Consider the following 110,972-nt stretch of genomic DNA (forward strand, 5'->3'; position numbering starts at 1 on the left):
GGGGGTTCCCTGTAGCTCCCCCCACCCCCTCCATCATTTTTCTCTCTACAACAAAAAGTCCCGGACTGTGTTTCCTCTCACAGCCATGTGGTGTCACCAGCACTTCACAAATTTCCTCTGAAAAGACAGATTGTTGATAATTTCAGAACTTTCAGCAGGGGATCCTGATCAGGGCCACATGTCTACCCTTTGTATACAAAGAGCCAAGCCTAGTCAGACAGATCTTTCCACAGATTGCAGAAAACATTTCCTTTTTGCGTTCGTTTTCATGCAGATCTGTTTAGCACTTAATTTTGTGTAAAATGCCCCTGCTTTAGTCTCTTTATTTCTCATTCATTATGCTAAGAAGGAGCAAATACACCAAGGAGCAACTGGAAAATAATGATGGTTATTTACTGAGCGCCGCCCAGGTGCAGGCACCGTCCCAGGTGAGGTCGAGTCCCTGCCCTCCCGGAGCTCACAGAGTAAGCTGAGTCAACCACGAAGATGAAGCTAGAGGAAGGACGGAGGCCATGGTGCAGATGATCTTGTATGGTTCAGGATCTTATAAATTTGGCGGCCCCAGCCTGGGTCTGGACCGACGGCAGCACCCAAACAGGCAGCTGATGTCATGGTGCTGGGTCACCTTATCCGGGGGGAGCCAGCTGTCCTCGGGTTTGTGGGACTGGTTTTAAGTGTGAGGTGGAAATTTTGTAAATGCAATGCTGAGTCCGTATGTATGTTTCACTTGGCCATCCATGCACCTATCCAGTCACGTGGAGATGAATTAAAGCCCCAGATCTATGACCTTGGCCAAGTCACTTATCCTCTCTAAGCCTCCAGTGCTCATCTTTAAGTGGAGGATCGAAATGCTTTTTTTACAGAACTAATGTAAGGATTACCTGAGATAATGTATGTCACGCACTTAGCACTGGGCCAGTCAGATCATGAACACATGGTAATTGGTAGTTATTATCTACCTATTATAACAATTAACACAAAACCACTAGGTACCAAGTGTGAGCCAGGCACCATCTTGGCCCTGCGCACAGTAGAGAGATCGATTCACCATCATCTTTGCCCTGAAGGAGCGTCTAATCCAACAGAGGAGCAAATCATATACCACATAGTAATCACACAAGACTGACTGGAATCATGGCCCAAGAGAGGAACCACAAGTCCTAAGAGAATCCAAGGCAGGAGAAGTTGCTGTGAACATAGGAAAGGAGAACTAGCCTCAACACCTTTGGATCAAAACACAAGCAGGGCATAGAGAGGCAAAGGTCAGACCCATGGACCCAAAAGGTACAGAGGGAGCCACCACCCAGGGTTGCTTTTACTGGGTAAATGGGAACACAGCCAGCCAGGAGCAACCATGCAACAGCCTCAAGAAAGCTTCCTTCTTCTCCAAGGGCTGCCGTAGCTGACAAACTGAGTCATATAGGTACCTCCCTGAGGTCTCACGGATGCCCTGTGAAAAGAGGGGCGGTGAGACCTGCTCAGAGAGTTTTCCAAACTGCCAGAGAAAGACTAGGCACTATGTCAGGTCCTGGAGCCTCCTGCATTCCGTGACCACCCCTGAGGACACCTTCAGTAAGGCCCGTCTGTAACACAGTGTCTTTACAGCTACCGTGTAGCCCAGAGTGACACAAAGCAACCTCTAGCACAGAGACTTTCCTGCTGGGAGGGTCAATGAAGTCTTCAAGAATGAGGTGGATTTGATCCGGGCCTTGGTGGGATTTGGAGAAGATGCTCTAGAAGGGAGAAGTGCGAAGTAAGACAGAGGCACACACCATGTGTCCATCTGGTAAATGATTCTATTCATATGTGGATCTGGATCCAGTGTTACTCCAGGTCCAGGGCACAGGAAGTCTTCCCGGGGCTGGGTGTGTTCACTCTGCCATTCTTTAGCAACAGTCTGCATTTCTGTCATCGGTAGAACCCAAGGACCACTTGACTTGTTTCCATGTTTATACATATTTGTGCCCAGTAAAAATGAGCTACCCAGGAGGCTGATGAGAAGAGAGGGGAGCTGATGAGAATTTAGTGCCTTGCAGGGCTTCCCCTGCTGCCCTGGCTTTGCTTGGGAGCATCACAGGGGGCCCTGGGCTCCCCCTTTCCCTGAGGAAGGAGGAGGGGAAACTCACCAGAACTACCGGAGAGTCAGGCTGCTGGAGCACGAACAGCATCCAACCCTGAGTCAAGTCTCCTTGAATACGGATGATGACCTTGGGCAAATCCCTGTGCCATTTGTAAAATAGTAGACAGACAAGGTGATCCTGAAGAGACATTGGGGTTTTGTTTTGCTATTGTAATTTTGTGGTTAAAAAAAAAAGCATAACATAAAATTTACCGCCTTAACCATTTTCAAGTACAACACGGTTCAGTAGGATTAAGTATACTCACATTGTTGTGCAACAGAGCTCCAGAACTTTCTTCCCTTGCAAAACTGAAACTCCATTAAACAAGAACTCCCATGTCCACCCACCTTCCAGTAGCCACCCTTCTATTTTTGTCTTTCCGTGAGTTTGACCACTTTAGATCCATTGTACAAGTGGAATCATACAGTGTTTGTCTTTTTGCGGCTGGCTTATTTCCCTTAGTATAATGTCCTCATGGTTCATCCATGTTGTAGCATGTAACAGGACTTCCTTCCTTTTTTAAGGCTGAACATTGTGTATATATGCCACATTTTGTTTAACCAGTCACCAGCTGACAGACATTTGGTTGCTTGCACCTCTTGGCCACTGTGAATAATGCTGCTCTGAACACGGGTGTGCAAATATCTTTTCGAGACCCAACTTGACTCTCAGGTTTAAGATGCAATCAATTCAGTTACATGTTTTATTACTGCTTTCTTTAAACAAACATGGAGCTTCTTGAAGAGTGAACAAATTGAAATGAACACTTTGGGTGCTGCAGGGTGACATTAATTTGGCAAGTCTGGACACTTAGAGCTAAGATTTTGGCACTCAACAAAGTCCTAAAGCTGTATCACCAGAACAGCCATAAATCGGGGCCTTGCAGAGAAAGTCCTGGCATTCTGTAGCCTCATTATGAACTTCAGTCATAACATTACCTAGAAACCCCTTTCAGCAGAGATAATGGGTATCTATTCATATAAATCACTTGCTGGATGATATATGCATTGACTTGTTGCGAAATATGGGAAATTATATGCCAGATGTGCAGAAAAGCATTCTTCAAATTCAGTCCACCTCCAGGGGAAAACATTTAGGATCCATACACTTTCCTTTGAAAGAAAAGTTTGCTTTTCTCTCCTTAGTAGCATGGTTGAAAGGTCTGGCCAAGGATCAGGTTGGCAGGCATGTTCCTTTCAATACTGGAACCCGTGCCTTCAGCACGATGACTCGGTGGGGTGGTGGGCGGGTGTTAGATGACTAACGTTTCGGTGTAGGAGTGCCTGCTGGCAGGGGTGCAGAAGAACCTTCAGTCACTAATCACAGAATCCTCTTTAGAGAAAACTGTAGTGAAACCTGGCTGATTCATTGAAACGTCTCTCTCTCTCTGGGTTCATTGCCACAATCAGAATTCCTATTTCAGGATGCTATGGGGGGAGCCAAGCCATTCTTCTGAAAAACAGTTGCCAGGACCCTGTCTTTCTCGAGCCTTGAGGGCCTCGTCCAGTGGAGGAGGCAGAGAGAGGTAGGTGGTGTGGGAACAGAAGTAGGAACAACCCGAGGGAAACCCAGGAGAGCAGGACTAACTCCCATGTGAGGAAAAGCATCACACAGACATTTGACCTGGGTGGTGAAGGATGAGGAGTTTTATAGGTAGAAAAGCCTAAGGAAGGGCAGTCTAGGCTGGGGGGAACAGCACACACACAAAGGTATCCTGATGTTCAGAAATGTGTGAGAATGGCAGTAGGGCTGAATAACAGACAGCACATGCGATTGACTGAGACATGGGAAGACCTCTTAATGAAGTGTGAGAACTGCAGAACAGGGTCATGGTACCCCTGTCAGGAGCCCTGGGCGGACCTGGTCCCATTCCCTGGCTCCCTGGCTCCCCACGGTGTCTGACCAGAGAGAAGCCACAGCTCTCACCATGTGGCTGTGTGCCCAGAACCAAGGATGGAGAACAGGTGCTGATTCACTGGAGGCACAGGTACCGCATTCATGGCAAAATCGGGGAGGAGGTGCTCAGTCACCAAAGAGGAGATCTTGCCAGCTTTGATGGGACGTTTCCTCCAGTGAAGCTGAGGAGAGTGCAGAGAATGCCCACCTCTTGGCCCCTTCCTGCAGCAGCCCTGCCACTGACCTGCAGCTCACTAATGTTCCTGGGCTGCAGCAACCACGGGCTCCAACCAGGTCCCTGGGTGTCCTGGCAGCCCGCCACCAAGGGGAAGCTGTTGACACTTGGAGATGTCAGCAAGAGAACATGAGGCCAGGCAACAACAGACAGGGAGGAAACTGCCGTCTTCTCTCAGAAGGACTGGCTGGTGGCAGCCTGATCTTGTCCAAAGCAGGTTACCTGTGGTTTGGAAGGCAACGCTTCTTATCATCCCAACCAAGGCTCTTCTATCTGGGACACTAGGAAAAGAGACAGAAATTAGACAGTGTTAGGCAAACTTAGGCTCTCTCCGGGATGCTCTTCCTTCTAAACATTTTTAGAATGAAATTGAGTCTCTTGGGAGAGCCTCTAATGAATATGGAGCAGCCTTGTCTTGCTAGACAGATTATTCTTTGTCTGAGAGCTCTCAGTGTCTCTCCAGCCTCCAGAAAGTGTAGACGACTTTTCAAAATAATAATTAATAATTCAGTGAGAGATAGGCAGAGCTGGGAAGAACTACAGAGAACTCCCAGAGCAGGGGGATGCCCAAAACATGGAGTGCGAGGAAACTTATTTTTAGCATTCTAGCTATTGTCTTTTTAATTATATTGCTTTTAGTTTTAATTATATTGCTTTTAAAATGTCAACATGAATCTACACATTGAAAAGTAAGTCTTCCTCTCATCTTTTACACCAGCACTTCCTCCTTCCCAAAATGTAACTTTCATTATCAATTTGCAGTGTTTCTCTCTAGACCTTGTTCTATGAATATATAGTGTCAGTGTGTGTCAATACAGACCTACACATAGCCAGGTGTAGGCACAGAGAGACAGGACCAGAACTGGAATACAGATAGGGTTAGAGACACATTTGATGTCAGCTGTTCCTTCCTGTTCATCAGGAACAGGGAATCTGAAGAGGTCAGCTCTTGGGAACAGTGGGTGAGGAGTACATTTTCTGTTTCCAGCTAGCGGAGCAGAGTGACACTAGAGCATCCCCTTGGGAAGGAGAAACAAGCCAATGCTTAGGGCAAAGGAGAGGCTGGAGAAGCCAGGCCTGTGGGGATGTTGAGATTTTTAAGACTAACAAAAGAGATGGGATTAGGGTTACCTGACATGCTGGAGGGCCTGAACCCTCTCTGTCCCTGGATTGTGGCAGGATCTTTGTAGAAAGGGAACCATATGCCCTAAAGCATTGAGAGTGGCTTCAGGGCCTAATGACAAGTGTGCTGTCAGTGGAGGAAGCCACAGGGGATGACTGACAATACCGAATATTGGTGAGGATGCAGAGCAATTGGAACTCATACATTGCTGGTGGGAATGAAAATCAGACAGACACTTTGGAAAACAGTTTGAGAGTGTCTTATCAAGTTAGACATCCATGATCACTCAGAAACACTGATTCAAGAGAAATGACAACATATGTTCAAACAGAGGTTGCATACAAATGTTCCCAGCAGCTTTATCCGTAACTGCCAAAAAGCTAGAAAAAAAACAATTACGTCCATCAACTGGTGAATGGATAAACAAAATTCGGCATATCGATACAATAGACTACTTCTTAGCAATAAGAAGGACTGAATTACTGGTGATGGAAGAATCTCAAAAGCATTATTCTAAGTGAAAGAAGCCAGACAAAATACTACATATGGCATGATTCCATTTGCCTGAGCTTCTACAGCAAAGCAAACCCAGAGTGGTAGAAATCAGATCAGCGATCTCCCTTGGCTGGGGGTCTGGAGAAGGAACTGACCACACAGGGTCATGAGACTGTGTCTATGGGTGTCCCAACTTTTCAATACAACAGTCAAAATTGGTGAATTTTACCTCAATTATAATTTAATAAAAAATTGTACTTTACTGAAGCTGACAAAACTTTTTTTTAATTCAAGCAAAAATGGTGAGAAAGAAAGTGATAACACAACTGAGAAATAGGGGATCACTACAGGAAAAGCAGAGCTTTTAGAAAATCATTAGGGAAGAACTTTAAATAGGTCCATCTTAAAACTTAGTTGAAATGGATAATGTTTCAGGAAAAAAATAAACTTTAATAAACAGAGTCAATAGAAAAGTTCTTAACTGGTTTAACTATGCCAGCATAACACAGATGCCCACCACGGACAGTGAGGAGAGAGGAAGCACAGTCCACAAGCGTACCCTCACTTTTGACCTCAGCTGCACTTGAGGTCCCTGAGACCACACTTCGGTTTAATAAATTCACTAGAGGAACTCGTAGAACTCACCGAATGCTGTTATGCTGATAGTTTTATTTCATGATAAGGAAAGGATACTGATTAAAATTAGCCAAGGGAAGAGCGCATAGGGCAGAGTCTAAGAATGTACCAAACTCAGGGCTCCCGGTCATCCTCTAACTGTGCCGTCATGAAGGGTTACTTTTCCAGCAGGGATGTCTGAAAATAGGCACAGAATATTGGCGACCAGAAGCTCACCAGTATCGTAGTGTCTAGCAAAAAAAAAAAAAAAAAAAGAGAAGGAAATTGGTACCAGGTTTGAGAAATGGAACATAACTATAGATGAAGCAGAGTTTTTAGAAAATACCATATTAATTTGAATTACAATGACTGTATAGTGTATTTTGATGTTTGGTATGGCAAATTTTATCTCATTGTTCTTTCATGTAACTTTTACAACTACTCTCAGACATTTATGTTTCCTTATAAAACTTGGGATTGTGTATTAGATAAGCTGCATTCAGTTACAAGCGCAAATTGTTTATATTCCGTGAGTTGAGTTTAATTGCTGCATAAAAATCTTCTAAGAGGTTACATTACGATTTGGTTCTAAAATGAAAAAGTTACTGTGAATGCAGACATTCATGGAAACAGCAAGTGGAACATAAGTTTATATTAGTAAAGGAAATTTTGTCATCAGAGGAATGACTTCATTTTGCTGCTTTCTTGCAAAGCAACAACTGAGAGGTCAATAGAACTAAGAAACAAAGCTACCCCCCCACCTCCGTACACACACATATGAAGTCTATTATGTTTCACTACAAGACCCAGGCATAAGGACTGTAATGCAATGGAAAATTTCCCAATCTCTGGAAACAGATAAAAGAAATTTCAAGGCAATGAGAGGTCGGTGTCATCAAGCCATGTCTTTTGAAAGACTACCATTAAGAGGTAAAACATCTATTTATCAAAACTTCCTGCTGATTTTGAGTACAAGATAACAGTGGAGCACTTTTAAGAAATGCTGCCTCACCAGTGTTTCTAATAGCCAAAGGATAATACTGTGTGGCATGTAGATATCAGTGATTCTGCATCCAAAAACTACAGAGAAAGTTTGGACTTTGGATGTGAAGATGTCTTAGGAAAACCTTAACATGTTTATTTCACCTCTATTTTTCCTTTTACATGTGCACACAATGATGTATGACATGGACACTACCCCAGATGTAGGCCAATCAGAGCACAGCAAGACCCTGGCCACAGCGACTGGCCAATCAGAGTGAGGCTCTGGGCTTTGTTCACTCCTTAGTCTAACTGCCCCCTCCCCAAGCTGGATCTTGGAAGCCATCCTGTGACCACAAGAGGAACCAGCCTTAACATGAACCAACAAAGAAGCAAGAGAACCTGGATTGCTGATGACTTTACTGAACCAAAGGATTATCTCAAGGCAGTTTGAGTTGGGTTTCTGTTACTCACAAACTAAAAGCTTCCTAACTGAATACATGTTAATGGATAGAACAAAAGACAATTAGAGATGACTTACGGCAGCCCTGCTTTCCTGGCCTGAGGACAGAATTATCCCACCGCCCAGTGCCCAGTCAGTCACTGATCTACCTGGTGAACCACTGGTCACGTCTACTGAGGACTCTAGAAAAAGCTCTGTGCCTCTGTGAGGCACATTGCGGAGGTAGAGCATCTTTATATATTTTTTAAAAATCAGAGTGGAATTTAGGGATACTGGCAAGTAGGAAGATACTTGGAGCTGATCTGTGCATATCTCTTTTTGTGGTTCGTATACGTTTCCAGATCTTGATTTGACTTTCACACATCCATGGAATGAGAATTAAGCCCTGAGACAATGAAGTCAAGCACCCATTTTTACTTTATTTTCATGTTGATGCAAGCTGCTTCCCAAACTGTTCCCGCTGAGTCCAGACACACTGCAAGACCATCAGCTTAAAAAAAATAATGTTATGCTGCTGGCCCACATCACAGCTGAGTGAGCAGATGAAGCTAGCTGAATCTAGAGGTGGCTGTGACTCTCAAAGAATAACAAGCCTTTATGCACATCTGCCTCCTGTTTGCAACAATTTCTGCCTGCCCCAGGGGATTTATAAAGGCCAGAACCGTTTCTCCATCCCTGTCTAGAGGGTAACATTTCTAAGTTATCTAAGCTGTCACAAAACTCCTAGTCAACCTTAATTTCTACTCCCTTATATTAAAAAATCTAGGTTATTCCATGTTATTCTTTACACCAGAACTACTTTTCTCTTTAAAATGTGGCAGATTGGTGTTTTTGTTTTTAATTCTTGAGTTCAGTAAGTTTTCCTGTGCCTATTTGCCCGTAATTTATTTTTCTGGTCTGCTGACTGCTTTTTAATGAGTTCAGCCTGTGCCTTCTCAGACAAATTGGGAGTGTGAGGAGTGTGTTAATTAGCTATCAGATCCAGCCTGGCTTTTGAAGTCCAGCGCTTTGGAATGCTACAAGAGTGTAAATATAATTGTGGCTTTTTGAATTTAGTAATTATATCACAGCTGAAACCTCAGGGAGCCTCCCACCTCAGGATTCTGCTACCCATGACCCCAGAGTGGTTCTGCAATTAATGATCAGTCTCTGGGGACTCATACCCAAAGGAAATGGCTTCCTGTTTTGTTCTAAGTGGCCCTTCTTCCTGCAATCTTCCTCATTGTTGGCCAAATATCCTATTTCAGGATGGCTAGAATAAGCCTTCTTCCCCCTCCTCTTCACGGGGTAAGAAGGAATTAAGCAGGAGTAAAAAAGGTTCTCTGGAGGTAAATTGTCTTCTTATGACTTACACCCACATTGTACCAAATGATACCAAATATTTTCAGGCCTTCAAATCAAACATCTACTCCTGCAAGAAGCCTGCATGATCACTCAAACTGATCACTCTCACCTCCAATCTAGAAACACCCTCTCTTTCACAACACGTCCCCAGTGCACCTCACGCTGGCCCTGGGGTCCTGGAGGTGTGGCAAAGGAAATCACAGTCTGGTTAAGGAGAGACCTCCTGAATGGATTCTATTGGTCCATACATTTACAAGGAAACTGGCATCCAACTGGGCGGTCAGGAAGGTGAATCAGAGAAGCCTTTGGACTTTGTACACCACTAGGCAGTTGCCAGGAGAGCCACACACAGGCAGATCACCACCTCTGACCAGTGGTTGTGTCAGCTTCGCTTTGCTATTTCACTGCACACTGCTCTGACTGATCAAACACTTGTCCCAGTAATATTTTATGTGAATCAGTTCCTCCTGTCTCAGAAAAGGTGTTCCCCTCAATCATCTATTTTTATGAAAGAGTGTGGACACTTAACATATGAGGGGTAAATGAATGACTGGATGGATGAACGATGTGGGTCAAACTAGATCCCGACTTCAGAATCTGTGAAGTCATGCAACATCCCAGGAACCAGTGCTCCAGGCCGCCACTCACCACCCTCCACTAAATGGCCAGCATTGGGGGGTGAAAGAGGATGGGGAATGGGGTCAGAGGCTGGCGATTCTGCATTTGTTCCTAAAGCTTTAAGGGACACTCACCTGAATGCGTCGATCCTAAAGATTGCCCCTCCCTATGCCACCCCCCCCAAAAAAAAACTCAGAAAAAGCCATCCAAAAATAACTGCTTAAAAAATCGCTGAGAACTGAAAGGGGACTGTCCTTGGCTACAGGACTTCCAAATTGAAACAGAGCGGTAGGGAGCCTTCTTTTGCTCCACAAGGCGCTCCTAACGAATGACTCAGGAGTCTAGGGTCACCACTTGCTAAAGGACTGAGAGAAGCTAGAGCTGTGAGCACGAGGGACCGCATGCGAACGGCCCCGGCCGCAAGAGCCGCAGAGAGCTGGCCGCGAGTTCTGAGCCGGCGACAGCGCCAAAGCAGGTCTGGCACCGAGCCACTGTGGGTGGGGCGGGGTCACGTGGGAGTGGCGCGGCGGGCGGCGCAGGCGCGATCGTGCGCAGGCGCGGGGGCCACCCCGGGACCCCTGGGGCCGGGGAGGGTTTGGTCCGCCAGACCCCGGCGTCGGGCGCGAGAGGAGGCGGGCGGGAGGGACGAGCGAGCGGTTCGTGCGGCGCGCAGGGCTCTGCGAGTCACGCACGTGACCTCTGCGAAGGCAGGTGAGGAAACTGAGGCAGGGCGGGGCGAGCAGGGCCGGTAGGCGCGCGCGCGGGTTGGCTCGATGCCGGGCTGGTTAGGTCCGCCCCTCGGGCGGCTCCGGAGGCCGCGTGGAGCTCCTTCTCAGCCGGTGGGGCGCGGCCGCACCTGCGGAGCCCAAGGCGGCCCCGACCTCCCTCGCCCCAGCGCCCGCGCTCCCGGAAAAAAAACTCCGCATTTGCGGTCAGAAGACCCGGGGCCGGGATCCGGGCTGATCTGAGTGGCGAAGAACACCTCTCTTCCCCGCCCCCGGGTTTTGAAGGAGGTTGATGGCACCTACCTGCCTGGATTGTTGAGACAAAGAACTGAGAAAGGGACTCTGCTCATGCGTGGCCGTCCCGCGGTGCCGAGCGCAGGGTGGGCGGGGGGAGGGGGTGGCAGACAGAGCAGCTGGCGATGTGCAGGTGGAGGCCGAGGGCCTTGTCTTGGGCTTTGTGCTTGCTTAGTCCGGTGTTTTGTGGGGCTGCGATTTCTCACTTTTTTCATCATCTCAGAGGCACCTGCTTTGCCTCCCTCCCTCAAAGGTTACAACCCCCTGACACTGGAAAAAGCCCAAGTGTACGTTTTAAAACATTGTGCTGGAGGAGTGTAATAGTTTGGTGGTAGAGCGCGTATTTAGCATGCACGAGGTCTTGGGTTCAATCCCCAGTACCTCCACTGACAAAAATTAAAATTAAAAAAAAAAAAGATACATAGTGCTGACTTCTGGGTATGAAAAGACGAACATGGCACCGATCAGACAATCTCTCATCAAGGTTGGTGCAGGAATCAGAGCTGAAGGAGACAAAGAAGATGGTTAAGGCCCAGTCTGGCCAGGATTCTACAAAGACCGCACTCCCCGGGAGGCCAGAAGCTGACCTGGAGTTAAGGTCCCAGCTGACTTTGGGCGTCTTTTCCATACCACACCAGGCTATTTCCACAGCCCAATTCCCTACCCCTCGGTTTAGTTTTTTTTATTTTATTTTACTGTATTTTCCTTTACATTCCTTTAAACTTGGCAGATGATTAAAAAACAAAAATAATTACTTTGGATTTATGTTGAAAAGCATTGTCAGGGTGCCAGCTTGCATAGTGTCTGATGCTCCTGCTCCAGCCCAGTCCTGGACACTGAGAATTGGGATTCAGAAACCCTGACCCCTTGGAATATACCCAGTCATCAGAAACCCTCCATTTCATGTACATTTTGGGGGCAATCATTGACTAATCTGGAAATGAGTAAGAATTATATCTTGAATTGTGGCACTCTTTGTAAGGTAGCTTACAAAGCACCACCTACATGTTAAATCCTTTGATTCTTACAACTGTGTAGGTTACCTTTTGTAGTTTGGGGATCATTCCTCTTTCACTGATGCAGAAACAGTTCCTTGTCCAGATTCTTAACGGCTTGTAGGAATTTGAGTTAGGTTTTAGTTACTCTTGGTGTGCCCTTCCTGTATTGCCCTCTTTTATAAGGTCAGGCCCTTTAGTTGAGATCTTATGCGTTGTTCCTGAGGGGTACAGTGACATTTCTTATGATTATCTTATCTGCGTCTGTTACTTAAATGGTGCTTGGGAAGTTTGGTGAGGACTGGAATTCTGGGGCTCTGTCAGTGTCCCAGAAATAAGGCAGTTCTCCTGCCAACTGGGTGCTTGTCTTTTTGTGCAATGTTGAGCAGAGGCACTCCAAATCTCCTCTGTGGAGGCATGTGTGGCAAGAACTGTTTGGAGGCACTGTGAGGGAGCCAGCCTCACCCCTGAGCTCCGTGGCCTCTGGCACAGGGAGATTACAGCTGGGCAGGGCTCTGTGCCTCCTCTGCTGCTGGCGGGCTGCAGAAGGAATGCATGGAGCATGCGTTGTGGGGTGGGCAGTTAGGCCTCCTAGAAAAGCCAGGGTTCCCTCCAGACCTAGAGCCTCCACCCAGGAGGCAGGTCTCCAGTGACAGTTGGAGCAGTTGTTCGGTGTTTTGTGTCCATTCTGCTTCAGATGTCCTGCCCTCACAGGAGAATGAGTGAATCTGAGCCCTACAGAGAAGAGGTGGTGCTGCCATTCAATTCTGAGGTGCTTTCCACATTGCTCTTCTCATGTATTCTTCCTGCAGCCCTCAAAAGTGCCTTTTTTGTTTGTTGGTTTTGGGGTTTTTGAGGGGGGGTAATTCGGTTTTTAAATTTATCTATTTATTTATTTTTAATTTTTTTAATGGAGGTACTGGGGATTGAACCTAAGACCTCATGCATGCTAAGCATGAGCTTTACCACTGAGCTATACCCTCTCCCCACAAAGTACCCTTATTTTTAAGAATACAACACTGGGGTCCAGAAGGACAAGATGACTTCTCAGAGTCAGAGTGAGAACCCAGGAGTTTTGTCCTGAAGCCCAGTGTCTCCTGTGGTATTGCCCTTGCCTTCCCACCCACACTCATGGAACTTGAGAGAGCAGATATTTGGAGCCCAGACAGGAGGCTGCGCAAGCAAGGGGTAGAGCGCCCAGGCATTCTGGGCGGCTCTGTAGCCTCAGGGTAACTGAGCGGAGGAAAGGCCGTCTCCCAGTCCTCACATCCCTCATGCTCGGCAATGTCTCTGTTTCCCAGTAGCTGATTACGTCCTCTTGTCCGGCTTTCAGCATCTGCTGAGAACTTTCTGAATCTGGCATCTAGGAGGACCCCAGGCCAGAGTTAGGCAGGTGGTCACCCCAAAGAGCAGGGCAGGAAATTGGAGATGAACCAGATGGGTGAGCGCTCCTTGCAGCTGTCCAGCTCCACAGTGCTTGACGACAAGGTGGGTGGGAGCACATCCCCTACTGCTCTGGGTGCCCGTGTCACCAGGCTGCTAAATTACCATTTTCAAGACTGTCTCTTTCTCATCCAGGATTGACAGGACCTTGCTGCTGTGGGGAGGAGAGATACGGAATGGCTTCTCAGCTGAGAATGGGCAGTGTGACCCTTAAGAAAACATTTCTATTTGAATTATAAACTGCTCATGAAGCACTGGACTTGATTTCCAAATTTCCCGGGCTCTTTTCAGGAGCAGTTTTCCTTTTATCCTTCCTTAGGCCAGTGAGCAGACTTGAGGACCTGCAGACCCCCTTCCTGAGCCCTGACCCCCACACTGTTCCAGCCTCAGCAGGAGTGTCCAGTGTAGGATAAATAGCCGGGGCCCGGCAGTTGGGAGACCTGAGTCCCAGCACAGCCGCTGACCAGTCCTCCCCACAAGGGACCTTGGACTAGCTGGCCCCATCCCTGGCCCTTAGTTTCCTCTTTTACTCGGTGAAGGAGGGGCTGAACTAGAGCTCTGAGGGAAGAAGAGAGGAATAGAGGCGAGCAGAGAAAAGATGAAGCATCCTTTCTAGCCTCGTTCCCAGAGGCAGGGAAGCCCGTGGACGCTCCTAGTCCCTTTTGTCTCCCTCAGCACCCGTTTCTTCCCTCTGCCCTACCTCCGCCTCAAGCCAGCTCATTCTGAGGAGGGAGGATTCCCTGGGTGGGGCTTGGCTGGGCAAGTGTCCTCTTAACGTTTAGCATATGATGCTGTCTCTACTTGTTTGGGGCATGAATTAACCACTCAGTGCTGATACTTTGTTTTATTTAGACTTTATCAGTTCCTGCCCAGGGGTAGCTCCTTCAACAGGCAGAATTAGGCCTGGGGAAGCAGAGGGTGTGAGACTGCACACACCCAGCAGGAGGGCAGCCATGGCAGGTGTCCCCGTGGCTTTCTTGAGGTCAGAACCCTGGGGTTGCCAACATGCGATACTTCAGGGTCTTTGGTTGCCAGAACTGAGACAACCTCGTAGACATTCTGGTTCCTTCCTCTGTTCAGATGAGGAGACCCAGGTCCAGAGTGTCTTCATAGCCTGTATCAGGTCACCCTGCCAGTGAGCAGTGGAGCTGGGACCCAACCCAAGGTCACCTAAGCCCCAGGCTTGAGTGCTTTCTTTAAGGTCAAACCAGCTACAAATTAGTTCCAGCTCTGCCTTTAAAGTTTAAAGAGTAAAATTCAGGTCATTTCACTGAGACACTTAATGTCTGCTAGTTGCCAGGATTTGTGTTAAATGCTGAATTGGCAGGAGTGAATAAGGCAACAGCCTCTGCCCTTAGATTGCTCCACCGTATTGTGTAGACAGACATGTAAATAACTAAATACATGAAGTCTCTTTGCTTGTGCAGTGTGCAAAGGTGTGTGTGTGTCTGCCCATACATGCACACTATCTAACCAGAGGTGAGGGAGAATTGTCGGGGCTTTCTGGAAAGGCTCTGGAGGGAAGGTGTTAAATGTGCTTGTCCTTTACCTAGTTGGCATGGGTGGGGAGGGCATTTTGGCTAAAGGAAACAGCACGAGCAACAGTGTGGATGCCCAGCAAAACCTGTTGCATTTCCACGCACATCGAGTGGCCTGGCCAGGGTGCTGAAGTGGCCAGGGTGAGGCCAGAACGGTGACCTGGAGCTGAGCTGCGAAGGGCCCCGGCGGCGTGCTGAGGAGTTCGATGCTGGTGAGGGTCTGAGAGCAAGCGAAGGATGTGGTCAGGCCGGGGTGCGTGATGACCACTTTGGCTGCAGCACGGAGAGTAAGTGGAAGAGGACCTGAGTGGAGCCGCCACGCTCAGTTCTGCGGGGACCGAGATGGGCCCGGTACAAAGTGATAGGGGCTTGGGCGTGGACAGCAGCAGTCAGGCCGAGAAGAAGGTGGGTCGCAAACTCGTTTCACAGGACGGACAGAACTTCCTGACTGATTTCCTACGGGCAGCAAGGAGAACAAAGAGTAAGTCGTGACTCTCAGTTTCTGGCTTGAGCAGTTGGCTCCATGCTTGTGTCATTCACTGAGCTAGGGGAAGAGAGCTCCGGGAGAGAACCTGATTTTATCAGAGACTGATTTTCCTCATGATGCAACAGAGATAACCTATTGAACCCCCAGCTGGGAACTTTGCATCAGGAGCAGCAGTAGGAACCCGGAAATGAAGACCAAGGTGGTGGGTGAGATGCAAGCCATAGGTGAGGAGGGAGTGTGGCTTGAGAGGAGTCTTGAAGTGTCAGGAGAAGAAGGGAAGGTAAAGAATAGACAGCAGGTGAGGGTCCTCAGCGGTGTGGGGTGGAGGATGGGGCAAGGGAGCGGGTTGTACGAGTGTTACCAAGTCCAAGCTTGTATTGCTCACTGACAGGCCAATAAATCGAGAGACAAGCTGTTGGGGCAAGAAATAGCGACTTTATTCGGAAAGCCAGCAGATACAGACGATGGTAGACTAGTGTCCTAAACAACCATCTCACCCAAGTTAGAATTCAGGCTGCTTTTATACTAAAAGGGGAGGGTTGCTGCAAACTTCTTGGTGCAGGAATTCTTTCCTCTTGCAGCTGTCCACCCAGGTCTATAAAACTCCAAAAGATAATGGTTATTTCCTGTTCTGCAACTTTTTAAAGGCGAGAGCCTTAAGACCAGGGCTATCCCATATATTTTAGGCTATAGGCAACATTCTTTCACAAAGGTGCAGAGCCAGCATGACTCAGCACAGGCAACAGAGCACAAGGGTTAGAGCTAAAGGAATAGATCCAATATGGAGTCAGGTTTGTTCCTCTCTGTTACACAAGCGGCCATGGGGAAAGGAACATTTTCCTTTGATTTCAGTTAGTGTGACCCGTGGGCTGCGTTAAGGACTGCGTTAAGGGCTTCGCTTCATTAGTTTGCACTGGAAGGCAGAGAGGGAGTCTGTTGGCACTTGATAAATGTTATAATCTGCATGACTGCAAATGACTCAACATTTGCTCAACTTTTTGAAGGGCTAGGGGGTCCTGGCAGCTGTCCATATTGATGTTTTCTGGAGATTGACTATTGGCAGCTGAAGGAGCCCCAGGGTTTCTGGGTGGCCTGGTCCTGCCTATGGAGTGAGTGAGCTTAGGGTCATAGGCGGGATTCCAGAGCCCCGCCTCTAGCCTTCCCCTGCCGCCTGCTCCCCGCCTGCTCCCAGTGGGTCAGCCTTGCCGTCAGCAGAAGCTGGGGTGTGCACGCTGTGGATGGTGAGTGCCTGGTTCCCAGGTTTGAACAGCCTGAGGCTGGGGAGAAGGGACCATGTGGGAGAGGGGAGGTGCCCTGTGAAGCTCTGGGTAGTGGGGAAGGAACACTCTGGGAATTGAAATGGAGGGGAGGGGGTTGGGGGAGTGTTATGATGAGGAACCGAGGGTTCTTGATAGAATCCCACGATGTCACTGGGGTGCTTCGGAAGCTTTACCGTTCACCTTGTCCAGCCCCATCATTTTGGAGTTGAGGAAAACGAGCCTGAGGGAGGGATCAAGCCAGCTGGGCCTCAGGAGCCCGGCTGGGTCTCCTCCCGCCCGCTCATCCCAGACCAGCGCTGCCACTCTGAGCTGCCACAGCTGTTGTTTGTGGCCTTATCATGCTTCCCCTTCTTCCGTGGGAGAGGCCGGATCAGATAAGCCCCACAGTGGGGAGCCCGATATTGGGGCCATGTCAGGTGTGGGCTGGCTCTTCTGTAAACAGCCTTGCTATTATCTTTCAGAGAAAGTGACCCCTTCCCTAACAGACGGGGGGTGGGGGTGAGAAGGGACATCTGTCAGATGGTACATTTCCTTTAGGGTAAACATGGTCTGACTGTATGTGATGACTGAAAAAAAAAAAAAAAAAAGAGTTGATCTTTTAAAATTCTCTTTAAGATAAAAAGGATCCTGCCCCTTGACCTCCAAAAACCCACCAACAAACGTGTTGGGAGGCAAGGTGTGATGGTAGACCACCAGCTCTGGATCCTAGTGATCTGGGTCCAGGTTGCAGCACCGCTGCCTGCTGGCTCTGTGACACTGGAGAAGGCACTGAACTCCTCTGAACGGCAGTGTTGTCAGCTGTGTAACAGGATAACATCTGCAGCATAAGACTTAATGAAATTAAGCCACGCATCTTGGGCGGCACTAAGTGAATGCTGGTTTACTGGCCTCCCTGTCTCTCCAGTTAGTAGCCTTGGTGGCCCATGTGAAAGTGCATTGTTCCACATGGACATTAAGGTTCCCACTACCTCCGGCCCTTTCCTGTGGGCGGGATTAGCTGTGATTCAGGATTCAGCGCCAGCTCTCGCTGTGCAGCAAGTTGCGTGGTATGTGCTCTGAGACAGGCCTGGATGGGAATTGCTTTGTAGCTCAGGGGGGCTTAGCTGAGAGGCTGGATCTGCACCCTCTCTAGGTGTTTCCAGAAGTCAATTTTCACTGCTTCCCACCGGCACAAGAGCCAGCAGTTAGAGGCCCACTGGGAACATAAATTCATGGAGAGGCTTGCTTGTCGACTCTGGTGCTGATATGGAAGGCTCTCACATCTTAGTGCTTCGGGGCCAACTCCCTAAGGGTGTGACTGTGCTCACGCTTTGCGGATCACCGCTGGAGGTGAGGCTGGAGGTGGGGTGCTGCACAGTGCTCCTGGGAGTTTGGAAGCCCACATCTCGTATTCCAGCTCATGAACTCGAGAAAGAGAATCGGGGGCCTTTGGGACATTCACCCTCAGCCAGCCCACTGTTTTGCAGGCTTACTGAGCCCAGGCTGCCCAGCTCTTGCATCTGCGCTCTGAGTCCTATGCCTGCTCCAGAGCTGTTTTCCTTTGGGTGCCTCTGTGGCTGCCCAGCCCAGGCACATCTGGTTCTCGCCCCTGCACTGCCATCACTCCGTCTTCATACCTTGCCCAAGGTATTGCCCCGCCTTTCCACTTGAATTTTTGTTCTGTGTACTAGGCCTGCATCTCCTTGAGGACTGTTTATCATTTAGCGTTATGTCCTCCCAAATTGCCATTTATTGAACAGGTCAGTACTGAATAAGTGTCTGGAAATCCATGTTGAGTCTCGGTGAGTCTGATTCCCTTGTGCTCACTGCTGACGGGCAGCGGGGAGATGGAGTCTGTTTGCCTCCAAGAGCAGCAGCGGTGTGTGGGAAGGATTGGAGCTGACTGTCAGAGTCCCTGGACTTCCTGAAGTGCAGCGATGTGTCCCAGGAGTTGAAGCCAGTCCTTCTGGGAGCTTCGTAAGGTGGCCTTTGCGAACTGATGCAGGAACATTATCAGATCTGTGATCAGGGAGCGCGCCATGTGCGCCTGAATCATGCACACATGTTAGGAGTCCAGGGAGGTACTGAAAGTGCATAAAGAGACAGAAATTGTTGCAGTCTGGGGACTCTCCTGTTTACAGCAGGCAGGTGAGAGCTACAGTTTTCCTCCTGATTTTGTTCTGTGAACTGTAATCCAGTAATGTGTAACTGCTGCGTAAAAGAATTGGACGCCAATCTGTGAAATGTTATTCCTGCTTAGCTCACGCACTTCAGTCCTCCATAAGTCATTATTTTCATCACTCAATCTTGTTGAATTCATTTCAGCACACGTTCATGGAGAACTCACTGTGGACTACAAACAGGCACTGTGCTGGGATTCAGGGCGGATACAGGGGATTCAGAGATAAACTGAGGAACAGACTCAAAGGAGAGAAAACTGGAAAGTAGGTCCAAATCAGTGTGTCGAACACATCAGAAGGATCATGGGTGTGATGTGGACACCGGTGGGGGTAAATAATCACCTCTGGTGGGTGGGAGTCGGTGTAGGCAGAGCATCTGGGAAGAGCCCTGGAGGTGCCTTTGAGTCTTGAGCAGCACGAATGAGGTAGGACATTCAGGCAGAGCCGTGGAGTGTGTCCTGGGTTTTGACTCACTGCCACTGTGGCTGGCCTCCCACAGTGAGCTGAGGGAACAGAGGCTGGCCCTTGAGGAAGGCCCAGCTCTCCAAGGCCAGCCTGCCCTCGTGGCTGTCCTTTGTTCTGTGGTTTATAGCCAACCAAGCACAAAACCTGACTTTGTTCTAAGACAATGCTTCTCAGACTTTAATGTGCCTGGGAATTGCCTGCCGGATCTGATTAAAATGCGGGTTGTGATTCCTTAGTTCTGAGGTAAGGCTGGGAATCCTGCAGTTCTCCATGATGCCAGTGCCGCCAGCCCGGGGGAGCACGTTTTGAACAGTGAGGTTATGAGAACTCCTCTCCCAGCTCCCCTGTTCCCCAGCGCACACACCAGCCTCCCCTTCTCTCTTCTCTTCCCTAGCCTACAGAGGCCAAATTCCTCTTTCTTTAAGGCTGTTTTCACCTGGTCATTCCCACCGAACATCCCACACCCCCTGCCTGGAAGTTCCCTTCTATTTCTCAAAGCTGAACTTCCCAGGATGGCCTAAAACTAGGCAGACCTACCCTTTTCTTCCCAGAGTCATCACCACCAGGCTACTCCCAGCCCCACCTCGTGACAGTGGCCCCCTCACAGCCCCTCTCCTTGGCAGTGACACGTGGATTTCTGGGCCTTTGCCTAATCTTGGAGAAATCCTCTCCCTAGTTAAGTCCTGCAGGGGAGAGTTAAGTCTTTGGTTGGGGGGTTGGGGTTAGATGGGACACCCCCCCCCCCCGGGTATTTACCTGCTGATCTCCACACACAGAATCATGCAGGTTCTTAGGCAGGCTCTGGTATAAGTCAGATTGTGGGCATCAAGTTGAAAGATAGGTATTGTAAGTGGTTGTCAGGAAAAGAGGGCTGGATAGGGTACCTACTGCTGTTCCAGGGGTAAGCTGCTTCCAGGAGCCCCCACCAAGGAGCACGAGGCTTCCCAACTAGAGGAAGCCTCAGTGCAGCCCGTGCGCATGACCCGGGAATGAGGCTGGATGCTGTGGGACCTGTCTGGTCCCCTGCCCGAGGAGACGCCTTTGCCTGGCCCTCTGCAGCAGACACTTACACCGTGCTTTCTCTTCCATGGCACTTACCCTCAGTCTCTACTCCTGTTCATTCGACAGGCAGCTGTGTAGTTCTGTTCACGGGGAAAAAATGTCAGAGTAGACACTTGCATTTAATAGTGGCCATCTCTATTAAACTGTATAAACAGGTGGTGGATGTTTAGCAGACACTTGCTTTCTTGTGGACTGTGGTTTTCTGTACTGCTGCTTTTTGGGTTTTGTTTTTTGTTTTGTTTTTACTGTGAGCCTGTTTAACTCATATAATGAGTAAAAGTAAAGGTATTCTCAGCTGGGAGAGACGTACTGAGATTGCCTGACCAGCTCGATTGAGGCCCCACTGGTCACTGTCTTGGGGCTGGATGAACAGGGTCTGGTCACTGTGTCTGAGGGCTTCACGGAGAGGAGGAAGGATAGGGTAACAGGACAGGGTGATTGGCGCTCTCGGTAACCTAATCACAGAGGAGAAAGCCGCCCCCTCCCCAGGGACTGTGAGGGAGAAGCAGGCATTGACAAGGAGGGGCAGGGGGAGGTGGTCTGGCGCCAGAGGACCAGCCTGGAGGAGCTCCACAGAGCTGGGAGGCTACAGCCTTGGGCACAGGAGAGGGAGCAGCAAGGGAAGCTGTCACTTCTCTGTCATCATTCCTGACTCGCTTGTGAGCTCCCTGGGGCAAGAATCTCCTCTCCGTGTGTGTTGTCCCTACCCCTCTCCTCCCCAGCACTTGTAGTGCTTAGGTAGCAGCCGTTGTCCAGCCGCATCTCTGACGCTGTTGGTCCCCTCCCTTTGCCTCTGGCCTCCTGGTTGGCCACCCAGCCAGAGCCTTGGCCGGGAGATCAGAGTCCAGCCATCGTGTGGGAGCGGTAACGTCTTCTTCCTTCCTCTCAATCCCCAGAAATGTCTTTCCTCCAGGATCCAAGTTTCTTCACCATGGGAATGTGGTCCATTGGTGCGGGGGCCATCGGGGCTGCCGCCGTGGCACTGCTCCTGGCCAACACGGACGTATTTCTGTCCAAGCCCCAGGAAGCCGCGCTGGAGTATCTGGAGGATATAGACCTGAAAACACTGGAGAAGGGTAAGCAGTGACCCCCAGTACTTTTCCAGGGCGCTGGGATGCAAGCTCACTTATTTATTTTTCTTTCTAAAATAGCTCTCTCTCTTTTTAGTTGAAAAAGCAATATAACTTTCAAAATTACTGATGATTCAATTACCCTAACACAATAATCATTGTTATTTTTTGCACGTTCTTTTCCAGGTAAGCACACAATAATAGGTCGTTGTGATCTTGGTGTACTTGATATTTTACATTTTAGCTTTTTCTTGTCAAAAGCATTTTCTATTTTCTCTTGTTGTTTCTCTGTTAGGATAATTGTCCCATAGTATTTAGTGATAATGTAGCACTGTTTACTCAACCAAACCTTCCAGAGTGTGTTCTAGGGAATTCCAGCTCCTGGAGCTTCAAAAAAAGGAGCTCCCGAGTCAAGTAAGTTTCAGAAACACTGTGACCAATTCCTCCCCAATGATAATATTGCAGTTAACATATTCGGGTTAAATTTTAAAAAAAAATTTCTGTTGACCTAATTTCTTTGACTACTTTTTTAAGACTTGGGGTTTTCTTGGCCAAAGTGCAAGATCGCAATCATGTTTTAGCCGTGTATCTGCCCGAAAGGATGTTGTTACAAAGTCCATTGATACCAGCAAAATAGTTTTCTAATTTTCAGAACTACTCCAGTTTGGGATGTTCAAGTTTGCAACTAGATTTTTATGGGGGAGGGGCCTTTGGGTTGTACAGTAGGATCCTTACACTCTGTTCATTTTCCTCAAAGGACGAAAATTCCTTGGCTGTGTTTCCTAGTTGCCGTTTCCCACATGCGAAATAGCTGTCCACGTCCTCTGTTAGGCCCGGTGCTGTTTATAAGCTGTTTAGAGGTTGGGGCTGGGCTGGAAGGAAATGATACTGAATTCCCTTTTCTTCTCCTCAGAACCAAGGACTTTCAAAGCAAAGGAGCTCTGGGAAAAGAATGGAGCTGTGATTATGGCTGTGCGGAGGCCAGGCTGCTTCCTCTGTCGAGAGGTGAGTACATCCGAGGATCTGTTCAGAGAGAGGGATCCTAGCAGTTGGGGACTGGTGCATTTCCAGCCAGGACCAAGGGCCTGTGGGCTCACTTTAGCCTTCGATCAACAGTGGCCCATTCTGTCATTTGCTCTAGGTGTTTGTGTTTTGTTTTGTTTTGTTTTGTTTTGTTTTGTTTTGTTTTTGGTCTAATTCTCTGTCTGTTTATTTAACAACTCCCCATATCCTGGGGTTAGCAACACACTTGAGTTTCCTTTCATCCTCCCAAGGCCTTTCTCTCTTGTGCTACGACTGTCTTCTCATTTAACCAAGGATGAGACCAGGTCCAATTCCACACTCCTGATTCTCAGCACGGGGGTTTGCTGACTGAAATGGAGTGTCGGGATTGTTACTGGTACAGGCACGGTCAGCCTCGCCTGTGGTGCAGTTACATACAGCACACGGGGAAGTACTGGCCACACTGTTAGAACGGACCTGCCTGACTGCCTCTTCTCGGGGAGCCCAGCATCCCTGCTGGACGGCTGAGAGCCGCACGTTGGCACGTGGTGGCTCTGCTGTCTCACTGTGCTCTCGGCATCGGATCTATAGCTCAGTGGACTTCAGTCATGACAGTAGTGTGGGTGCAGTTGGGGCTCACTAACTGGGCAGCCCCCAGGTTGGCCGCTCAAAAGGAGGCCACTGTCGTCTGTTCAGTAAGTGAGAAAGCTTGTCTGGGAAGGCAGGGTCCAGCCTTTTCACTTTATATAAAGGTAAACTGAGGACAGGAGTATTTTGGTGACCTCGTGGTCATACAGTCAGTAGGAGAAAACCCAGGTTCTGAGGTCACTGCCTTGCCTAGGGCAGAACTGAGAACGGACACTACTCCTGACCTTAAGATAACTTTGCTTTTCAAGTTGTGGCCTTAGCCTGTCCAAGTTGCCATCCCTCTTCCCTCACCCTGAGTCATTTCCTTTCAGCCTCGCTGAGCTCCCTCCTGCTCGTGTGGTTGGGCCGGCAGCAAATCTGCTTGCATAGCATGATGCCCGAGGGTACCTTACACGCTGCTCACTCTTTGGCTCCCCACTGTATCTCTGGAAAATACAGCTTCTTCTTGTTAGTCTCCTTTTACAGAGGAGGAAACTGAGGCACAGAGGTGCGGACAGTGTCACGTCACTGTGGGATGTGTATTAATTTCCAGTTGCAACTGTAATATGTGATCACTTATTCAGTGGCTTTGAATAACGCTAACTTATTTTCTTAAGAATTCTTAAGAATTCTGAAATGGGTCAGAATTCTGAAATGGGTCTCATTGAGCTAAAATCAAGGTATCAGCAGGGCTGTAATCCTTCTGAAGGCTCCACTGGGTAAATGATCTCTGTGTCTTTTCCAGCTTGTAGAGGCCATCTGCATTCCTTGGCCATAGTCCAGTTGGTCCTCCAATTTTAAAGCCAGCAATGGCTGGTCAGGGCTTCCTCACATTGTGTCACTGTGACACTGACTCTTCCGCTTTCCTCTCCCACAGTGAGGGACCCTTGTGACATTGGGAGCACCCAGGTAATACTGGATGACCTCCTTTAAGATCAGATGCTTAGCAACCTAAATTTCATCCGCTGCCTTAATCCCCCCGTCCCATGTAACAAAACACGTTCACAGGTTCCTAGGCTTCGGATGTCACTTCCTCTGCCTGCCACCGGAGGTGACGTTTAAAATCAGGGCTTTTGATTCCAATCTGTGATGCCTCCAAATACCGAGATGGAAGCCTGTTGTGACAATTTCTCAAGGCCATTTACACCTGAAAGGTTCTAGGAACAGCTGCTCTAATGACAACCTGTTTTCTGGGCCCTGGTAGAGCATTTTATGGAAACTGACATTTCTGACAGGATGGATGGAGGGAGGGCAGTCAGCGTTATTTTGAGTGGCCCAGGGAGGAGGCATGTGACTCAGTTTCCATTTCACACTCGCAGAGTAAAAGGCCCCGTAAATGTGAGTAAAACCTTTCCTCTCACACGCAGGTGGCCTTGACCACAGGTGGTCCTCTCTGCTCTAGGGCAGTTTGTCACTTGCTGAGCCTCTTGACAAATGCATTATAATGAATTGTGCTTCATTAGCTATCCTTTCATGGTTCTAGAAAATAAATGAAAAATTAAATGCAGTTGCCACCATAGAGCAGTGTATTTGTGTTGGAGGTGAGTAGGCTGCTTTTCATAAGGATTTCCTGCTACTTCTTTAATTGTGATACCAAATGTGAAAAAGGATTTTGTTCTTAACATCGATGTTCTTAACATCCCCTGACACCTGCAGCTCTGTTTGTTCACCCAGCACGCAGTTCCTGAGAGTCAGGGATGTCTGTCTTCATCAGCTCAGCTGCAGCCTCCCCATGGACCACCTTCACCTTCCAGTCTTTCCCCTGGTACCTAGTACCTTCTGTATACCCAGCCATGAGCTAGGCACCGAGGGATGCAAGACATGGAAGGCAGTTTCTAACTCTGGGACACATTTGGGGACTTAAGGGACAAAGCTCGACTTAGTAGAACCCACTGGGCTCAGTACAGAAAATGTCACCAAGCAGGAAAGATTGGATACACACAGAGGATCAGACCTTTACTCCAGGCTGGGCTAGCCACAGAGAACTTTCTAGAACAGGGGTCCCTTTCTAGAGGGTAGGATTTGAGCTGGAAAAGGTTATTGCAATGGGGGTGGGGAGCCAGTTGAGCAGAGGTGTAGAGGCAGCTGTTCACAAGGCCTAAGTGAAGTTCGTCTGACCACCCCTGTGATGGTTTGCTGTAGTGCAGGGGAGGGGCTGGGAGACGAGGAGAGAAGGGCTGTGGCTAGGAGTAGGGGGATCGGATCTGCGTGCAAGCTCTTGGTTATCAGATGCTTCCGAGGCCATGATTAGGACATCTGTAACAGGAGGCCAGCCTCTCCTTCCCTCTGTGGACAGGAGCGACACCCTATCCTGAGGCCTAGTGCCCAGTGGGGACAGTCTTCTGCTGGGCTACACAGGCCTTAATTGTCCCCCCGCATTTCATCACATCTGGTCTTCTGCATTCGGTGCCAGCCACGCTCTGGGCCTGTGGGAAGGAGGGTGTGGGTTGGCTGCAGAGCCGGAGTCCGTGCCCCTGACGCGCCCGGTCTTCTGCAGGAGGCCGCGGACCTGTCTTCCCTGAAGCCCAGGTTGGACGAGCTGGGCGTCCCCCTCTATGCAGTGGTGAAGGAGCAGGTCAGGACTGAAGTGAGGGACTTCCAGCCTTATTTCAAGGGAGAAATCTTCCTCGACAAGCAGGTACGTGTGCCGTGAGCCTGTCGGACACAGAGCTCTGGGAGTTCGGTGGACCAGAGTGTGTCTGGCCCAGAACTGGAGCCTCCCTCCCTTTCAGCTGCCCTGAACTTGCAGGGGCTTCCTCAGCCCTCTGAGCAGAGCACAAGTGAACACTTAAAAGCTGTCCTTCAGTTCTTACTTGAGCCCTTCCTGACTGCGACCTGGGGGGTGGGTGGGAGCGTAGGGAATAGCTGAAAACTCCATCGGGCTCCCCCGCCCCTTAATTCTTTGCAGCTGTTACTTCTTTCCCCTCTACTCACCTCTGCAGAACGTAGGACTGTTACCACTCTGTCAAGGGCCCTGTATGTCTGTAGCAAGAGATGAGAGTCAGCGTTGCCAGCTGCAGGGTTCTGTTTAGCTCTGGCGGTCGAGTGTGCTCCTGGGTGGGAGCAGTGTGTGTTGGGTGGGGGAGGACGCGAACCAGCAGGCTTTGGGTCTTTGTCTGAAGACAAATGCCCTGTTAGGAAACTTACCTCCCCGGGGAAGGCAGGCATACAGGCTGCTCATAAGGGGTCCGTCTTTCTCGCTCCTACAGAAAAAGTTCTATGGTCCCCAAAGGCGGAAGATGATGTTCATGGGATTTGTCCGTCTGGGGGTCTGGTACAACTTCTTCCGCGCCTGGAGTGGAGGCTTCTCTGGAAACCTGGAAGGCGAGGGCTTCATCCTTGGGGGAGTTTTTGTGGTGGGACCAGGAAAGCAGGTAAATTCCTAGTGTTCACTTGGGGGTCTGTGAGCACAAGACCCTGGTGTGTGTGGGGTGGAGGGTGGCGACTTCCCTACTTGGGGTCTCCCAGCCTTCCTTCCAGAGAGCCCAGGAACAAGAGGAAGGGGAAGGGAGGGGAAAATAGTTTATCACACGCCTGCTCTCCCCACACCTCACATGTAAGTCGCCTCCCTCATCACAGTCACATTGTGACATATCTGAGTCTGCAGGTGAGTAACTTGGGATGAGGGGCGAGTGACCGCACCAAGGAGCTTCTCAGTGGCACTGCGGGGGCCTGCACCTGGGTTTTCTGATGTCAAGTTCTGTACTCGAACAAAAACGTAGTCTTCATCCTTTCAAGAATTACTCCCTTGCAGTGTTCCCAGTCATCGAGAATGAACAGCAGAGAAGAGTGAGGAGAGAAGGAATGGAAGCAAGCCTTGTGTGGGGAGTAGGAGGGAGTGGTGGTGGGAGGCGGGCTTTCCCCAAGGGGGTCTTGGTGGCAGGGCTGCCTCTGGAGAGGTGGCAGACTTCTCTGCTGACTCACTGTTTTGGGCCCTGGCCATGGGGATCCAGAGTTGGCATGGGGGCCTAGAGGAAGGTGTGGAGATGAGGTCTCTGTGGGCCCAGGAGGCAGGTGGGTGGGTGGATGATCCACGCAGACTCAGGGTGGTGCCCGCAGAGGCTGGATGGGCACAGAGCAAGGACAGGTACAGGGGATACAGGCTCGAGGGGCTGGCAGGAGGACCCAGAGACTCATAGTCTGACTCCTAAGCCTGTCTTTGCGAGCCTCAGGCATGATGATGCTAACACTCGGCCCCATCAGTAAGAAAACAGGATTGGTTTGCCTGGTGGGGCTTGCTGCTGAAACTGATAACTGCATATTTTTCCCAATTGCAAAAGAATAAAGCTAGTGGAATAGAAAGCCTTCAGTTTTAAGCTGCATTTTGAGTCTCTTCCTTTTAAACCTTGGTATCTGCTATTGCTTGTCTGTATTAGAGTCTAGCACGAATTGGTGTCTGATGTAACATAAACCTATTTGCTCACTTTCGGGTAAATCTACCAAAATGTCTTAATGAGAATGGCTGCCAGTGAGTGCCTGCCTTGTGCCAGGTGCTTGTATACATGATCTTACGTCTTCTTTACAACCTATCTGGAATGCTAGGTATTTTTATTCTCATATACACGTAAGGAAATGGGCCTAGAGATAGGAAATAAGTCAGCCAAAGATACACAGCTAGTAAGTGACACAACGGAAATGAATCTCAGGCACGCAGACTCGTCCTGTTCTAGAGACCCTGCCCTTCCCTTGCTCATCGCCCCTCTGGGGAGTTGGCTCCAAAAGACCCCTTCCAGATGTCCTTGCACTTGGGCAGGCCACTTCCTCAGAGAAGCCCTCAGCCTCTTCCCACTCTGGGCCCTGGGATTCTTTCCCCCTTCCTACCTCTGCCTTTGCTCAGCCCCCGGGGCAGGGCTCGGCTTACTTGCCAGCCTCCTCTTGCCGGGCACTGACTCACCGGTGTTCACGGGCTGAGCAAGCCGAGCCAGTTGGCTTCTGGTGTTGCTAGGTGTGTTGTTTGACTTTGTTGGTGCTCCCTGGATCCCCTGCCCTCTTCCTTCCTGGTGGAAGGTGCCCTGAGCTGGCCCAGCTTCAGGACTTACCTCTGTGTTTCTTGAGAGTAAAGCTTTTGCAACCCCCAGTAGGGATTCCTTTGTAATAATAATCTTTAAAATATATTTACTTTAAAGAAGTGATGTGTTTTCAACATAGGAAATTTGAAAATGGAAAAGGTGGGGAGAGCCATTCTATAAGCTCAGTTACCAGGGACAGCCCATTAGAACAGAGCTGCACTGAGAGGCCTTTTGTTTTGTTTTCTTAGAAAGTGGTATCTTACTAAACTAGGTGTTCTTTTTTCATTTAGCACCATATCGTGAACATTTAGCCATGTCATTCATCATACTTTCTTCCTCAGAGGTTTTAATGTCTGCAAACTGCTCTACTGAGCAAATAAATTCAGTTTCCTGATCTGCTTTCCTGTAGTCACCACAGTGTGGTGGGCCTTGTTAGGTTTTTTTTTTAAGTCTTTATAAACAGTGGTACAATGAACATGCTTACAGATGGCTATATTTTTTTAATTCAGTTTGAATTCCTAGACATCATGTGTTAAGGAACTCTTTAACAAGGATTCCTTGATGTTGATTTCAAGCACATTTTATATTTTTTTACCACTCTAGGGTACTTGGAGTGTACTGTGTCTTAGTGCATTTTGCTTCATGGTAAAGTGAGCAGCCTCCAGGTTCTTAGGAAAACTAACATAACATAAACTAACATAAAGCACATGCTTTATTGAACGGCCAAAGAATGGAGAAGTGGGAACTTAATTTGCAAATCAATTTCTCGACCTGATTTTGAAGGAGACGCCATATATGTAGGTGGGTCAAGGTAAAAGGGAGGGAACTGAGTGAAGAGAAGGAGGAATATTCTCCCTCTCTAGGTGGCCACTCAGTGCCTGCCAAGGTCTGACCTCGGACCTCCACTTCCACCCCTTCAGGCTTTTCTATGTAAGCTGCTGCTTGTTCTTTCACCTGCACCTCCACCTTAGACATCCTGGTTACATACGTCCCTGCTTCATCATCTGTGAAGCCTTCCCTAGTCACCCTGTTATATTAATCACTCCTGATTTCCTGCTCCCAAAGTGCTGCTTGTACAGTCCAAATAGTGCGAGGGAGCCTCCCTGATCTCCCGAACTCCTCCAGGGCAGAGCCGGGCCTGGTTCGGATCTCTGTTCCCTGCTGCCCAAGCAGGGGGCTTGACGGACAGCTGGTGCTCAGGGTCTGTCTCAGGAGTGAACGACTCACACTGAGAACTGATGTTCCCTCTTGTTTCCCTTCAGGGTATTCTTCTCGAGCACCGAGAGAAAGAATTTGGAGACAAAGTAAACCCAGATTCTGTCCTGGAAGCTGCTAGGAGGATCAAACCACAGACTTCAGTCTCAGAGAAAAAATGATTGCGTGAGACTGCCCAGCTCAGGGACAACCAGGGCCCTCACCTGTGTGCATGAGATGTGTTGTGTTTCCACTCCAGTCCCTAAGGAGTTAGAAACCCATTTATGCCAGAAACCCATTTATGCCGTATCTTTAGTAGAGATGATTAACATATTTTAACAGATTAACTCTGTTCAGGCCGGATAAGGGAAACTGGCCCCCAAACAGGACTGATAGAAATCTAAGAACTAGAGATGCTTATTTCAGCTAAAACCTGGAAAATCTGAGGCTTAATGTTGACCACTGCACCTCATTGCTACCATATGCAGTGTTTCAGTGCTGTTATTTGAAATGATTTTTATTTTCATGTCTTCAAATATCTAAGAAAAATTGATGATTGACCTGAAGATTAAGAATATAAGGTTTTTCTTGTGTTTTCAATGAATGACTTGTTTTATAATGTTAAAGTAATACTCATATAAAGGAATTGATGTGCTTCAGATGGCTTGATAGAGGTAAATTATAAAGTGAAATGTAATTTTTTCATTGTCTCCCATTCTAACCCCAGAGGTTTGTTTTCTGGAAGAAATGATCATCTGTGGCTCTAATAAAAGTATGCATCATAAGTCGCCTATATATACAAGTTTTTCTGATAAAACTAACAATAAAATATTTACCATAATGATGGCTGAATTTATTAACTCATTGGTGCCAAAGACACCGAACATGAGAAATCGGTATTCTCCACGCATATGGGGTAGGTTGTGGGGAGGAATTCCTCTGGTTCCAGTGATCTACGAGGTTTTGGGGATCCCGGACAGGACAGAGAGGGACGGCGTGAGATTTCATCACACTACTCAGAACAGCGTGCAATTTAAAACTTATGAATTGTTTTTTTCTGGAATTTACCATTTAATATATTCAGGTGGCCGTTGACCGCAGGTAACTAAAATCGTGAAAAGCAAAACCATAGATAAGGGGAAATCACTGTATTTACCCAAGGGACCAGAGCAGCCAGGAGGAGGGCAGTCAGTGTTTATCCATGGAGGCAAGAATGAAGACAGGTTGGAGGTAAAGCTGGGAAGGTAGGAGGGTCGGCACTGGTGGGCAGAGTGAGTAGGGGCGCTGGTTTAGGACTAAGACCAGGACTGGCCTGACGTCATACAGTGGCGGCTGTGTGGCGTGTGCACAGGCCCGTGAAGCACTGGGCTTCCGCCAACTTGAAGGCAACATGATTTAGTATTTGATGGGGTCAATACAGTAACTCATCCCCCAGCAGCTGTGATCTCTGGGACCTCAGCTCCTGATAGGATAACTCAGGTGAGAATTCTTTGGTACCTAGAAGACACTTGATTCTGAAACAATTCTCCCACAACCAAGAAAGAGCAGAGCCTGCAAGGACATCGCAGCAGTGGATGCAGAGAGAGGAACCTTACTGTGATCTCCTTCACTAGCTCTTCTACTCCTGGGTTCTCACATGCATTAGCATCGCATTTATGAAAAGACCACCAGACTGAGTCATGAGGTGGGTTCAAGTTCTGGTTTAACTGTGTGACTGAGCAAAGCTCCGACCCTCACCTTGCACTGGGGAAATGGGCATGATAATTCCTGCCTACCATTTGGGGCTGTTTATTAGAAGTCATTGAGGGAATGACAAATATGAGACAGTGCTTCTCCAACTTTCACATACATGCAAATCACCTGAGGATCTTGTTAAAATGGAGATGGTCAAAGAAAACCAAATACTAGTTAAAGGCAGTGAAGACAGGTTTTGCTCAGGAACTGCTATAGTAGAGGAAAGGCCTCAGTTTCGAACTGAGTTCAGCTGGGCTGTGTACAAAGGTGACTGGAATTGTAAAGGGAAAATGAAGGAGTGGGAGGGGGGACAAGGAAGTGCTTGAGCAAAGCCAGAGAAGTAGAAAATTACAAAAAGCGGATGGAGGGATGGGTCACTGTGATCAGGCCGTCTGTCTGTGTTTGCTAAACTGGCTCGCTCAAGTTAGGCGTCAGCCCTCCCACAGAGACTGGGAGATGGAGCCCCATCAGTCTTGCTGAGGACATTTCAAAGGGATGTTCCCAGGTTCTTGAGCTTAAAGACAGTCCTAGGTTTCAGGAGATATACATACATCTCAAAGGGACAGAGAAAGGATTTACAATTGTAAATTTTGTTTTTAAAGTAAAAGCCCCAAGAAAAGGGAGGTCAGAGGCCTCTGGTCAGGTGTTTGACTAGAACAAAGGGTAAATTCTTTTGGCTGCCCAGAGCTTTCCCAGGCAAGGACTCAGGGGGCCGGATCTTCCCAGGAAACAGCCTTGAGTGCTAAAAACTATGCTAGTGTTTGTTTAAGTCTCCTAGTGTGGGAATTGGACAAAATAATTTGTACTGAAAGTTTTACAGTTCTCAAGACTGGGGTGAGGCATGAGTTCCTGCATTTCTAACAAGCTCCTGGTGATGATGCTGTTCTACTGGTCTGTGGATCACATGTTGAGAAGCAAAAATCTAAAGGACCCTACAAATCAAACACGTTAATATCTGTGGACTTTGGGCTGGAAGCTTCAGCAGCCTTTGACAAACAATAGCAGGTTGGTAAACTAGTCGAGAATCCATAATAATTCAAACTACCATGAGAATGCAAGAAAGAGTCCTTATGAGAAAGCCGATGGTTCTCAGTTTGGAAGCAAAGTAGAATCACCTGAGGAGGTTTAAACAAAATTCTGATACCTTGGCCACACCCCCAGACCCCTTAAATCAGAATCTCAGGGATGGGACAGAGGCAACAATATTTCTTAAAGCTCCTGGGTGATTTCAACATGCAACCAAGGTTGAGGATCATCCTAAAATAATTTAGTGTCAAGACTAGAAGGCCAGTGTTCACCCCTTAAGAGAACTTACCCAGAACCAGGCTGACCCTGGTAATCTCTGATGCATTTTGGAAAATTGTCTTTGGATGGCAAAGGTCAGGGATGGTGTGGACATGGATATAGGGGGAGCCTGGGTTGGAACTGAACCTTAAAAGTGGAGGAGATTTGGGTAAGTGTACAGGGTAAAGAGGTCATTTAAGGCAGGATCAAGCCTTTGAACCAAGAGGTAGCCAGAGGGAAAGTAAGTAGTAAGCATGGGAGAACAGAGGGGAGTCTGGTTCATATTGTTTACCTGATTCTGTGTTCTCTTCCCCAATACAGAATTCTCAAAAAGCAGCACCCTTTTCACAAGGATGACTATTTTAATATTAAATGAAACAATTTTACTGGGGGTGGGGAGGAGGCTTCAGGCTACTTTATCTCTCTTTTCCCATGGCTAGGAACACCACTGGGAGGTGGGGGGATGAAGGGAGGTATGAAGGTGAGCTGTAGGGAAGAGTCTGTAGGGGGTCGTGAGTGCAAAGGAAATCAGAAGGTCCAGACTGAGCACTTCTCCTCAGCCCTGGCTACCTTCCCTCCATTTGCAATTGCTAATGTCCCATGGGGCAAGTAGGCAAGTGTATATTAAACTATGCTTAGGGAGAGAAGGGGAAGGAAACGTTGTCTTGTTCTGGTTTAACCCCTCAAATCCCTTCTAGGTTTAAAGGTTTGTTTAGGGGTTGGTTCGCTGGTTTTTTAAGGAATGACCATAAAGGATGATTGTGGGAGGGATCCCTGGATTTGGGGAAGGAACTTTCAAGGACATGTTTCTTCCCAGGTAGACCTAGTCACTTTTTCTGCTTGGATTCGCACAGCCAATAAGGAAACCAATGATGGTACCGGAGCAGCACAAGCTTTATTCAACGGCCAAAGATTGGAGAAGTGGGAACTTAGTTTGCAAATCAATTTCTCAACCTGGTTCTGAAGGAGACACCATATATGTAGGTGGGTCAAGGTAAAAGGGAGGGAATTGAGTGAAGAGAAGGAGGAATATTCATAACTTATTCCAGAACAGGGGTGTGGTCTGGACCCAGAACTGAGGCAACACATCTTTTCAGGCAATATTCTTTTTCAGTCCTTGTCTGGGCTTTCCTGTTGTTGTCATGGCAACTGTCATGGTGCTGGTGGGTGTGTTATTTAGCATGCTAATATATTACAATGAACGTATAATGAGGCTCAAGGTCTACTGCAAGGCGAGTCTTATGCCATCTTGGGCCTCGCTGGTTGTTACTGAATGCAAGTTCATGTACTGGATGTACTGTGAGGTCAAAACAAACCGAAACCTCGGAGTTTGGAGCAGATAAGGTTTATTGCAGGGCTGAACAAGGATGATGGGTGCTCATTCCCCTCAAAACCTGAACTCCTCAAAGGGTTTCAGCAAAGCATTTTTAAAGGCCAGATGAGGGAGGGGCCTCCCAGGGTATGTGATCAGCTATGCTGATCACATAATTCTCTGGTTGATGGTGATCCATCCTTAGGTAACAGGTCTGGGGTTACAGGTACTCATGGTTATCAGATAGTTAACTTTTTCCATTTGGTGGTATGGTTTTTAGCATCTGAAAAACTCAGGAAAGATACTATTATCTAGGTACTTCAGAGAGGAGCTACAGCAGGGGATATGGGGGAAGGTTCTGTCCTGGGAAGGCCCCACAGGGTCCTGCTCCATTACAGTTCTAACTGGTTTTTATTTTTCTCTTTGAAGCTTCCTCCTTTCGTGGGTGAGCCTGAAACTTAGCTAAGGGCAGCTGGTTTCCATTTGAGGGAGGGGCAGGGGTATGACACTGGGGCAACAGTATGATAACAAAACTTGATAAGGGTAGGAGTCAGTTCTTCTCATAATTCAGTAAGAGCACAAGGAGAAGGAGTGCTGGGATGTGCGTACTTCTGTAGATAGGCTGGCCAGAAAGGAGGCCTCTTTCATAAAATGACATTTGGGCAGACAACTGAAGGAAGTAAGGAAGTGAGTTTTAGAAATATTGGAGGAGTAACAGTCCAGGTAGAGGAAACAGCAAGTCCAAAGGCCCAGAAGTAGGGATGAGATTGCTACGTTCAAGGAACAAAACAAGCAAGTGTGGCTATAGCAACATGAGTGAGGGGGCAGAGGTAGATGAGATTATAAAAGAGAAGAACAAACCTGACTCCATATTGGATCTATTCCTTTAGCTCTAACCCTTGAGCTCTGTTGCCTGTGCTGAGTCATGCTGGCTCTGCACCTTTGTGAAAGAATGTTGCCTGTAGCCTGAAATATATGGGAGAGCCCCGTTCTTAAGGCTCTCGCCTTTAAAAAGTTGCAGAACAACTATATTGTTGGAGGTTTATAGGAACATTGTGACCAGACCTGGGGGGACAGCTGCAAAAACAAAGGATTCTTGCACCAAGAATTTTGCAACAACCAGGTACCCCCCTCCCCTTTTAGTATAAAAGCAGCCTGAATTCTAACTCAGTTAAGAGGGTTTTCTGAGGCACTAGTCCACCATCTTCTGGGTCTGCTGGCTTTCCAAATAAAGTCACTATTCCTTGCTCCAACAACTCATCTCTTGATTTACTGGCCTGTCATGCAGTGATCAGTACAAGCTTAGACTCAGTAATGATCAGAAGGTGGTGAGATGGTAGAAATGTGGTTCTGGCAGGCCAAGGCAAAACTTCTGAATTTTACTGAGATGGAAATCCACTGGAGAGTTCTGAGAAGAGGAATGATCTATTATTCTGACTGCTTTGAGATGATCAGTTATAGAAGATCAACCAGGGACACCACTTGGGATGCTACTGCAATAATCCAGGCAAAAGATAATTTTGGCTGCAAGTGGGCAGTAGCAGTGGAGGTGGTGAGGAACTGCCAGATGCTGGATAGGTTTGAAGGCAGAGCTAAGGGGATTTCCTGAATGACTGGCTATGGGACATAAAAGAAAGAGGAGTCAAGGGTGACTACAAGATTTTGGGCCTGAGCAACTAACTACACGTGAATTTTGCAGTAAAAGGGAGCAGAAAATGATAGTGTAAAGGGAAGGTTTTAATGGGCTACAATAGTTACAATCACTGAACCAAAGATACCATTTGGGATGCAGCAAAGCAACACGAAGTGAACAACAAGCTTCCCAATGGTATTACTGAGTAGGGTACAACTTACATAAATTTTTAAGGCTGTACAACAGTATTGTTTAAATTCTATACATATGTAGTAAAGTGTAAGAACACATATGGAATGATAAACAGTGTGAAGCCAGGATTGGACACCATCTGGTTGCTTCACATTTTTAAAAATCCTATTGCTCAGGCCAGATCCTAGTCCAGCTAAACCAGAATATCTGGGCATGGATTAAAGATGGATCCAGTTTTGTTTTGTTTTTTTTTTTAAAGCTCCCTAAGGGATTCTAGTATGTAGGCAAGGTGGAAAACCAGTGCCTTAAATTGAGAAACAATGTGACATATTAGAGAAAAATTTCCCTTTATACCTAAGCCTTGAATAGAGTATTTGTTTTGGTGTTAGGCAAGAGATACCTATGCCCTAATTTCCATGTTGTTCAGCCAGGAAACATGAAACTTTCCCAAGAGACAGATGAGCCCAGATTGTGGTCTTCCAACATCCAAGGAATTCCTCAGAGAAATGGCTGATTGCAGGCTTAGGGGCAGGCAATGTACAAGATGAGCCTGGGATATTCTGTCTTATCAGGTATCAAGCAAGCTCCCAAAGGCCACTGAAAGCTTCAGAAAGAAAGTGCTTAGGATCTACCTGGAAGAGGCTCTTCCTTGCTAGAGATAGGATAATTTGAGCATCTATAGTTAAAATGGATTAAAATAACTCATAAGTTCATAATGATCCTTTAAAAATAAAAATCTTTGGATGATTCTAAGAAATCAATTCCTCTTAAAACCTGGAAAAGGAAAAAGAAAGAAATCTTATCCCACCTTTGTTACTTCAAAGAAACCAAGGAGTTGATGAGAGAAGTTTTTCATTACAGAAGTACTTGCTCAGGGCTGGTTCAGCCATAATTAGAATGGGAGTGGTCACGGGGTGGCCAGTGGGAAAGGCCAGATCCCTGAAAACGCCTCTCAGGCTTGATCCACAGGGCAGCTCCTTACAGGGCTTCCTCCCAGCAGATGATGCTTCAACTACTCTCTTCATCTAGCAAGACATGCTGCTTCCACTTCCTACTCCGAATGCTCCCCTAATACAGAAAGTCAGTTAAAATCTTGATCCTACCCCTCACTTAATGGGGGGGAGAACAGACTTCTGGGGAAATGAGGTTACAAGACGCAAAGCTGGTCAGGAGCAGCTTTTTGATGGAGAGAAAAGAGCTCTGAACTAAGCCTCCAAAGCTGGGACAGCAATTTGACATGAATTGCAAACTAGGCTGGTCTTTTCCTTCTCTGTTTCCTCACTTGTCTTTGGGCTGTCTATGTACTGTCTATGGGCTATCCTAGATTTGGTAACCACAGGCCCTATAATTCATTCATCAGTACCAAACCTACAGCCCAGATCTCTATGCTGTTGCTACTGAACCCACCCTTCTTGGACCAATGGACTGGACATTCCAGGAGAGCAGGGAATTGGTCTTGTTCATCCTGGTTTCCTCAGCACCCGCACAGATCCTGGCCCTCAATAAATGATAGAGCTTGGACAGCAAAAACGACCATGAGAAAAGTCAAAAGGCCAACAAACAACTGGGAAAAAATATTTGTAATTCAAACCGCAAAGGGCTGGTTTTTCAAATACAGTTCCTACAAAGGTTAACAGAATTCCAGTTTCCAGTCCCCCCCAAGTAAAGAGCTTGGATGTTAATATCCTGTCCTAACAAGAAGTAAAAACCTAAGCGCACTAGAAAGTCAACAACTCTTCTTAGACCTGTCAAAGAAATGAGGCAACAGGGAAAACTGCTGACCCCAGAACTGGAGAGTCCAACCAGCTAATGCAAAGAATTACAACTCACCGACGCAGTCCATGTGTAGAAACCTCTGTGGGTAGCAATCCCAGGATAGGAAAACCTAAACTGTAGCTGTAAATTGCTGGCGGCTCAGTGTGGGCAAGTCTGCATGTTAAAAACTCCAGGGGGACTAAGTCATAGGGATTCCCCACACTTTTGTGAGTTTTACCTCCAGAAACTTGACCAGGTTCTCACAGTAAATACTGAAGAAAAAGCCCCTCATGCTTCTGGCAAGGGGAGGGGGAAAGCAATCATTCTGAAATATGCCAGAGCATTTTGTTCTTAACAGGATGTGCCCTCAGGAGAAACTATTAAACCAGAGCCTAGCTGACCTGGGGGAAGAGAAATACCCAACTTTAGCAGGCTCTAGCCCTCCATGTGGGAGAAGGGAAATCCCTAACTAGAACCCACTCTATAGCCATCCTGTCCCATCTATGGGGGGCTAGGGTACTAAGAAGCACTTGGGAAGTTCAGAGGCACAGGCCAACTAAAAGATTCAGACTTAGTCATAGGACTATGAACGCTTCCCCCAGCTCCCCCACCTCACATTACTAACAGCAATCAGGAAAATATTACAAAGCCTACTAAATGACAAAAATCATAGTTTAAAGAGACAAAATGAGCATTAGAACCAGACTCATATATGGCAGGGATGGTTAGAAATATCAGATTGGGAATTTAAAACAACTATGATTAATATAATAAGGGCTCTGATGGATAAAGTAGATAGCATGAAACAACAGATAGATAATGTAAGCAGAGAAATGGATATTCTAAGAATAGAAAAAGAAAAGCTACAGATAAAAAAAACTCTAACAGAGATGAAGAATGCCTTTGATAGGCTCATTAATAGACTGGGCACAGCCAAGGAAAGAATCTCTGAGCTTGAGAATATCTCAATAGAAACTTCCAAAACTGAAAAGCAAAAAAAAAAGAGAGAGAGAGAGACTGAAAATAGTAGAACAGAATATTATCCAGGAACTGTGGGACAACTGAAAATTAGGTGTAACAGATGTATAATAGGAATACCAGAAGGAGAAGAGAAACAAAATAATATTTGAAGCTATAATGACTGAGAATTTTCTTCAATTAATGTCGGACAGCAAGCCACAGAACTAGGAACCTCAGAGAATACCAAGCAGGATAAATGCAAAACAAAACAAAACAAAACAAAAACAAGAACAAAACAACACCCTACACCTAGAATTATCATATTTAAATTTCAGAGAAATCAAAAATACAAACCCTTGAAGACTCAGAAGAAAAACACCTTGCCTATAGAGGAACAAAGATAAGAATTACATCTGACTTATCCACAGAAACCTTGTAAGCGAGAAGAGAGTAGACTGTAATTTTTAAAGTGTTGGGGCAAAAAGAAAAGCACCAACATGAATTCTGTATCTGGCAAAATTATCCTTCAAAAATGAAGCAGAAATAAAGACTTTCTCAAGCAAACATAATTGAAGGACTTTGTTGCTGGTATATCTGCTTGGCAATCAGTGTTAAAAGTTCTTCAGAGAGAAGGAAAATGAAATTATATATATGCTATATATAAATGAAATGAATGACAGCAACAATGCAATGGATAAGGAGGAATTCTAATTATTTTGTTATTATAAGGTACTCACACTGCCCATGAAACAGTATAGTGTTATTTGAAAGTGGGCTTGGATTAGCTACAAATGTATACTGCAAACTCTAGGGCAACCACTAAACAAAGTTAAAAACAAAAAGAAGTATGACTGATACACTACAAAATTAGAGAAAATGGAGTCATATAAAATGCTCAATTAAAACTACAAAAGACAGAAACAAAGTGGAAGACAAAAATAGGAACAATATAAAAAAAGTAACAAATAGAGAACTATAACAAATATGGTAGAAGTTAATCCAACTATATCAGTAATCACTTTAAATGTCAATGGTTGAAATACACCAATAAAAGAAGATTGTCACCGTGGATCAAAAAACAAGACACAACTATATGTTACCTATAAGAAATCCACTTCAAATATAAAGATATATATAACACTAAAAATAAATGGACAGAGAAAGATATACAATGCTAACACTAATCCAAAGAAAGCAGAAGTAGATATATTAATTCCAGACAAAGCAAAGTTTAGAGCAAGGAAAGTTATCAGGGAAAAAAGAAGGGCATTACATAATGAGAAAGGAGTCAATTCTCCAAGAAGACAAAACAATCCTAACATGTAACATGTATGTGCCTAACAACAGAGCATCAAAATACATAAGACAAACACCAACAGAACTGCAAGGAGAAATAATCGAATCCACTGTTACTATAGTTGGAGACTTCAACACCTATCTATCAGAAAATGGTTAGGTCCAGCAGGCAAAAAAACAGTGAGGACATAGTAAAACTCAACAACAATCATCAATCAACCATATATAATGGACCTCTATAGGCTGCTTTGTCCAACAACAGCAGAAAACACTTTCTCTTCAAGCTTACATGGCATACTCACCAAGACAGACTACAGTTGGGCCATAAAGTATAACTTCACAATTTTAAAAGAATAGAATCATACAATGTCTGCTCTCAGACCATAATGGAATTAAACTAGAAATTAATAACACAAAAATAGCTAGAAATCCCCGAATACTTGGAGATTAAAAACACACTTCTAAATAATACATGGGTCAAAGAAGAAATCTCAAGAGAAGTTAAAAATATTTTAACCAAAGGAAAATGAAAATACAGCTTATCAAAATTTGTGGGATGCAGTGAAAGCAGTGATTAGAGGGAAATTTATAGCACTGAATTCACATATTAGAAAAGAAGAAAGATCTAAAATCAATAATTAAGCTTCAACCCTAGGAAACTAGAAAAAGAAGAGCAAATTAAATCCAAAGTAAACAGAAGAAAAGAAATAAAGGAACAGTAATCAAGGGAACTGAAAACAGGAAACCTACAGAGAAAATCAACTAAACCAAAAGTTGATCCTTTGAAAAGATCAATAAAATTGATAAGCCTCTGGCCAGGCTAACTAAGGAAAAAAGAAAGAGGACACACATTACTAACATCAGAAGTGAAAGAGGGGACATCACTACAGAGCTCATGCATATTATAAGGATAATAAGGAAATACTATGAACAGCACTATACCCACAAATTTGATAACCTAGATGAAATGGACCATTTCCATTAAGGACATAATCTGCCAAAACTCACAAGAGAAGAAATAGACAATTTGAAGAGTTTTATATCTATTGGAGAAATTGAATCAATAATTAATAACCTTCCAAAACAGAAAGCACTAGGCCCTTATGGGTTCACTGGTGAATTCTACCAAACATATAAGGAAGAAAATATACCGATTTTCTACAATTTCTTTCAGAAGATAGAGGCAGAGTGAATACTTCCTAACTCATTTCATGAGACCAGCATTACCCTAATACCCAAACCAGACAAAGACATTACAAGAAAAGAAAACTACAGACCAATACTCTCATGAACATAGATACAAAAATCCTCAACAAAATATTAGCAAATCAAATTCAACAATATATAGAAAGAATTATACACCACAATTAAGTGGGATTTATCCCAGTATGTGAGCTGGTTCAACATTCAAAAATCAATACATGTAATCCATCACATCAACAGGCTAAAGAAAAAAAGTCACATGATCATATCAGTACATGCAGGAAAAGTATTTAATAAAATCCAAAACCTATTCATATGATACAGCATTTAACACCACAATGGCAGAAGATTCAACTCCCAGCAGACCTTGAGGATCAAGTTGGCAGGAGATTCGACTTCTAGTAGACCTTGAGCTCCATTATATGCTTATTGTAATATATTTGCATGATAAATGACACTCTCAGAGGTGCCATGACAGTTCCAAGGCTAACCACAAAAGGTCAAAGAGTGGGCAGTGGCCAAATTCCTGGGAATCCCAGCCCCTTCCCCAGGGTGGTTGGAATGGTCCTCCCACTTGTTAGCGTATGAAGCTACCAAGCCCATAAAAACTGGCAATACCACACCTCCAGGCTGCCTCTCTCACTCACTCCCAGAGACGCCTGGACTCCATCTGTGGAGTATGTATTTATTTTTTTACTTTAACCTGAGCACCCAACCCCCATACCTCATGGCCTTTCTCTTGCCATTTGAAACAGCCTACATTCTATGTAATATGTATCTGTCTAAATAAATCTACCTTTACTCAACTGTGGCTCGCTCTTGAATTCTTTCTTGCATGAAGCCAAGGACCCACACTCAGTGGGGCACGTCTGAGGGACTCAACCGAGACCTGGGATGTGACCCTTCTCATGCCCATTTGTTTTTCCTGTATCAAGTTTACTATATATAAAATAGATAAACAACAAGGACCTACTGTATAGCACAAGGAACTATATTCAATTTCTTATAATAACATATAATGGAAAAGAATCTGAAAAGAAAATATATATCATGTATGTATATGTGTAACTGAATCACTTTACTGTACACCTGAAGCTGACAGTGTAAATCAACTACACTTTAATGAAAAAAAAATTTTTAACTATGTCAAATACAACTACTGTTATTATTAGAGCAAGCACTTGATAAATGTTTAACAAATGATTAAACAAATAAAGATGTGAAAAAAAACCTATTCATAATAAAAACCCTCAGTAAACAGGAATAGAGGGAAACGTCCTTAACTTGATAAAGAATATCTATTTAAAAACCACACAGATGATCATGTCACTTGCTCTCTATCCTGTTTCACTGGTCTATGTGTCTGTTTTTATGCCAGTACCACAGTACTGATTTTGATTACGATAGCTTTGTAATATAGTGTGAAATCAGGAGGTCTGATGCCTCCAGATTTGTTCTTCTTTCTTAGGATTGCTTTGGTTAACCAGGGTCTTTTGTGGTTCCATTCAAGTTTTAGGATAGTTTTTCCCATATCTGTGATACATGCCATTAGAATTTTGATAGGATTGCATTGAATCTCTAGATTCTTTGGGCCGAATAGACATTTTCACAATATTAATTCTTCCAATCCAAGAACATGGAATATCCTTCCACTTATTTGTATATATATTTTTTTCCTTTTCATTATTTGTGTCTTTTTCAATCTCTTTCATTGTTGTCTTATACTTACCAGTGTACAGGACTTTCATCTCCTTGGTTAAATTTATTCCTAAATATTTTATTGTTTTTTTGATGTCATTGTAAATAGAATTGCTTTCTTTTTCTCTGTTATAATCTTTTTTTGTTTTTGAAAAGTTCATTATAATGGCCCTTCTTTTTTATTCGTGATTTTCATAACTTGAATCTTTTATTTTTTTGCTGGTCTGCCTAAAGATCTGTCTATTTTCTTGATCTTTTCAAAGAATCAACTTTTGATTTTGTTTATTTCTTCTAGTTTTTTTCCTACTCTCTATTTCATTTATTTTGGCACTAATCTTTATTATTTCCTTCCTTCTGTTTGTGTTTGGTTTAGTTTGCTCTTTTCCTTGTGTCTTAAGGTGTAAGGTTAGATTATTGATTTGAGATCTTTCTTTTTTTAATATAGGTGCTTACAGCTATAATTTGCCATCTCAGCACCATTTTGGTTGCATAAATTTTGGTATATTGTGTTTTTGTTTTCATTCATCTCGAAATATTTCCTAATTTCCCTGTGAGTTCTTCTTTGACCTCTTGGTTATTTAGGTGTATGTTGTTTAATGTCCCTATAATTATGAATTCCTGAAATTTCCTTCTGTTAATGATTTCTAACTTCATTCCATTGTGCTCAAAGAACATACTTTTTGTATGATTTCAATTCTTTTAATTTTTAAAGTTTTATCTGGTTGCCTAACAAGTGGTCTATGCTGAAGAATGTTTCCTAGGCACTTAAGAAAAATGTGTATTCTGCTGTTGTTGGATGTAGTGTTCTACAGATTTCTATTAGCTTAGATGTCTAGTAACTTAGAAAACTTGGGTTGATTTTTTTCCCCTTCAGATAGTTTGTTGTTAGTGTATAGAAATGCAGCTGATTTCTGTAGGTTGATTTTGTATCCTGCAACTGTAATGAATTAATTTATTAGTTCCAGCAGTCTTTTTGGTGGACTTCAGCATCTTCTATTTCATGTCATTTGCAAACAGAGATAATTTTACTTCTTGCTTTCTGATTTGGATGCCTTTTATTTATTTATTTTTTCTTGCCTAATTGCTATAACTAGGACTTCTAGTACTATGAGGAACAGAGATGGTGAGGGTGGGCATCCTTGTCTTGTTCCTGATCTTAGAGGAAAAGCTTTTAACTTTACACCACTGAGTATGATGTTAGCTGAGGGCTTGTCATATGCGGCCTTTATTATGTTGAGGAACAGTCCTTCTAAACCTGATTTGTTGAGAGTTTTTATCACGAAAGGATGTTGAATTTTGTCAAATGTTAAACATGCTTCTTTCCCTTACGCTATGACCTGGAAGAAGCACACATCACTTTTGCTCGCATCCCATTGGCCAGGACTCAAGGCTGTACAGTCCTACCTCGGAGATATTGCAGGTTCAGTTCTGGATTACTGCGATAAAGTAAATACAGCAATAGAACAAGTCACATGAATTTTTTGATTTCCCAGTGCATATAAAAGTTATGTTTCTACCATACTGTAGTCTATTAAGTGTGCAATAACATTATGTCTCAAAACAATGTACATACCTTAATTAAAAATACTTTATTGCTAAAAAAAATGCTAACCATCATCTGAGCTTTCTGCAAGTCATAATCTTTTTGCAATAGTAGTGTCAAAGACCATTGATCCCAGATCACCATAACGAATATAATAATAATGAAGTTTAAAATATTGCGAGAATTACCAAAATGGGACACAAAGTGAGCAGATGCTATTGGAAGAATGGCACCTATAGAATTGTTTGATGCAGGGTTAAAAAACACAATAAAGCAAAGTTTGGGGAGGGGGGGTGGGAGGGGATAGACTGGGAGTTCAAAATTTGTAGATACTGACAGGCATATGCAGAATAGATAAACAAGATTATGCTGTATAGCACAGGGAAATATATACAAGATCTTGTGATAGCTCACAGTGAAAAAAAGTGTGACAATGAATATATGTATGTTCATGTATAACTGAAAAATTGTGCTCTACGCTGGAATTTGACACAACATTGTAAAGTGACTATAACTCAATAAAAACATGTTTTAAAAAAACACACAATAAAGCAAAGCTCAGTAAAATGAGTATGCCTGTACTTAACTGCAAAGGTGGCTGGGAAATGTAGTCTTTCTCATGGACAGATGTCTATACACCCTGCTCAACTTTAGTGACTCTATCCCTAAAAAAAGAAAACAGAATGGATTTGAGGGTTCAACCAACAGTGTCCCATGTAAATGTATTAATTAAATCTTAACAAGAGTAATAAAAATAGCACTGTCCTATGTGCTTAGTAAATCTCCATAGCTGGTTCACTGACAGAGTTTTTTGGTGTGCTCAACCTAACCCCTTCAGAGAGGGTTAAAAATGCAGCGTGAAATTTCTGGCTACAGCAAACTGTATTAAATTAATAAGGTTTGAGGAGCCGGGGAAGCCCCCTGGGCCCGCGTGGGCAGAGGCCCGGAGAGAAATGCAAATTCAGACAAGCACCTGGGAGAGCTGCTGTCCCTGAGCCAGTGGGCCCTGGGCCTTCCCTGCGCCCTTCCTGACTGTGCTTGGCTTGTCTGGGGGACCGAAGGCCAGTTCTGCTCCCAGGCTCTTACCCCAGCACTGCTCATACACAGGAGGAGGAGGAGGCCAGCGCCCTGTGGGCAGGAGGGGCTGGGGAGCTGGGCCTGGAGAGATAGTCAGCTCCTGGGGTGGGTGGCACTGCTCTCCCTTTGAAGCGGGAAGGCTTTGAAGCTTCTGCCAGGCAGAGGCCTCTGCTGCCCTTATCTGCCTCATCTCTTCCCCAGGCTTTGTGACTCAAGAGAACCTTGGGGCAACTTCAGGCCTGTGCAGAGTGAGGGCTGGGGGGCCACCAGCAGTGAACCCCTCATCCTAGTGCACAGGCTTAGCCCCCCTCACTGGCCCCAGCTGGGCCATGGGGCAGAGCACAGGACAGACACCCTCCCATCCCCAGGGGCACAGACAGTGAAGGCCCCGCTCCCTGGACTGCTTTTTAATGCCCAAGGAGCTCTGTGCACACAGAGAAACATATGCAACTCCACACCTTGTCTAATGTGCAATGCAGGAAACTGAAACCGTTAACATTTCTCTAAATGTTTACATACTAGTTCTACAATTAACAAATTGACCTTTCATAATTTTAACAGAGTAGATCTCCCTGGGTGGGGGAGGGTGTAGCCTAGTGGTAGAGTGCCTGCCTAGCATGCACAAGGTCCTGGGTTCAATCCCCAGCACCTACACCAAAAAAATAAATAAAAACTTAGTTATCTCCTCCCCCAAAATAAAAAAAATAAAAAACCAACAACAAAAAGAACTGAAAAAAAAAAGTAGATCTCTCTGAACATTGGAATGTTAAATGTAATCAGTTACACTCTTCCCAATTCTAATGGCTCAGAGTTCCATAAATGTTTCAAACACCTTTAAATGTTGTTGTTGTTGTTGTTGTTGTTGGAGGGGGTTAGCAATTACGTCTATTTTTTTTTTTTTTGATGGAGGTACTGGGGATTGAACCCATGACCTCATGTATGGTAGGCATGCACTCTATTACTAGCCACCCCCCCAACACCTTTAAAAATCAACAAATAAGAATATAATCATCACAAAACCAGGTATGCATACTCATACTAAAACCGGTTATAAATACTAATTCGTGGATCTAAATTTGTTTGTTTATTATCTGGAGTCAGTAGCTTTAGCGGCAGACAGGATAGACATTATGTGTCCATTTGCCACACATCACTGCCCTCTCCTGGGGATCGCAGGGAGCTGGCCACGCAGCACCTCCTGTTGGAAGCCACTCACCAGGGCTCTGTACCACAAACTCTCCATCCTGGGCAGAGTGAGTGAAGCAGAGGTGGGTCCTGGACTCTGAGTTGGCCAGACACCTGTGAGACTGGCATAAAAGTTCTGCCCAAGAAGGGATGTGGATGATGACAGCAGACCAAAGCAATTAGCATCTCACTCTCGGGGCACCTGAATGTGCCTCTCCAAGAGAGGAAGGGGGCAAGGGCCAAAGACTCACAGAGGAAAAGCAGTGGGCAGAAGCCAGGCAGGGTCCCTGAGGGCAAGCTGGGGACCAGTTGGCCAGAAGCAGCTGGAGCAGCAGAAACCAAGAGAAACACCTGCGTCAGACTGTAAATGATAATCTGGGAGCCGGTGACATGGGGACACCCAGGCCCATTCTCCTGAAGAGCCTGGCTGAGGGGCTAGGCTGGGTGGTTTCCACTTCCCTGCCTGTCCTCACACAGGCACAGGGAATGAACAAAAGATGTTCTGGACTGAGGTGACGGCACATGCTGAGGCCAAGTGCAGAGGAAACAGAAGCTGATCCAGTGATCTGGGTGTGGGAGTGAAGGAAGCAGGATGGGGCAGGGGGAGAAATTGTACTGTGAGGCCATTCCAAGGGAGGCCTCGACCGACCCCATGGGGAGGCCAGAGCTGGGATCACTCATCAGTGGTCTGGAAACGAGGAAAGGGGGATTTAGCGAGCTTTGGGCCCAAGAGCCCCGGGTAAGGTAGCTTCCTCCTGCTGGGGGCAACTTCCTGCATTATCAGATTCCAACAATTGGTTCTAAAGGGAAGTCTGTGCCGGCACCGCTGCACCAGAGGTGACAGACTGGGTCACCGAGGGTGAAGGAGGCCTGTGGTCAGAGACGTGGTTGCAGTGACCTGCTCACATGTGGTTACAGTGACCAGGCCTGTAAATGAACTTCTCCTGGTCTGGGGGAGGGAGTGATGGAATCAGATTTTCCTTCTAGACTGAAGCTAGGGCTCAGCAGAGAGAGCGAGTCTGGCAGTAAACATGAAGGGCGCCCAGTGCATGGAAGGTAAGTAAAAACAGGAGTGGCTGAGACTTCTGAGAGCCTATGGAGATGGGGGTGGCAGGGGTGGGGGTGGGAAGAGCAGCAACATTTACAGGGAGGGGAGCTCAGGATACTCAAAGGAGTGGGTGCACAAAACGTGGTCCTTCCTGGGTGGGTAAGTAGAAGAGGGAGCCAGGGGAACAGGTGCTCCAGGAAGTATGGAGAGATCCTGTGTCAGACCAGGACTGGAAGCCCTTTTCTCCAGACACACACAGCAGTAGCGCCATAAACTCAGTTCAGCTGACTGCCCCTAGATGGCACTGTGTGCACGTGGCAGCAGCTGGCCGGCACTGCTCCCCAGGGACAGCCAGGTTCTCCCATGGGACCAGCTAAAAGTCCACAGAGCTGGGATAGGGACAGGGAGAGGCACCTGTTCTGCCTGCGGCATCTACCTGTGCTTTGCTCTGCTTCGGGCGGATTGGATGGATGCCTCTTTCTCGCCTTCCGGTGGGGGGGGGCGGGTTCTATCAGGATCCTTCCTGGCAGGACCCAAGCATAGAGGTCCCAAGGACTTAGCAGAATCCCAAATCCCTGTGTTCGCGACTCTCCAGTCTTGGGTGGAAGATTGAGATAGAAAGGTCTGGACGTAAAGCTGATAGTTCTGCTTCTACCACTTACGGGAAGAGTGACTCTCGCTGGACCTACTTCCCTTATTTGTTCTACAAATGCATAGCTTTGTGAAAATCAGTTCACAGAAGGCTCTTTCAGAAGAAACAGTCTTTCACTGTCAAGTGGCTTTCACATCTGCATGTAGTCCACAGTTCCCCTGGTAGACACAGCTTTCAGGGGCAAAGCTGGGGTAGAGCCCCGGCAGCCTGACTTTGCTCTTAACCTCTCTGATCTGCTCCCTCCCTCTGATCGCCTGTCTGGCCACATCTAGGCCCTCCTTCTTTGGCAAAACCATCTTCTCCCATTTGGAGAAATTACAGTATGGTTGACTCACAATCAGGGCTGGAAGGGCTCTTGAGTGGTTACCTACTGAACAACTGTCCTCTCCCCCACCCTCAGTTTATGAGTTAGACAACTAAGGTGAGAAAGACTCCTTGTCACCACTATCCATCATTAAAGTATGCTCCACTGTGTCTTGTGCTCACAAATGGCTTCCGATCACAAATCTTTAGTAGGGAACACCATCTGAGGACAGAGGTCTCTTGGCTGAAGCTGTGGATGTAAATAGAAGCAAGAAGCCCTTGGAAATCTGCAGATTCTTTAAAATAGGTTGTTCTGGAACAAACAGGACAGGCATTGGGTGACAAGCCAAGAAATTAACTTCTTTTCTGTTTAACCTTTCTTTAGGGCTCCCTGACCTTTTCAAGAAAGGCAACATCAATTTAAAACAGCTTGGAGTGAAAGGTCTAACAAAGATGTTAGTACCTGGCTCACCCAAGTGCTGCCATACCTTCATGGGGTGACCCGTCCTTACCCTGGCCTCTTGGCCCTGATTTTCTCACCCCAAGGGCCACTGATTCCTTCATTCCATCTTACTCACTCCTGTGGATACATCCCTCTGTCTGACCATAGCCTCGTGCAACCATTCCTGTCCCCTCGAGCCAGACCCCCATCTTTTCCTTCTCCCCATCTACTGGCCCCTCCGGCTGTGAATTCTCTCCCCTACCAGCCAAGACTCACAATACAACACCTCAGTGCTTCTTTTCAATATTCTTCAATCCTCTGCACCACCATTTTTCTATCATGCTTTTCTGGAAAAACCTCCAATTTGGTCAATCCTACTGTCTGTGTGCTCTCTGCACCTGGACTTACCCAGCTGCTGAGGACTGATGAAGGCTGTGTCACTTGAGCTGTCACTCTGACTCTAGTTTGGTTTGCATCCTTAGCTGGGCTCTCGATCCTTCCTCAAACCCTCCTGCCTGCCCCTCCTCAGAAGCTTCTCTCATTTTCTACTGAGTTCCTCTGAAATCCTTGGATCCCACCAAATGTCCACTTTCCTTCATCAGGTGACCATTACTCCTATTTCCAGGAAAAAAAAAAAAGGAAGCCTTCACTCAGGAACTCCTACTAAACCCACAAATGTTCACATCTCACTCAGCTCTTCCCCCTTCCTCTTGTCTCCATGGAAGCCCACCTATCTTCCAGTGTTCGGCCACCCTCTTGTCCTGAACCCCAATCCTCCCACCTTCTCCAGCAAGCATCATCTCTTTTCCTTCAGACTCCTCAGTCTCTCTGCTTCTACTGCTTCTTGACTTCATCATTTAAACATATTCAAGTCTCTCCTTTTTTTAAGAGGAAAAAAAAAACCCCTCTCCTTCAGCTTCTTACCCTCATCATCTCCCAGGTAACAACCTCACTCTGATCCTCATTTATTCTCCAGCCCATTGTTAACAGACTTTGGACCCAACTATTCCACTGAAACGGTTCTCTGAAGCTGCCAACCCCAGCAGTCCCTTCTCAGCCTTGTCCTGCAGCCCTCTCTGCAGCACTGGAAACTGGGGACCACGCCTGCCCTCGTGAAACATTCATTTCCCTTGACTTCCATACATACCCCCCTTCTGGCTTTGCTCCTACCTCACTGCTGCTCTTTCTCAGTCTCCTTAATCCCTCTCCTTTTTCTCCTCCTGATTGTCTCCATGTTCATCAGGATTCTGCCTCGGTCATTTTCCCTTCTCAACCCCCAGTCCCAGGATAATTTCCTCTACTCTCGTGATTTTAATCATCATCTATGTGCAGCTCTCTCAGTAACCATTCTCTTCTTTCAAACAGGCTCAGGAATCTAATTTTCAAAAACTGCATTTCCCAGCCTTGGTTGGAGCTAAGGATTGCCACGTGACCAGACCCGGCCAACGAGGCATAAGCAGCAGTCAGTGGGGATTTCTGGGGAAGTGTTGCTTTTCTAACACAGGTGCTGCTCCTTCATCCTTTTTTGCTCTCTCTTCTGCCTATCTGGAATGCAGGTAGGAAGCTGGAGCTGGAGCAGCCATTCTATGACCAAGGGCTGATTCTGAGGATGCAAGCTTCCTAGTAAGGAGAGCCAGAGCAAACCGACAGCTGACCTGGGACCTGAATGACTGGAACGGCTGACCAGCCTTGCTTTGCTTACCTTCAGACTTTGCATTATGCCAGAATTTTCAATAAGTTTAGCAACAAACCGCAACAAAATCCATCTAGTTAAAGCAGTGTGGTTGGGTTGATGTGACAGGAGCTGAACACAAGCTCTCATTAATACAACTCCCAAATGTATAGCTTCTGCTTAGATGTCTCTCCTACACTTCAAACAGCAAACTGGACCTCTCTTCTCTGTCCAGAGATACCTCAAACAGAAGAGGTCCAAATTGTCACTCCTCACCAGACACACACAAAGTCACTTGGATTTCCTGTCTCAGTGATCAGCATCACTGTCTACACAGCCAGAATCCTATTAGTCACCCATCAATTCTACCCACTAAGGTATTTTTAATCTGTTCACCTTTTACCATTTCCTCATCGCCAACCTCCCCCGAACCACTGTAACAGTTTCTTTCCTAACTATTCTTTGATCTTGCTCTCTGCAGTCCACTCTTCCTGCTGCAGCTTTAGGGATCTTCCAAAAGCACAAATGTAATAATGTTACTATTCTCCCTAAAACTTCTCAGTGACTGCTAGGGCCTGAGGGATACCAGGCATATACTGTAAGACTCTGCCAGGAATTATGACATCGGTCCTGCACACAACACTTCTCTTTGGCATAGGTGTTGCTCCAATGACAAGGATGGGCATGTTGACTTAGGCCTGGTCCAGTTAAGGAATCTTCGAGGTCTCCCTCGCTACAGTAATTGGTCCAAGAGTAGGCACATGACCAGAGCTGGACCAATTAGCGTCCTTCCTTGGACTTTGTTCAAACCAACCTAGAGTGAAGAGTTATTCAGAGACACATCTCCAACATGGAGCAAACTCTGAGTACTAGAAGAGACAGACGGAAGGGCTCCTGGTCTGGGTAGCCTGCAGGATCAGCCCCTCGTGTCCAGAATCAATCTGATTTCAAGTTCTTCTTTTGATTCTGTGAGTGACCCGAGTATCCTCCCAGTAATCTTTCCTCCTTCGGCCTAAGCTAGTTTGAGTGGGGTTTTCTCACTTCCAACCAAAACATCCTGACTAATGTGAAACTCCTTGGTCATCTGGCCCTAACAAGGCATCTTCCCAGAAAACAACTACAGAGTTCCTTCCAGCTCATAGGATGTTTTACAAACGTTATTTCATTTGATTCTTGCTGTAAGCTTGTGTAGTGGGTTTTACCATTATCTTGACCTTACAGATAAGAAAACTAGGGCTCGGGGGGATGATGTAGCTCAAGTGGTAGAGCACATGCTTAGCAGACACAAGGTCCTGGGTTCAATCCCCAGTACCTCCTCTTAAAATAAATAAGTAAGTAAATTTAATTACCTAACCCCACCAAAACAAACAAACAAATAAAAACGAAACAAAAAATCCCTGAGGGCTCAGAGATGTAAAGTATTTTGCTCAAGATCAAGAGGCTGAGAATAAGAGAGCTTGGATACAAAGTCCCTCTTCTATTCCAGCTGTTTCCTCTCATCCCGCACCCCCTGGCTTGTACACAGAGAAAGACAGAGTGGGACCAGTGTGGAGCCTGGTGTGAAGCAGAGCAGCAGTGGGACAGGGACCAGACTGGGACAGGGTGGTAAGGAAGAAGTCAGGATGATAAAGGCCAAACTCCTTCGTTTAAAATTTTATTTATAGCCAACTCCAGGTCCAGAGAAAGGAAAAGAAACTCAACTTCTTTTACCCCCTCCTGTACTGTTTTTTGTCCCTATAACCTATACCCCAGGCTTGCAGTCTGTTGCTATAATTCATTTATACTCTTGGCAATTACAGTTCTAGGGGATAGCCCGGAAACTAAGTCATCGTTTACAATACAGCCCTTTTATGAACTGGGACTGTCCATATCTCAATTCTCTTAATTTATTTGGTTTTTTAGGTTACTGTGCTTTTTTTCTTCCAGTTTTATTGAGATATAACTGGCATACAGCACTGTATAAGTTCAAGGCATATGGCATAATGACTTGACTTACACACATCATGAAATGATAATCACAATAAGTTTAGTGAACACCCATCATCTCATAAAGAAAAATCTTTTTTCCTTGTGATGAGAACTCTTATAATTTATTCTCTGAACAACTTTCACATGTAACATACAGCAGTGTTAATCATGTTGTACATTACGTCCCTAGCACTTCTTTAAAACTAGAAGTTTGTACCTTTTGACCACCTTCATCCAATTCCCTCTTCCCCACCCCCAGTAACCACAAATCTGATCTCTTTTTCTATGAGTGTTTTTGTTTGCTTGTTTTTGAAGTCTGTAATTGACCTACAACATTATGTCAGTTCTTGGTACACAACATAGTGATTTGATATTTCTATACTTTTCAAAATGATCACCACCACAATTCCTTTTATTTTTTTAAGAAAGGAAAAGTAAGTGGGCCTGCTGTGCTTTGAGTAACCCTGATGCTCTCTGAAGCCACTCCGTATTACTGTAAAAACGGGTCAGGTAAAGCTTACTGCCTCTCATGGGGCAGCTGGGAACGACAGGTGTGTCCTAAGTAACTGTCAAGTGAGGCCTGGTGGGGGACGGGTGGAGGCCATGCTGGCTCTGTGGGCATTTCCCTCACCCTCTTCACCCTCTTCATTGCCCTGCAGCAATGTGGCCAACTGCTCCAGAAAGCAGCTGTCTTCCTGAGGCTGCTCAGGCTGGTGGGACCTCCAACATCATCGGGTCAGTGGTTCACAAAGTTGGCTCCACTCTCTCCTTGTTCTAAACTCATGACCTCCTTCATATCCAGGAGTGAGCAGACATTACCAGGTGTGAACGATCATCCTCCCAATCCCAACCTTCACTGGAGACATCATCTTCTCTACCTCCACATCCCCCTTCTTCTTAACAATGGCAGAGGCAGCCCTCTCCCAGAGGTGTCCTCTCCACTCATGCCCGTATCCCACCTCCTTTCACCTTTCCTTCAGCATCATCACTCCTGCCTTTTCTCCTGCATCATTCACATCACTCTGCAAACCTGCTCTGGTCACTTCCATATTTTAATAAAGCCCTCTGTATTCTAACTAAAGTTAAAATTAGAGATGGCTGGAAAACAGGATTAAACAAGACAGGAACTTCTTTCTCTCATATACAAAGTCAAAAGGTCAGTAGCCCAAAGCAGGTATGGTGGCTCCCTAAACATCAGGAACCCAGATTTATTCTAACTTGCTGCCCTAACATCCTCAACACATGGCTCCCACTTCAAAGTCGAATATGGCTGCTGGAGCTTCAGCACCATATTTGCATATTCCAGTGAGCAGGAGAGAGCAATGGCTGAGGAAGGCACACCACTTCCCTTTAAAGCTAGTTCTCATAAGTTGCACGTGGACACCTCCACTTACTTCCTGTTGGCTGGAACCGAGTCACGTGACCACACCTAGCCATGAGGGAGTCCTAGAAACTTGCTTTTCTTCAGGGAAGCCATCTGGCCAGCTAGAATTGGAAATTCTATGATAAAGGAAAAGGGGGAGAATGACTATTAGGGTTATTAGCAACCTCTGCTAAAACATCCCTTTCTAGACCCCTACCGGTTCTGTTTCCTGTTAGACAAGTTGTCCAAACACAACGGTTCTACCACGGTCTGGCTCCCACCCCACACTCCAGGGACACTGAGCTTATCGTGCGTATCAGTGACTTCCGTGTTGCCAGAGTGAATGGATCCTTCTCTTCCCTCATCTAATCTGATCAGTAAGTAGCACCTAACACAGCTGGCCACTCTTTTCTGGAAATACTCCTTTCTCAGTCTCTTGGGTACAGCACTCTCCTGGTTGGTTCGCCTCTCACCTCCCCAGTTTCTCTTTTTCAGTCTTCTTTGCAGCTCTGGTTCCTCTGTCTGACTCCCCTGGGTCCCTCTGGAGCCCTCTCCTCTTCCGCATCTACCTCCCTACCCTAGATGACCTCCTCAGATCCCAGGGCATTTACCATCTTTAAAATGATGCCTCCCAAAGCCCCATCTCCAGCCCAGGCCTCTCTTTGAGCTCCTAATGATTGGACAGTTGAATTGGATCTCTGATGGGCATCTCAAGCTCAATATGACTAAAACAGACTTCTTCATTGGGGGGGGGGCAGTAATTAAGTTTATTTCTTTATTTTTAGAGGAGGTACTGGGATTGAACCCAAGACCTCGTGCATGCTAAGTATGTGCTCTAGCGCTTGGGCTACATCCTCCCCCCTAAAACAGAATTCTTGATGTGCTTCTCTGAGCTGCAGTTCCTTTCCTCCAGGCTACTCCATCCAATAAATAAGGCCCTGTTTACCCACTTACTCCAGCTGGAAACTTGAAAGTTATCTTTGGGTTCTCCATTCCCTCCCCCTACATCCATCCTATCAACGTGTCCATGTCCAAAATAGCATCTCTCAACTACTCATCTTAGTGTGGCCATCAATTTAGTCCAAACCACCATTAGTTTCGGCTGGGGCTGCCACAACAGTCTAACTGTCTCCTTGCTTTTATTTTTGCCTGCCACTCACCGAATTTATTCTTCGCACAGAAGAAAATCAGAACACGTTAGTCTTCTGCATAAAACTCTTCAGTGGTTTAGTAAAAAATCTCCATTCCTAGACACGGTCTTGCATGGCCTGGCCCCTGCCCACCTCCCCATTTCATCCTGGTCCTCTTTCCCAGGCTCATTACTCTAGCCACATTGGTTTTTTTTTTTTTTTTTTTTTTTTCCAGTTCCTGGAACCAGCCACAGCTTACCTTTCTCGGGGCATCAGCACATACTGCTCTTGACCTGGAAAGTCTCTGTCCGGGTTTTCCCAAGGCTATCTCCTCATTCTTTCAACATCACCTCCTCAAAGACACTTTCCCTGCTGGCTCCGACTAAAATACCTCTTGTTCTTTATCCCAGTCCCTTGTTTTGGTCCCAGTATTTACTTCAACTTGCAATTATCCGTCTTCTCCACCAAAAATCAGCTTTATGGAGCAAGAGGCCTCAGCTGTCTTGTTTGCTGCTGTATTCCCAGCATCAAAACAGGGCCTGGCACTCAGTCAAGCACTCACTACCTGCTCAAGGATGAATGGATGGACAGGTTCCCCAAGGACGTTTCTGAGCTGCCTAGGGTGTCACAGGCGGTCTGCATTCCCATTAAAACAAAACAAAACAACAACTGGGAATGGACTGAATAGTTCCTTTTCAAGATCTCCTCCTTACATTGTACTTGCTTGTACTAGAATGTGGTGCAACTAGTCTCTTGGCCCATTTTTAACAGATTCGACTTTCCTGTTGTCCCGCAGAGCAAACCGCCTAGTTCTCTTCCACTCAAATGAGTTTAAGGATCAGTGGTGTGCCTGGGTCTCATTTTTCGGGTAGGCGTTGAGACTCCAAAGGTCAGCCTTTTTAACACCAGAGCCCAGCCAGCAGCGTGAACATCCCTCCACCACAGGCCGTACCTCCAGTCCCCAGCTTCTCTCAAGAATTCTCAGCCATCTCCTCAGGATGAAGGCGAGGGACAAATCTCAGCAGGCGATCCAAGGAAAGCTCAGTATTTTTAACACAAGGGCTGGAGGGAGCCAGTCTTTACCGACCGGCTTACAAATTAATAAGCAAATGTTAATTTACTACCCAGGTCTAGAAGTCTTCCGCCCTAACCCCAGCCTCTGAGGCCCGGCAGGAATGCCTTCCAGCATCTTCAATTCAGCCATTTTTCTAACCCTGCGCTCACCTCTCTACCCCGTCATCCCCGAAGCCCCGAGGTGTGGCCTCCCCTCGGCCCCCACAACTCGTGCTTCTCTCAGTGTGGGGTCTGGGTCGGGTCAGAGGCAAGGCCGACACGGCCTCCGCACAGCGCGCCTCAGCGGACCGAGGCGACCCCAAGTGTTGGGTGCAGGTCACGGCTCAGCCTGCGCCGCGCACCCACTGCGCGAGCGCCGACCAGGGCCGCCCGAGCCTCCGACCCCGCCCAAAGCGGGACAAAGGGGCGGGCCAGTGATCCGGCCCCGCCCGCTCCGCAGAGGAGAGGGCAGGAAGGCCGGGCGGGGGCGGGGCGAACGGGCGGAGGCGGGGCTCGGAGGGGCGGGGCGGCGCCCAGCTGCGCAGGGAAGTGGCGCCCCTTTCTGGGCCGCTGCCGGGCGCCGCGCCCCCGGCCCCGCCCCTCCGCGCCCCGCCCCCGCGCTCGGACGGCCTGAATCGCGCCCTCCCGCCCTGCGCTGCCGAACTTGCTCTAACTTCCTTGGCCGAGCTGGGCCGCGCCGTTGCCGCCGCTGCCTCCGCGCCCGGGTGAGTAGAGCGCGGAGCCCCCGCTGGAGCGTTGGGCCCTGCCCCACTCATTGTCTGAGGCCGATTCCCCCGAGCGCCCCCTGGGGACTAGGACTGCTCCCCAAGTCCCGGCTCAGTCCCTCCGGCTCCCTCGCTCCTGTCCCGGGGTCGGCCCGGCGGGCGGCGCTGGCTTTGTCTGCCCAGATCGCCGGCGACGGGCCGGAGGCCTTGACCCGGACCCCGCTGAGCCGAACTCGGGTGCCGGCTGGAGTGAGAGCTGCAGCTGGCGACCCGGCTGGCGCTCGGGGTTCTGTCGCCCTCGCCCTGTCCGCGTTCCGGGACGGGTGCTTGCTGGGGCTGGGCGGGGGTGGGAACGCTCAGGGAGGGAGGGGCTGATTCGCCGCTGTTCAGGGCTCTGCCCCTCTCCCCAGCTGCGAGTCCGGGGATGGGCGCTCCTTTCGCCTCAGGCATGGAACCTCGGCCGCCTGCAGCTCGGGCCAGGGGTGGAGGGTGGCTCGGACAGGGGAAGGCGGTCCCCTCCCCCGCCCCGCCTTGGGTGTGCTCTGAGTCGCCCACCCCTGCCGTGTGTCCTACTCTGTCCTGCACGGGTTTGGGGCGGCCAGTTTGAGTAGGTGGTGATCCAGCTTCTCCGTATTGGTCCTTTGGGGCTGTGCTTGGGAGCAAAGCCCGACTCCTGACCTAACTGGAGCTTCGGTCGAGTTGGGTCTGTGGCTACAGAGTTGGCTCGTCTCGGGCCGCTGCTTCTGCCTGGGAGGAGTGGTGGTGCCGGTGGGTAGGGTGTATTGGACCCGTATCTGGGGGACACGAAGTTGGTCTCCGGCTAGAAGCGGTTGGTGCTGTGGGGAGTCGCAGGGAAGTGGCTGGCCCCGGTACTGGCCTGTCCTGTCGGCTGGCTGCCGAACAGTGTTGAGTGCGGTGGTCTGCAGCAGCTCGATGGCTGTCCCTGGTGCTGGTGCCTGGGGGCATCAAGTGTCCTGGACTTTGAGTGCAGGGCATTGTATTGGCGCCTCTGCAGGTGTGCTCTCTCCAGTGGTCTGCTCTGTAGGAGTCCTCTTCCCTTCTGAGATGGGGGTTGCTCCTGGGCAGATAGGATTGGGTGGAGCTGCTTGCCAAATCCTCAAAAGTAGCCTTCCCCTTCCCCTTGACCTCAAAGTTGGGGAAGTTAGTGCCTGCAGAGTGCTTGGGTCACTCTTCCCTGTTTGTGAAGCTTGGGGCCTAGACCATCAGAGCACCCCAGCACTCCCACAGCCCCCACTACATTCATCCAGCCCTGTGGAAGGCTGAGACGCCCTTCTTCCCAGGGATAATCCTGGGCCCTGGCACCCTCTGAATGAAGCCTCCACTACGATGGCTCCATATGCCCTTCTAGCTCCTTTCTCAGCTGTCTCCAAGCTTTGTCCCATCCTGAGGATCCATAATGCCTGGGAGACAGGCCTTGGAAGCCCAGGCTAGCAGACAGATTTCCCCTCCCATCTTATTGCATCATTCTTTGTTGCACCCCATCTTCTATTGGAGAATTTCTTTATTTCTCTATCCCCGCTTCTCTGAACTCCACTGCTTGGACCACCAAACGTGGTCTTCAGTTCATTTAAGCATGGTTGTTAAATAAGGGATGCCAGGAGCTGTTTTAAGTACTCTTTCAGGCTCGCAGCTCCCTGACTGGCTGTCAGCGCTGTGTGGTCTCCGGCTGGACATGCAGTAGGCGCTCAGTAGTGTTTATTAGTCTGAGCTTGAGCTCAGTTTAGCAGCATTATTCAGGCAAACAGGAGTTCAAGCCCATTGGTCTGGAGGTTTGTGGCTGCCTCTAGGAAGAAGGCATGCGAAGAAAGGGGCTGCAGAAGGGTTGGCTGCCCAGGAAAGTTCCCTCTTTACCAGCAGGGCAGCTGTGCTAATCTCTGAGGACAGGTGAGGGCAGCTCCCCTTTCGTGTTTGGGAGTGGGAGGACCAAGCTCTGCTCTGTGGGAGGGGAGGGGGCCCCTGCCCTGCAGGTTCTGGTGGTAGTGGAGTTCCCATGCGAGGCCAGAGAGCAGGGAGTTCTGGAAACTCTGGGTGGAGGGAACATTTCCTGAGGCCTCACTCTAGGTTACTGAGTGCTCAGGGATTTGACTTGTTACTTGTTTAGCTTCAACTAGGGTAGAGTTCAATTTGGCACTGCCTACAAAGTGCCAGTCCTGGGAAACCTTTGCTGGTTTTAGAATCTAGAGGAGGTTATGGATAAGCTTACAGCACTTATGTGGAAGGTTTAAACATGTAGTGAGAGTGAGACTTACACCAAGTACTATCCTAGAAGCTTTACTTGCAGTCATTCATTTAATCCTTGAAACGACTCAGTCTGGTAGATGTTGTTAACGTCCCGTTTTACAGACGATGAGACTGTGGCCTTGAGAGATCACAGAGTAACTTGCTTAAGGTCTGGCTGTGAACCGGGTTTCCTCATATCTAATTTAGATCATGCTTTCCTCTAAGAAGTGATTAAAGTTGACTTAATACACTGAACAAGCCTGACCCAGAGCAGAACTAGTAAGCCCTTCAGCGCAGGTGCCCTTATAGTCCCTGCTTCTGAAAGCATCTCATCCGTCTGGACATGTAGCAGATGAACCCCTGAACCCCTGCTGATTGACTGGCAATTTAGCTTTTGTCTCCCTAAGGCCAGGGAATGGGAAGACCAGCACTGCCATGCACAGAAGATTGGGGAGTGAGTCACTGCCTGTATCTGTCCAGATAGATCAGGGTTTGCTGTGGTAACAATTCTCGAATCTCAGAGGCTTAAAGCAACAAAGGATTATTTCTTGCTCACACCGCATCCATCGCATACCTGCTTTATGTTGTTCTCACTGTGGGACCCATGCTGATTAATTGGAACATTCCTGGTCACTTGGACAGAGGTACAGAAAGCATGATGAATCTTACCCTGGCTCTTAAAGCTTCCACCCAGCAGTGGCATTTCAATGGCTGAAGCAATCACATGGCCATACTTCCCCACAGGGTGGGGAGAGAAAGAAGACTGGAAACATCTGGTATACAGCACTGATGCCTGCCACCTGCCTACCACCTGCCTACCACCGTACCTTCTCTGTGACTTCTTCCCAAGGTCTAGGTCTGAGTATCATACGTTTCTGTGTCGCCAGGCACATTGATCATGCATTAGTTAAAGAAATGCCATTTAGGTTAAAGATGAATTGAGGTGCCACATTTGAAGGGCAGAGGTATTATGGTGAACAAAAATTCATGTGAGGGTAGTCAGAGGTAGTCTGCAGAGGCAGCTTGCTCCTCTGACCCTGAGCAAGTTATTTGAGTTCTTTGGGTCTTCTTTTGCTCATTCATTTATTGATTCGTTCATTTGTGGGCTCAGGGACTAGTGGTGAGTCCCAGGCCAGGGCTTCTTATTAGGCACGTGCTAGGGGCTGTGAGCTGGGGGTTGATGATCCCTTTTCCCTGCTGCTGGGTCCCGATGGCCTTTAAAGAGGGATATTAATGCCCATGGGAAGGGAAGCAGGCTCCTGCTCCCCCCTCTGCCCTGGCACATCAGCCCTTGGACTTTTTGGACTTCCCACCATTCTCGGAAGCAGGAGCAGGTAGAGACACCCCTGTAGGCCTCCCCCTTCCCCTTCCTCTTATGAGGCTCAGGCTGAGCTTGCAGGCCTAGGGATGTGGAAAGGTAAGATGGTCAGGTTACTAAAGGATGGGGTCATATGGAGAACAGGCTTGAATGTGGGGCTGGGGTGGTTCTCTGGCCTGTAGAAGTGGGTAGAACCCCTTTGTTAACTGCATTTTTCCACTCAGGCCACCCTTGGAGGGTGTCAAAGAGCCCACTACACTCTGGACTTTGCTTTTGTGCTTTGTCGCCTGCTTAGCATCCAGTGACTTCCAGCAGGGCCAGGAAACACTGGTGGAGGTGGCGAGACCTCACATTCTTCCACGTGTGGTTAACTTACCATCCTTTAGGCATATTTCCTCCTTTTTCAGGGCTGCTGTTTTCCCACCTGGAATAGAGGGAGAGGTGATGGCAGTCTGTAGCAGCGGTCCCACTCTTGGCTGGTCACCACCTGAGTGCCCAAGGGACTGAGAAGACTAGTGTTTTGAGAATCTGATCTAGGAGAACGCCAGCATTCCTGGTTTGTCTTGCCTTTGAGTAGCAGTGTCCTCTGACTGACTCTGTATGGGGTTTGCATAATATCTCCACATTTGTTTTCTCCCTTAACAGTGTGTGTTTTTTTGGTTTAGACAGGGCAGGTGGCTGTGTTGGACCAGTACAGGGCCTGGTCAGTGGGAAGTGTTGAGTGCCTTTGCCAGTGGAACATGGTGATGAATGACATTGTCCAGCACGTAGAGCAGTGGTGAGGCCAGCTTTCGAGGTGTATCTGCTTTCTAGCTGAGTGACCTAGACCAATCTTTGATTTTTTTTCCCCCTTCCTTCCTGGACTTGGTTTTCTCATCTGTAAAGTGAGAAGAATCTGCCCTTCCTGTCCCTCACGTCCCCCTGTGAAGCATAAGTGCACACTTCAGTTTTGAGAAGCGACACGCGAAGCCTCTGGGTTAGCCGATGCTCTGGTTTGGGACTGCTGCCCATCACGCTGACGGCTCTCAGCCGAGTGCTCACCAGCCGCTGATTCTGGGAACCCCACTTCCTCCATTCTTGGGCCTGGTGGGGTTGGGTGGGGCTGGGTTGAGCTGGGCGGGGCTGTGGTTTTCTCTTAGGAGGCAGTAGGCCTGATAATCTGAGTTTAAGTGGGCCTGGGCAGGCTTCTGGAGGTCTGTTCTGCCTCCCTTGCCCAGCAGCCAGGGAGAAGTTTCTTGGGCCCCGGTGTGCACAGCTAGATAGCTGGAGGGACTGGCTCCTACCTTCTTGGGCTCTGTTTTCCTGTGCTGCGTGGCTGACAGCCATGGCCTGGCCTCTGGGATCCTGGGTCAGAGGGTCATTCCTGGTGCTGCCTCAGACTCTGTGTCTCCCTTGGAATTTGAGGGAGCTGAGGCTGGGCTTTGCTGCGTGGGTGAGGTTTGGGGAGGGGTCAAGACAGGGAGCTGGGCAGAGGTTGACCTGGAGGAGAGGTTTGATGAATCCCCTCTTTGGGTTTTCCTTGTCTGCTTCTACTGGCTGCTGCGGCCTGTGCCAGTCTACTCTGCAGGGCCCAGAGAGCACTGAAAACAAAGGCTTCGAGGAGTTTGTTGTCCTAATACTCAGGAGAAGGGCCTTCACAGCAGCAGGGAATTAAATGAGCGTCCCCTGAATCCACGCCCTGAGGTCTGAGTGGTGAGCCTGGGAGGGCCAAGGGCAGCAGCGTATCCCAGGACACAGCGTCCCAAGTCAGGGTCTACGCTTAAGCATCAGAAGCCCATCGGGGAACCTCCCGGAAACCTTATTGGAAAGTGACAAGTGGAAATAAGGAATATGGCTGCCTCAGCTTCAGATTTGGGTCCCACGGGGAGGGGTGGCTGGGCCCCACACACCCACTGCGGCAGTTTAGGCCATGGTGTGACTTTTAGCTTTTAAATGTTTTGATCCCCAGTCTAGGGTGCACACTCAGCTGTGCTCAGGTAGCTGAGGCTGCCTTCTGGGCCTCCTGGCAGCTCCCACCAGCTGCTCCAAGGAAAGGCTCTGGATGCCCACTGAGTGACCACTGCTATGAAGAGACCCTGTTTCCTCTCCAGATGACCTCCCTAACATCTGGCCACCCTGTGGCTTGGCTGTCTGGTTTCAGCCCTTCATCTGTGGGCCAGGCAGACAGGGTCTGTCCCTGGGGTTGGTGGGGGAGGCCAGCCCCAGCCCACATGGTTCTCACACTCTGGGTGAGGGGTCCAGGAAGTCTTGGAGCTCCGTACTGTTAAGAATAAAAATTATTCTGACACTTGTGAAAACAGTAAGGCAGACTTTATTTAGGACTATCGTGACAGGTGTTAAGGACTACTGCAATGGGGTTTCGCAGTAGGAAAGAGAGATTGGACTCAACCCCAGATTATTACAAGGAAAATTGAGAATTTATAGTTAAGGAGTAGTGGGGGTGGGGGTGGATGGATAGAAAATTTAGAAGAAGGTGGGATAATTCTCTGCTACCTGGCCTAACAGGATTCTTGCTGAAGGTAGGCTAGAGTGATCAGATATCACGTGGCGGATGCTGCACTGGTCAGATATGGAAGTGGTCAGCTGCGGAAGGTGGAGCATCCCAGCTAAAGTGCCTTAGCAGGATTCTTGCTAAAACTGGACCCTACAAGGACAGAGATGGAAGCCCAAGTTTGGGTCTCGCTGAGCAGAGGGCTCAGAGGAGCCTGACTAGTTTGGTCAAAAAGAGACTCTGTTAGTATCCTGAGGCCTGCTGCAGCCTGTGTTCAGTATTGCCCACGGTTGGTTCTTGCGCTGGCCTGAGCTCATCACCACTCACACTTGTCCCTCAGGAGTGGTGCCCCTCCTTGTGGGCATCACTCCTTCATTTCCAGAATCCCTAGTCCTGTTCTTTTCAGTGTCGGCTGGTTCCTTGTCCCCCAGCTCCCTCACTCTTGGCCGCCGGGCCGCCCACTGCACCCTGCAGGATACAGCGTGGACCCGGGGCCTCGGAGCCCTGCGGCACCCCCCAGCACTGGATCCCCTTGTTGCCGGATCTGTTGGGAGCCTGACATAGCCATTAGGCTCTGGGCAACCCTCCCTGCTCGACCTCCTTCCCTTGGCCTCTGTACCTTGTGCTTCCTGCTCTCCTCATCCTGGGCAAACCAGTCTGACAACTTTATGGCTCTCTCCCTCTCCCACAGGCCTGGGGACGTCTGTCTCATCTGCCTGGCTTGGGCTGCAGGAGGTGCAGAGGGTGATCTCCTCCCCCACTCTCTGCCTGGACTGCGGCTCCAGGGACCTTATGGAGCACCACCCCCCCCGCCCCCCCCCCCCCCCCCCCGCCCCAGCTTCCTTCTCCTGTCTAAGGTCTTCCTCCTGGTTTTCCCTGCCCCTCCTCTCTGCTTGGTCACACCCTACACGCATGACCCTGTTGGGCCTTTGCTGCTGCTGGGGGGGGGGGGGGGGCTCCTGTCTCAACAGCCAGCTTTTTCAGAACCAGGGCACCTGCTGTTGTGAGAAAAAAGGGTGTGTGAAGAAAACCTGGTGACTGCCTGTGGTGGGTAGGGGCCTTCCCCACTTCCTGAAGGCGGGCTTCCACCCCTGCAGGGGAACTGTGGCTCTGTGCCGCCATCCTGCCTCCACAGTCATGTCTCCTGTTGTCCTAGCTGCTTCCTGTGAAATACGAGTAATGATATAAACAGATAAGGAGCATGTCAACAAAAGAGGCCTGGTAGTGGTGGGGTGTTCATTTCCCTGGGAGCCGGGAGGAGGGAGTGGCATGTGCCCAGGTGCAGGGGTGGGGTGGGCAGGTCTGTCCAGGGCTGCTCTGGGCTTGGAGAATCCTGGAACTCTCTCTGTGGGAAGCCAAATGTTGGGGGTGGCGAGTGCCAGCTGGGGTGCTGCAGAATTCTGTGTGTTGAGGACCAGCGCCTCCTGGGTGTGGGGGCCCTGCCCACTCCTGCAGAAAGGCGGGCCAAGAGGGGCTGGTCTTGGTGTGGTGGAGGGTTTAGGTTTCTGGGCCAGAGCTGCTGAGGGCCCACCGAGGGGCCAGGAACTTGCTCCCCGCAGCTGAGGTCTGAGGGCTCCAAGTGCCAGCGTGATTCTACTTGTTGTGAAGTCTCATTTTGTGCTCCTTAATTTCGGGGCTATTTGTTGAACATGGAGCACTCATCAGAAAGCATCTTACAGAAGAGGGGAGCAGGACTTTCCAGCTGCCTTTCTCTGTGGCCTGGGCCATCTGTGAGCTTGCGGTCATTAGGAGATAGATCTCTGTGGTGGCCTAGGGGTGGGGCAGGGGAGTTCTGCTAGGTAGAGAGAGCTCTATTCAGGAACCACTCCCTGCCCCCCAAGAAGTCTCACCCAAATGGTCTGGACAGTCCTGATTCTAATAGGCATTGTGTCATCCCCCTGAGAAGCGGGGGAGAGACTGCGAGGGTTATTATATTGTTCCTTAGGGGGAAAATCACTTGGAGGAAAGACATCAGTGCTTCTGAGTGCAGAGTATTTATCGATGTGTCAGGTAAAGTAGGCTTTTAAACAACATGTGTGTATCCCTTTAGTAAGGAATAAATGCCCAAACTCATCTCACAACTCCATTTTGCAGCTTGCATTTCCTGAAAGGTACAGGGAGTTTAGTGATTAAGGGACTGGGGTTTTGAGCTGGGATTTTGGAGAAACTGTTTTTAGCCTGTCCTTGGAGTTGGGCCAGGCCTAGAAATCTGTTGAAATAGCTTTCTTCAGCTGCTAAAATTGGGATGGGTTCGTAGGCCCTTGAGTCTCACTGATGACTGGGGAGGGCCCTGAGAAGGGTCCCTGCTGAGGCCTGGGATCCCTGTGGTTCAGCACCCCCCTGAACCTGGGGGTCTTATGGTCTCATAACGAGCAGAGAGGACCCAGCCACAGATGGTCCTTTGTGTGGACCAACTTCAGGTTTCCTGTCTGCCTTTGTCAGAATCTACTCTTGGTGTTCCTAAGAAAACTATTTTGGGACTTGGGGAGGAATTGTGAGCAGGGTCTGAGCAGATCAGTATTTATTCCAGAGGCTGGCATTCCCCCCGTCCCCTTCCTTGTTCTAGGTAGATACCAGAAACTATCTGCAGAGAGTTGCAGGTCAAATTTTTTTGTGCCACAAACTTTAGGGATTTTAAGTGTCAGTTTAGTTTTAACCTTGTTATTTTAAAAAAAAATGTGGTGAAAAATACATAAAGATATATAGTGAAAATTAATATTTCCATCCCTGACCCCTTCAGTCCTGCCCCCCTGAGGTCTGTCCCCGTCACTAGGTGTCGGGTGCCAGGGAAGCGTCTCCACCCTCCTCCTGTTTACACCCGTGCTGTACACGACTTACATTGTTCTGCACTTACTGATTTTCACCCTGAAGTTTATCTTGGGATTGTTCCATTTCAGCCCACACAGTTTAGGCTGTTCTTTTTAACAGCAGCATGCTATTCCTCTGTGTGGTCCACTGGGACTCACTTTATCAGCGCCCCCATGGATGGACATTGGGGTTGTTCCCATGTTTGGTTGCTACAAGCCAAGCTGCGGGAATGCTTAGATGGGGGGGTCCACGCACAGGGTGGTTGACCAGAAAAGAAACATGCTGTTTTTATTCCAAGAGGGAGAATGAACGTTGCTGAGTTTTTCTTTTGGGGGAATCTTGTTATTTCTGCGGGTCGGAGCCTAGAACTGGAGGGCCTGTGATGCTGATGCGGTTCCCCGCAGTGTCTTTGTTTCAGCTCAGGTCAGCCTATCTCTAAAGCACCTGCTGTTTGTGGCCCTTGGCTGTGCCCAGTGGGCCGTGCAGCTAGTGCACCCAAAAATGTGATATAAGAATGTGCAGAGGCAGTCAGAGCCAGATAGGAGAGGCTTCTCATATGTGAGTTTCGGTGGCCCCAGGAGTTTGCAGGACTTGGGCTGGGTGGCTGGGAATCAGCTGTTAGAAAAAGAGATTCTCCCTGGGTTTAAGGGGTTGATATGAGGGTCAGGCCTCCTGTCCAGGCCTCACTGGACCTTCTACAGCTCTGGGATCCCCTGTCTGCTTCCTGCCCAGCAGACCTCACTGGCTTTGTGCTGCTTCAGGCTGCTCTGGGCCTGAGTGCCACCCCGTGATTTTAAAAGCCTGTGTAGAAGGCACCTGGTGTAAATAATAGATGGGTTTTTCTGCTTTGAGCAGGCAGCTTCCTTGCAGAGCAGAAGCAGGGGCTGAGGGCAGATGAGGTTTTCTTCCCGGGATGGCTTAGGGGAGGGAGGGAGGGAGGGAGGGAGGGATATAAGAGGACTGGATTCATCCACTGGGCTCCTCCTGGGAGTCCTGGGAGCGTCTGGCTGTTCCCCCAACCTTGTGGCCACCGTGTGCCCCTGAGATGACCATAATCTTTCCCCAGGTGGCTCTGGCTTCCCCGTGCCTGGGCAGGGCAGGGCAAGAAGCAGTGAGATTTTAGGACCGGCTGGCAGATAGCCCCCTGAATAGAAAGGTGCCTGATATGACCCTGACCTGGTGGGTTGCGAGGCCTGAGTCCCTGCCCTGCCCCTCCCACCATCGCCCTTACATGCCGCCCCTGTGAGAAGTCCAGAGCTTCCCAGGCCCACAGCCCTATCATGTGGGGCTTGGGGCCTGGGCGGCACAGAAGTTTCTATTGTGGTGGGGTGGCAGCCAGGGCTGACCTGTGGGGCTGAGGAGGTGGGGCCTGGGGACTGACAGTGGAGCTATTCATGGGCTCTGCCCTGGTTTCCTGCGGCCTCCCATTGTGGATTATTTTTGGGGGGAGGGGAGGAGGAGAGGGGGTGGCAAGTGCTGCTATTGTTGCTGGCAGCAGGAGCCCATTATGCTTAAGAGAGTCCTTCGGGGGACAGATCTTAGCCACTCCAGGGCCCCTCTCTGTTCTCTGATGCGGTGAGCTGCTCAGCCTGACCCTGCCCTCTCCCAGGGCTCCCCATCCCTGGGATTCTGGAGGGACCCTGCCCTTTGTGGGAGCCTCTGTCAGGATCACCCCGCCCCAAGTTCCCCATGCTGTGCCTGGAACCCCCCTGGGTCAGACCTCTGAGCCGCTGGGCAAGGAGCAGGGGTACCCAGGGCCTGTCTTGTCAGCCACCTGCCCGCCGCCTCTGGAAGGGGTTCTGCCTGAGCTCTCCGGCCCAGCTGCGCCCTTGGGCGGGGGCCAGGCGTGTGCCTGGGTAGCTGTCAGTCTTGCAGGCCCCCATTTTCCTTTGTACCTTGTCCCCGGTGCCTCGCTGGAGCACTCACTGTAGAAAAGCCTGCTTGCTGGCAGGCTGGCCTGCAGCCTCCCCTGCTGCCTGAGCCACTGCCACAGCCATTTTTCTTTGTTCTGCCATCTCCGGGCTCTTGAATCTCAGGCAGGCGGCGGCAGGCCGGGCGGGCAGCAGGCAGCGGGCGTACAGCAGCAGCGGAAGCCCTTGCGACATGAATCTTCCACTGAGCCGAGGGCCTGCAGTCTACCGGTTGTACCCTCACTTCCCCCAGCTGTACCCTCCATGCCCCAGTGGTGCTGAGATTTCCTCTTTGTTCAAAGAGGGTCTCATTGGAACAGAATGATGCTGACCTGTGTTGTGAAGACAGAGAGAGGTCTCATCTGTTTGTGCCGCCGAAGACCTGAGAGAGAGAGAGAGAGAAAGATGGGGGGGGGGGGCGGGTGTGAGTTCACAGGTGCCTCCTGGTTTTTGGCAAAAAAGCCACTCCCAGGCACAAAGTGCGATCTTCCTTTACCCCCGGTCCTTCTCCATGTATGAGTCTGTGTAGGAAATGCTCTTAGCATTTAGTGGAAGAGGTGGTTGAGAAAATAGTTTCTTTTCTTTATTTTGGTCTCTGTAGGGTGGTGGGGATTTTTCTCCAACTGAGGAGAACCATCCCCTCCCCTTCTGCGTCTGCAGGTCTCTCTTATCCCCCAGCTTATAGTGGGCAAGCTGAGGGTTACTCACTGGCATCTCTTTCCGGAGGTGTGCCCACCCAACCCATACATCTCCAGCCTTCTAACCCACAGCCAGCGTGTGTAATTGTACCCCTGCCTTTGAGTTCTGTATGAGAACTCTGGGGCTCTCACTACTTTTTTGTGTGTTCAGCATCTTCTTTCATCCTTTCAAAACCCATCCATCTTGAGATCAGCCTGGCTGTCTTATATGACTCTTATCGCCAAGCCTTAATGAGGAAGCAAGTCCCAACCCTTGGAGTGTCCTTATTTCAGCAAATGTTGTACAAGTCTCAGCATAAAGAGCTAAGTTTGCTGTCTGATGCGTTGAAGCACAGATGCAGCTTTTAGGGTACTTGGGCCCAAACGAGGGTGGGAAAGGTCATGATTGAGGCAGCACAGTGCTCCCGGAAAGCACAGGGAGGTAGAAGGCTAGGGTGGGGTCCCAGCTGTGCCACTGGCCCTCCGGGTGACCCTGGCAATTCATTTCCGTGGGTGTAGGTCTGGAAAATGGAAGGGTTGCTCAGATGAATTTGGACGTTTTTCAGCTGAGTTCTATGGATCTGACTCCAAAATGCTTGGTCACTACCCTGAGCCTCTCTGGGCAGCTCAGGATACTTTTTTGGAAGAAAAGTCATCAGACGGGATTAACAGAGGGCATCCCTCCCTCAGGGCACTCCTTCCTCAGGTTCCTGAGGGACTGGGAGGGGTGACGATCACCTCCACAGATGTCTGCGGTGTCCACATGGAAACCTGCCCACCCTGAGCCCTAAAGCACACTGTAGTGCTCAGGGGCTGAGTGTGGCACCAGGAGCCCACTGAAAAATTGCCCTGCCTCAGACCTCGGCATTGCCCCTTTTCTTGGAAACGCCACATTCTCTCTCTGGTAGAATGGAACCTGCGGGGGAGGGGAGTAAAGCTCTCTATTTTACCTCCTGCCAAAGTGAGGCAAGGCTGTTAAAAGTGAAAACAAAATCAGTAAGATGGAGATACCCTCTGTCCTTTAATATCCTTTGTCCCTCCTGGGGGGCCTGGCTTTAAATTTTGTCTCTATTTTGTCAAAAATTCCAGGAGGCAAAATGGTTTCTGGCCCTTTATCTCCCTTTCCCCACCCAGCCTCCACCCCCTGGGAGGCCTCCTGTACCCCAGGCTTTCCTCCCATTGTCTCCAGGCTGGGATCAGGCTGGGATCAGCCTCTAACGCTGCTCTGGGCTGTGTGTTTCTGCCCTGCGTCACAGGAGGCCTGTGATCTTGGAAGACGCCCAAGGGGCTGGGAGTTCAGCTTTGATAAACATCTGGTTAGAGTAGCTTCCACAGCTGTGAAATGGGAATAAAAATAACCTGTGAGGATCCAGTGGGATGTACTAAAATACTGAACAGATTCCAAAATTAAAGCATTCCTCCAGGAAAGCTGATTGCACCCCTGTCCGCAGCTGCACGGTAAAGATGGGTGGGCTTTCCTCCTGGACCTCCCTTGAGGGTCCTTTCCCTCCATCAGTGCTGCTGCTTTTCCCTCGGGGCTCTCATATCCTCACCGTTACAGCACTGCCCCTGGCCCGCCGGTGGGCAGCACTGGCAGCACCTGGGAGCTTGTAGCAGCGCATACTCCTGTGGGCCTCACCCCACACCAGCTGAAGTAGAATCTGCATTCAACAAGATTCCCAGGTGATTTGCATGCACTTTCAAGTTTGAGAAGCACTGGCTCAGACACTTCTGCCCCGCCCTGCCCCGCCCGATGCTCTCGCACCTTCTTCTGTCTGCTTTGTGGTTTTGCTGTCTTCACCCTCTGCCCTCCTTAAAGTTGTTGTCTTTAAACAGGTCTGACAGCTCTGGCTCTGTGACCCCCACCCTCTCAGGCGTGCAGTTTACAGCAGGTAGCCCTGGGTGCAAGGGTGGGGGGGGGGTGTCTGGGAGGCAGGTCCCGGGGCCTCGGAAGCCGCCTGGCAGCTGTGGGCACCTCCCCCAAGCCTGCGGCCGAGGTCAACTTTGGGGCAGAGCCTAGGGGTAATCGGAGCCCTCTTTTGTGAAAGGGGGTGCGGAGCCTCACTCCGCCATCTGGTGCCACTCACCCCGCCCCGTCTGTCCCAGCTGGGTGACACCATCAGAATCAGGTTGTAAATGTTGTTTGATTTTTTTAGGAACACAAAACATTCCTTATTAAGATGTTTTGGTGTTACGTTGAAGTTTAAATAAATAATCCAGAAAAGGGACCGTAAATTTATTTTTTGTGGTCTTTTTTTTAGTGGAAAAATGATTGAGATGACTCCTGATTTTGCTAGGATTGCCTACCATCCCCTTCATTCTGGTGGAGGTGGGTGGGGGGCTTTTGGGGGGTGAGCTTGGGCCCCCAGGCCTGGGGGTGCCCTTGGCCTTGTGGGACTGTTTTAGGGACTAAGCTGCTAATCTTCTATCTCTGCAGTCTCCCAGCTGTTTCAGCAGAGTTCTACCAGTGATTTGCATTTTTTAAAAATCTGCTTCTTCCTCCCCTCTTATTCTTTCTCTCTTTATATTTTCAATGCACTTTGTTTTATTTTTCTCCAGCAGGCTTCTTTTTATAGCTTATTGGCGAAGTTAGTTTTCTTCCCTCTGTGAGCCTTTTCCCCCAGGCTGTTTGCCAGACTGGAGGGGCCAGGAGCCAGGCTCTGCCCTGGCCTGGAGAGCCCCACCCTGGGGCAGGATTAGGGGGTACCCCTAATGCCGTCCTTGGAGTGAAGTGGGTTGGTTGTCTTAAAACACAGTACATTGTAATAAACTGCAATTTTGGATACAGGGATTTCTAACATCTTAGAGCCACAGGGAAAAATGGCAGACAGGGAAAAATGGCAGAAAAGGAGTAAATGTGTAATTCTAAGTTCTCCTATATAGTTTCTTTGTGTTGGAGGAGAGGAGGGTGGGAGGAGGGCAGCCCCTGCAAAGAGAACATTTCCAGTCTACATCCGACAAGTGGGTCACTTCCTCGCACTGTGCTTGAGCAGCTCCCCGAAGGGCTGCCCAGGACTCAGTTATTAGAGCAGAATTTATTTCTCCCCAAGAGCAGGCCTACTCGTCACTCTGTGGCTGTTAGGAGTGCCCCCCACCCACCCCAACTGTGTCAGCCCTGCAAAGACAGCCATGCTGCTGGCGTCTAAATGCCACCAACAGGGTCAGACCCCATGCTGGGGCTCTGTTGAGACTCTTGGCTGCCGCCATGTTGGGTTGTAGTGGTTAAACCGACTGCTTTGTGGAACGTTTCCTGACCAGCTTCCCGCCTCCTTCCTTCCTTCCTTCCTTCCTTCCTGGGCCGGGCCCATCCTGCCCTCCTGCACCTACCTGGCTCTGCATTTAGCAGAGGGAAGTGTGTTCTGAGCCTCCTGCATCAGGCACCGGTCTTACTGGGGTTCTAAGTCTCCACAGCCCCATTCCGGGCGCCTTGCACGCAGCAGGTGCCAGGACTTGTAGAAACAGGTCCTGAGATGTTTGTCTCCCACAACAGGGACTCGCAGAGTGAGTTAGTGCACTTGGCTTCAGTCATGCCATAGCCTTGACTCAGGCCCTTCATGGGGAATTTCAGAGTGGACAGAGGGCCCAGCCCACTCCTCCTGAGGTCCGGAGGTCCCAGCCCATAGGCCTTGTGGGTTCTAGTCCACATTGGAGATGTCAGTGGGCCCAGATTTCCTTGTCTTTGTATGCAGCTGGACTCTGGGTGTAGACATTTTGTGTGCACTTAGGATTTCAGAAACAGGCCTCCGGTGATTATCCAGGCACAAGGCACCGTGCACCATGCACCATGCACCATGGCAGCGTGGCTCCCCAGCCTCACATGAGAAGGAGGCTTCACCTTCGGCGGCAGAGGTGCTGGGCCTCCTTCCCTGCAGCCTTTTGAGAGGTTGAGGGGCAGCAGCTGTGGGTGCCCGGGCCCTGCCTCACCTGGCTGGGCAGGCACTGCGCTGGGGCTGCCTGGGCAGTTGAATGAGCTGCCTGATGAATCTTTCTCAGGATCCCTGTTTGGGCCCCAGGCTTGTTTGTTGCCCAAATGTTTTCTCTCCTTTTATTTTTTTCTTTTAAAGGAGAATGGCCACAAATTCTACATTTTGACTTGAGGGGAGTTATTTTGTAGACTTTTCCTTAATTTGTTTTGTTTGTTTCTTTTTTGATCTTTCCTCGTGATTATACTCACGTTATGCATTTGCACGGGGAATACCACAGGATTGAGGTGTCCTCACTGTATCCCCTCAGGAGGGTGGGATGTTGGCTTAACTCATTACTGGTGAGGGCAGCGGTGATCACTGGGTTAAGGTGGTACCTGCTGGGTTTCTCCATTGCTGAGTTACTGCTATGCTCTTTGTAATTAATGAGTGTCCTGTGGGGGAGATACTCGGAGACTATAAACTTGCTATCTCTCATCAAACTTCCATCAAGTGGTTTTAGAACCTGTTACCGTCTGAAGGTTAGTGTTCCCTCTGCATATTGAAATTCTGATGCTCGATCTGATGCTGTCAGGAGGTGGGGCCTTTGGGAGGTGCTTACGTTGTGGGCGTGGCGCCCTCTAGAAGAGGATTTGTGCCCTTTACAAGAGGCCCCACAGAGCCCCCTTGCTGCTTCCACCACGTGAGGACACAGCGAAAAGGTTCCAGCTTTGAACCAGGTTGAGGCCCTCACCCGACCATGCTGGCACCTTGATCTGGGGCTTCCCAGCCTCCAGGACTGTGAGGAATAAATTTATTTTCTTTGTAAGCTGCCCAGGCTGTGGTATTTTGTTCTAACTACTGGAACAGACCAAGAACTGATTGATGATTCTTGACGGAATCAGTTATCTCTGTCATGGTTCCTGAATGGTGATGATTTAATTACATTAATTTTACATTTATCATTCTCCCGTAAAGAACTTTCCTCTCTCCCCTGTTTGTTTATTTATCCATTTGTATATATTAGAATGGACTCATGGGGTCTTACTTTATTCAGTGAGTTAAAATGCATTAGTATTTTTTTTTTTTTTAATGCCCACCTGGTTCCAGATTTGGCCAGCGGGGATCTCTTCAAACTGACTGCTGTGAAGGACCGCTCTTAAAAATGTGAATTTCCTGGTCTGTCCCAGTCCGATTGAACTAGTCTCCATGTGCAGTTTGGAAGAAGTTCCTTGAGTGATTCTCATGTTCTGTGGAATTTGGGACCAGCTGGACCAGGCCTGTCATTTTCAAGTGTGTACCTCATGGAGCCCCCGCTTTCCCAGCCACCAGAAGAGATGTGTGCCCTGCTCTGCCCACCTCCGTGCTGGGTTTCTGGGTCAGAGTTTCTTTGAACAAAGGCTCCTGTAGCTTAAAAAGTAGTAAAAATAGTAAGTTTGAAAATCACTGGATTAGGTGACCTCCATTCCCAGCCCAGCACTTCTCCTGCTGAGCCCTCCTCGCCTCCCCGCTTCCCATCCTCTGACCCACATCCATCCCTCCCTCGGCTTCTCTCCTGATGACAGGACTGAGGCGGACACATGTCTCCTCACCAGACGAGCAAGGGGCCCCCTTGTGCTCCTCGAACTCAGCAGGTTTGGGGTTGTGGGTTTTTGGCTGTGGAAGCTCAGAGTGCTGTGTTTGCTAAGTACAGAGTTTCATACAGGAAGCCAAGCACTTAGAATCCCAGGCCCGCTGGAGAGCCTGGTAGGGCTCAGAGCTGGTGGCCTAGGCTTTCCTGGACCTCCGTTTGGAGGCCATCCCAGGACCAGCTGTCAGAGGCCTGAGTGTCTCTGAACGCTGGGAACTTCCCTTCCCCCACACCCATATGGCAGGGCCCAATGCCTGTGACCCCTTGATAAGGAATGGTGGTGGCCCACCCTAAGCCCTGGGTGGCTTTGTAGTGTCTGCCCACGGTGAAGGGTCAAACTTCTGGACTCCTGTGAGTGGCTGCTGCCGCTGTGTCCAGTTTTGCACTGTTTCTGGCAGACCCTGAGTCTGGGGAGTTGGGTCCTAGGGGTGTGGGTTAGCATGGGACATAGACACTTCTGACTCTTGAGGGTGAGACAGAGCCAAGTGGGGAGCCCATGGTCCTGAACCCTTCCTTCCCCTCTCAGGGTGGCAGTGCCCTGGGGCTGAGGCACAGTGTCCTTCCTCCGCGTGAAATTGCCATGGGCAATGAGGCAGCCTGCCCTGGCCTGCCTTTGTGGCCATCTCTCCTACCAGAACCCATTTCCCTTCAGTATTCACTTGTCCCCTCCTAGACTTCTCCCCTTGGGCCTACCTATTCCTGTGAATGTTCCTCAGTACCCAGTGGGCTCTGAGGACTTGGAAAGTCCAGGACCTAAGGTGTGCTCCTTAGAGGTGGAGCAGGGTCCTCAGCTCTCTTGGGAATAATGGCTGCCCTTCCCTGGGCTGGGCCTGTGACTAGGGCAGGTACCAGTACCAGGAGCCTCGAAGGCCGGGTGGAAAGGTTGACATCTCCGTAAATGGCTGAGTCTGGAGAATGAAGGGGAGAGAAGCCAGCAAGACGACTCGGGGCATGGGTAGCTGGCGTTGTCCGGGTACAGCACAATCCAGCTGGGCTCTCTGTTTAGGGGTCTCACGTGGCCCAGATCAAGGTGTTGGTAGGCCTGCGTTCTGGAGGTTCTGGGGCAGAATCCAGTTCCTTGCTGTTGTAGGACTGAGGTCCTGTTTCCTTCCTAACTGTCAGCCAGGGCTGCCCTTAACTCCTGGAGCCTCACTCTGGTCCTTGCCCGCAGCTCCTCTGTCTCACGCCCAGTCACAGCCCATAGCACCCTTCTCAGGCTTGGACTCTCTCTGGCTACTTCTGCCCTCAGCTGGGAGAAAGCTCTGCTTTTAAGGGCTCATGTGATTACATTGGACCCATTCAGATAGTTACCCTATTTTAAGGTAAATTGATTAGTCATCTTGATTACATCTGCAAAATCTCTTTTGTCCTTTCTTTTATATGGTTATAGATTATACTTCCAGTTGTTTTATCCTTTTTACTTTGCTCAACAAAAAGATGGCAACTAAAAATATTTTGAAGTCTTCTAGAGATCTGTGTAAAAATGGTGGATTGAGTGGACACACCTAATTTTACTGATATATCCTAAAACCTCACAAAATTTAAGATAAAGGGAATTTTTAAAAAGGAATCAATCTACAAGGACACAGAGAGTGGGAAAGGGAACACCAGCAAGAAAAAAATTGCAAACCAGGAATAGATGGATGAGTGACCCAGTATAAAATATAGGAGTTGGTGTCACCTATTATTTTTTGGGGGGAGCGGGGTTTGGAGGGGAGGAGTATCAGAGGTGGCTAAATGTAAGAAGTGTGTGAAGGCAGTTGATGTGGTTAGATAAGTGTCCTTTCTTTTTTTTTTTTATGATGTTTGGGAAATGTCTCTCCCCTTTAGCTGGACATTGGTGACTCATTCTGCTGAAGGAAAAACTAACAGCCTGGGAGATGCCATGTGTCCTTGGAGGTTCCTATAAGACCATTTCCATTCCCCAGCCTTCTATTCTACTTGGTTTCTAGAACACTGACAGCCAGCCTCTTACTTTCCAGGCAGGAGGTTAAAAGAGACCTCAGTGGGGAACCTGACTAGCCTAAGAGGAAAGAACTAAAGATGCCGATGACTGGGATTTCCTAGCAAATGGCCCGGTCAGATGCCCCTGCACAGAAACTCTCCTGCCCAAGGACTCAGCGCTCCCAGTCAGTTCTTAGGCATTTACTCTTAGTCATGAGGATGACCAAGGATTACTAGTAACTGAATAAAGGGCCTAACATGAAATAAAGCAAAACAAATAGGTGAAAAAAGGCAGCTTAAAACAAATATTCTATTTAGAGAGAATATTTTGAAAAAAAAATTTGGCATTTTCTCAGGTTGTAATGGAGCAGGACCCCATGGGGCCTTTCCTGGACAGACCCTCCACCCCCCATATCCTCTGCTGTAGCTTCTCTCTGAAATACCCAGGTAATATTATCTTATGCTTATTTCCTGAGTTTTTCAGATGCTAAAAGTTTAAAAGAATAAGGGCAGAGCAAAAATATCAAGTAGAATTATTAGGATAATTAGAATTATTATAAACTGAAGGAGTCTTCCAGAAAATAGATAAGAAAGATGAAGAGATGAATAATAGAGCAGAAGAGGTAAGAAATCTAAAGAATCAGCCAGGGCTCCCATATCCATTAATAGGAGTTGCAGAAAGAGGGAACAGAGGAAAATGCAAGTGGGAAAATCATTAAGAAAAAAATTTCCTTGAAGAGTATGTTTTCATATTGGATAGACTCATCGAATGTTGAGCCAAGTGGATGAAGATAGACCAGTACCCTGACTAGTCAGACCAGTACCCTGAAGTGTCAGTGTATTGAGGAGAAAGGGAGGCTCCTATAAGTTCATAGGAACAGAGAAAGGAAAAGGTTAAATACAAAGATCAGGACTCAGCCTAAAGTGTTTCCAGGCTTCTCAATGAAGTATAGAAGATGGTAGAGCCACGCCTCCACCATCTCAGTGGAATTGTTTTGCAACATAGAATTCTATAGACAGCCAAACTGTTACTCAAGAAAGAAGGTAAAATAAAGATGTATTCAGACATACAGGGTCTGAAAAGCTTGCCTTTTGCACTGAAGATTTTCTCTACGAAGGTGAGCAAAGACTAATTTCTCTCGTAGGCTGTATCCCAAATGAGGCAAAGGGGGTTCTGGGCACCAGTCCAGATTAAAACAGCTCAGCGGATTCCAGGAGAGAGTTCTTCTGGAAGAAGTATTAGAAATAGAACATCTGATGTTAATGAACTTATTGAAAGATTTGGACAACTGGCATTGAATTTGGGGTTGAAGATTAATAAGTTTGTGGAAAATTAAGCAAACAGAAAAATAAGAGAATTCTTAACTCCCGAGAACAAAAAGTTGTACAGGGGAGGAAGAGTGATCATGGTTTACATGGCTCACTCTGTTGGCTCACATGGTGCTAATAATGTACACTCCGAAAATCACCCTAGCCAACACTCCTGTTTAACTGTAAATTGGAGTGGAGATGTGGGAAAGAAGTGTAAGGGGTAGTCTGGGCAGAGAGGTGGTTTGTACAGGAGTGAAGAGAGTTACATCCATGGCTTCCAGGGCAGGAAGTGGATAGGTAATACCTAACAGTGAAAAACCAGGCAATAGTGATACAAGCACATTATATACAGAACTGTCTAAGAGATATTTGGGGTGTAAACATCAAGACCAGCTAGAAGTGGAGAATGTCCTTGGAAAGGGAAAGGCCAGGCCTTAAGGCTCAGGATCTGCTGTTTTTCTCAACAAAGCTTTTACAATTGTTGACTCTTTGATTAAGTGCAGGGATGATTTTGAAAAAAATTAAAATGGCAAATCTAGAACATGTAGCATGTGATAAAGGAAAGTACTGTTTTCTTGAAACTCACATGTGCATGGGAGTGTGTGCACTGATTTGTTAAATGTGCTTCTTACTGTGGACCATAGTAAGAAAAATGGAAAAGCCGTTGATTGTGGTTTCTCATTCCTGGTTCTCTGCACACTTCTGAATTGTCCATATATTTTACAGGTGAGCATGTGCTACCTTTTTAATTAAAAAAAAGGGGGAAGAGGGAGAAGGAAGGAATCTTACAGGTTAATCTAATCCCAAAGTAGACAAGCCCTGTTTACAACTGCAGAGGTCATCACAGCATCCTCTACCAGTAATGGCCTCAGTTTAATACAAAGGTGGTGACGGTAAGTGCGACAATGGAAACCTTTTTAGGAAATCACTTGTAAGGCTACTACCCCATGCATTTTCATGCTTTTATGTTCCATTTTGACCTTTAACCACACACTTACAAATTGTTTCATAATTGCAAACCAGGATGTTTAGATTTCATACTTACTGCATATTCTTTTACTTCTTTTGGTTTCTTGGCTTGAGGCAAATTCTGAGTCATGAGTTTATTGGATTAAGGGTCTGACTTTTTTTCCTTTTTTTTTTTTTTTTTTTTTTTGGTTTTGAATGCCTGTAACTGTATTGCTTACCAAAAGATGGTACCAGTTTACTCCACTGCCAGCAAGATATGCCTGCACCAGCCTCACCATGGGCTTGCCAGCATTGTTGGTGGTGATTTTGTTAAATCAAAAAGTGTAGCTGGGAGGGTATAGCTCAAGTGGTAGAGTACATGCTTACCATGCCCGGGGTCCTGGGTTCAATCCCCAGTGCCTCCTCTAAAAATGAGTAAGTAAACCTAATTACCGCCCCCAAAAAGGTTTTTTTAATTAAAAAAAAAAGTTAAACACGATCTATGGATTGTCTTCCAGTTTCATTTCTAGTGACTTTGAATATTTTTCCATCTATTAATTGTATTGTTCTTCCATTTCAGTATAATGTCCATATATCCTTTGTCTAAATTTGGGGTCTTTTGTTAAGTGTGAATTTTGATATGTCGTAGATAGTATTTACCCTTTGCCATGATTGCTGTGCCTGCGGGGGGCTTATCATGTTTGTGTGTTTTCTTTTTAATTTTAATGTTACTTTTAATTGTATGTGAATTTTAAAACTTTTTATCTGTTTTATATTGATATGTTTGTACTTCGAATTGTTTCTCCCTATTGGCTTAAAAGTGAAGGAGATTAACATAGGCCTGAAATGCCCTATTCTTGTGTGCATGCTTGTATACATGAAGCCTTTAAAATTTAGAATATTTCGACTGGTTTTAATGTATTCTTCAGTTCCTCTTCGATGGCAAACCAGCTTTTTCAACACTTACATGATTCTAGCTTTCCCCCTTGTTTTAAGAAGTTGATGTTTTTACAAACACATGCTTTCTATTTGCCACATAAATACTTTATTCTGTTTTAGTAAGTTTTGGAGTTGAGACAGTTTGAGGACTTGGAATTAAATTTTTCTGATAATTGTTTTCTATGCAAAAACAAAAAATAGCTTTTGGAGATTCTTCTCAGTTGTGGTAATTAGTATTTGTGAACAGTTTATCCATCCTCTCTTAGAAAGCTAAGATTCTTAGTCTCTGTGTTTGTGTTTGAAGGTGAATGGTCTTGGTGTTCATTGAATTCATTAGTTGGTAGAGAGCTAAGTTCTGCCTTCCTCTGATGTGACTCGGGTTAGCAAATAAGGTGAGAAGTCAGGGTCTACTTTGGAGTCATTTCGACTAACTTTTGAGTCAGATCTGGTACTAACTTCAGCACCCCGGCCCTCACTGCCTTTGGCCTTCTTTGTAAATGTGGGTAACACCTCAGGCTGGTGGCTGGGTAGCATTCATCAGTCTTTTCTCCATTGAGGTTTTGAAGCTGCCAAGCCAGACCTCAGATGCTCGGCATTGGCCTCACTCCCCCGAAGTCCACAGCCATCAGGCCCTGTGTTGGAGGATGTGGCTTAGGCTGGGGTCCAGACAAGTCTTCCCACTACCTCCTTCCATTTAAATTCTGGGACTTGCCTATGTGGAGCCCTGGACCTCCTGGTGATGCTGAAGTTCAGGACCTGTTTCTCCACCGCCTGATCCCAGAACAGAGCGAGCAGGTCAAGAGCAAGAGGCAGCCTTTCATCTCTTTCGCTCCTTAGGTGAGGAGGGAGCTCTCCCCACCTCCTGGTCAGTTAAGTGCCTTCTCTTCCATGGGGAGGAATAAGCAAGTGGGTGAAGAAAGACTAAGCTGTTCCCTTTCGACAGTTTCCTCTTCTGTGGGGTGGAACGGGGAAGTAAGTGTCATTGGGACATCACACCCCAAGACCTCGTAAGGTTAGTTTGGTCCAACAAAAATGGCACAACGCCCAGGCTAGTGCTGTGTGTCGGGGGGTGGGGGTAGTCGCGGAAGGGGACATGTCTGAGTGTGGCACACCGTCTCATGGATGATTAGGGTGTTTCTCTCTGATCATTCCCTGGTGTAGACGGGGCTAGTATAGTTCCGAGTGTTTAAGTTACCAGGGAGTGAGGGCTTGGGGTCTATGTCATATTTGTTGAGATTCTCTGGGTATGGGTTTGGACCCTGACAGCTGTGAAAACAGAATTGTTTCCTGGTTGGTTGTGTGTCTTTGTGGAGTGAGACCCTGGAGCCCCGTGGAAGAGGGAGGAGCAGGTGGTGAGAAAGCCAGCCCCCAGCAGAGAAGCCACACTCCAGAGCACTGGCTCCCTGCCGCCTGCGTGCCAGGGAGCTCCCTGTGGCCTTTCCGTGCTCTCCCCACTTACCTGGCTAGAGCTGAAGTTGACCAGGACCTCCACTGGGGAGTCCCTGTGTCACCTCAGGGTAATCATTTTCCAGCGGCCCTGGGCAAGGAGCAGGGATGAGGTCTGCAGTGCTGTGGAAGGCATACAGGTACGTGCTAGTTAGCTGGTTTCTTTGTGGAGCCCAGAGCAAGGAAAAAGAAGGGAGCCTGGCTTTGTTTACTGCTTCAGAGCTCTGGGGAGAGGTCTTAACTCTAGTCAGGTTAAATGATGTCTAAGGAGCGCCCTCTAGGGTTCCTGAACTTTGGGGTACCATGCTTTAGCAGCCCTCCCCAATCTCTGGGGCCCAGTTCCATGGAGGGCATGCCATCCACCTTCTGGCTTCTTTAGGAGCCACAAGGAGGGGGTGCGGGGGGGCATGCATTTAGCATTCTGAGGAGCAGGATTGTCTTGTCCATAAAAAGAACAAGGTTTCTACCACTTAGAACATTTTTCTGCCTCATAGGTCATTTCCAGTGAAGTTGGCTGTTCTCTGTCGTGAGCTTACTTGAGTTTTAGATTAAAAAAATTTTTTTTATGTGGATTAATCCAGTCACCTGTAGCTAGGAAAGCAAACCAGTGCTTTGGGGCTTTGTAATCTGCGAAACACAGATGGATGAATTTTGGTTACTTTTAGTTAATTGCCTACCAGGAGCCATCACTACCTACCGCACCCCCAGTCTCTGTTGCAGCACAGCTAAAAAGGTCCTCCCGCCTTTGCAAGATCCCTAGAGGGAACGCAGTCCTCCATGCCCAAGCTGATACCGGGTCCACTGGGTGATCACCTGGGGAATTTGTCAAATGTAGATTCTCGGGCCCAACCCAGGCCTACTTACCGGAACCTCCAGAAATCTGTATTTAGAATTAGTCATTTTGATGTTGCCAGCTGCTCTCCTCAACACTGGTGACATTAGGGATCGGTCATTGCCCCATTTTAGTTGAGGATGCTGAGGCCCTGAGAGGCAGACACTTGCCCCGGATCAGGTCATGTGGCTGAAGGATGCAGTCTCTGCTCAAGGGCTCCTGATCCTCCCTGCAGCCACTCTGTGTGTCCCAGGCCGTGTTCAGGCCTCTTGTGTGTCCTTGTGTCCGGTACTGTCCTTCGGTACTTCGGCTTTTGTTCATACACGTTCCTGAAGGGGAAATTTGTGGAAGTGGTGTTCTGCAGGTGGGACTGGGAGGTGGGGATGGGGGCTGCTGGGTCTCTGACCCTTCCTGGCTGGGTTCTGAGGCCAGGCAGGCCGGGCGCTCCCAGCAGAGCCTTGACCACGCTCCCATCCCTCTTGGAGGGAGGGGGCGGGTGGATGGTGGTGTCCAGACTCTGCCTGTTGCTTCTGCTCTGTGGGAAGGATGGTTGAGCAGTCAGAGCACCCATTTCCAGAGGGATGTGGTTTTCATGTCCCTGCCCGGCACCACTTTCTCAGAACATGACAGACCAGTGGCCAGGCAGCCGAGGCCGCCTCCCAGGAAGGGGTTTTGCAGTGGCTGCTCCACAGCAAAGCGCAGAAGCTGGTCTCTTACTGGCAGTTGTGGGTGGGTGGTGGGCAGCCTCCCCACTGCCAGAGTAGCCTTGTTTGTCTTTGCCTTAGGCCCTCGGTTACATTCTGTTCCTCTCCTCACCCCGGGGAGTGAGAGGCCACAGGGGGCTGGGGGGCAGCTTGAGGCATCTCCCTCCTTCCCCACCTTTCAGGCACTGGGGGTCAAGGGGAGTTAGGGATCCACCTGGGTTGCTACTGGGGTTCAAAAAGAGTGTAGTAAAGGTTGGCCAGATCCTTTAAGGGCACCCTCCTTTGTGTAGGCTTTGGGGGATGGACACAGATAAAAAAGAATAGCACACACTTCACCCTGTGCAGTTCAGTGTTCTGTAATCTGAGCTTCACGGCAGCCCCAGGAGGCCAAGGCGGCCGTCCTGGTGGCTGGGTGGGCTTGGAGGGCAGGCCGGGCAGGGCGCGGAGGAGTGGGGTGAAGGCTGGCTTCTGTGTGTGCGCTGGAGCCCTCTGCCCAGCCCGGGGTGCTTCGCCTTCCTCACCTCTTGAGGCCTGAGCTTGGGAGGTTGCCGCAGAAGACTTCAGATGAACGAATATGGCTTTTCCTTACCGGCCACGGTGAGATCACGTCCAGACCTGCCCTTTCATCTCTTCTTCCAAATGCAGCTCTCAGTGGTCAAGCCCTTGTTTCTTTGTTTGGTTCCCTCAACTCCTAGCCACTCTGCCCTGGGTGGTGGGAAGAAAGGACGTGGACTGTGGACCCTCCATCTTTGGTTCAGATCCTGGGCCCTGTTGTTTCTGTCTTGTCCTTGGGCAAGTCACATGACCTTTCTGAACTCCTGTTTCCTCCAGCATGAAGTGGGGAAATGAGTACCCAGCAGAGAGGGATAAGATAAATGTTCGGGAAGGTTCCCAGCCGAAGTCCTCGTGTTCGGGAGGAGACACTTTTTTTAAAAAAAATCACCATTGTTCATTCTTTTAGGAATTCTCCTCTTAGTGTTTTGGCGGTCTGTGGAAAGTTGGCTTCACTTGATTTTTGTCTAACCTGTAGCCGGCATTGGTAGTAAACCTATGTGTGGACTAGTGAAAGAACACGGGAGATGTTCTGGGGATTTCTGGAGCTTGTGTGTGTGTCTTGCCTCTGCTCTTTCCTTGGGGCGCAGGTTTTGGGGAGATGTTTTGAAACTGAACCTGCTGCCTCATCACTGCCCTCCCCCTCTCTCCACAGATCCTGCTTCTCAGAAGATGCACTATTATAGATACTCTAACGCCGAGGTCAGCTGCTGGTACAAGTACCTCCTTTTCAGTTACAACATCGTCTTCTGGGTGAGTGGATGAGAGCAGATGCGTTCCCTGGCTTAGTCCTAAATAGTAAATTGTGATTCTTCACATACTTCTGATTTGCCAGGCCCCCTGTGAGGCTCTGGAGGAGATGGTGGTCAGGGTTGATGAGTCCTGTCCTCATGAAACTAGCAACAAGTAAATTATAAAATAGACCATTAAGTGCTGCGATGGGAAAGGCCAAGAGGTGGCTGAAGACCAGATTAAGGGGCCCTACCCCACCCTTGGGGGTTTTGTAAGGCTTGGGGCTCTGGCCCAGAAGCATGTCTGTGTCCCTCAACCCACACCCCAGGAATGCCCCAGGGAAACATCAGCAGCCAGGTCCTTTGTGCGCCCTGTTCTGGGCTCTGGGAGGTGAGAGTGGACAAGGGCAATAAAGCCCTGTCCTTGCTGTGCTTATGGTTCAACCAGAAGGGGTGTTAGCCTACTGAGCCTCAGAGTGGGTAGGGAGAAGCCCCTTGGCCAAGGTGATCAGGGAAGTGCATTCTGAGGAGGTGGATTGTGGGCTGAGACTTGTGTACTAGTGAAAACAAAGCTATGTGGGGTCTCAGGAAGAAAGCTCCTGGTAGGGGCAGCAGCATGTGCAAAGGTCCTGAGGCAGGAATGAGCTTGGCATGTGCAAGAGACAAAAAGAAAATCATGTTGCTGGAGCTGAATGAGTACAAGGTAGAGGAGACACAGGTGAGGACATGGGCATGAAGAAGCCAGTTCATGTAGGACTGTATGGTTCTCAGTAAGTAGCTGGAATTACCTTCTGCTTCTTTTAGTAGCTCTTGGTAGGATATAAGTTGGATGGTGTTTGATCTGATTTTGGAACGATTCTGCCGAGTGAAGGGATGGATGGTGGTCCCATGTTCAGAGATGGAATTTGGGGCAGAAGAGTTTGAATGGTCTCTTAGCCAGCCACATGGAGATGTCAGTTTCCTGTGCCAGCGGCCATCCTGGAAATGAATGTCTTGGCCACCGTCAGAGAAAGCGGTGGACCAGACAAGATCATAGGAGAGCACGGTGACTAAGAAGAGGAGGTCTGAATATTGAGTTGGGGATGCTAGAGGTGGGGTTGAGGAGGAAGGCCCACTCCAAAGTTGGCTGTGAGTGGGTGGCCTGAGGTAAAAGGAAGACCAGGAGAGTTTGTGTCATAGGAGCCTTGAGGAGGAAGCCCTTCATGCAGAGAAGAGCAGGCAGCTCTGCCGCAGGTGGGTGAAGTAGGAGGAGGGCAGAAACTTGGCTTTGATTTTGACCAGGTGGTGGTTGTTGTGAACTTGACCAGACCTGCTGGGGATAGAAACCCACTGGGAGTTGGCCCAGGAGCCAGTGGGACTTGAGGAAGTGGAAACCAGGGACTCGTGACAGTTCTTTCAAGGACTCTTGCCTTAAAGAGGAGGAGAGAAACTGGGCACTGGAGATGGTCGCGGGGTTAAGAGGGATATCAGAGTGTGTCACTGAGGTTGGTCCAGGGAGAGGCAGATTGATTCAGTGCAGGAAGGCAAGGCGACATGGCCATGACCGTGCACGGAGGCTTTTAAAACCTCCATTTAATACCAGCCTCGTTTCTTGTGTCTGGGTCTGCACCTAGTGTCTGGGCAGGGGCAGATGGCGAAGGAGGGACAGGATGAGTGGCCATGATGCCACATTTACCTCTGCTATGGGTTTTGGCATTTCCTATTTGGACTGGAACTCTTGACGACAAGACAGACTTAACCAAGACTTCTCAGCCTTTCACCCTTGAATTTTCCAGCATCATATCTCCTGATGATTTATCTCAAAGTTTCAGGGGTTTTCTGTCCTGGAGAAATAGGGTGGGATTCAGTGGCTTCGCCATTCACCCCAGGACTTTTCCGGTGCCCAGACAATTTTAATCAGCAACTTCATCATTGTCCCTGAAGTGGGGCAGTGCTGGATATTTGAGGTGGTTCCTGTGGACCCTTCCTCATGGGAGGGCTGTGGCTGCCCCATCCCTGAAATGTGTGGCTTCCTCGACCTGCATTGCCCCGCCTGGAGGAGAGCCCTCTGGCCCCACCTGGAGTCCCCAGCCCCCAGCCAGGTATACGGTTGACACTTTAGACACTTGTCCACGCAGCTGTCGTGCCCTCACCAGCTGTGCTGGCTTGGCCTTGTACCCCAGCCTCTGACTCTCATCCTGATTTTTGCAGCTGGAGTGAAACTGCCCTGCTGCTGCTTCTGTGGCTGAGGCCCCTGGTAATCTCCATTCCTTCAGAGCCTTTCAGAACAGATTCTTTGCTCTTGGGAAGTGTTTACGTTCACAGCACCAAGTTCAAAGAGCGGAGTTCGTGAATCCAGAGTGGTAGCAAGTCTGCTCGGTGACTGAAGGGTGCTGCAGTGTTATCAGAGCTTTGCAGAATTGGCAGTGTGTGTGGTCGAGAGTTAATCATTTTTCAGTTCGTGTGCACTGGGGCGGAACAGGAAGGGATAAAAAGGAACAGTCAGGAAAACGAATCATGAGAGCTTGGTTGGGAAAACGAGATGGGGAGGCTGCCCGGCCCCTCCCTGCTGGGTTCTTGGCTACGATTTGCTGTCTTCATCTGCATAGGAGCTGGGAACGTGGAATGAGGCCTGAGACTTGGGGTGCAGAGCCCTCCGGGAAGTGCACGGTGCAGCGGGGGTGAGGGAGGGTGCACCCAGGTGCCAGTCTGGATTCTCACCTGAGCTGAGCAGCCTTGATAAGCCTCAGTGTTTTTGTGAAATACTGTTCTCACTTGCCTGCTGCCTGCCTCTCAAGGTTGCTAAAAATGTGTAAAATGATATGCCAAACGCTTACCGCCTTAGAAGAGTTTTATTTATTTACTTACTTACTTACACTTATGTATACATTTATTTATTTATTTATTTACTTTTTAATGGAAGTACTGGGGATTGAACCCAGGACCTTCGTGCATGCTAAGCACATGCTTTACCACTGAACTATGTCCCCCCCCCCCCACAAAAGTCTTCTTTTTTAAATGGAGAAAAATACAAAAGTAGAATATAATGAACCTCCCACCCCCTGCCGCCATGTTTCCATCACCTGGCTTGAAAAATTACCAACTCAGCCGCTTTTATTAAATTTATATCCCCTGCCCCTTGGATTATTTTGAAGCAAATCACGGATAGATTGTTTTGCACAGCGTTTTCGTATTTGTTTGGTTTTGATGAATTCACAGTGAGCAGTGGAGCAGAAGGGTGGCAGTGTTGATGGTGGACTTGGGCTCGGTAGGCAGGTTTGAATATGCAGAAGCAACCTGTTGATTCTTTGACCAATTCTAGATGCTGGAACAAGCAGAGGTTTTATTTAGCCATTTGCCCCTTCCAGAATTATTAGCCCAGTAACGTTTTTTATGGCAAACATCTATAGCAGTACAATTTTTTTTTAAAGCTGTCTCCTTCCAACTTCAGGGCTGAGATTTTTCCAAGGGACCTTTAATACCGGCTCAGGGCAAGAAATGTGGATGCCCCTGATGCTGGCGTCTGCTCCGAGCTGCACGTTTTACTGAGTGAGTGTGGAGCTGGGCTTCGTGGGGTCTCATCGCAGGGACGCCAGGGAAACACTGCCAACACAGCATTTTGAGGACACTAACACTTTACCTTGTTTTGTTTTGTTGGTTGGTTTGTTTAAATTATAATCATTCCTTGGTTGTGTTAGCCTGTTTCTAGGGCAGAATCTCCCTTTGACCTAGGGAAATGCAAATCAAAACCACAATGAGATACCACTTCTCACTCATTAGAATGAGTATTATTAAAAACCAGAAAGTAACAAATGTTGGGGAGGATGTGGAGAAATTTGAATCCTTGTGCACTGTCGGTGAGAATATAAAATGGTGCAGCTGCTATGGAAAAAACTATGGCAGTTCCTCAAAAAGTAAAAAATAGAACTACCATATGATGCAGCAACTCAACTTCTGTGCATGTGCCTAGAAGAATTGAAAGCAGGATCTTGAAGACATATTTGCACACCCTTGTTCACAGCAGCATTATTCACAACAGCCAAGAAGTAGACGCAACCCCAGCATCTAGCGAAGGATGAGTAGATAAACAGAATATGGTCTATGCATGCAACGGAATATTATTCAGCCTTAACAATGAGGGAGATTTCTGCATATACTACAACATGGGCGAACCTTGAGGACATTATGCTGAGTGAAATGAGCCAAACACAAAAGGACAAATACTGTATGATTCCATTTACATGATGTACCTGGAGTAGTCAGATTCAGAAACAGAAAGTAAAATGGTGGGTGCCAGGGGCTGGGGGGGAGGGGAAAATGGGACATTACTGTTTAATGGGGACAAAGTGTCAGTTTTTGCAACATGGAAAGAGCTCTTTTGGTGGATGGTGGTGGTGAGTTCACAAAACCGTGAATGTATTTAACGCCTCTGAGTAGCACACTTAAAAATGGTTAAGATGGTTTTTTGTTTTTTTGTCGGTTTTCTTTTCTCCATTTTTAAAATTGAAGTATAGTCAGTTTACAATGTGTCAATTTCTGGTGTACAGCGTAATGTTTCAGTCAAACATACATATGTAATTTCTTTTCCATATTCTTTTTCGTTATAGTTACTGTAAGATATTGAATATAGTTCCCTGTGCTGTACAGTATAAACTTGTTTTTCTGTTTTATATATAGTAGTTAGTATCTGCAAATCTCAAACTCCCAGTTTATCCCTTCCCATCCCCAAGATGGTACGTTTTATATTATGTGTACTTTACCATGATTAAAATTCTTTTAAAAAAAAAAAATCTCACTTTGACTTGCAGAGGGAGGGAAGCTGGGAGTGGTATACAGCCTTTGTCTTTGTTATTCTCACCCCAGCTGGTTCCACAAAGAATTCTGAGCTTCCCTGGTTTTGCTGAGTGAATCCTCTCAAGGGATGATTCCGATGATGCCTGCAACTCCAGGATTGTTTCCCACCACAAACACTGAGTTTAATCTGCAAAGGTCCCAATAAAGCCCTTGCCTGGATCTATTTCAGAGAGGGATTAAAAGTGAAGAACCAAGGCCGCCTGTAGGCATAGACCATCAGCCTGTGTTTCACAGAGGAGAGGGCCCTGCCGTCGGCCTTCTCAGTGACGTGGACGGTTCTGAGCCGTGGCTTCCACACTTGTGAAATGCAGGAATTTGCTTCTGAGCCTAATGTGCAGCCTGCTTCTGGGTGAGAAACAAGGACATTTGTGCTCTGTGACCAGCATGGCTTGAGGCCCCTTCCTTCAAAGTAACAGATTTCTCCCATGAGCAAGGTGAACATGTAATTTATGGTCCAAGTCGGGAAACTTTTAGAATGAGAGAGAGGTTATTAAGAATTTTGCCAGAACAGCAGATGTGCCCCAGAACTGTCCCAGGCAAGCCGGGGCATGTGGTCACCTTACCCAAGAGAGGCAAAGCCAGTCTGACGTGGAGGGACCTAACGGTCAGCTCCCTGCCCTTGCCGCCATTTTTGGCATCTTTGAGGATGCACGGTCTTAATCTCTTTGTCTGGCCCTACAATGGGCTGTTGACTCTGGATCTGCTAGAGAATTGCCCTTATTTGAGCTGAGCGCTGTCTGTGGGACGTCAGACCCCAAGGCCTAGGTCTGAACGCGGATGGTTTCTCTGCTCCCATCTCTTGGTAATGAATGCAGTCAAAAAGGAGAAGTCTAGTGTTTTAGTAACGTGCATTATGTATTTTCACTTTCACTGCTGAGAAGTGGTACCTTTCTCTCTTCCAGTTTTATTTCATAAACTTTTGTAATTGCGTGGAAATTCTAGAAGACTGCACAAAGCATCCCAGCTTTACTGCGTTCCCTCCTCCAGGCTCCATTTTCCTGCTGCAGTCACACATGGTTTCCCATCTTTGTGAGGGTATTGTCGTAATCTTGAAGCCTGTGTTTTCGTATCAGTATCACCTAGCATAGAACATTCCAGGCTGCCACATAGTCTTCCCGATTGTATTTTTGGAAATTCCCGTAATGGACATTTAGGTTGTTTCCAATTTTTCTACTGTCTTGGATAAGGATGCAATGATTAGCTTTTGTAATACAGATTCTTCTCTTTGAGGAAAGTAGAGACACTATTTGCTGAGATAGAGTCCCAGGAGTAAGATTAAATGGGTCAGAAGGTATGTCCATTATTTTGACCTGCCTGACATATTTATATAGTCATATTCGCCAGAAGGGCTGCCCCAATTCATAGGAAATAGACCGCCTTATCTTTTGGCACGTGAGGGTGTGGTGCGTGTATATTTTTCCACCTTTCTGCTTGCCAAGGCAGAGAGCAAGGATTGCTTAATCGGAGACTCCAGTAGGACTAGGTGTTGCCTGTGGTGCTGATCCCTGCAGGGCCTCAGCTCCTGATCTCACTGGCTTAGGCACATCTGAGGGGACCACTAGGAGGGGTTTGCAAGGATGGGCTGTTTACATGGTGCACTATGATTACTGCCCAGGCCGTGATTGTTACACACTCACAGGGTGGTGTCAGTTCTAAGTTACTGGTGGTGTGTATAATTCTGCTTCCTTGGTCAGTAAATAGTCAACATGGCCCAGTCTGCTGGAGTGATTTGTCATCTGTAAGGGAGTACCCGATTCCCATTTTGTTTGTACCTTTTTCCTTTCCCCACCTCCAGAAATGCTTGTAAAAAATCACCTCTATTGAGATCTAAATTAAATAGAATAACATGTACCCGTTTCACGTGTATAGTTCACTGAGTTGACAGCTGCCTACTCCATGTAACCACCGTCGCCACAGTGAAGACATCAAACATTTCCATCACTCCAGAAACTGTCCTTGTGCAGCCACCCTCTCCCCTCCTTTCCTCCAGCAGCCATCCAGCTGCCTCCTGTCACTGTAAATTCTATTTCACTCTCGGATCTGACTTCCTTTAGGTGATGGTCCTCTGCTGTTTTTGTTTTTAATTTCATTAATTTCTTAAAAATTTTTTAAATTATGTTTTTATTTTTAAAAACTGTCATAACACGTGTATAACAAAACGTAGAATTATAACCATTTTTAAGTGCACAGCTCAGTGGCATTAAGTACACTTACATTGTTGTGCCACCATCACCACCATCCATCTCCAGTCTGTTGCATTGATTTCTGTTCTTATTTTTATTATTTTCTCTCTTCGACTTATTTTGGGAATATCTTGTTCTTTTTCTTCTTCAGGTAGAAGTTTAGATCATTGGTATTAGATCTTTCTTCTTTCCTATCGTATAAATACAGGCATACCTCCTTTTATTTTGCTTCCCGGATACTGCATTTTTAACAAATATTAGGTTGGTGGCCGCTTTGCGTTGAACAAGTCTGTCGGCACCGTTTTTCCAATTGCTTTGCCTCACTTCATGTCTCTGACACATTTTGGTACTCCTTTCAGTGTTTCAGACTTTTCCATTATTATTGTATTTGTTATGGTGATCTGTGGTTAATAATATTTGATGTGACTCGCTGAAAGGCTCAGATGATGGTTAGCAATTTTTAGCAGTGAAGTATGGGGGGGCGGTAATTAGGTTTTATTTACTTATTTAGTTGGTTTTAACGGAGGTACTAGGGATTGAACCCCGGACCTCGTGCATGCTAAGCATGACCTCTACCACTGAGCTATACCCTCCCCCTGCAGTGAAGTATTTTTTAAATTAAGATATGTACCTTTTTTTTTTTAAGATATAATGCTGTTGCACACTTTAGACTATGGTATAGTGTAAACATAACCCTTTATATGCACCGGGAAATCAAAAAAATTCAGTGACTCACTTTATTGCGGTGGTCTGGAACCAAACCCAAGTATCTTCAAAGTATGCCTGTATTTGATGCTCTGCATTTTCTGCACGCCCCCCATTTTGATATGTTTTCATTTCATTTGGTTGCATACGCACACTCTAGGTGATGTGTCTTGTCTTCCCCTCTCCGGCTCTACTTCAGGAATTTCTCTTTACTGCCAGATAGCAGCAGTTTTACGAGGATATGTGCTGGTGTGGTTGTCTTTGTGTTTATTCTATTTTAAGTTCCTTGGGCTGGGTTTGTAGTTTTCATCAAGTTTGTGATTACTTTGATCATTATTTCTTCAAATATACACCCTCCCACCTTGGACTCCTTGTTGTCCCACAGGTCACTGAGGCTCTGTTTAGCTGTTTTTTACTCCCTGTATCATTTTGTTTAGATAGTTCCCATTGCTTTTTCTTCAAGTTCACTCATCTTTTCTTCTATAATGTCTATTGTCAGTTAAACCTATATAGTGAATTTGTTGTTGAGTCCAGACTCGTTCTGCTCGCTGCACTACAGGCCAGTAAATCGGGAGACGAGGTGCTGGGGCAAGGAATAGCGACTTTATTCGGAAAGCCAGTAGACCAAGAGGATGGCAGACTAATGTCTTGGAGAACCATCCTGCTCTAGTCAGAATACAGGCTCCTTTTATACAAAAAATAAGGGAGGGGGGTGTGGTTGAGTGTTGCAATCTTCTTGCTGCAGGCATTCTTTGTTCTTGCAGCCGTCCCTGTGGGCTAGGTCATGGTGTCCATGTTGTTACCTCCAACAAAACAAAGGTTATTCTCTACTACAAAGTCTTCATTTCTAATGTGTTTTCTATTTCTAATAGTTCTATCTGGATCTTTTTTATATTTTCTATTTCTCTTCTCATTATATTTATACTTTCCTTTAAATCCCTGAGTATATTTCCCTGAGCAATGTCTGTTTTAAAGTCTTTGCTAATTCCATCTTCTCTGTTATTCCTCAGGGTGTCTTTTTCTAGTTCCTGAATTTTTTTTCCTTGTTATAGATCACATTTTTGTCTTCCTTCTTGCCTATGTAGTAACTTTTGATTGGATGCAGTTTTTCTGCCCAAGTATTCTTTCTGTTTTGGTCAGCCTGGGCTGCCATAACAACATACCATAGGCTGTCTGGCTTGAACAACAGAAATTCATTTTCTCCCATTTCCAGAGGCTGGAAGTTCAAAATCAGGGTGCCAGCGTGGTCAGGTTCTGTTGAGGGCTCTCTTTGCTGGCTTGCACTTGGCTTCCTTTTTGCTGTGTTCTCATATGTCAGAGACAGAAGAGAGAGGAGTGGGGGGAGATCCTCCTATAAGGACAATAATCATGGACGCTGCACCCTCATGACCTCTTGTAACCCTGCTTACTTCTCAGGGGCCCCACTAAAGGCAGGAAAAATGGAAGTGGGGTGTGAGGAGGGCCGTGTCCCAGGTCTCAGCTGAGCCCCACCAAATGTAGCTTCTTGCAGGAAAGAATTCAAGAGCGAGCCACAGTTGAGTAAAGGTAGACTTATTTAGAGAGATACATACTGCATAGAGTGTAGGCTGTTTCAAAAGGCAAGAGAAAGGCCACGAGGTGTCGGGGTTGGGTGCTCAGATTAGAGTAAAAGTTGTTACACACTCCATAGACAGAGTGCGGGCCATCTCCAAAGATAAGGGAGCGAGAGGCAGCCACGAGGCGCCCCATTGCCAGTTTTTATGGGCTCCATAGCTTCATATGCTAACAAGTGGGAGGATCATTTTAACTACCCTGGGGAAGGGGCTGGGATTCCCAGGATGTTGGCTATTGCCCACTCTTTGACCTTTTATGGTTAGTCTTGGAACTGTCATGGCACCTGTGGACATGTTATTCACCATGCTAATATATTACAATGGGCGTGTAATGAAGCTCAAGGTCTACTAGAAGTCAAATCTCCTGCCAACTTGATCCTCAAGGTTCACTGGAAGTTGAATCTTCTGCCATTTTGGTGTTAATTGCTGCATCGTTCTTTGAATGGCTGTGCCCTGACCCCTTCCGTCCTGTCTTACTACCTCCAAATATCATCACGTTGTGGACTAGGGCTTCGACCTAGGAATTTTGGAGGGACATGACATTTCGATCCGTAACACTTCTTTCACAGTATTAAGTCTTTTGAGTCTGACATCTTTTGTTAAATATTCAGTGTGAGATTTCATTCATGCTGTGATACGTAGTTGTAGATTGTTGATTCTCACTGTTATGGGATATTCCATTGTGGGAATATGCCATTTGGGTTATTTGCAGTTTTAGGCTATTAAGACATACCAGGGTTGAAGTAATATAAAAACATAGCAGCGTTGGAGACCTGAATTATAGGAATGTCCCGGGGTTCATGTGGCTGAGCTGAAGGAAATCCTGTCTAGGTCCGGATGGTTTTAGTGTGATAGTTTAGTGTAGGACTTGGCAGACTGTGGCTTGCAGGCCAGGCCTGGCTCTCTGCCGGTTTTTTGCACATACAACTTTATTGGAACACAGCCCTGCCCATTCATTTATATCTTATCTGTAACTGTTTTCCTGCTCCAACTGCAGAGTTGAGTCGTTGAAACAGAGACCATCCGGCAGGCAAAGCTGAAAATACTATCTGGCTAACAGAACTGTCAACCCCTGGCTGCGGATCTTGTTTTCTACCCACCGTTAACCACTGAACTGTGCCAGGGGGATGGCAGGGACTGGGCTTGGGGGTTCCTTCTCTCCTGGGGAGCTGCCTGTAAATTCCCTTGAGGACTCTGCCTTCCTTTCTTTCACAGTCAGATTCCTGGGCCGGGTGTGGTGGCTGCGGTGGGTGTGGGCTTCCTTGTTATCTGGGAGTTGAAGCTGCCCCAGAGCCCTGTGGTTAGTCCTCACCCCTCCTCCCCAGGCTTACTGGGAAGGACGCATGTGCTCCTTGTTTTCAGAACCACCCTTCCAGCAGGAGGAAAAGCTGGTGTGTGATAGCTGTGTGACCCTGAGCCAAGCACCATCCTGCCCTGGGCCTTTTCCCCTCTGTGATGAGGAAGCTGGGCTCCAGCATCCCTTCCTGCTCCCAGACTTTCTAAACTCCCACGGAGAAGTGGCTTGGTTCAGGCTTTTTTTTTTTTTTTTAATGTGGGACTATTTTGAAAGGTCCATTACTTTTATGCTCTGTTTAGGGTTCAGAGTGGTCACAATCTGGAGGGGCAAGGCCTCCTGACTCCGACAGATGCCCTGAGACTCCCCCTCAGCCCCTCGGGCTCTTAGGGCCAGGTTGGATCTAGGGTCTGCGCCCTCTGGTGTCCTTTCTGGCCAATAATTGCATCGTTGGCATTTCAAGTGGCCACGAGCATCTCTGCTGTTCCCTGGACTCACCCAGCCCAAAGCCAGGATTTCCGATTCTGGAAAGTGAGTGGCAGGACCGTGGGTTCCACCTGGCATGATTTGTGATGGCAGAGCCTACGCAACCGGAGGTGCAGAGGCCCTTGGAGATCATTGGTCTCCAACTGCTCAATTTTGCAGGTTGGCAAACTGAGGTCCAGGAGAGGGGTGGCTTGCTCCGAGCCATAGGGTGAGTTAGGAACTGAGCTGAGACTGTTCTCCCTTCTTCCACTTCCTGCTCTGTTTTCCTTCCACCATCCTTTCCTTACCTGACTTGAAAAGCCTCCAGAAGGCACCCATTTCCCTGAACTCGGCTTTACTCTTGTCTCCAGAAGCCCAATAAAACAGATGCCTCTGGAAAGGAGGACCTTGTCTCAGAACAAAGACTGGTGCTGGGAGTCACTGGAGGGTGGAGTGCAGAGTGTCTTCGGTCCAGCAAATGCTGCTGGCATCTGACAGCACCCTCTCCCCACCCAGGTCTGTGCTCTGCCTCCACGGCAGGGCCCTGGGCTAAGCACACTGCTCATGATCCTTCTTTCAGTCCTTCCAACCCTCCTATGACCCAGGAAGGGTCAGCCCCATTTTGCAGAGGCAAATAGGCTCAGAGGAAGAAATTTCTGGACTTGCACAAGCCTTGTTACTGAGAAGTCGCAGAGTAGAGCCAGAACCAGGACCAGCTGACCCATGCCGTTTGTTCAGCGCTTCCCTGAACTGCCTCGAGTTTCAGTGTTTACTCTTGAGAAACTCCCTTGGGTGGCCCGGGCGCAGGGGCTCTGGCCGGCAGCCTGCCTCAGCCAGGGCGCCCTGCAAGAACCAGGGGCTGCAGGGCAGGGCCTGAAAGCGCGATGCTGCGTCGCTGCTGCTGCTGCTGCTGCTTTTCCTTGAGCTCGTGGAGGAGAGGCCTGTGGGGCCTGCAGGAACTGCAAAGTGCTTTCACACACTGAAATGAAATCTTGCAAGGGGCCAAGGCCACTAAATTGTGGGTGATGAGGAGCTGCTTTTGACCCACTTGGTGTTGGAACCCTCCCCCAGTCCAGCAGGGCCTGGCCAGGTGTCTGCACTTCTGTTGTGACTGGAACCTGCTGGGCAAAGATATGCCCACGTGGTGAGCGGACTCCGCGTGGCTCCCAGAACAAGGCAGGGCTGGCCCAGCCCAGAGTGCCCCGCGGAGACCGCTCACTTCTTTCCCAGGGTTCCTTGCCTGGGGTGGAAAGATTCAATTCACTATTGAATCTTTACAGTGACCCCCCCCCCCCACCAAAGAGCCCTGCTCCCTTGGCCACCCACCCTGTAGGACACAGAGTGATCCTCCCCACCTGACAGCGTGGGTCGGTGGCTTTAGGGTCGCTCAGCCAGGAGCCCCTTATTCGGAGTCCCGCGCCGCTGGGCCCTGTAACTGCCCCTTGAGGTAGAGACCTTAGGCAGGGGCTCGCTATTCCTGGCTTGGGGGGCTGCCCTGTGGGTGGTGAGATAACATCAGGACAGTCAGAGACATGTGGGTTTGCTTACCTCTGCCATCAGCTAGCTGTGACTTAGGGCACATAACCAAATTGTTCTGTATTAAGCTTTCCCATTTGAAAAGTGGGGGTAATAGTACTAGTGTTACGGGGTGTGGAGGGCCTCTTTAGGTACATTGTGTTTAATGCAGCACCTGGCACCCTGGAAAGTTGTTGCTGCTTGCCATGGTGACCACCACAGTGTATGAACCTGCTGGTCCAAAGCTGGCCTCCCTTTGGGCATGGAGGGTGTTGGGCTCCATTCTTTGGGAGGGAATTTAATCAGGTTATAGAAGAGAGACAAGGATTTACTCTGAAGCTGGAAGGTACCGAAACCATCATTCCCAGGTGGCTGACAGCCAGGACAGCGCAGCTCCACAGACCAGATGTCTCAGGGAGGTCCAGGGAAGGGGCTCTGCTGGGAGTCAGGCGAAGCTGGCCAGCATCCTGGCCCGTTCATGGGGCTTGTCGTGTGAACTCCCAGGCAGGTCACTTCCCCTGTCTGGTCTTCCTTCAGTCTCCATGTCTCTAAGACAGCTATTGGTCCCTGAAATTCCTGCCCTGGGCCAGTGTTCATTGCACCCGTGGTCTGACATGTGACCCCCTGGTTCCTGTCTTTCTGGTGCAAGTTAACTTTAGTTCTTCCTTTGAAACAGAATGGGAAAAACCCATGAGCTCTGATTCTCAGAGCCCGGTTGTTGTGAGAAGGAAAACTGGGCTGCGGTGGTGGGGAGCTGGTGTCTCGAGCTGACTGTCTTCAGTGACGGGTTTCGGAGGGGCAGACCTTCCTCACTGTCCCACGTGGCACCAGCTGGTGGGTGGTCTGTCATGGGAAGTGCTTGGGCCGGGCCTGGAATGCTTGTTGGAGGCCCTGTGTTGGGGGCAGCGGGTGAGGCAGTCTCTAAGCCCTGTTCTGCTCTGATCCCATCCCCGCTGTGTGGGGCGTGACCCTGGATCTGGGTAAGGCTGGGCTTTTGCATGGCCCTCATCTGCTCTGAATGCATTTGGACTCAGGTAGTCCTGGGAGGAGAGTGGGAAGGACCACAGGAAAGGCCTGTCCTGGTCTCGGAGCCCTGGGGTCTCACTCATTCACCCCTACTCTGTACCTACCGTGGCCAAGTCCTCCAAGTTCTTAGGACACAACCCTGAGCAAAATGGAAAACATCTCTGCCCTTAGAGAGCTTAAGTGGGGAAGGATACACAGCAGACAGACGGGCAGCTCTGGTCTTGGATAAGTGCCGTGAAGAAGGTCATGCAGGGAAGGGGGTCAGGAGTGATGCATGGGGTACGGTCCACATAGGACGGCAAAGAGAGCTGTATTTGAGGAGGTGAAACTTGAAGAGGCCTGAATGAAGTGAGGGAGGAGGCCAGTAAGGGATCCGGAGGAAGAACATCCTCGGCCAAGGGAATCACGTCACAGCTCTAGGGCAGGATGAGTCTGGTGAGTTCAAGAAATAGTAACAATGCCAGGGTGGCCCAGAGAGTAGGACTGGGACTGGGGAGACGGGTGGGAGATGACGTCAGAGATGTGTCCACAGCCTGTGGGCTGCGGCAGGGAGTTTGAATTGTATTCTAAGGGTAAAAGGAAGTCAGTGGAGCATTTTGAGGAGGGGAGTGATCTGATCTGGATTTTAAAAGTATTGTTTGAGTTGCTTGGGGAACCTATGGGGTGATGGTGAGGAAGCCCCTGCAGGGATGAAGCATGGACAGGTGGGAGCAGAGAGTGAACACTGTGTGTTTAGAAGGTAGGACTGACAGAGGGTCCTGGTATGTTGAACGTGGAGTTGGAGGGAAAGAGCTGTCAAGCTTGGCAAGAGGGAAATGAGTCATTGGGGACCTTGAGGAATGGTGGGGAGAGACCTCTGCAGTATTGAGTGGACAGTGACTGGTCACCTTCGTGCTTGCTTACTGTGCAGGGTCAGACATTCGGGGCGGGGAGGGAAGAGGTTGTGCACCTCGTCAGGAAAGCCTGAGCCCTTCATGAGCTGGTTCATCCAATGAGAAGACTGAAAAGTGGGAAGTGAGCTCGGTGTGGTGGAAACCACCGCATGTCAGCTCCTTGAGCCTGAGTTCCAGCAGCAGAGGAATCTTTGCCCTCGTCGGCACAGTGCTGTCTCCAGTGTTTGAGATGGTTCCTGGCACTTAGTCATTGTCTGTTGAATGAATGCACGAGTGAGTAAATGAATGAACTAAACAGAGACTTGGGATCTGGCCCTTCTCCTTCGCTGCTGAACCCAACTTGGTCTGCTCACCTGATGCACAGCAAAGCCAATCTGCTGATACCGGGTGGTGGTGAAGGAAAGTACTGGGTTTACTGCAGGATGCCCAGTGCAGAGAACAGGCAGCTCATGCTCGAAAGACTCAAACTCCCTGATGGCTTTCAGAGAAAGGTTTTTAAGGGCAAGGACAGGGGTGAAGATTGCAAGATAGGTGATCAGCTCATGGACTTTGTTCAGATTGGTTAGCGGTGAGGTAACAGGGAGATGTTTCAGGAATCTTAATTATCCACTTTCTGGTTCCAGCCAGTCTGGGGTCTATGGGCTTGTGGTCAGATCACCATCCTCAACTGGGTAGCGGTGTTAGTTTCTGCAGAACAGCCTAAAGATAGATTGTTATCTAAATCTCTTCTGAATTAACAAGATTGTCTTCTTATCATGAACAAGTAAATCAGTCAATCAATCCCTTCCAGAGGAACTAGGAATCCTGTGACTCTTGTTCTAATCATTAACTGCATGAGTCTGCTCTTTGGAACTTGGGGGTGGCCAACAAGAAGCAGGGAACACGAGGGTCTTGTACCCAGGAAGGCCCCACAGGGTCCTGCTCAGTTTCAGTCCCCTCTTTTCTTTGATATTCCTCAGTCCTCAGGGGAATGGGGGGCAGGACAAGAAAGGGAATAAAGTTTTGGATAGGGAGATTAGCCATCAACTCAGCAGGGGGCTTGGTTTCAGAGTTTTGGTCTTGGCTCCTCGGCCCCTGCTATCCTTTATGAAGTAGGGGGATGGCAGGGCTCCTTCACTTGGGGTCCACAGAGGAGTCTGTGAACCCTCAGAAATTCCTCCCAAAATACTGGGCATGTGCACATTTTCTGAAAGTGGTCTGGGATCCAGAGGAGGTTGGGAAGCCCCTGGGGCTTTCTTCGAAGGCCATTCCTTCCCGCTCCAGCCTCCCGGGCCTCGCAGTGGCTCCAGTAGGCCGTAGTGTCCTGAGGCTGGAGGCTACACTGAAAAGTTGCAGTCACAGAGTCCCCAGGCCCTGTTGCTTATTATGAGGTACTGATGGATGGCAGCAAAAATGCCAGAAGGGTATAAAGCAGTGAAGCAGAAAAACAAGAGGCTGCTTAATTTGCAGAGACCACGAGGTGTGTATTTTCTAAGAGAAAATCCTCCCTGGTGTAGGGACCTTTGAGGTGTATTTGGGGGGCCCCCTTTTGTCATGATGCATGTGAGGCAGCCCCAGTGGGTTCCTGCAGGCGAGAGGTCAGGGCTGGGGTCACTACTTTTCTGGGGTGAGCTCATGGCTCAGTGCCCGCCTCTTTTAGTTCAGTAACATGACCCAGCTTTCCCCAGCCCAGGTGGGCCCCGTGCAGAGTGTAGGTACCAAGGGGAGGGGGCTCAGCCTGGCCAGCAAATGACCTGGGCAGCCTCTTGCCTGTGCCTGGAGTCTGTCTCCAGGAGTGGACGCCTGAGGCAGGCGGCAGAAGGGGTGCCCTGTCCTATGCGGGGAAGGCACCTGGGCGGCCGTCAGTCACCAGGGGCGATGTTTCTCACACACCAGGTAGTGCATTGAAATAAGTAGGGGGGTTTGTGGAAAGGGGGAGAAATGGGGCGTGGCCTGTTATCTCTAACTCCGTAATCTCTCCTGGATAGTCTGTTCCGGGATCTTTGTCTCTGCTCTCTGGAGCATGGGGTCAGCCAGGGTTGAGGGAGTTTGGCCCCGCAGTCAGGGAAGGTAGGTGTGGGCTGTCTGAAGACGCTCACTGTCCTTTGTTCTGGTGTAGAGTCCCTGTCCTCTGCAGAGGCCAAGGGGCCACTTTGGCCTGGCTCCACCCAGTCTGGACATGAGCCAGGAACAGCATCTGACTAGCAGTGTGGATGCTCCTCTAAGAAGCACGTCATGGAGCTGGTTTCTGATCTAAATTTGTTTCTCTTTTCCCCCTGCCCCCACTCAGTTGGCTGGAGTTGTCTTCCTCGGAGTCGGACTTTGGGCATGGAGCGAAAAGGTAGGTGTGACCGTCACTAGGACCCTGAGCATCAATCAGCCCAAGCCAGGTTTGCTCAGTGTTAATTATCTCTTCCTGCGTAGCGTCTCTCGTGCAAGGTAATGATTTGTAGTCATTAATCTTTACAGAGCCGGCTCATGGAAATTACTGAACTTAGAATGAAAACCCCTGGAGTCCCGTGGCTGGCTCTGCTTCCCCGTGGTAGGGTGGCTGCTAGAGATCCAGGCGGGGCTGGTTGGGATTTTGAGCCCTGTGAGCAGAGTCCTCTCTGCTGTTCCCAAGTCACCCAGGGGCTTGGCTGCAGTTGTGTCCAGGGCAGACCTGGGGCTGCCTTCTGGAATGGACCCTGTCTGTGCCCCTGGGAGCCCGCAGGTCCCTGGACACAGTTGTGTTGATTCCCGAAGATCTTGTTCTTGCCCACGGAAGGGACCCCTGAGTCAGGGAGCAGGGCTCTGTGATGTGCCCCCAGGGTGCCCTGTGGGGCCGGAGCAGGTCTTTTTTAGCACCTGCCAGCGACCCTTCTTGCCCAGCCTGTGGGAGACAGGAGGGGAAACCAGGCTCTTACTGTCTGGAAGGATAAAGGGCAGTTGGAACTGCAGAGAGGGCCTAGACTGGATGTGGGTAGGGTGGAACCGTGGTGCCACCTCTTGCTTTGCGGGTGGGTGGGTGCTGGGGAGGCGGAGAGGCTGGGCAGGAAACAATGGGAGCTAAAGCTTCTTCCTCTCGGACTCCAGGCCCAGAGCCCTCTCCCTTGAGTGGAACCTCTCCTTGCTTCCAGGAGAAGGAAGCAGGAGTACTTAAGGCTGTGGGCTTTCTTGCCATGGCCTTAGGAACTGGATAAGGTCCGCCTTTGGGTTTGGGCCCCTCTAAGAGCTTGCAGTGCAATGTCACTTTGCCCTAGTGACCGCGCTTCTGGTGCAAACCATGACTCATAGCGCCACCGTGCGACCACTTCTGGAACAGCAGCATCCCAAGCCTACAGAGCCCTGAGCCTAGGCCTGGCTGCCCTGGCTGCCCGGTTCCAGCCGGGTGCCTGGACCAGCTGCTCTTTTCCCCCTCCTCCTTTGAATCCTGTAGAACTGCTCTGCCCATTTCGGGTACCATTAGTCAGATGTGACTAATTCTATTTAAATTAAAATGAAATAGAAATTAAAATTCAGTTCTTATTTCTACTAGGCCACATTTCAAGTACTCAATAGCACATGTGACCAGTGGCTACCATTTTGAGCAGTGCAGAGATGGAACATCTCCATCATCACAAAAAGCTGATCACACAGCACTGCCTTCATCTGTCTTTGGTTGGATACGTTTTTCACAAGAGTGTTCATACTGAAGCTGTTTTTCATCTTAGGATACTGGGGTTCTCCATGAATTGAATACAAAGTCAGCTGTCAGATGACCAGAGGCCAGGCTCAGGCCATGGCCCCAGGGTGCCTTGACCACAGGCCACAAGGCCCCTCAGAGTCCCCTCCACCCAAGGCCTGGGCATTGGCACCCTGCAGGCCACAAAAGAAGTGTGAGGTCTGCCTGAGAGGTGCTCACAGCCTAGACAGAGACTGGGAACAGGAGGGCACCTGGGGGCCGAGGTAGGCAAAGATCTGCTGGGCAGAGGGGCCTCTAAGAGGGCAGGCGGGCAGGGTCCAGGCTCTGGCCTGGCTTTTAATGACTGAGCTTCAGAAGTCTGGTCTCTGTCCTCATTTAGTTCTGAACCCAGGCTCCCCCCTCCCCCCTGCCCCCTTGGGCACCCCGACTCTCTCTGAGGCTGATGTTGCCCTGCTTTCTCTGCTTCTTTCAGGGCGTGCTGTCCGACCTCACCAAAGTGACCCGGATGCATGGAATTGACCCTGTGGTGCTGGTGCTGATGGTGGGCGTGGTGATGTTCACACTGGGCTTCGCTGGCTGTGTGGGGGCCCTGCGGGAGAACATTTGCCTGCTCAACTTTGTGAGTGGCCCCAGATGTGGTGGGGGGAGATGGGGTGGGGTAGGGACATACGCTCTGCTGGGCGGGCTTAGCCCTTATCTGGTTGGAGGGGTAGCAGCTCTTACAGGCCTCCCCGAGGATCCGCCAGTGGCCGGGAGGAGGCTGCCCTTTGCACTCTGCTGCCCCCCGAAAGGTGAGATTTCAGGAAAATGATGAACGAGCTCAGCATCCCTGGAGAAGCTGGGCCCCTCTGGTTTTCAGCTCCTGGTGGGTGGAGCTGGCAGCTTGCCGGCCTGCTCCCTTTTATCTTCCTTCTGACGTGCTAAAGGCATTGTTTGTTTGCTACTCACCTTTGCCCTTCCTGGCTAAGATCAAACGACCTTGCTGGTAATGTTAGGAAACCTCGTCCCCCCTCTAGGGTATGTGAGTCTGTTGGATGTGCAATGCAGAATCCTTAATTTCCTGGCAGAACTTCAGGTTACTAAGAGTTGAGTTTTATATTTAGATAGACGTTCATTTTGAAATGCACTCAGTTAAAATTAAAAAGCACCTGGTAGGGAAAACACATCATCGTTGTTGTTGAATTTATTCGATCAAGCTTTTCTTTTCTGGGCTTAATTTAAAAGCCAAACACATGGGGATATTTTTTTTTTTTTTTTTTAATTTTTTTTCTCTTGCAATTATTGTGTTTGATTATCTTGCTCCTACATGAATGGAGATTCCATTTTGGAGGGCCCCGGGTGTGTGTCTGTTTGTATGTGTGCGTGTCTTATTTTGAGATATCTGCCGGTTGTGGTGTAACTTCACAACGTGCTGCATGGCCGGTGATAATGGCTGTGATAACACCAGCTCTGCAGGCTGGAAGGCAGCCTCGACGGGTGGGGCTGTGGACCTGTGGCTGCACTGGCCCTTGCAGAATTCCACCGCTCTCATGGCCAGGGACAGCTGTGCTTCTGGAGTGGTCTTTATAAAGTTGATGCACATACAGAGTAGGTACTGATAAACTGAGGTGAGCCTCAGTTTCCTTATCCCTGAAATGGGAGTGACAGATTTCTAGCAGCAGGATGGTGGTGTGGGCGAGGAGAGTGGTCAGACAGTGTGTCCTGAAGGGGCGGAACGCCTGCTGGGGTGGGAGAGCCATTCGTTCCCTTGATGGGGTGTCCTTGTTGGAGGAGGGAGATGGTTGACACTCTGTCTTGGCACTTTCTTTCTCATACTTTTGCTCATCTGACTTGTACCGACAGTGCAGTGACCTGGGTAGGGATGGCTATCTTGGTTTTATAGATGAGGTGGAGTTATCCAGAGTACCCAGCTAATAACATGGGATTCCCAGGGCCCCAGCTCGGTCTCTCAGGTGCCAGCCCGTGCCCTCAGCAACAGACAGCGGTTCTGGGTCAGACGAGGGAGACCCCCCTGTCCCCCCGTGTCGCCCCTGCAGTTCTGCAGTGCCATTGTGCTCATCTTCTTCCTGGAGCTGGCCGTGGCCGTGCTGGCCTTCCTCTTCCAGGACTGGGTGAGGGACCGGTTCCGGGAGTTCTTCGAAAGCAACATCAGATCCTACCGGGACGACATTGACCTGCAGAACCTCATCGACTCCCTTCAGAAAGCTGTAAGCACCAGCCCCAGCCTTCTCCCCAGTACAGCCTGGCTGTCTTGTCTTCAGTCTGTGTTGGGGGGAACACGGGCCCCCCTCCTCAGCTCTGCCCACAGTGGGGAGGCCCATGGGAGGGCCACCTCCACCGCTGGTCAAGTTAGCTTTGCCTGCTTATGGATGCTGACGGGCCAGGCTTGCTGTCAGGGTGCCCTCCCCCATTTGCTTTGGGCAGGCAGTCCAGCTGCATCTGTGGCCACCCTCCCCTGCAGGGCCCAGATCTCTCCAACCCTGACCATGCAGGTGGCTGCAGTTCCCTGGGTGCTGTGGGCGCCGAGGGGCAGAGCTGAGTGCGTGACTCCCTGTCTGAGGCTATTCCTGTCCCTTCCTCTCTGGGACCTTTTCCCCTTCCTGTCTGAGAGGGCAGAGCTGCCTGGAGGAACTTCCTCAGAGGGAGAGGAATGTAACCTCTCTGGAATATGTCCCCGGGGGTTTGTCTAAGCAGTCCCAGGCTGTGGCCTTTTCTCCATCTGGTCTCCATCCCTCCTGTGTGAGGCTGCACCTGGAGGCTGTGGGACCACAGCCACCCCCACCATCAGCTCCCTTCCCCGGAAGGACCCCATTCCCCACCATGCTGGCCAGTGCATGGGTCTGCCAGAAAACCTGGCTTCCTCGGGAACTTTTTATATGGAACCCTTTGGTTCTGAGAAGAAAATAAATTAGCATTGAAAACAACTCTGATCCATTCTGTTTATTAACCAGAACTTGTTTACCCTTATTTCATGTATCATGGGGTCAGCAAAACCCATTTGTGACCAGGGATTCTTCCTGTGTTAGTAGCAACCTGTATTCGTCTGTGGAAGTCCCTCATTCCTCCCTCTTCTGACGCCCCTCCCTTGCTGCGCCTCCTTAAAGGCAGTGGTTCTCTGTTTCCACGTAGCCGTGGGCTTGCTGGTGTCAAGGATGCTGGGGTGGCTCCTCCCTGCACTGGCCTTCAAGACACTGTAGTTTTCTCCATTGCCCTCTCATTAAAAATACCTTAACCAGAGTAAATTATAGCGCATCCTCGTGGTGAAATGTTAGATTAGAGTTAGAGCCCCTGGAACCATGGAGAGGTGGGGGCTGGGGCAAGGGTGGGGGAGACAGGATTTTTACCTCAGAAATGGAGAGTGAGGCAGAAATCCTGGTTGTGGGCTTGTGATTCTGGCCATCGCCACGTCAGCTGTGAGGACAAGTGCAAAAGTGACACCTGCTGTTGGGTTGGAATGCCACTGACGTCACAGTGTCGCTTTCACTGTGTTTGGTTTTATGATTTGTTTTTTAGACAAGTGGGGGTTCTCTGCTGCTTCACCAGATAGTGGGAGGTTGTGGGGAGGGAGGGCGGAGACCCCGGGTCGGGGCCGAGCTCTGATTGCGTCAGCATCACCCCAGTCGTAACTCTTCCTGGGGAGCAGACGTTCTACAGCTGTCTTCTGTAGAGAGGCACGAAGGTGACTGGGGCCAGCTTGGATGGTTCTTGGGGAGGAAGACACACTGCCCACAAGGAGGTGTTTTCTTGAGGGGGAGTAGAGGACCACATCGGAAGGAGAGCAGGAAGCCCGCTCTGGACTTGGCGGGTGGAGGGTGGGCATTTGGGGAGGAAGGGAAAGTTCCACTGTGAGGAGGGAGTGGACCGGAGGCCAGGGGATGCCACGGAGCCAGCCAGTGTGTTGGGCCCAGACAGGATGCAGTTTCCTTCTTAAAAGGCCACCTGGGTCACCTCATTCACATCTCTGTGAGGGGAGGTCCCTGGGGTGGGCTTTGAATCTCTGTGCGGTACACAGCGGTGCACTTAGCCTCGTGTCCCTAAGACTGATGCCCTGTGCCGAGCAGCCACAGCCCCAGCCCGGGCTCCAATGGCTCTTGGCTTTGTGATTGCAGAACCAGTGCTGCGGGGCATATGGCCCTGAAGACTGGGACCTCAACGTCTACTTCAACTGCAGTGGCGCCAGCTACAGCCGCGAGAAGTGTGGGGTGCCCTTCTCCTGCTGTGTGCCGGACCCCGCGGTGAGTCGGTCCCCCAGGAGGAGAGCAGTTCCTGCCTCCCTGAGGGCTCTGGCTGCCTCGCTTCTGCAGGTGGAATGAGCGCCCGGCCCCAACTCTGCTTACCCCAGGGCTCTTGCAGCTCTGAAATCCTAGACGTGTAAATCCCGGGAACATATTTGCACGGCTCACCCTGGCTCTAGTGTTCTGGGTGAAGCAGGAAGAAAAAGTGTTACCCCTCCTGTGAGGGGCTCTCCCTCGGGGGACCTGGCCAGGATGCCGTGAATGTAATGAGCCCTAGTCTCCTTGTGCTGGAGAAGACACTCAGTCAGAGAAGCCCACCATCTGGGGTGGGGAAGAATTCTCTCCCGTTCTTTCTTCTTTACCTGTTTCATCCCCAGTCTGTGACCCAGGTCCTTGGGTTCCGGAAACTGAGCTCTTGGGTGTCCTTGAAGGAAAGCTAAGGGTTTACCTGAACTGAGCCCGAGCAGAGGGGAGCCCTTACCGCTCTCCGTGCAGTCACGCTGGCTGGTGCTGGTGGACATGGCGGCGTTGCCAAAGCATGGGCGGGTTCCCCAGCCCGGGAGAGGCTCAGGGCTGCGGAGGTTCCACAGCTGGCGGCTGACGTTCCCACTGGGACTGGGACATCTTTGGCAAGGGCAACTTTTCCTTTCTGGCACAGGGGTTGGCAGCTCTGACCTGTGCACCAAATCTGGCCTGCTGTCTGTTTTTGGATGACCTGCAAGCCAAGAATGGTTTCAGCCATTTTTTAAATGGTTGAAAAGAAATCAAAAGAAGGATAACATTTTGTGACATGTGAAAATTCAAATTTCAGTGTTTGTAAAGTTTTCTTGAAATACAGCCATACCCGTTCGTTTATATATTGTCAGTGGCTGCCTTTATGCTACAACAGGAGAGCTAAGTAGGAGCTACACAGACAAGTCTAAGTATTTACTGTCTAGCCCTTCACACAGAAGACTTGCCGACCCCTGTCCTAACACGGAACGTTAGTTGGCAGCGTGATGGAAGGGCGTGAGCTGAAATGGAGTCAGTACAGCTGTTTGGTGGAAGCCTTCTACCACTGGCTTCTCAAAAGCACAAAAATAACTCATCTTTTCTTCTGCTTTTCTTACAGCAAAAAGTTGTGAATACACAGTGTGGCTATGATGTCAGGACTCAGGTGAGAGCCCCAATGCATATAGCTTTGAATTCTTTAGGTTTATTCCCTAGTGTCCAACTTCCTGATTTAGCACAAGTGCAGACTGGAGAGGGAAAGCCAGGGGAGCCTAAGCCCATGGGTGCCACCTAAGCCGGGAGCGAGGCGAGCGGAGCGCACCGCCGCACACACACCCTCCTCAAGTGGGTGGCAAGACTCACGGGAACAGTGATGGGTGTGATTCAAGCCTGTGAACCACAGTCTCAAAATCTAGCAGTTGCTACATTAATGGAAAAAGATCGGACGGAAGTTTTGGGGGACAAAGACCATGTTCTTAAGAGCCTCTTTGGAGTCCTAGGAGGTGTCAGTTATAGGGGTTCAGGATGGGGCTGCGGGAGCGTATGGCTTGTCCAGTGGTCTACCACTGCTGAATGGAGGTGGTGGTGACGACAAGGAGCGAGACGGGGCTCATGGCAGGAGCAGGGCCCAGTCTTCTAGGCTTTCTTCAGGCCACAGGAAGTGTGCACTTGGATGTGAAGAGGAGCGAGTCCCCACCCCAGTCCTTGCTCTGGTGGCCTTCAGTGATGTGAATAACAGCTGTTCTGAAGGGGAGGGGTCTCTGGGAACCTGCAGACACCTCTCCTGTTGGCCAGGACACTAGGGATGTGACCCTCCAGTTTGGGAAACCTCGGCTCCTTCTGCAGTGTCCTCCGCTTCACAGGGATGCTGTGTCCACATCAGCTTCTCCAGTTACAGATTTCGTTGCCACTCGTGTTAGTTGCTAGGGCTGACATAACAAAGCACCCAGACCGTGTGGTTGAAGTAGCAGGTTTATTTTCCCATAGTTCTGGAGGCTAGAAGTCCAAGATCAAGGTGCCAGCAGGGTGGGTCCCTTCTGAGAACCCCCCTCCTTGGCTTGTAGGTGGTACCTTCTCCCTGTGTCCTCGCATGGGCTTCCCTCTGTGTCTCTTCATGTCCTGATCTCTTCTTCTTGTAAGGACACCAGTCATATTGGATTAGGCCCCACCCCAAGGACCTCGTCTTAATTTATTTACTTCTTTAAATACCCTGTCCCCAAATACAGTCACATTCTGAGGTCTTGGGGGCTAGGGCTTTAACATACGAATTTTAGGGGGACACAGTTCAGCCCCGAACACTGCTAAAATGAATGACTGTTCCGTCACTGTTTCATGGAAGAGGCTGATGGGTGAGGGGGCCGGGGCTGATTGCTGTGTGTGGGGTGGGTGGGGATGCAGTGTATGTGCTGTGGCCACATCCCAGCGTGCTTAGCGAGCCTCTGCCTGGGGTCAGGATTGGAAAGCGCTTATGACTTCTCCTGCTGGCTCTGGCTCCTAGAGCCAGGCTTGCCTGGCTGGGATCACAGTCTGAGAAGCCACTGTCCCTTTCTTCTCCTGATTCTGAACATGGCGAACCCTCTTCCCCTAGTTTCTCTCTTTAAGGCACACTTTCCTTCTCCAAGCCTTCCAACCCCCTCCCCTTTCTCCAGATGAGGGCTGTGGAGGTGTGTTGAACAAGTTGATCTTGAAACTTGTGGAGGCCCTAACAGAAAGGAGTTAAAGATCATAGCCAGGGAGCCTTTGGTTAGGCAGGTTATAAAACTCAAGCTGCCCAGGGAAGGGCAGAGACCGAGGCAAGTAGATGCGTTTCTCCTGGAGAGTTTTTGTGTCGTCCATCCTCGGCGCCTGCCTCCCAGATTCCTCATTCTCCCCGAGCTTTGTCCTGCCCCCAGCGGGAGCCCTCTGGGGAGCCAGGTTGGGGACCGCCTGTGTGTCGCGGGCTCAGGCGGCTGTGATGCTTCCCTGCAGCTGAAGAGCAAGTGGGACGAGTCCATCTTCACGAAAGGCTGCATCCAGGCGCTGGAGGGCTGGCTCCCGCGGAACATCTACATCGTGGCCGGCGTCTTCATCGCCATCTCACTGCTGCAGGTTTGTTCCCACTGCCCTTTGTGGCTGCCTTGCCCACCTTGTGGCTGCACCCAGCCTTGTGAACCAGACTCCACACGTGGAAAGATGCTGGTGGCAGAGGGCGCGGTGAGGCCAGGGTGAGCAGGCCGGCTGGTGTCTGCCTGGAGAGGAACTGGCAGGAGAAAGAATTTACAGTGGGGCAGAAAAAAGCAAAATTCCTAAGGTGACCAAGTTCATGTGAATCTGTTTCTGGTAGAAGGACATCAGTCTCCCCACATGATTATCCCAGTCACTGAGGTCAGAATGTAGCTTCAGACATCAGCGCAGCCCAAATCGGGGACAGCCTTACTTTTATTATGGAACCCAGGTTTACAGGAAGCATTCAAGATTTATTATTTTGGGAATCAGAACCAGTCAGGGTGACCCTGCTATTTTCGGTTTCACCCGAGTTACAGAGTGTGTCCCAGCCCGTGGTATGTGACATGTGTGGCCCTGCTGGAGGCAGGGCAGGACGTCTGTTTGCTTCTGTGGGGCCTGCTGTTTGCCCCTTCTAGGCTCTAGGGACACAGCAAAGTCGACCCCGGGGCTCATTTGTTTTAACTGTGGGTTGGTCTCCTTTTGCTGCCTGCCCAGTTGTGGCTTCCTGTGTCCTCAGGCTCTGCCCCTCCTCACCCTTTGCGCCCTAACACTGACTGCCACCTCTGCTGGCTTTGTTTTCAGATATTCGGCATCTTCCTGGCGAGGACCCTGATCTCGGACATCGAGGCGGTGAAGGCAGGCCACCACTTCTGAGGAGCCACTTTGTCTGAGCAGAGCTGAGCCGTCCCTCAACTTTATGTCCAGAGGGAGAGAAATGGACGCACCCGGCCAGAGCCAGCACCCCATCTTCAGTATCAGCGTGATGTGACCTCTCTGTTTCTACTTGCTGGTGCTGAAGACCGAGGGCCCCCTCCCCCCCCTGCACAGACTTGTCACCAAGACCCCCGCCCTGGGGTCTTCCCAGAGTCAGAGGATGTGTCTTTAAGTCGGGGAGGTGACTCTGAGGGACAGACAGCTCTCGTGGCTGTGAGGACGGCTCAGCCCAGTCCTTCTGGGGCCCAAGTGCATCTGCACCCTGGCCTCCTCACCACCCATGTCATCGGTGCTGGCTTGGAGGGCAGCCACATCTTCTGGGAGTGGGGCGGGGCTGGGGGGCCAGCCGGCCTTGGCAAGACTTCCCGCAGCAGCCCAGGGGTGCTGCCTGTGCCCTCTGAGTGCACAAGCCAGGGGTGTTGGCGGGATGCTCAGCCACATCCAACTGAAGGAAGCCTGAGCCAGTGCGTGGGCTGGTGCCACGGGAGTGCCTTGTCCACCCCTTCCTCCCCCAGGGTAAGAATTGCCTCCGATCTTGATAGCATTATGCCCTGATGGCACAAGGGGATGGTGGACACAGCTCTCCTTTTGCTAAAGTGTGTAAATAGTTTATTTATAGGGGTAAGAATGTTTCCACACCACGTCTTCACTTCCTCTGGCATTCTCCTCTCAGCAGCCTTACACAGTGTCTGGGACTGAAGCCTCCCCTTTCGGCTCCCTTGAGTGTCCCCCGAGCCAGCCCCATCAACTTCTCCTTTTCATCCCTGATAGCCCAGCTGCACAGATGTGCCCCCTCTTCCTCTACACACCCTCAACACACACCCCCACTGCCCTCCCCGCTCAGCCTCACCGTCTTCTGGTCTTGGTGCTACTGAAACCGTTACCCGGAACTTGAATCCTGACCCTCCCTCACTGCAAGGCCAGGGAGCCCCAGCCAGAGACGGCCAGCCTGAACCCTTTGGCCAGGGCTCTTCTCCAGGCCATGTGCTACGGGCCGGCAGGCCGGCCTGGCATTTGCCTCTCCCTGGAGAGTGAAGCCCTGGAGCCAGGCCCCTGGGCCCTGTGCCGAGCCACGGACCCCAGCCTGCAGCTGCCTAGGGGCTTGGGATGTTTCACTGCTAACTTTCGTGATGACCCCCCACCCCCCGACCGGAATATCTGTGGTCACCGTGTCCTGTCCGGGCTGTTGGGGGCTTGCTCTTAGAAATGAAGTCTGATTTGTGTGCCGAAGAGCCCCCCGGGGGTAGCTGGGGCGTTCGTGCGTCTTTGGCTGGGCGACACTCTTAACGCTTCTCTGGATCTTGTACCGGCCTGTCCTCATCATTCAGAGGTGGAGTGCCACCTTCACTTACTGCCCAAGTGTACATGCTCGTGTGGTGTATTCTGGTGGGTGTTTGTTGATGATGTTGGTTTTGTTTTTTTACAATTTTCTCTGTAGACTAGAGGAAAAAGAATGCTTGTTTTTAGGAAGCGTGATGCTTTTCTTTGACTGCCAAACTCTTTTATGGAATATATCTTTCTATTAATGCTGTTGTTTTGATTGCTTTTGTTTCGGGTCACATCAAGAGGGCATTAAGCATCTCTCTCAGCTGCCGAGGGAACCAGTGGGATCGGGTGTGGCTAGGCACAACAGGGAGGTAGATGAAATAAACTTCATCGAGTGCTTTTTAGATTCCGTGTGCCACTTCCAGTGATCCTTTGTATGGAGGTTACAATGGGAACAGCTGGCTTGTGGCTTGGTCATGCCCAGCCGGAGCACAAGGTAGAACTTCGACTCCATGGGTCTGGAGGAAACATTATTTTAGCTTCTAACTGTATGGCCTCAGG

General features: G+C 48.8%; 2 protein-coding genes, 1 long non-coding RNA gene and 1 pseudogene across 14 annotated transcripts; 2 read left to right on the forward strand and 2 right to left on the reverse strand.

Annotated features, from left to right (window-relative positions):
- Nucleotides 1-2,125: 2,125 nt before the first annotated feature.
- On the reverse strand, nt 2,126-11,387 carry LOC141579170 (uncharacterized). Of its 2 annotated transcripts, XR_012510341.1 has the most exons (4): nt 10,919-11,387; nt 6,515-6,735; nt 2,386-4,532; nt 2,126-2,258 (listed from the first exon to the last, which is right to left on the reverse strand). It is a non-coding gene; the product is annotated as an uncharacterized LOC141579170 (long non-coding RNA). The 2 variants fall into 2 exon arrangements; XR_012510340.1 differs by lacking the exon at nt 2,126-2,258 and having other exon boundaries at nt 2,265-4,532.
- PRXL2A (peroxiredoxin like 2A) lies at nt 10,443-30,081 on the forward strand. Of its 7 annotated transcripts, none has more exons than XM_010963103.3 (6): nt 10,443-10,601; nt 21,252-21,414; nt 22,322-22,413; nt 25,535-25,675; nt 26,247-26,411; nt 29,309-30,081. In XM_010963103.3, exons 2-6 carry the CDS (start codon nt 21,270-21,272, stop codon nt 29,420-29,422), a joined length of 657 nt encoding a protein of 218 aa, XP_010961405.2. In that variant the 5' UTR covers nt 10,443-10,601; nt 21,252-21,269; the 3' UTR covers nt 29,423-30,081. The 7 variants fall into 7 exon arrangements, with proteins under 7 accessions (XP_010961405.2, XP_010961403.2, XP_074230414.1 ...); XM_010963101.3 differs by having other exon boundaries at nt 10,445-10,601; nt 21,235-21,414; XM_074374313.1 differs by lacking the exon at nt 10,443-10,601 and adding an exon at nt 12,608-12,676 and having other exon boundaries at nt 21,357-21,414.
- Nucleotides 30,082-38,167: 8,086 nt separating this feature from the next.
- Nucleotides 38,168-55,718, reverse strand: LOC141579169 (KANTR integral membrane protein-like; annotated as a pseudogene).
- Nucleotides 55,719-55,850: 132 nt separating this feature from the next.
- Nucleotides 55,851-110,671, forward strand: TSPAN14 (tetraspanin 14). 5 transcript variants are annotated; one of them, XM_045522710.2, is made up of 10 exons: nt 56,332-56,468; nt 82,777-82,874; nt 99,628-99,678; nt 101,474-101,620; nt 101,718-101,792; nt 103,038-103,208; nt 105,111-105,236; nt 106,348-106,392; nt 108,195-108,314; nt 109,014-110,671. In XM_045522710.2, exons 2-10 carry the CDS (start codon nt 82,794-82,796, stop codon nt 109,083-109,085), a joined length of 888 nt encoding a protein of 295 aa, XP_045378666.1. In that variant the 5' UTR covers nt 56,332-56,468; nt 82,777-82,793; the 3' UTR covers nt 109,086-110,671. The 5 variants fall into 5 exon arrangements, with proteins under 5 accessions (XP_074230411.1, XP_074230412.1, XP_045378666.1 ...); XM_045522711.2 differs by lacking the exon at nt 56,332-56,468 and adding an exon at nt 66,877-66,901; XM_074374310.1 differs by lacking the exon at nt 82,777-82,874 and having other exon boundaries at nt 55,851-56,468.
- The last annotated feature ends 301 nt before the right edge of the window (nt 110,672-110,972 follow it).

The sequence above is a fragment of the Camelus bactrianus genome, chromosome 11 (genome assembly GCF_048773025.1).
Source record: "Camelus bactrianus isolate YW-2024 breed Bactrian camel chromosome 11, ASM4877302v1, whole genome shotgun sequence".
NCBI lineage: Eukaryota > Metazoa > Chordata > Mammalia > Artiodactyla > Camelidae > Camelus > Camelus bactrianus.

What these genes read in the sequence shown, in the direction of transcription:
- PRXL2A (XM_010963101.3), top strand. Translation starts at nt 21,237, where the DNA reads ATGTCTTTCCTCCAGGATCCAAGTTTCTTCACCATGGGAATGTGGTCC. An exon ending in CCTGAAAACACTGGAGAAGG is followed by an intron (nt 21,415 to 22,321) that starts GTAAGCAGTGAC and finishes TCTTCTCCTCAG; the next exon opens with AACCAAGGACTTTCAAAGCA. An exon ending in AAATCTTCCTCGACAAGCAG is followed by an intron (nt 25,676 to 26,246) that starts GTACGTGTGCCG and finishes TCGCTCCTACAG; the next exon opens with AAAAAGTTCTATGGTCCCCA.
- TSPAN14 (XM_074374310.1), top strand. Translation starts at nt 55,866, where the DNA reads ATGCCTTCCAGCATCTTCAATTCAGCCATTTTTCTAACCCTGCGCTCA. An exon ending in ACTCTGCTGCCCCCCGAAAG is followed by an intron (nt 101,793 to 103,037) that starts GTGAGATTTCAG and finishes TCGCCCCTGCAG; the next exon opens with TTCTGCAGTGCCATTGTGCT. An exon ending in TCGACTCCCTTCAGAAAGCT is followed by an intron (nt 103,209 to 105,110) that starts GTAAGCACCAGC and finishes TTGTGATTGCAG; the next exon opens with AACCAGTGCTGCGGGGCATA.